Raw genomic sequence first — 121,896 nt, 5'->3', positions numbered from 1 at the left:
GGCTCAGTTTAAAGATACTGTCATCTTTCAAAAAGCGGAGAACTATGGCAAGGCACCTCCCCATTTTGACAAACACTTTTTCAGAACAACTTGTGGAATGACTTGTTTTCTTGTGTCTACATATCTCAATACTTTAACAGGTAATGACTGGAGCATGAATGTAGTTTGTAGTTTATACCTAAAGATATAGCAGTTCGAAGAACCAAGGTAGGAGTAGGGGAAAAGCTTGAAAAAGTCATTTATCAAAAGTCATTTTATTGACAAAATAGAATACTCATATTTGCTCTTACAGGGGTAGCCTCTAAACATTTTTACAAAAAAATTTACAGACTGTATAGCTTTGGATATATACATATTTTACACATCTGTACAAGGTAACAAATAATTATATAAATACATCCTTTAATGTAGGAAACCCGTATTTAGCTGGGGTGTATAATTAAGACATGTTTTGTTTCAGTCTATATTGTAAGGCATTTGCCTGGTCATCAACATCTCAAAAACCTGCAGTCCCAGCAGACTCCCACCTCAGGACTGGGGGGAGGAAGACCCTCCCTCCCTTGAGTAAAGAGTTGCTGTTAGTCCAGAGTGACTCAGAAGCCGTTGTGCCTTGCCCTCTGTAAGACACGGGTGAGCCTCTACCCTCCTCTGCCAGCAAAATAATAAGCTGGCTCCTTGAAGTACATGCTCCCTGCATATGAATGGAGGGGAAGGAGGAGGGGGCTGGAGCCTGGGGCCTCTGCCAGCTGCATTGTTCTATACAAGCTGTGGCTAATAAGGACCATTAGGGGTTCATTAATGGCACCAAACAGTGAGGGGGCATTTTAGGCAGGCCAGTGTCCCTCAATCCCTAACCTTTGGCCTCTTTCGCCCTCCTCATACTTGAGACAGGGGCATCTGCTTGGGATAGGAGACAGAGCTGGCAGTGCCTGATCTCCACGTCAGGCCAGTGCTGACATCACTGTAGAGTGAGCCACCACCTCCAGCCCCAAGTCCTCCTGCTGCGGTGATTGCTGCCTGCCCACCTGCTCCTGCCCCTGCGCTCCCAGCCACGGCAGCACCTTTGCTGGCCCAGCAACAGCGAGTGCAGAGGGCTCTCCAGGACTCAAGGGTCTTGCCAGACCAGACCCAGACGCCGGAGGTGATGCCCACCACCAGGCACATGAAGTACTTGAGCATGAAGACGGCATAGTCAGGGCGGCGGGCCTGGTCAGGCTGCTGGTCACGCAGGCAGGGGCAGTTGTGGGTGGCCTCCCAGCGTGGCCGGTTGTGCTGCTCGTAGAAGAGGCAGGCGACCACGCTGGCAGCTGGCACAGTGTAGAGCACGGTGAAGAGTCCCAGGCGTATCATCAGCTTCTCCAGCTTATGGGTCTTGGTGGGGCCACCCTGCTGTTTGATAACACTGCGGATACGGAAGAGTGAAACGAAGCCAGCGAGCAGGAACATGGAGCCGATGGCCAAGTAGATGAGCAGCGGTGCCAGCACGAAGCCCCGCAAGTTCTCCAGGCTCTGGTTGCCCACGTAGCAGATGCCAGCCACGGGGTCCCCGTCCACAGAACTGAGCGCCAGCACAGCAATGGACTTGACGCTGGGGAGCAGCCAGGCGGCCAGGTGGAAATACTGCGCGTAGCCAGCGATGGCTTCGTTCCCCCACTTCATGCCGGCGGCCAGGAACCAGGTGAGGGAGAGGATGACCCACCAGATGGAGCTAGCCATGCCGAAGAAGTAGACGAGCAGGAAGACCACGGTGCACAACGCCGGGCCGGTGCTCTCGTACCGCACGTGCTCGGCCACCGCCAGCTCCGGCTGCAGCTCGGCCGCGCCGCCCGCCGCGCCGCGCCCCCCCGCCGCCGCCGCCCCCGCCGCCGCGCCGCCGCCGGCCCCCGCAGCCCCGGCCCCCGCGCCGCCCGCGCCCGCCCCGCCGCTGCACGCCACCTTCTCGTGCCCCGCCACCAGCCGCACCAGGTAGCCCAGCGAGACGAAGAGGTAGCAGGCGGCCAGGAAGATGATGGGGCGCTCGGGGTACTTGAAGCGCTCCATGTCGATGAGGAAGGTGGAGACGGTGGCGAAGGTGGAGAGGAAACAGAGCACGGACCAGAGCCCGATCCAGAAGGCGGTGAAGGCGCGCTCGTCGGGGCTGAAATAGGGGTTGTGGCACGGCAGGGCGCAGTTGGCGATCTGCCCCGTCTTGACGCGGTTGTAGAGCGGGTGCCGCTCGCTGGACACCGACACCATGGGCGCCCGGCACTGGCAGCCCGGCTCGCAGGGCGGCGGCGGCCGCGGCTTGCGCGGGGCCTCGGCCGGCGGGGCGGCGGCGGCGGGGGGCGCCTTGGCGGGGCTGCCGGGCTTGGAGCCGCGGAGCGGGGGCTTGGCGGGCGGCGGGGCGGCCGTGGTGAGGTCCGTGCGGTTGTAGTCCATGCAGAGCGTGTCCGGGCTGCCCTGCTCGGGGAGGCGGTCGCAGCGCATCCTGTCGGGCCAGGCGAAGCCGTACTGGCGCATGAGCGGGGCGCAGCCGGCCTTGGCCCGCTCGCAGACGCTGCGGCAGGGCGGCAGCGGCTTCTTATAGTCCTCCAGGCAGATGGGGGTGTACATACTGCAGAGGAAGAAGCGCAGGTCGCTGGAGCACTGGATTTCCACCAGCGGCCAGAACTGGTGCACTTCCAGCCCGGCCTCGTCCTGCGTGTCGTGGTTGAACTGGTTGGGCATATAGGTGTAGTTGTAGCCGATGCCCTTGCAGAGGGGCACGGTGATCTCCTGGCACGACAGCTCCTTGGCCGAGGAGGAAGAGGAGGACGCGGCGGCGGCGGCCGAGGCGGCGGCGCAGCCGGCGCGCTGCAGCAGGGACAGGGCGGCGAGCAGCGAGGTGATTTCCAACAGGTAACTCCACTCCATGCTCGGCGGCGCGGGGGCGGCGGCCCCGGCTCCTCTCCCGTCCCGCTCAGCAGCCGCGGGGAGCGCGGCGCCACAGCACCCCCCGGCCCTGGCTACCCCTCGGGGGGGCGCAGGGCGGCCCCCTCCGTGCCGCTCGCAGGTGAAGAGGTCTCGCAGCCCCCGCGGGACTCCGTCGCCCGGCAGGGAAGCGGCCCCGCGGGCACCCAGTGAGCGGGAGCCGCCGGCGATCCCCCGCTCGGCGCCGGAAGAAGGGGATCCGCTCACGGGAGGCCCCTCAGGCGCCGCCGCATCGCTCCTCGCGGGGCCGGGTGCCCAGGGGGTGCCGCCGCTCCTCTCGCCGCTACTCCAGCGCCGGCCGGGCACAGGGCGGTGGCGGCGGTGCAGAAGTTTCGCCGTCAGCCCCGGCGCGGCAAAGATGGTTGAGGCGTCCCGGGGAGCGGGCGGTGCGCCCCGCGGCGCCGGACTCCCACCGCCCCGTGCGGGCGGGCAGTGGCAGGGCTGGGGTGGCCGGAGCGGCTCCTTCTGCCGCTCGCCCGAGCGCTCGGCTTCGCGGGCGAACGCCAGCCGGGCGGTGCTCGCCCTGCGCCTCCTCCGGCTGCCGGAGCCCCGGCTGCGGTCGCGCCACCTGAGCCGCGGGTCGAGCGCGGCGGCGCCTCCGCAAGTTCTCGCTCTCCGGACCCGGCAGCGCCGCTCCGGCCGCCGCGCTCTCATGAATATTTATAGCGAGAGCCGCCTGGCCCCGCCCCCAGCGCCCCAGCCGCCAATCAGCCGCGCTCGGGCGGGCGATGGGGGGCGGGGCCCAGCGCTCCTTAAGGTGGAGTTGGCGCGGGACCGGGGTGTTGGTGGGCGCTGTTCGGTGCCCTCGGCCGCGGGGGGACGTGACTGTTGTTTGGTGCGGTCCGGGCGCCGGTGTGTGCGGGGATGTGCGGGTCCGCACCGCGGTGCGGTGCGCGAGCTGCGGCGGCCAGGCACCGGCCCAGGCTGCGCAGGGGACTTCTGTCCCCCTGTAAGGGTTCCCCGCCAAGTCACGGTCCCTGTGCGGCAGTTTAAGCGGCGCTCGGGGCTCTCTCGAGAGGGGTTTTCTGTCACATCGCTGGTACCCGCAGGAGTTCGTCACCCTTCCAGCGCTGTCCCATCCCGGCTGTCCTGTCCCGCGGGGCTCAGGCTGCCTTTGCACCGCCCGTCGCACGTGTTGGTGGCGGAGGTGGGAGCGCGGCGACGCCGGGAGGGGGCCCGGTGGCACCTCAGCCCGTACCTGTCCGCGTCCCTCGAGCCCAAAAGCATCGCTGCGGATACGGGCGCACAGACGTGCAGTGCGAACGCAGCGCTGGGTGCCCCTGCCCTGCACATCGGGGGGCAGCGAGCGAGCGGTGACATAGGGACCCCCGAGGCGCAGGAGCCCCGGGTCAGGGGGCGCTCGCCGGGCGGGGTAGCTCCTCAAGCGGGATGGGCACCGACGCTCCGTGTGCGCCCATGGGCCGGCGCCGAGAGCTCCCCGTGGGATGCGCGGAGCAGCCCCGGCAGGTGGACGCTCCCGCCGGGTCCCTGCCGGGGCGGGACGTGGGCACAGCCCGGCAGAGCTGCGGGGGACGCGCTCGGGGCTCGCACCCGGAGAGTGCCCCGCAGCCCAGGGGGAGTCCCGGGAGGCCGGTTCTGGCCCGGCCGCGGCTCCCGCGCCAAGCCCGGCGCTGCGGCGGTGACTCGCCGAGGAGCCGCCTGCAGCCGCCCACAGCGGCATGACCCGCCATCCCGGCGGCGCAGCTATCTGCTGATCGGTGTCCGCTCAGGCGCCCCCGCCCCGCCGCCCTGCGCTCCCGGGGTCCGTGGGGCGGCCCTGGGGGGACTCGGCGCTTTCCCCCGCCCGCCGCAGGGAAAGGGCCGGGCGGGAGTTCCGGCGGCCCCGCCGTGGCCAGACCACCTTAAGGGGCGCGGCGGCGGCGGGCGCGGGCCAAGCGCGGCGGGGCCGTCCCGGGGGGGTTGTCGCTCTCCCGGGACGGGGCGTTTGTTTGTTAATTGACGCGGGCGCTCCCGCTGCGGCCGCCCTGATGGAACCGCGGGAACGCGGCAGGGATTGTGTGATCCGCCGGGAGTCAAACCGCGAGAAGCGGGGCCGGGGGGAGGGAGCCCGCCCCGGGGGGGAGGCGGTGCGGGACGCCGGGAGGAAATGGGACGCGTGAGGCCAAACAAGAAACAATCCCGAGTTTGTTGGCTGAGCCAGCAGGCTGCTCTCGCGAAAGCGAGGATTACCTCGTTAGGAGGAAATGGGCGATAATGGGGCAATAAACGCTGTGTCCGCGGTGTGATCCCGGCGGAGATTCCCAAAGCGCCGCTCCTGACCCGGCGCCCACTCGAGCTCGGACAGGACAGGGAAGCGCTCAGGGGCCGTGGCCGCGCTCCTCCGCTTCGGAACCGGCCCCACTATTGCGCGCAGAGTGCTGTTTCTGATCAACATCACAACTTTTCCAAAAGTAGCAAATGGTTGTTTTAGTGCTCATTTATTTAACACCGTACTGAAAAGAGTTAGGAGATCCAACAATGCCCAGTGAGGAAGAGGTCTGGCAGAGGTCTCGGTGAGTGACAGAGGTTCAAAAAGTCTCCAGTCCTGGACGCGATACTTCATTTTTTAAGTGACTGTTTTGCTGGTGGCTGTTCGAAGCGTACCTTATTTAAAAAATCTCTATAGAATCTAAAACTGAGTAGGTCTAGTCAGGAGAGCCGAGCGAGTCTGTAAATTACTGCTCTTGTCAGGATTCCTGTTGCCTATTACAAAGTACCTTTTTACGCTGAACTTAAACTCTACACTACAGAGACAGCAGATGTGAGGTGATGGCTTCCAAAAGCAACACAGATGCTGTAAAATTTCCATTGCTATATTTCAACGAGGAAGCTCAGGAGACATGCTGAATGCTGCAGTTTAGAATTACACTGTAACTCTCCTAGAAATAAGAGAATACCAAGTTTCTCTACAGTACACTTGGCTTCGTTTTTACTGTCATTCATATGCTCTTGTTTTCTTAAAGTGAGAAAAGAGATGCAGCACAAAGATACTGTGTGTCTTGAAGCTGTTCAGTAATGACAGAATCGGTAATATGGAACTTTATGGCAATTTAGTAACGACTGCATATCCAAATTCCCTAGTAAGACCATGATAATTTTTAGAATTGTCTTTCAGGTATATAAAACAGCACAGCTGTGAGGAGGCTGCTTTGCTTTTTGTGAGTGAAAAGCAGCCTGGATAGCTCAAGACTGTGGAATCACAGCCCATTGTGTGTTCCTCATACTCTCAGACTTCCCTGAAGTCCCTAGAAGTCCTGCGATGAAGGAATCAAGGGTCAAGTCTTTAAAATGGTTTGTCTGTTTATTCCAGAAAATACAGCAGCTGCTGTATTTCTGAAAAGCTGAGCTTTGCTATAGCAATACAGAATACTTTAGAGCACTTTTTTATTCCAAGGATTTCAAAACAGATGTCCAATCATCAAATCATGCAGAAATATAAAACTGGCAAGAGTGTTACAGATACTACAACTTTTTACAAACTTACAGAATTGACTTATTGTCAAATCTAGTAACTTTGTGACTAGTCTTTGTCACTACAAGCCTTTGTTGCCACAGATATTCATACCTCTTTTATCCAAACATTTAGGTTTGTCACTGGTCCCTCTAATGTAAGCTTAATTTTTGTGTGCATTTGAGGCTGTGCATTTGGGATTATAGGGATCCCACCAAACCAGGTAATGGTAACTACAGGGCATTTTAGTTTGAAGTAAGTAAATTGACTCTTGATTTTTTTTTAACTGGAAATAAAAATTCCATGTAAAATCTTGGGTTTAACGTGCTATTTTGTTAATGTAAAAATACAGATGTTTAGTTTACAAGGTTAAAAATTGCTTTTTAATTCCCACTGAATGTTCTCCAGTAAATTTTCGTGTGGCATTGTCTGCACTGGATAGGTCACTGAATGGTGCTTTTATAAAAATGTTTGAAAAGAAGAACTTGGTCCATGGAAATTGTTCAAATAATCTTGTTAAAATGAAGCCTTGACTGAAGGCAGTAATTTCATGGATTAAATCCAGAAGGGCTGTCTAGGCTGATCTCCTTCCTATCACAGGCCACGGAGCTTTATCCAGAGACTGTCTACGCAAATGCTGGTTAACTACAAGACATGGGGGATTTTGCATGGACAATACATTGAACAACACCATGAAACTAGAAACTGTGGAACTTTTTGAGGAGTTGTTGCATCTCGCTGTGTTCAGCTTTCCCCTAAAAAAGTACCAATAAAAAGTAAGAGAAACTGTTTTTTTCCAATCCATCCTTTTCTCTGACATGCCACGTGCAGTCAGGATCTGAACAACATGATAGGCCATCAAAGTATGGGAATGAACTAATTGATTTGTACTTCTGCAAGTCTGCAAAGCAGAAAGTATGAGAAACAGGGATGGGAAAGTACAGTGTGCATATATATCTTATAGTTTGATAGATATTTTTCCTTTCACAAAAAAAAAGCCACTTGTCTTCTGAGTCAGCCTGTATTTTTATTGTGATTCATGAGAACTTTTTGTAGACAAGAGCAAGGTACTGCTTACACCTTTTCAGGGATGTCAGATTTGATCATGGATGGGCACAGTAGCATGATGCTGCTGTTGGTCAGTGAGGTATGAGAGAGACCTCAGGCAGAAAGGAAATAGGCTGAATACAATTTGCTGCAATAGCAACTGCTGGAGTGCAGTGAGTAGGTGGTAAATAGAGGAGGAGGAGAAACTGCTGGAAGAGAACTTTGCTGTCCCTATACCATAAAGGACAGTGACAAAATGATTGAGCCGTGCTGCGGTCTGAGGATTGCTCCAGCAGTGAAGCTGCAGGTTGTGGCCCTGAATGTGGCTGGAGGATATTTTGCTGAACATTGGAGCAGACCATGATTAGACTTCTTCCTGAGGCTGCTTTGGATGCCTGAGCATCACTAGAGAAGCAGCATGAGCAGCAGAATAAATGTAAGAAGTCAATGGGAACAGCAGTTTAGTTTGAGGGCAATAAAAGATGAACTTGTATTGAAGGGCTTTAGCCATGTTCTACCACACTATGCAGTTGATGATCGGGTTGCGATGTATTTGCTCTCCCAATGCAACTGCTTCATTTCTTGAGGGCTTTTTCCTTAATATAATTTTTTATTTTTCCCCCCGTTATTTAGCAAGTTGTATTTATAATTCAGCCATGCTACAAACTGTAGTACCTCATGGTGTGGTGTTTCACACATGATAAATCATGTGACTTTTGAAGACAAATTGTCCTTAGTTAAACAGTCTATTGAATCATTGTCACTATACTTGGAGAATAATAAAAATATCATGCAGTTAAATTGCTAACCATAATAGGTATGTATGGACATAGTGAGTAGTGTTGTCTTCCTCTGATTATCCAAGTAAACATGAATTTACTTTCTAGCAACTGCCAGAACATTAGGATGTAAATTCATTCTTGAATCTCAGGAATGTTTTGTGAATTCAGGCTGGCAAGGAGAGGTCTGGTCCCTGGGTTTAAGATGAGAGTATAAACATGCATCACTCTCTTCTAAAAGTGAAAGCATGTCCAGACCTCTGGCATGCCAGTGACTTCTGTGGTTGTTCGTGATTCTCTTTCCATGCTCCATCAAAATCTCATTAATGCTCGTAACTGCTCAAATGGCACATTCACTGTTGTTACTCCCAGCATGGATTGGGAAGTCAGTTTGTTCAGTCTTCAGTTTTGGAGGCCTCAGTTTTAACAACCTGGGTATAAACCCCTGCAAAGCTTCTGGTAAATATCCACCTGGCTTACCTGTCTGAGATGTGGCCATCTGGGGTGGGCAGCTGCCAAATAATAACTACCATCTGTCTTAAGATGGTATGGCATGCAGCTGTCTGGTCTTTGATGTCAGATCTACTGGAAGAATTAAGGGGGGCTCTATCTATTAACTTGATTTACTTAACTTTGTGGCATCTATGTTTGGGTTAAGTGATAGTAGATGGGTGAGTAGTGCATTTAACTCTTACAAGCTCTGAGTATTGATGCTGACGGGGTGTAAGCAGGAGCCACAAGAGAGAAGATAGTGCAGGGTTCTCTCTTGTTTACAGTAAATCAGAGTTGGGATGGCTCAGTTGCCACACCACAAGGAGCTGTGGGACTCCTGGCAAGAAATCCATCCCAGCCTGTCCTGGTGGAAGAAGGCACAAAAGAAGTAGATATGAAAGGCTTTGAGCTAAGGATGTCCTGTCTGCAGTAGGCCAATCTGGGCTATCTAGATTGGTGCAGAGACTGGATTAAGCAGTGTAGTCCACTTTGACCTATGAACTTTTGCATAAGCTATCTGGAGACCTTAGGTTCCATGTATACCCTCTCACGTGCTGCAGATTAAATGAGAAATGCACTTATGACTAAGAAGTGGACTGAAGAAAAAAAGACACTTTGTGTTGAAAGACATGGATAAGGCTAAACCCCAGATACGAGAAAACTTTGTATAGCCGATTTGAAGAGGAAAAGGTGCCATTAAATTCTTGAATAATATGAAGTTGTTCATAAATTCCGATGCTACTTTTTGCACCTCATAAGTCAGTAATGCTATAATTTAAGGGAATAATGTTTTGCATATGTTTGAAGTAGACATTTTTCAAGTTTCACTATTTCCAATTCTAGCTTTTGAAGGATGCACAATAGTAATTTTTAAAATATTGAAAGATAAAAATCACGCTGAAGAATTCTTACTGAAATTACTTATTGACCTGGAATTAAAGTGGAAATAACAAATGTATCTTTCATCACTCATTTAGAATATTTATTCTTTGTATTTCACTTACTCCAAACAAATTTTTTATCTCTAGAGTTAGATCCTGACTAATCCTTCGCTGTGCTGATTTTACTGGGACAAAACATACATGATTGGTGATTCTAAATATGAGTAAGGACAGCAGGCTTGGGCTTGTACTAATTTTGATGAATAAATTTGCCTTGAGAATGACAAGTTGTGTTAGCACTTTTCACTTTATGACATCAGACAGTCAAAGATGTTAACTCTGTGCAGGGGAATCAGCATTAGACAGGTGTTTGGAACTGTGTATAGGGAGATCTCTGGTGCCTAGTCTCAGCAGAAACTCTTAAAAAACCTTTCTCTATCTTTATTTTAGTAAAATAATGGTGTGATTGAAAAGAAAAGTGTTGAAAGGAATTTCACTTTAATAGCAAAATGTTCTTCCTTTCATTTTACCCACTGAGTTCTTAAATAAGGATATTCCTCTGCCAGTTCCTTTGAATTTTCTTGGTTCCTAGTTGGCATAATGACAGCAGGAATAGTCCTCTGTGTGTATGGTGAGGGGAAAGAAAGTAGTACCCCACTGGTAAGAGATTTTTTGCAGTTGACTTTTGTGGGTTCACAGGGGTTACAAAAGATGCAGTCTTGATTGATTTCTTGTCTTTATTTTCTTTATACATTTATTTTGCTGTTGAGGTGGGGGGGATGCAACTGTGTTTCAGAAAGCAGCCGCAAGGGAAGAGAAATACTAGAAATTTAGTTGTAACATTTTCCCTGGTGGTATTAGTTGAGTGTTTCTCTGTCTTGGTCTGATCAGGGCCTGGTTTTAGATGAAAGGCTTTCAGTTCTTCCAGTAGATTTTGGAGTTCCAAGCAAAGGGGTGATAAGAGCCATATTGAGATAGCTGTTACTCTCACTTTTTTATTGTATTAGTCTTATCAGATTTATTCCTTCTGGTTTAATTCACTGAATTAAAGGGCCCTGAAAGGGAATAACAAATGGAGTATCTTATTTTCTTGCCACTTTGCCAATTTTGCTATACACATTTTTATATTACAGTTTTTTTACCTAGTAAGTGTGGGCATTGTCTGAATCTTACCTTCATCCTTTGCTTTTGTAAGGTAGGCTGATTGGTTTTTTATAAGTTAGAGCTCATACATTGAGTTATCACATCTAATGAGCCCTGTTTGTTTTATTTTGGCTTTAGCTCCTTGGCTTTTGAACAGTCCTGCTAACAGAACTGGAATGGAAAAGTTGAAACATTTTACTGCTGCTTAAAGTTTTTCTGATTTGTAGATGCGTGGGTCCAGATGCTAGCTTTGAATCTGCAGGTTAATGAGCAAGAAAGACCTTGCTTGACCCATGAAATTTCCTGCATGAATTTTTGACAAAAAATACAGTGCTTTTTTCTTTTTTCTCTCTTTTTTTTTTTTTTTTGGTCTTAATTTTCCAGGAAACACTACATGCTTTGACAGAATTTAGAGGACTGGGAGGTTTTATCTGAAAACTAAAACTTCTTGATTTGAAAAATGTTACTGTAGTCCTCCTCTGATATTACAACCTGAATGCCTGCTGGCCCTGTTCTGCAAGGCTGAGGCTGCCTACCACCTTTGACACTATGCCATGGTCTTTCCTCTTTGAAGGGAGTGCTGGAAGTAGGGAATCTCTCAAAGTGATCTATCATCAGAATTCTTGTTTAAATGCTAAGTCTCGTTGATAGAGGTCTGTCACATAAAGCAGGTAAGCTGGAGATACAATGAAATGTTACAGTAGCATTTCTTAATAATATTTTATGTTTTAAATAAAAATATTTTGGTTGGTAAGTTTGGCTTTTTGGTAAGAAAAGTATACTTTGCAGAAGCACATATTTAGACATTCCAAACCCCCCCAAACAATCCAACCAAAAAGTGTTTAGCTGAAAGTCTCGTTTCCCATCAAAAATAGATGCAGTGGAAAATTTTCAGGCAGCCCTATATTTAACCTCCTTGGATCAAAATTCGGTTGTTGGACTGAGAGAGGCTTCCAGAGTGTTTTTTCTGCTTTTGTTAGGGTGTCTGTTTTTTCACTCATGACATCTGCCTGCTTTTCAAGCTATATTCAACCTTGTTATAATTCTTGAAATTGCAGCATTTTACTGTGCTCAGAATGCTAATTCCCACTGGACTCAACTTGCTGGGGTATATGAAAACTCTCTTTTAAGGGGTGCATCAATCTTGCCTTTTTTTTTTATTTTATTTTGGCTTGGTTTTAATAAGCAAATATGAGTACCATATCCACTGAACACTGACTGTGCACAAAACAGCATCGCTGCAATACAGTTCCTAGTTTCTTTGCCCAGGGTATCCTTGCTTTGGCATGTTTTAGATGTAGAAGTGATATGAATGATGTAAGCTTAAGGGATAATTGGCTAAGTGTTTGAAAAAGAAGACCCATTGGGCAAGATAAATAGATAAATCACATCAGTCTCAGGAATTCCTGATGGGAATATAGTTGAAGGGCTAGGGAGTTATTCGGGGAAAATTCTGTATTTGATTTCTTTCCTCATGCTCTGTTCTCTTGATTCTGACTTGTGGCTGCTTTTGGAAGCAGGATACTGAGCTAAATGGACCTTTGATCTGAATTGCCATAGCCATCCTTGGGTAAGGATAAGTACATCAATGAATGAGTCAGTGTGGGCTTTGGCAATCTGGATTTCAACATAATTTATCAGAAAAGAAATTCTTTTCTCCAGCAAAAGTGTAAGCCAATCACAAAAGATTTGCGCATAGGGATAGAGAATTTTGCCTGAATAGATTGTGATTCTGGAGTCCCAAGCTTTTTGTTGATTTTTTATTTTTCTTTTGTAGCTTCCATTTCTGTTTTGATGCTTCTTGTAGCAGAAAGAATTTGCCACAACTATGTATTAAATACAACTGTGAACCTTTTGGTTGGTGGGTAGAACATAAATTGACACTCCTGGAGAGTTCACTGGACCTTGTTTTATGACAAGAAGACAAAACAAAGCAAATAAAAAAAAAATCAGGAAGGAAAATGGTTAATGTGACCTACATTAGTTTCAGTATGTGTTATGTTCTGTCATTAGCTCAGTGTTAGAATGCAGCTTTTAGCCAGAATCTATCACGAACTGGCAACATGTGGTGTTTCTTAAGCAAAAGTTGATTATTATTCTTTATTGCTTCTTTTACATGTTAACGCTTACAGAAATATCTTTCCAGATATTTTTAGCTTAGTTTTCATGACAGTTTAACGTAGTTTGCTTCATGACTGCTAAGCAATGCTATACTTTTTTAATCTTCAGGGACATTAATGTTGAAGTCTGTAAATGAGCATATGCTTAGTTTTGTAAGACAGAAGCTATTTTTTCTATATTTTTAATAAACTCTTCAGATTTTTTATGATTTCCTGGAAGTATATATATTTAGTTAATACTCCTGTATGCTTAAGTTTACTTGAGAGTTATATTGACCAAACTATATGGTGTCTCTTTTATTTCTTTTCCTGACATGATAGACGCCTTTTATTCAGATTTCTGTCAGCAGAATTTTATTATAGTACATTGCCAGTACTAGAAATTTCTTTTTTTAATAAAAGCTTCCTTTCATTATCTCAGAATTATTTAAAATCACTATTTGCATAAAAATATAATAGCCTGACAATATTTGAAAGGAAGAAGTAGTTTGAGTATTGTTGAGAAAGAGATTCATCATACTAGAACCCAAAATGTGGCAGGAAATAAAATGAAGAAAGGAAAGCACAATATTGAAGCATAAGAGTGAGCTCCTATGGTACCGCTTTACAGCTGCTTGTGTGTGGAATCTAAGTACTTTTGCAAGTGTAGTGCTACACATTCAATTAGTGTTATTTCAAATAATCATTGTTCAAGGAAGAAATTTTAGTACATTAGAATTCATGAGTTGGAAAAATCAGCAAAAAAAAAAAATCACGTTTTCCTAAAAATGCAGTAAAAATATATAAATTCTTTTTAAATTAGTTTAGAAATTTTGTGAAGTGAAAGGAGATATTGTAATCCTGTCTCTAAAGTGTATCAAGAATAGCAGAACAGTGCAACTCTCTCACATCATTTGTATTCCTTAATCAGAATTTTTATGATAATTTGAAGAAATGAGAAGCAAATAGAGTTGCCACATCTGTCCACTCTTGAAACTGGAAGAATTGAGGGGAGTAATTGGGTGCAAAATAAATATATGTTCACAAGTAATTGTACTGCCACTATTAAATTTCTTTCATTTGGTAGTAGATAGTAATTACTTTAACTTCAAGGGAAAGAGAAGATTACATCCTGCAAAACTTTTTCATGCAAAATAGTCTATCCTCCTGTCAGTGATCCTGCTTACTTTAAAGTGTCTGCTTGCTTGAGAAAAGGTTTGTCAAATCAAGTCTTTAAATGGGAGAGGGGATTAGGAAACAACAAACAAAATCCAGCTTGCAGTGGGAGTTAACTTTTGGGGGTGTAGGACAGCAAATGGACAATGAATCATCATCTTTTCAGTATTCGGTGCTATCAAAACTGTTTTCCTTCCAAGTAGCCCTTTATTGGCAGAAAATTTGTGAGTCAGTGAAGGAAAATGCTATGGTAAAATACTCATAAAGAATCTCGTGCCAAAACCCAGAGTTAAGGCATATATCTGCTACAGGTTTAGGAAATGATGAGGATAAACTGGAAAAGTGTTTAAAAAACCTAATTGTAACTGTGTATATCAGTCTCTTGTCTGTTTTGTACAGCTGCTTGTGCTGTCTCACTGGCATTTTTGAAATAAACTGTATTTTTACAAGAGCCACTAGTTTGGTTTGGGATATAAGAAATAGTTGTTAGTTTTGTTGTGGGTAGGAAATCTGGATATAATAATTTTCACTTTTAAATAAGTGCTTCATTCTGTATGTAAAACAAAACAGCTTCAATATGCTTGGGTTTGTAATTAACAAACGTTGAGTTGATCAAAAATACCTTCTCTAGTACGATTCATGGAGATGAGGCTAGGCTGTGTTACAGAATAATGTGATTATAATGATTTCCTTAAGAGAGCACAAAAGCAGCATCTAAGTTTCAGCTGACGTTTATTGACACACAGCATCCGTTGGGAGCCCCATCAAACTTCCTATTCTTTTCTGTTTACCACCTCCTGCTTTTATTTACAGTCAGCATATCTGTTAATTAGCCTCTGGTAGAGCCAGTTCTTCTAAGAAGATCTCTTGTCTTCCTGGTGATGGCCCCATGAGGTGACCATGTACACACAGTCTGTGAGTGAATTAATCTTTAACTCATTAATTTCAATGCCTGATTCTGGAATGTTTAAGTGCTGGCTTGGTTTCCTGCTCAGCAATCTGTATTTGGAGAATTGTGGTCCTTGACTTCCACTGACTTCAATGTCATGAACACATCCGAGTGAGCTTTCAGCTTCTTGTGGTTACCCTACTGAAAGTCTTATATTCTTGTGTATTTTTGGTTTCCTGCGATTGGACCAGAATGCAGATAAGACATTAGTAACTTCCTCTGTGTCACTGCAGTTATTTACCTAGTTTTCTTTGCACTTTTGCAGAATAAAATTACTCCTCTCCTTCCTCAGCTACCTCTGTTGCACAATAACTGAATGAAACATTTTCAAAAAAAAATCTGATGTAATGTTGCGACAGCTGAATCTCACACGAGGGTACTCAGTAGGGTACCATACTGTTTTACAGAATTTCAGTGAGACCTTATTTGTTTATAGCCACAGCCTGAATGCTTGAAGTGCTAGTTGTAGTGCACTTCTCTCACAGCATGGCTTGTTTATTAGAAAAGAAAAAAGTTGCAGCTATATTTGCAGGAAGAATTTGGGAGCATGATTCAGAGATCTCTCACCCAGGCCTACTGTGTGTGCTAGAAGTGCTTTGAGAGGTGTGAGCTGATCTGTTCGTCTCACTGGGGTGTTACAAATCTCGTAGTTTCAGTGTTAATGGTTGTGTTTGTTTCACCTGAAACTTGAGAAAGGAATGACTGGGCCACTTATCTGCACAGTCAACTGTAGGTAATGTCTTAAAGTGATGACCCAGTTCTTCACTTTTCCCAGATGGCATTTATTCCTTCTCTGTCCTCCAGCTGAGGAGTAGCCAAACTCTAAAGATTTAACCATAAGTTACAGACGCCCTTGAAATCCTGCCCAGAGCAAGTGCAAGTACTGAAAGCCATAAAGTGCGCTGTGGTAGGGTGAACATTTTCATAATTTAATGAGTGCTTCACTGATAAAAATTCCCTGCTTCAGTTAAAAAAAAAAACCAAAACAATAACAATAATAATAACAACAACAACAAAAAAACCCCAAACCACCCAAACAACAACATAATCCCTGGAATATATCCGACTTTTATGCTGGAGAAGTACCTCAAAGGAGTATGACATTCTCTCTTTAGTGTGCGAGTGTATGTGCTCATCTAAAAGATTTTATGCTTGCAGGACTGCATCCCATTGTCTGCTTTTTGTGGATAGGCATACCCAGGTAAAGTAACTTAGTTTTAAAGGAACTGTAAACCCTAATTCCTTTAAATCAAATTCCTAAGACATCCAAGTGTCCAGGATGCTGTGAAAAGAGACACAAAAATGAGAAATAGAAGGTGAATGTTTGCTACTGATGGCTCTTGTCTTTGGAGGTTTAGTGCTGATGCAGTGTTGTGACAAAAAATCAATGAATGAAAGTTTCTGCCACCTTTAATTGTAAGAAGCCAAGGCCGAACTCATCTGTTAATGTTTCATGGGGAAAGTTGACAATGAGGGGAAACGGTGGGTGATATTTCTTCAAAACATGTTAGCTGCTTTTATTTTGTCGTTTAAAGATAGAAAGATAAGAGATGCTAGAAATGGTTTCTAGAATTGGGTGGCCCTTCATCAGTGTTTTATAGGCACTATTTAAGCCATCTTTGCTAAGGAGAAGCTCCTTTACTATTAATACGCTGTCATCTTTCAAATCTCATCAAGGCAGCACCAGAATTTTTTTGCACAGATTTCCTTTGACATACAGCCTCAATAAATATGGAAATTACAGCTTAAATCTCATTTTTTTTTCTTGCAAAGCAGCACAGTGCCCAAATTCATTGAATTTCAACTTTTATTTTTTCTTAATGTTGAAAGACATATATGCAAATTTTGTTAACAATATGCATGGTTAAATTTAGCTGTAAACTCCAGTCAGGGATTTTTGCTTTGTTTATTGTCCAAGTCAATATGTCTGTGGAGAAAACCTCCTGCTGTGCAGGAATACACAGTCAGCTACTTGGAAAAGTGAAAAGTTTAATTATGAGAGTTTATTCTGAAAAAAAGGTAAAACAAGCACTGTTTTTTGGGTTGACTCTTTTTATTATGACTTCAGGTAGCAGAAGTACAACACACACAGTTTATTTTGACACTAACTGTTCTCAGACAAACCATTTGATTTTTCTTTAACCCGGTCATCTGTGTAACTGAGGGGTTCTGAAAGAGAAGTCATGAATAAATGATGCATTTCTTAAACTTGTAAGGTAGATAATGACATAAATGAAATAAAATCTGAGTGTGAAGGGAAAAAAGAAGCATGAACACATGTATTGCTGACAATATCTTTATTAAAATATATTTTATCCTAGGAAGATATTAGTGTCAGGTTGCCTGAAAGATGCAAATTTCCTTTGTTGCTCTCTCTAAAGTTGTTTTGATTTTTGTCCATAGTAACAGTGAAATACGCTTATACAAGGTTTTTGAGTGGAAGGGTAAATTATTTCTGGAGAATGTGTGTTATAAATGATATCCAAACATATTCTCATGTTTATAATAGAAAGCTTTCCAAGACTGTAGTTACTGGAGTGGTTCCCATGTGTTCAGTTTTTGTAAGTTGTTTACATGGAATACATTTTATCTAGCTGTCTAAAAGACCCCTCACTACATGCAAAGAAGGTGTTTCTCCTGCCTATCTAGACTGTACATAATACTGTAATAATCTGTATTTCTCCTTGTGGTTCAGTGCATATTTCTCCTTTCTAAGCCTGTTCAAATGTAATATGAAGAGTGTTTTCATGATAATTCTACTATGGATGATAGTAACTATCTTTATTCTAAACCAAAAAAAATTTAAAAAAAATGTTATGGCTAATATTTGGGTTGCATGACTTTCATCAGATGTGAAATCATATTCTTTTTTTCTTTGCATCTGTGTAGGACTGATCTATAACCTGAGCTAGTAGGTTCTGCAGTAATACAAATGGTACATGATAATTGTGTGTGAAGAAAGGCTGGCAGCTTTACAGAAGAAATCTCTGAACCTGTAGGTAAGTTCAGAATAAGCAATTGCCTACAGCTTCCCTTCCCACATACTCTGCGTTTCCACTGTGCAACTGCTCTTCTAAAGCTTTTACTGAGTCTCATTAAACAGTCCTATGTGTGAGACATTAAATGTATTTATGGTAGAGTGAGAGTTTTGTTCTGAGTCACTGGTGCATCAAGAGTTTCTTCGTAATGTTCTTCTGGTTGCCTAATACAGTGAGACAGGCACATGAGAGACATGTACACTGATGTCTCATGGTAGCGGTCCTTGAACCTGAATCCTAAAAGATGGGAGGGTGGCTAATTTCCTGTAGAACTGAGTAGGACTTTACGTTCCTAAGTAGGATTTAGGAGCCTAAATACCTTGGAATTCTCCGCATATAAAGCTTAGTTGCGATGTAGCCTCTTAATTCCCCACACATCTCTGCATTCTTCCATACATGTTTCTTCTTGGCTATTTACTGTTAATTGGCAATTTAGATGCTTAATTATGCTTCTATTTTAGGAGATGTTTCTTCCTAGTCTTATCCTGTATTTATTTATCTGTTTCTTTTCAGCTCTCTCCACTCTTAGACTTTCTGTACATAATAAAGGCACCAACAAACCTAATTTCCAGTAACTAGCTTCCCTCTTACAATGGAATGTATGAAACATAAGGCTGTTGGTATTAACAGAGCTAGCTACCTTGTAAAGATGCTATAAAAGGAATCATCAGGGCTCAAAATCTACTATTTTGTCCATTCAACCTGTTTTTTGACCAATATAAGCCCAATATGCAAGTTGCATATTAGCCAAATTCTACTTCTTTTGACTGACAAAAAGTGTAGGATGAGGGGTGTGTGCCACAGGTAGTTAAATAACGCAAAACCTTATGTCGGTCTAATCCTTTTGTCACAGAAATTACTCTGCTGTTTGCTCTTCTGAAGCTAGCAATAGTAAATCAGGGAATAAATCAATGTATCGCTTTCTTCCCATACTAGACTTTTAACTTAGTTTTGGGAGTAGGATACAGTTTGAGTAGTGATTTAAGTGCTTAGATATCACAGGTTGCTTTTTGCTTGTGAAGAATGTTTTCTTTCTATATATTTAATAAGGGAACATTAATTAGTTAACTAATTAAAGAAATTAATGTGATTGACTGTTTCTTGTGGCTCAGAGATTCACGCTGCTTGGCTAATCGGTGGCCATGAGTGTTGCATGTGTAAGTAGTTAGAGACACTTTGTTTTATTCATGCTGATTTTTATCACCAAACGTCTTAGTTTGTACTGAGGAACACCGCAGGTAGACCATGGTCCTTGCACTCCACCTCAGTGTGGGCTGCTTTGAAAGGGCCTTTTGTTGCCCCATCAGTGCAAGGCCTAAACACATTCCATAAACAATCTCATAGGGTCAGGGAGCAACTGAACTGGAGAAGATGGAAATATGGTAAATTAGGTTAGGAACAGATACAATGTTGGTGATCCTTGAGGGACACTCTGCAGCGCTGCCTGTGACAGCATGGCTTCTTCTAGTCTTCAGCTGTGGGGTAGTTGCCTAATGCCATGTGCTAGATCTATGTATTTAATTATTTAAAAGCCTAACTTTATTTAAAAGCTATCTACCTGCTCTCAACTGGTGTTTTTAACTTTCTACCTAACAATGCTGATTAAAATGAAAGATGTTTGTTGGTTATCTTGTTTCCTGATTGGATGCCTCTGGGAACTCAATCTATAGATAATCTCTTCTTAGAATCATCTAAATCTTTCTGAGTGCCAAGTAAAACCAGCTGAAATGTCTAGACATTATTAGATTTAAAGTTATTTTTAGTCTAATTTAAAAATCACGGCAATTTTCTGTGTAAAACTGTTAGTGCCTCACATTCACTGGATTTTTTGTGGCATGTTGACTGATATATTTTCTGCTACTCTACATGTGTTAATACAGTACCATATAAGTACTGTATTAATCAATGCTCATGAGAGATTACGCTGGTAGAAAACATGATCATGGGATTTGACCTCCTTGGAAGCAAGGACTTTTCCAGGTCACAAAAGGCCAAGTATTCAGCTCATGACTAGTGTAGAACTCTTTTTCTGTCATAACAGAAATACTGGCACCTGGTTTGCACTTGAAAGTGTTATCAAGGAAGCCTGTCAGGGAGGGATGTGAATTTTTTGCTGACATAGCTATGCCAGCAAAAACCCTAGTGCAGAAGCTGCATAAGAAGTTCTTTTACCTGTACATTTTACTTCTCTTGAGGGATAGGTGGAAGTTGCTTGGGAAGAGGAGTCTTGTTAGTGTAATTTCTATATTAACCTTTCTAGTGTAAATCAGCTTTAAGCCTCATCCTGTAGGGACTCATATGCAACTCATATCACTGCACATAGAGATGATATATCATAGCTTATGCTTATGTCACTCCAAAGAATGACCTCCAGAGCAACTCTAAGAATAGTATGTGTCACTGTCTCCTATTCATCTTCTGTCTACAGAATTGTCTTACAGCTGCAAGTTGCATGAATAATGCCTGAAAATGCATGAATTTTCATGTTTAGCACCTGTCCTGTTGGTAGTTTTAGTCTTGAAGATAGTTTTGGGGCCACACTTAGGAAACAGTACAGAGAGGACCATTGTTTAACTAACTGAACTACTTGCAAGAAGAAGGGAGGCTGGATGTAGATATAGCAATGAAAAGGAGGGAAGGAAACTTCCTAGCAGTGAAGCTTGTGATGTGCAACTCACAAACTAAAGGCTGCGGAGTACTACACCCTTCCTTGGGTGAATCAGTTCCAGGAAGAATAAGCACATAGAAACACTTGGTGGATCAGGATTGTCCTTTGCTGGTGCTACATGCAGCACAATAAAACAGAAGTAGTTCTGAAGAAATCGGTAGTGGAACAGGAGAGTAGAAATGGTGGGAGTGAACTCAAGTTATGACTTGAAACCTTCCCTTGTCTCTTACAAAGCAATTCCTGTATGCCTCTAATTATCTTTCATCTAGAAATTCTACCCTACTTGGAATTGATGACCTAAAAAGTGGGGTCTTAGTGTTTGTCTGCAGGAAGGACTCCCTTTTCTTTTATGGGAGAGAGAGACGCCCAACTAGAAATTACATCTAGCCTCGAGCATATACATATTTTGTATTAGTTCAAGTTATTTCATAACATATGAAATGATGGCTGGACCAGATACCTGAATGCATCATTTGCACTAGCAGAAATAATTTCACATCATACTCTGCAGGAATTCAGACTTGTTCTATTTTTGGGCTTGAAACAGGAACAGCATGAAGAAGCTAGCTGATGTTTTATTTGAGACAAAGGTTTCCTTTTTCCTCAAAGGTTTTTTCAAGACATGTGGAAAGCCCATTTCAAATAATACTGCCAGAGCCAAAGCTGTGTATGTAAGCTCTGTGGTCATACACTGAGGTTGATTAATCAGCCAAGGTTGATTGAAATTGGTATTTTCACTTCAAGTCCTAGAGACTTACTTTGGAAACGCATGAATTTGTAGGCTTGCAGCCTCCCTGACAGATGAATCTAGTCTCGAGGATTGCAAATTTGATCCCTGCTGTTACCAGTCCAGCCACAGGGGCCATTTAACAAAAGATCCCCGAGTTAATGATTGCTGTTCTATGACAGGGATATTGGACTTATTATACACTGAACACAAAGGTCTCTGATCCATATTCGTGCCTTGTTTCCTGCTTGGGATTCAGCACCACATGGTGGTAACTGCTTCATGCAGGAAAGCGTTCTGCTGTGATATCAGTGAGCGATAGTATCAGAAGAACATCCATTTTCCATGAATTTAAACTATTACCGCAGTTAGGTGCAATTATTGAGAATCCCTGTAGAGTCGCACAAAAAATGTTGTCTCTGTCCAAAGATGTTGATTCGGGAATGTAGCAGTGCCAGTCTGACATGCGTAGTTTGGGGTCTCAGTGGCTGCTATAAATTGTGCCCTGGAAAATGATTACCAGGACTAGAAAGTACAGTGCTGCATTTCAAGCTCTATTTTGAGTATCAGTGGCTTTGTCAAACTATACATGTAATTTAAATGGAATTTATATGGTGAAAATATGTTGAAGAGGAACCAGTGGAATAAGATGACTTCATAACACAGAATATTGACTTTGCATATTAACTTCATTAACTTAATGCTGTCTCTTGTGTATTGGAAAATTGTTCAAGTGAGAATAATAGCTTTTGAACTACTTACAGGCTAATAGGTAGTGATTGTAGTCACTGAGACTGAATAGCTGTGGCTGTTGATTACACAGATTAAATGTGAGTGCAGTTTTCAATATGGCTGATTTTCAAAAAACTCATTTTCTGTCCTTCATTTTGACTTTCATGGCTAATGACACTGACTTCTAATGCATATTAAATTCTGGGAGTGGGAAATTAAATTCCTCTTCTTCCATCTCATAGTAGAGACATGATTGCAAAGCATGCCATATGCTTATTTTAAATTGTTCAAGACTGAAGCTATCAAATAAAAGGTTGCATTAGTGGCAATTCCCATACAGTGGGACATGCTCTGTTTAAGCAGCTGATTGGTTATAGATATTTGTAGCATTCACAGCACTAATTTTTCATGCACTCCATCCTTATGTTTTTTCTCTTCATATCTGAACTGTGTGCATGTCTATTTGCATCCGCTGTGATTTCTCAGTGAATGCTAGTTCCCGAGTTCTTTCTCTATTCTTCCTTTTTTTTTTTTTTTCCTCCAGGGCCTAATTATGAAACAGCTTCAAATAAATACAATTTTTTAACAAAAAACATTCTGCTTCCTGTGAACAATGGGCTGAATTTTTCTCTTTATTCTTGGGGAGTTCTTATTCAGCTGGAGTGCTTTGCAGTTGGCTAGGCCTGAGATTTCTGGGAGCTGTAATTGTGTCTCATTAATTCTTACAGTAATGTAGGGTAACTATAAGGAGCATGCAATTAGTGGTCTGGTCAATGAATAGAGCAGTTAATCAGCAGACAAAGGATGGGGCTCAGGACCTATTAGGCTGAAAGGAAGTGTTACTATTGTCACAGGCAGTAGGAATGCATGCAGACATGCCTTAAAGTTGAACTGTTTAAGAGAACTGTGTATGTCTTTTTGCTAAACCAGTTTTCCTACCTATTCCACTAGTTGAGAGAGATTCATTTAAGCTTGCCTGCTAGAAGTCAAAGACCATATTGGGGGTTTCGACAGACTGAACGGACTCCTCAGTGTATTCTCTCACCTTAACAGAGGCAGCCCCAGGGTTTATCAAAAATAAAAAATGGCCAAAGAGATGTAAGGCATCCTTAGCTGTTCCTCCTCCTCAGAAAAATGGTCGGTGAATGTAAAGTTTAAATCAGCTATTGTGTAGATTGTCACTCAGTCATACTCAGCATGTTTGTCTTCATAATGAACCTTGTTTGTTCTGAATGGCTGTGCTGTTTGTTCTGAATGGCTGTGCTTTCAGTGCATGCAAATGTATGCAAATACTCATAACAGTTTAAAAATGGTAGCTCTTACGGTAACAAATAACCTCTCCTACTTTTATGAAGCCCTGACTTTTGCTGTATCTAGGGTTTAAAATGCAAAAATGATTCCAACTTTAGACAGTGCTTCGGGTTTTTTTGTTAGGCCCAGATCAGAACTTTCAGTTGTTTCTGCCTTTGAAAAAATGTGAACCTCATGAATCCTGTGAAATGTTATGACATATGATGATTATAAAGAAAAAGCTTTATCAATAAAACACTGCCCTTGAGTAACTCTTATTTCTAGTAGGCACTGCTTCAAATAGAAAGTAATTTCTTCTCTTAAATAAAGCAGACACTTGGCATAAAAAAGCAGTAATTAAAATAACTTTTTTTGGGGGGGGAAAAGGGAATTGAACTTTAATAATTAGCTTATATTCAGAGTCTAGTGTTTTTCTCAAAACTGAAAGTAATTTTTAACTGTCTTCTTTGTATTAACAGGTCTGTAGCTTTATCTTTTCTCATGGTATTCACATCAGCAGCAAGTAACGTTAGAAGAATAAAGTCTCTCAGGCTTTATATTAAGGATTCAATTATTCTGTATAATTAGCCCTGATTTGTTAAATATTTGAAACATTTTTTACTCTTAGGTATGGAACAGCATACTGGAGTGATCAAAACCACAAATAACTTGTACCTTTACTCAGAAAATGCTTTTTTATCAAATAATAAGGAAGATTAAGCCTAAGTCTCTCTCTTTTTCTGTTTGGATTTTATTCCCACAAGAAATATCAGTTTTGTCCACAATCTCTCGTGCATTTCTATTCCCTTGAAATACAAAGAGACAGTGGATTCTGGTATAAATTAGGTAGATTTAATGAAATTTATGAGTTGTAACTTGTGCCTTGAATATAAAATACTTGAGTGAGGCATAAGGTATTTTGCTCATGCCATTATTGTCACCTGTCTGTTTTTTCATTCTTCTGTGCCTGTTTTTGAAACACTTAGGAGCTGTGGCGTCTTGGGAATAAGTTTCTCTATGCCATACATAGGAAATCTTTCCAAGGTCATATTTTTTTTAGTGTCTTCTTTTAAAGAAGCAGAACAGGCTTACCCTGCAAAATGATGCTATTACTTCCACGCTCAAAAACTGGCTCTGAGTGCTCATATATATGCTACTTCTCCATTTAATTAGAAAGTGATTTCTCATCTGGTGTCAGACAGCATAAAAAAGTTGCTGCTCAGTATCACTGTTAAGCATCACAGATTTAATGGGAATTACCTTCTTTTTCCTCCTCCAGTAAAGTTTTTCCTGTTGAAACACAGGTTCAGTCATAGGGAACTATTGATGTGGAAGGGGTCTTAAATAAAGTCACTGAAATATTATTTGGGGAGGTAACAGATTAATTGTGGTCTTCCATAAGAGCACAATGTTATGACTGGAATGGGCATTATGATAGAAATGATAAATACTCCTTAATATGTAAAGATTGATGAAAGATCTTTAACCTTGTAAATTAACAGAATATTCATCTCTGTATCTCTCTTTACATAGGCACTCATATATTTTTACTTAGCAATAAGAACTAATGTTACTCTGGTGGACAGTGTAAGGTAAGGTAAGGTAAATTAAACAATTGCATTGCTGTTTTGAGAACTTCTCTTTTTCTTAGTATAGTGTGACTCTTATCTGGTGTACCTGGCCTGTTGTACAAGTCTCCAGTCTGCAATAATCCTAGAGCAGAAAAAGTTTATAGCTCCTAACTAAAAAATATATGCCAATGTAGTTTAAAGGGCATTAGCTTTAAAAAAATCCTTTCACATGTGTCCTGTTTTTTCTGGTGCAAGATGACATTACTATAACACAAACAAGTGTATCTTGCTCTCCAATTTAATCTAGTTGTCTATGCTTCTTCATCTGTTGTTAGAACAGAGAGAAAATATTGCTTTCTGACCAGTTGTCCCACCTGTTTTGAACTTTTATTCTTCAAGTGGCAGGTCTGACCTTGTAGAAGTTGCTGCTTAAGGCTGGTACTGTCACCAAATCACCCTCCCATTATGAAAGAGACACTGCTTTTTATAAGATGACTGAAATTAAGTGAGGTGATTACCTCCATAGTGAAAATCATTTGATTATAACTCTTTCATGTATTATCTATATATCCTGAACACTCATCTTAGGGATCAGGCTATGGTGCACACAACCAGTAAGTAATTTTTTCAGTCAGTTGAGGAATACATTTGTAGACTGTACAGTACTCTTGAGAGAAATGTATCACTGAAGTCACCCCTTTTTTTACCTAGAATGAGATTTGGAAGAGTAAGCTATTTAAGTCCAAAACTGTGGCCCTAAGAGTGCCTCCTTAATTGCAGTCTAGCCCTGGCGACACCTAAGCTCCACGAGCAACTTTACCATTCCACGGTGCCTGGCAGCTGAGGTCCAAAACAGTCCTGTTTTAGCAGAGGTCTTTGCCCTGCTCCTTAAGCTTGACAAGGATCCAGGAAGCAGATGTTATGGGGTCAGAGTTACCTGGGACAGCTGATCTGGTAAATGTTCCCTGAACACACAATATCCTTGGACAGCATCATCTCCTAAAAAAATGCGGTGACAGCAGCTACTGCTGGGAAAAAGATGGAGCAGCTCCCTTTTACATAACATCATAGTGGCTAGTCATCCAAGAAATGTCTGAGTGGGCTTGCATCCGTGTTGTGCGTTGCCTTGCAGGCTACCCTGTCTCCTAGAGTAGAGGCTAGTCTGAGCTAGCACAAGCAAATAGTTCTGGTCCTTTAGCGGCTTTACATATGAAATGGTTTGTCAGGAATTTGAACCAGAATCAATTCAGTGACCCAGAAGAGAATATGGAGTATTGGTGTGTGGCATGCTCTGTGCAATTTGTTACAGCAAATGAACTGCTGTGTAGGCTATCTGCTGCAACTGTTGTGTAATATTTTCTGTATACAGTCTCTTTAGCAAACCTGCCTGAAAGAGCATGAATTAAAATTGCTAGGAGGAAGAAAAGGTAGTCTTTCTGAAGGCTGTGCTGAAAGAAAATTTCTTGTGAAAGAAAATTTCTAGTATAGACTGTAGTCTATGCTAAAGTCAGAAGTAAAACCCTTCCTGACCAGGAATTGTTCCAGCTATGTTTGAACTGTGATGATTTGGGCCATTCTATGTACAACTTAGAAATTATGGTTGACCTCGTGACATTGTTATTATATTGCAAAATCTCTCTGTGTGTCTGCTTTAGCTCCCAAATACTTGGTGGCAGGATAAGGGACACTGTACTTTTTGAATAGGTTCTGACTTGCATATGAGAAGGACTGGTGGCATTGGAGAGATTTGTTTTCTTGCAAAGAACTAGACAATGCAGTGCAGAAAATGTCCACATTGGCATTAGCATGATAACAGGTATTAATTCAGAGACAAGAGAGCAAAGAGACTTTTTTTTTTTTTTAAAGAATGAAATATGTAACTGAAGAACCAGAGGAGGGTAGGGGAAGTGGTTTGACTCCAAAGGTGCCATATGTCCTAAAGACAAGTCCTGAAATGTATGAGAAGGATTTTAGGCAGTATGAACTTCTCCCCGGAGTGAAGTCCGTAGTGGTCAGAATTTGCTCAAAGCCGACACGCCTCAGTTTGGGTCCAGTCCTCACTGTTGGCTGCTGTGCCTGCATCAACTTGGAGTTTCATGTGATCCCTGAGTTGCACATAACTTTCTTCCTATCCACATTTATGGTCTTACTATCACAAACTAAGAACAGTCATGCAGGATCAGACTAAACATCTGTCTAGTCGGGTATCCTGTTTCTGACAGCAGCCTGGGGGAGCGTATAAGAAAATGTCAAGCACGTAATGATCCCTTCTTGGTGTATGCTCCTACCTTCTACTGAATCATGGTTTTGGGACTTCCTGAGTCAGAGATAACGCTAGCATTTTTCATTCCTCCTCTCAGTTCCATTAGTGGTGCAAGCCTTGGAGACTTTCTATTTTGTTTAAAACCATTTTCTCATTTTCTTTTATGCAGTACCTTACACAGGCTTTCTTTCGTACAATGAATTGTAAAGCTCATACATCGTTCTGTTTAAATTCCTCTTTGGGATTGTCTTCTTCCTTGACATAAGGATTGTTTTATTCCTAGAATAAGATTTTTGCTAATTTATTTCTTTTACTCTATTAGTTAGCTGCCCATTAATGTGAGAGGAAGGGTGTGGGGGTCCCTAGGGAGCTTCTGGCTGTACAGGCTCCAGGAGGATGGCTTCATTTTAGCTGCTGTGCTAGAGAACAGGGAGGAGTTAAGGTGCTCAGTCCAAGACAAAATTTTTAAAAACTAACAGTTCCAGGAGCCTTCAACTCCAGACACCTTTCATTTCTCTGCAAGACAAACTTGTTGTGCAACCCAGGTCCCAGCATGACAGGAAACAAGCCAATTGCCACTGACACAGGTTTTGAATGATGTGGATAATCAAACAGCAAAATAACTTATTTGGCTTCTGGTACCCAGCAAGTTGCGGCTGGTTCTTTTCTAAATCAAACCTTGTCTGAAAAGGATAAATGGTGCTACACTGCACACTGCCCTCCCTCCCCCTTCTTTGCAGCAGGAAGTAAATGCGTCTGTGGAAGAACTGTGATGTGAGCAAACACAATATTGAGCCAGGAAATGTTTATGCAAGAACATGTGAAAACCTGAAGGAAAGTGTAGATTTTAAAAAAAAACCATACCCAGCAACTACTTCCCTCTCCTCATCAAATGTAAAGCAGTTTAAAATTTCTTGGTATTTTAGTGCACGTGGTATTTAATAAAAAAAACCCCCAACTTCTAGTAGTACTGTAATTCTGAGTTAGATCAGTTCTTTTCCGTGTCAGTATTTGCTTCGTCTCTTGTAGAACTTGATAGGCCAGTGTTGGTTTCAGAAGGAGGATTGGATCCATATCCTTTCTATCTGTAGATGTATAAGTATCTAGGCTCCTACATTTGAAAAACTAGTCCTTACTACTAAACTGTTATAACTGTAACAATTCTGACTACAGAAATTCTTATCTAGTTGGAAACAAATAAGTAGGAAGAAGGTGATCTCTGAAAACTTCATACATGGGAAAGAAGCAAGAAATGTTACTAAGTCATTCCTTGTCACATAGTTGCCAAATCAAGCTATAATTTTTCTATTGCTACCTTTGCATGCTGATAGGTTTAAGTGAAGTGATTAAGCCTCTGGAACACAAGGTGCAGTCTGTATGTCAGCTAATCCAGTGCTGACCCCAACTTTCTAGTCTCTGTGGGAAGGTTCTCTTCTGCTTCAGCATCTTGTCAGCTACTTTGAATGCTCTTAATCCTACTCATATTTTGTGGTATAGGCCAGGCCAAAAATATGTTCTCATAATTCAGGCCAGGCAAATTAGAAGATATTATGGCCCATGTTGAAAGGGTTTCCCTTCTAGGCAAACTCGTTATTTTATTGCTCAAATGTTTCACTGTGAAAGCCATCTATTGTTCCTCCTCTGTGCCATAGCAAAAATAGTCTAGAATCGTCTGCTTTTCCATTGTCCCCTTCAGTTCTAGTTCTCAATAATTTTTGATGCCATGCACCTCTCTTTATGCACCTCTGGTTTTCAGATTATTCTCCCTTCTCCATCAATTGCTGCTCAGATTTTGAATCCTCCTTTGTTGCCACATGGCATCCCTATTGCCAGTCATCTCTCAAAGTCAGTCAATTGTTGCTGTTCTTGTTATCGACAAACAGATAAAAGAATCTGGTGAACGACCTGCTGTAATAAATTATGAAAGGCCTTTCTATCATGAGTAAGTTATGCACTGGTTTTGCATTCTTCTCCTAAACTCTTGCTTGTTGAGTCGAGTTTTCAATGGATTGATAGTAGGTTAGTTTTACATTTTCTGGATCTGAGCTACTTTTGGGTATGGTAGTTTGGAAGGCACTTGTTAGAGGCCTAGCAACCCTAATCTCTTTTCAGGTTTTCAGTCACACAGGGTGATACACTGCTTAAAAAAAGTGTGTTCTAAATTTCAGGAATGGGATATATTGCTTATGCCAGGGATACCCTTCCTGCCCTTTGGAACAAAAAAACTTGTAATAAACTGGAATTTGGAAGTGACAATTTTTCCTATATAATAAAGTTTGTCTTATTATCCGCATGGACTAAACTAATACCTATCAACAATGTAGGCTTTGTGCTGGTGGTATGGGCTGAGCTTTAGGCATAATTTTATAAGTTACTATTTTTGGGAAATAAAATCATACACACTCTGACTGAAAAATAATTAAAAAAAAAACAATCTACTGCACTGAGATGGAATACAGAACTCCTCCTTTTCATCCACTTGTTATCTTTTGGATTTATTTGAATGATGGTAGATATTGAGCTGGAGGACACCAATAAAGACAGTGTAAACATGCTAGAACCTCAGTCAGGATTATAGATTAAAATTAAAATAAGTACACAAAGCTGTGGTTATATGCCAGTTCACATGTTTTCTTTCCTGGTTTGTCTTTTTTTGTTTGTTTAAATTATGACAAAGGTAGTATTGACCTCCAAATATTGAATCATTTCCTGCATTTCTGGTTTGGAAAACTGGCACTATGCTCCCTCCTCTTCATACCACTATTACTACATACTATTTCTGTTATTAACAATTATAGTCAAGTAGTGTTTCAGACATACCAACTACAAGAATACACCAAAGAGGTGTGTCTTGTTCTGCAGAACTTACCCTCTGACACAAGAGACAAACCAAGATACACAGTTGGAAACTGTATTCAGTAGTACACTATATGGAAGCTGAGGATATTATTAGCAATATGTTACTGAAGTTTTTGAAGGCTTCAAGTGAAAGGAGAGGATAAAGGTAGACTTGGAGAATAATAAATTGCCATATAGTTATTTATGGGGGCTTCCTCCCTCTGAGGGAGAACATTGCAGAAAGCACCAACACAGTTACTTAGAAACAAGTAGGAATGGGAGGTACTTAGCTAAGTCTCTTGAAACATAAAACAGAAATCTCTTGAGAAATGGGCTACACATACAAGTAAAATATGAAGATAAGTATCTTACATTTCAAGTAATAGAATGGGCTGTATGACAAGTGATACCCTGATTGTGGTGAAGGAAGGGCATAGGTCCAGTGAGTCATGGGTGAGTTAGTCTCTAAGGCTAGGTTCAGTGCTCTGGGGCACTTTCTGTGCTGATGGTCTGGAGAGGCAGGGCTGGGTCTTACAGACATCCAGAGTCTGAATCCACTCCTCTACTCTTGCTTTATTTTTGTAAGGTGAGGTGGCTGTTGAAATATGACTTTGTATATGTGCTAATCATCACCTGGTTCATTAGAAAATATTTCTAGCCTTTTAGTAGCCCTATGTGAGCTACTCTATCCCATCCCTGCCACATTGCCAAGACTGCACCATTTGTATCTAGACATGGATTAGCTGTTGTTTTGTACAATGTTGTGTAGCAACTGCTCCTAAAGTTGTGGTTGTAAGTCCACATTCAGGAATTGTGTGGTGATGCTCATGTGCTATTAATGGATGCTGCTGATACTCTACATTGTTAAGGTATTGATATTCTGCTATGCCAAACACAGAAATTGAGGATGCTTGGAGTAACTATAACCAGGATGAACAGTGGGTATGGCACTTTAGAGCAACTATTACTGAAAGTAGAGGCAGGCAATCAGCAAGGTGTCATACAGGTATGGCTGAAACTTACCTAACAGGTTTTAAGCAAAATTTAAGAGATTTAAATAATTCTTTTGGAATAGTCAATATATCTTCTTGTGTGTCGAGAATTCACTGCAGCCTCTCCATGCATTCCTATGCCAGATTTGTTGTGCTGCAACTCCTTCACTAACCATGTTTCCTACCTTCCAAATCAAGACTTTGGTCCTGCCTGCCTCTTCTTCCTCACCCTTCTGCATAAAACTTACCCTGCCCCTGATATACATTCCAAAGACTTGGTGGCAAGTGTTCTGTATGTTGAATTAGAATGGTGATAATGCAAGACTGAGTAATTCAGAGCCCCTTTGCTGTCTTTTTCACTTCAGTTATGAATTTTAAATAATATTTATTCCCTGAAATGATATAAACATTTTACTGACTGTGTAGTTTATCATTGGAATTATTTGCTATATTTTTAAAACCTAATCCCTGCTATCTTATCCATTGTTTTATAGATGTGTAAAGGGCTCTGAAAGCAGCTACATAGTGGAATTTAGCAGTGCATGATACATTTTATTAGGATTAAGAGCTTGTAAATTAATATAGAAATTCTGAGAGCTTCAGAATATACCTGACTGAAAAAAAAGCAGTAGTGACTTGATGTGATATTTGTATGTTTGCTTTTAGTTTGCAGAATGTCTCTGAGAGACAAGCTTCCTGCTAGCCAATTTATTTTTTAGATAGCAGGGACTGTCAAGAAGTACATTCAGAAGGAAAACACAGTAATTAATTTGTCACTGAAACCTGAGGGGTCCTCTTCCTCATATAGGTGATAATGAAGGTTTTGCATGTAATTAGCAGGAATAATTAGCACATTTCTGGTAACAAATAGGCTGAGTGGTTCTCTGCAAATAAATTAATTGTTGTGCTAACATAGGCAATTGTCTCTTTATTGTCTGACAATGCCCCTTGTTTGCACTAAAGCCTATTTCCGACCTTAGCAGCTTTGCAGAAATAGGAAAGAGAATCTATAAAATTGTACCTCATCCATCTGCTTTTGAGAAACTTCAAGACCACCAAGGGACTTGTTTGTTGAGACTTGTTAAACAATTTGTAATCGTGAACATGTGTTTCACTATATTAACAAATGAATTGTTCAAATCAACTTAGTGGGTAAACCAGAAACCTCATACTAATGAATCAAATGTGGACTCTGGGCATTTAGGAAAAGAAATGTTTCGGAAAAATAATATAGCAGTAAATTCACAACAAAGAGGAACAAATCCCAGAATTCCACATATAATCACACAACCAAGCAAAACTGGTTTTATGTGATAGATGTTCCTCATAATGCAAAATCACACTGTGATGTATGTGCCCTTTGCTTCACTGCTGTAAAAAGTGAAGATGTCACAGGTCTGCTAAAACATATCCTCTGAGCAGCCTTAGTTTAGACAAGGCTTAGTCAGCCTATATTCTGTCTTCATTTGTTCTTTCCAGAAGATCTAAAAAGCTATTATTGAGCTAGGCTTTCTACTTCGGGTGTTTTGTTTCATCCTTTTTCTCTCTTTTTTTGCCTTATGTTTCCTCTGCTTAGGCACAACTGTCGTCTCAGCAATAAGATTACATTAGCTTCTGGGTCTTCATAAATATGGAAACTCCTGGTTATGGTGAAGTCTGCAGATAGGTTTCATCCCTCCGATATCTTTGGGGAGGGGAGGGAAGAGGAAAGGGGGAAAATGTAGTTTGAAGATGGGATGCTGCAGGTATAGGGTTAGCTAAAATACTAAATTTTGTTTAGGGAAAATATTGGTTCTTCTATTTTTTACTACAGTAATAATTCTCTGATCTTCCTCTGGAATGGAAACAATGAAAATATAACTGATAGATGTCTGTTTTTCTTTGAGGGTAGGGTTACTGTATTTTTCCAAAATAACAATTTATTATTTTATTTCCAAATGAGTATTTATATTGATGTATGGTTTGATTTTCATATTTTCATAATTTCCTCACGTTTTTCTAGTAGTGATGGCACTATGCAGTGCGGTTAAATCTTGGAACATAATACCAGCAATTTTTGGAATTGATGTATCTGGACCTACACTTCCCCTCTTCCTGCCTTATTGGAGAAATGCTACTCATTGTACCATTTCCGTGTTCTTGTAGTTGACTAACAACGGGTACAAGAATATGGAAAACATCAACAACAAAAACCTCACAGCCAAACACTGCTTTTGCAAATGTCTGTACAGTTGTGAAATTTAAGACTTGTCCATGCATGTAGCTGGTTGACTTCAATCCCTTTTCACTAGTGTGTTGCATGTCAGACAGCTGATTTCTGTTGTGCGTCAAGTGGCACACAGCTTTGGAAGTGTTGAGATGATGTTGGCTGTGTTAAGTGAAACTGTGGGAGTGTGAAGATATTCCCTACTAAAAACACTTAAAAGTGTTTATATCTGTCATGTCTTCCCAGCAATATCTTGCAAAAATTTGTTGGACTTCCTCTACAGTTTCCTTGTGTTTGCTTGTTTGCTGGTGCAATGATCAACATGACAAGACAACTTCTGTGTAGAAATGATTGTGTGGAGAGGGATGTAAGCCCTGATATTGTGCAATCAAGCCTTTTACTTTTCGTGTGAAATTTCTCAGTCCTGAACTAAGATTTGGACTTTATTGTCCGCATGGGAGAAGACTTGTCAACAATGTTAGTATTAATTAATTAATTAAGTTTATATGGAACTGGGGAGACAAATGGTTGGTGAAAGCTGACTCAGGCAGCATAGAGTAGGGAAGAGGGATTCTAAGTGGGCTGACTCAATATTCAGGTCAGCTGTAGGACTTCTGAGTTTTTTGAAAAGTGTATGGCTTCCATGGAATGTGAAGGTGTCTGTCATTCAACCTTGTAATATCTTTCTGCCTGATGGATCTTTGGGATGCCACTGTTTTGTTTGCTTTATCTAGTGTGAATTTTCCATGTCATTTTACTTCCCTCTAAATATCCTAGTGCACAGCCAGCACTTTCACTGGTTGTGTGGTGCTTGTTTCTTGCTGCTCTCTGCCTCTTTTTAGCTGCTCTCAAAAAAAAAATAGCTGACCAAGATGGTGGCTCTGTAGAAAGTTTGAAGGAAAACCAGTTTTATTTTAGCACAAGAGGCAGAAAAGCATACAAGTTTTTCAGATTCAGAGTTTCATTAGTGTTGTCAGCTTTCAGCTGACATGGGGCCTTATGGGGTAATTTGGGCACATCATGGTACCTTCTTCTCAAAGAAGAGCGATATTTTGTGATACTTTAAAACTTTTGGTCCTTTTTGGTTACTGGTTATCTTGCACTATGGTGATTGTTGACAGCTAGAAATGAGAATTTAAGACAGGATTATTCATGTCACATGGAGGTGGACACAGAAGTCCTGGTACAGCCCAGCAGAATAGCTGACACAGTCTGTGATCCACTCTGTGCTCCCTGTACTCTCCAAAGGCCTCTGGGTGTCAACTCATAACCTGTCCCAAGTGCCTGCAGCCCCCTCCTTGCTGCACTCCTTAGGGCAACTCTGTCAGTGTGTGGGGTGTGTGATAAATCCCCAGGTGGGATTGGTAAGCCCAGCTGTGTAAGAGGGATATACTCTCTGATGTATATGTGATGAGATGTATATATTTCTATGGGGGTCTCCCTGTGGGGTGCATGGCCATGTGTTTGCAGTACTCTTGGTTCCAGAGAGAGGCCAAGGCTGTGGTAGACACCCTTGATGTGTGTTGCAGCCACAGGGCTGGGCATCACGAGACAATGTGTTAAAGTGACTGCATGATTTGTACTAGTGACAAATGTTGACAGAAGAAAGATAAAATCTAGGATTAATATTGTTCTCGTTAAAATGTTTCCTTTGGTGCTAATTCTGCCTGCTGAGATATGCTATTCATATTTGAACTGCTGCCATACACAGAATTTGGTAGGATGAATTAAGTGTAATTCCTCAGCTTTTAAATAAGGCATGTATTTTCTTTTTAAATAAAATCAAAATTTTTTACTTCTGTTGTTTTTAGAGATTCCTATATGTGATGACAGCCTCGTGGTGGTGAAATAGATGTCTTCTCCCTTTACTTGTGTTCTGTTTGTAACAATGAGATAAATTCACGTTCTTTGTTTTTTGCTATATGAAGCCACTTGCAAAATCATTTTGCAACACAAAGTATCAGTTGGTGATCCTGCATCTCAGTGCTTTATCTGTATTTTCCCAAAACTGAAATAAATCAACATGTGATAGATCTTAGCAAATTTCTGCAGTGACTTCATAAGAATTAAATAACACCAGAACTTCTTGGAATCACACACAGCATGGTAGTACATGATAGTGGGTAATGCAGACACAATAATTTGTAATGTTTGCTCCAATCATGTTCTAGAAAGTTCTTTAATGTAGTCCAAAGTCTAGTATAGACGGAGACAACTTTAGCAAACAGGTAGTTTAACTTTTTGTGCTCATTTTCTCTGAAGGCTCAACTGTACTGATAACTTTAAAAGAAATAACTTTCTGGAATTTGCTTTTAGCCATTGCTGGTAGCCTGACTTTACGTATAGGATTAACTGAGGACGTTTACAAGAGCTAGAAAACATTTCTTTGGCTGTTGTTTAGATTTTTTATTTTCCTCTTGATTTAGTTTTAATCTAATCTCTTCTTGGCACCAAGCAGAGCTGAAAAGTGAGTGACTTTTTATCTAAATTGAAGTGATAGCAATTGATCAGGTTTTCATCATCTGTCTTTGCTGTCATTGGTGCTTCCTCTGTGATCTGCAGTTGACTGAGAGAAATGAAAACTTAATTGAATTCTTTAGCTTGCTAGCTGTTTATTTATAGATAGGTATGTTGAAGCATGGTGATGTAGGACAGAGTTCTCTTTCTTGCTATGAATATAAAAGCTTTATTGATTTCATTAAGAGTAGGGACATATTTGACTTTCATGAAAAAGCAGGATGAAACTTAGCTTTGTATCATGGCTTGGAAATTGGTCACGGTGACTGACAATAGAAGAGAGAACTGGGTTACCCTGGTGAGGTTTCAGGTAATGCTTATCTCCCACCTTTTCATTTTACTACTGAGTCAAGGACTGAGAAGGCTTTTAGAAAATGCATTTTGCAAAAATATGCTGGTCCCAGTACCTTTGGGGAATTTGACAAATACCTGGAAGAGTCTTTAAAAAATGCCCCAGCATTTTACTTTTCCCTCTGCTTCAGTTTCCCTCTTAAAAAAATGACATTGATTTGGGCATTTTATTATACAAATTTTTCACCAATAGAACAGCAGCATCACTGTGCATCAAGTAGTCAAACAGCAAAGCAAAATGCAGCCTTGTCAAAGGAAAATTATTGGAGAATAATTCCTAAATGTTTCTGAGTAATAAAAATGTTAAAAACATTTCTCAGAAATGCTTCATTTTTGTCAGCTGGCAGAGGTAGTGGCTTAAACTTGGAAAAGCAGGGATTTTAACTGCTATGTACCACCTGATCACTACAGCAGTTTTTGGAGACATTATTAGAGGTAGATATATTGTCAGTACCAACTTTTCTAGTCACTGTGCATTGATTCCACCAACACATGTGGAATTTGAGTCCAAGTTAAATATTAATATAGTTTTCTGCTTGTAAACTCTCTGCTGCTTTTTAGTTTAGCAAATAAGCCTCTGGAGCAAGGATTTGGTCAAATGAGGAAGGAAAAAAATCCCAAATCACAAAAATAATATCTTTAATTTCAGTTTGATTTTCTTTAGAATGGAACAGGGCATAATTTTAACATTTTTTCATTGAATAATTGTGTTTCCAAATGTCATGAATTGAAAAAGATTTGAGAGTTTGAGGGGGTATATATGATCTTTATTGTGATAAATGTCCTTGAATTCTTCTTGCTAATTCACCATATATTTGCAGAGCTGATCTAAGTGTTAGAGCAAACATTGACAGCTCATGTTATTAGGAGGCACAGAAGAAAGATCTAAATATCAGCAAAGGCTGTTGTGTACCGTGAAGGTAAAACATTTTATTTTTTTCTTTCCTATGTGTAGTGGCTTTTCCCCCTGTATTCAAGGGCAGAAAAAAGTACTGGCTCAGAGCAACTGACTTTTTTGTTTGGATCTTTACCCGTTGCTCCATCATAATGATGCTCACTAAAGTTCACCAACAAAACACTTTGAAATATTTGTTCACTCACAGTCTGCAAATTACAAATAGCAGCCAAGCCTTTGTTGGGCATTTTTACTACTCCAAAGGGGTAAAAATAGTTTCTATGAGCTTTGGAATAAAAACATTCTTAACACTAATCAAATGTTTCCAGCAGTCTAGTAAACAACTCCTATTAAAATTAGGCGTAGAACTGGAATATATTTCATCATAAGAAGACAAGTTCTTGGGGGCAGCAGCTTCTTCTGCCCCCCAGAGAGTGTTATTAATTCAAATCCCCCACCAGTTGTACCCTGTCATTTAATCTGAGTGAGTACAAGTGTTATGAAAATTGCTGTGAATGGCACTGTCCCTTTCTTGTCTGAGGAGCGTTTATTGCTTTGTTAGTAGAAAATGGAATCATGTGCACTGGGCTAATAAAATGTTGTAGATGCTGTTACTGCATGCTGGAATCTAAAGATATGAAAATGTATTTGGTGACAAGGTGGCAAGGTTTAGGGGTGGCTTCTGTGAGAAGCTTCCAGGAGCAGGCTCCTGGCAGGACTTGTTCATGGAGGACTGTCTCCTGTGGGAGTGACTCCACACTGGAGCAGAAGATTGTGAAGGCTCCTCCCCTCAGGGAGGAAGGAACGGCAGAGAACACATGCTGAACTGACCACAGCCCCATAAAGATGAGCTTGAGAAGAAGGGAGGGGTGGGGGGGGAAGGTGTTTTAAGATTTGATTTATTTCTTTTTATCCTTCTCTGATTTGATTGGTAATAATATAATTTTTTCCCTAAGCTGAGACTGTTTTGCCCATAATGGCAATTGGTGAGTGATATTCCCTCTTCTTATCTCAACCCATGAGCTTTTTGTTATACTTTCTTTCCCCTGTGGAGCTGACCAGGGCAGAGATAGAGCAGCTTTGATGGGCACCTGACATCCAGCCAGGGTCAACCCACCACAACACTCACCACACCCACCAGGGTCAACCCACCACAACAACAACAACCAAAAAATGCTTATGTCTGTGAGCATTCAAAAGGATACCTGTGGATTACTGTCATCAATTATTCCTACTGCTTAACAAGAAAACAACAATAATGGATAACCTTATTTTAGAAATAACGAAGTTTGTCCTGTCTAATTTTGAGTTCTTTGACAGGTTGCAGGTTCAGCCACTGAATCTACTTTTTATATGGAGGATCTATGAAGGGAGAACTCAAGCAGAAAAGAGGAAAGACTAACCTGCTTTCAGAAATAAAGATACAGTGGCAGAACACATAGACTTCACAGCAAAAATCTTCCATGTGTTCAAAATATTAAGCACCAACCTAAGGAGCCTAGGTTTTACATGGCTGTTAAGAATCAGTTTCAGTTATAGGAAAAATGGATCCCAAATTTAGATTTTATTTTTGGAAGTCCTCAAATCTCCAAGAAAGGATAAAATATTTGCCAAATTTCAAACTACAAAGTCAACTCAGTCCTCATAGGAGCAATTATGCAATAGCAAAAACTGCCAAGGGCTGTTTTGTAACCAGTATCAGTGGAATATGCAAGACTCAACAAGATGCTTATCTGTCAGGGGTGTTGTAGGATTAGTGAAATTATGCTGTAGGATTTAGGTAGTCTTTGAAATCCTACGGATTGCAATTTTTCCTAACCTGGATGATTCTAGGAACACACTGAAAGAGCTGTTATGTAGTGGGATTAGCATTAAAAATAAAATGTACATATTTTTCAAAATATTCTTAATATTTTTACTTTTATTTTTTCTTGCAAAAGAGGTTCATTTCTGCCAGCATAAATACATTTTGCATAGTGTCTGAGATTAAAAATGAAAAAGAGCATCAACATTATACACGTGTACAGAGCTTGATTATGATTAACCTTTCATAATGAGCGTGGCTGTTTTCATGCAACAACTCTTCAAAACCATTTTTCCATGAGAAGAGTAGGTGATCTGGAAGCCTTTTTGCTCAAAACAGAATAGTGCAGCATCTCATAAGGCATTTACTGAGAAACAAAATGTTTACAAAAACTTCTGTCCCCAGGATAGATCCTTCAGATAGGAAATTTCGTCCTATATAGGACTCCATGTGTACCAAGGGTTTTTTATTGTCACATCCATGGTTATGATTCTTACGAGCCTGGTTGTTGCTTTTGGGCAGTGGATGTATGAGGGCCAGTGTCCTTTTTGAGAACACTGGCTTCAGTAGTGCAGTGCATTGTATTAACCTGGTATAGAACATGGGCCAAGGAGCTTTTAATTTCTGGGGCAGTAAGATAAACTTCCAAACCTAATAAATTTGTGGAATTGTAAGTCTTGAAAACATCCTAGAATCATGGAATAGGTTAGAAGGGACTTTAGGCGTTCAAACCCGTGCTCAAAGAAGAATGAATGTCACAGATAGACCTTGTACCATGGCTGGGCTTCGCGAAGGAAGATTTGGGAAGGCTCTATCCACATTTGTTACAGGCACGCTGGTGGCTTATGAGGCCAATACGTGACAGACATATCCGATTGCAAAAGGCACAGCAGAAGGACTCCTTAGGTGGTGTATTCTGCAAGACACGGTTCTTTCTGCGTTGCCTTTTCTCCTCGAGAGTGATCCTGCGTGTGTTCTCAAAGGAGACAGCTGCGTTATAGATGGCCATAGACCTTGCAGTGAAGAATGAAAGAGCACCAGAGAAGTTTAAGGCCAGTACTGCAGAGGAAACATGACCAATCCAAAATCCCCAGTGAGTCCTAAAAGGCAAAATGTTTTTTGTGGATGCTAAAGTGATGAATATTCCTCAAACATACTGAAAAATGTTATCCATTTTTGTACTCACATAAACTAATAATGCTTAATTTTGCAGCTCCTTCCTGGAATTTAATTATTCTTCTGTTCACAATGCTATATTATCCTTACCCTTCCAAATGTTTTTCAATCAATTTTTGTCTGACTTTCTTTGTTCAAAATCTATTAATAGATCCTCTGTAACTACTTCCAGTTTTGTCTTTTTTCAGAGGTCCTGTGTAGATTGTGGAAGTGTCAAGGAACGTCCTCCCATGACCACACATTCTTTCTCTTTGAGTCCAAATGAGTTTTGGAGTGGGCTGTCAAATATAGGTTGAATTACATGTGGAGGAGCTGCTTTTTCTGTTGAAGGTATAATATCCCATGAAGGATAAATTAACTTTGAATTTGTCTCAATAATTAAAGATACTAATTTATAATTTTTTTCTGTTCCGAATTACTCTAGACTTTTGTGAGAGTGATATGACCATAACTTATGTCATATATTTTGCCAAAGCATGCCAGATGAGAGTGTAGGTAACTCCTAATGATAGATGAACACCTCCAGAGAGCAAGTCAACTGGGCAAGACTGATAGTCTGCAATACAGGATTCCTCTGTTACAAACCATGTCCATCTTTACGTCACCCTGACCTGGCAAACCATCTTGACTGAGGTCTTGACTATACATTGAGCTTGTCAAAAGCAGCCATTACAGAATTCTTTCTGAATAATCGTATGTGCCTAGATAGTTTTTACAATTATATCTCCCTACACTCTTGGTTATGCCTAGTTGTTCTCAATAGACACATTTCATATGCTTTTTTAATCCCAGTTGAAGAATAAACAGGCTCTAAGGGAGTAAATAATGTTGAAATTAAGAGTTTCCTGAAGTCACATTGCTTGCTAGTAGGTGTTTTAACAAAAATGCTATAACCAGGGTTGGTCACAGCTAATTCTAGCACTAGACTGAGGTAACACTGCTAAGGATATTCTCTTTACTCCACTCTCTGCAGTTAGACACCTGTGGACCAGGATTACACAGGAAACCAATCAGCATGTCTAATGTATATCTGTGTCTCTTTGTGATAGCAGAAAGCTCCTGAGATGAAAGGCTACTTATTTCAGCACCTCAGTTAAATGCTGGTGTTCTACAGGATGAATCAGGACCAGGGTCACCAAGACCTCTGTCTGCACGGAAGGTGGTGTTCAAAGTTGTGTTCTGATTGATGTACTTTTGTAGCCTCTAGGACACAACAAAATTTTCCAGGTTTCCTGGAAAAATATTACTGTGTAGTTTGAATATCACTGAAGCAGTGACTTCTGCCCTGCTTTCAGTTTCCTCCTAGTGTGGACTACAAAATTCCATGAACTTTCAGTTCCACCTAAACTTTTAGCTGGTATGTGGCATCCCAAATGGGGCAAGTGGGTGCGTGTAAGGAGAATGAAAGTACGTGTTCTTATAGATAAGGAAATGCAGAGCAAAGAACCTAAGACACAGGAAGACAAAAGGAAATCAAGAAAGGTGATTTATGAGAGTAAAGAAGCAAAAGATAAAGGCAGTGCCCTGAAGTTGATTGCAGTTTTCCATAGATTTGCTGAATAGTGAGTTGTGGTGACTGAGTGACCTGATGAAAGTTCTGTTCCTACTGTGGCTGTGTCGGAAGTTGAGGTAGCAATGTCTTTCCATTCCATACTGAAATCTGACAGAATTTGTAAGCTGGAAACCTGATTCAAACACGATGGTCTAATTTGGTGTGAAGAATGAGTGACAGTCATCTGAGGACAGCATGGTGTAAGGTAGCAGTGAACTACTACCTTCTGGGGAAGTATCTTCTGTGGAAATTTGTTGTCTTTTTGTATGAAATCCTTTTTTTTCCTTTGAGAGGATATACTTCAAAGTGATAGCCTTCAAAGACAACCCCTCTCCAAGCTCCTCACCTCCCCAGTAAATTGGGGTATGGCTTTCAGTGGTAGCACCAATGCAATTAAAAAACCCAGTCATAGTTATAATTCAATGACCTTCTGTGTATTTTCATCTTTGAGGCTCAAGAAGAGAGCATCTTCATTACAAAAACTGTGAGACTCATCTAAATTATCTATTGACCTTCTGGAACCAATCCAGAAGGTGATAGCCATTTGTTTCTGCACACAAAGGGAAGAGGTGGGTGTGAGACAGAAGCATGGCAGGAAATTGAACTTTCCTAGAGTGTAATGTACATTTATAGGAACCATTTGTTAAGTATTTTCAGACAGGCTCATTTGCATCGGATGCATCTGACTGTGGTTAATTTATAGAAAGTAAATCCTTAAGTTAGTCAGGTAAATTCATCAGGGTAAATTTACCCACCCCCTCTTCACTTGTTCCAGTTTTCTCTCAGGTGGAAAACTTCCCTGTTGCAGCTAACCTCACCACTTACCCATGTGGCATTTTCTTTATTTAGGTAGAGCCAATAATGTCAGACACCTCAGGTGAAATCCTGACCCATTGAAATTAGTGGCGAAACTACTGTGGATTTCCATGAGGATTTCTTTCTTACAAAAGAAGCTTTCAGAGAAAAGCAAAATACATTTAAATTCCTGCTTGTGTTAGACGAATATAAAAAGTGTGACCATACCTAATTAGATCACATTCTCCTTTACACTGTTTTCCTCTTATTTGACCTGTATTTAATTAAGGATTTACCATTTCTGTGTGCATCATTCTACACATGGAACTTAAAATTCCATATCTCCTTGAGCTTCTATTTTAATAAAAATAGAAATATTTCTTCTAATTTTAACCATTTCCTAATCTCTGATGCTGACTACAATATACAGGTTTAACCTTTTAATTCTTATCTGTACCTTGTTAATCAAAATATGAAGAATAGCTATCTGATAGAAATCCCATGCAAAACAATTCTTGCCATGTTATGATGAATGGATACTTTAAATTCTCCTCTTCTTCTTTCTGTCTATAAACCAATTATTTAGTTTTCTTTATCCAGTCTCAAAATTTTCCTTAGGGCAACTTATATTTAATACCATATGTACTAATCCATCATGTGAAAAATTGTCAAAGGCGTTCTGAGAGTCTAGATGTCTGTTGCTGCTACAGTTTATGTCAATGGATATTTCCCTTAGAATTTTGAGGTTAATAAGATGTTTTATTGTAATTTGGTTCGTAAATCCAGTCTGATCTGGTTTTATACATCTTTATGCAATTAATACATCTTTTATACCTTTAACACTTCTGCTACTGTCTTTTTTAGCCATTTTAAGGGGTGTTGAGGCCAAGTTAATGCCACTCGAAGAATTCACATATTTGAGATCGTAGATCATAGAATATCCCGAGTTGGAGGGCATGCAGAAGGATCATTGAAGTCCATCTCCTGGCCCTGCACAGGACCAAATCTCTGCGAGTTCTGGAGAACATTATTTTTGTCACTGTTTAGTTTTAGAGCATAGGTATACGGCAGATACTGTGAAGCAGTATGCTGGGTAACATGTTATCTTGAACCAAATTTAAACACTTTTTTTTTTTGTTAGCTATATGAATTTTTTTTTATCCTTAGCCTGATATGTTCTTGCAGGGTCTATTCATGTGTATTTTAACATATACAAAAATCTATGATACCTACAAGTAAGAAAAAATGCCACTAGAAAGCAATAACAATTGCTTAGAGCTGGAGAGCAAATGGAATCAGAAGGGCCTTGGCAGTTAAGGAGAGCTAGAAGATGACAAAGTAGAAATGTAGCCAAAAGTAAGGGTGACTGTTATTGGTGCATTTGTATGGATGCTTTTTCTTGCTCAAAAATTTTAGATGCATGGGTGATTTTTTTTCTTTTTTTGGGGGGGGTAAGTTTTCTATAATCCAACTATTCAACAGCCTCAAGAGTCAAGACATCTGCCTTGGAGATGTACTCATGTTTTGACGAGCCTTAAAGCATCATGGGTTTTGACATAATGTTGAAATGAAATCTTTGATGCTTGACAGCTGCTGGCTGCATGGAATGCTCTTTTTTTTCCCTTCCCCCCTGCCTTTTAGTGTGATGTTTACTACACATTATAAGAATGTATGTCATTTTGAAGAACAGTTTTAATTCCCTTTATCCAAAAAGCTTTCTCTAAAAGTGATAAATTCATAGGAGTTAATGTCCTTTTGCTGAAGAATGCTGGCAATTTTAACAGCTGTATATGTATGTGTGTAAAAGCTCAGACTAGGGATAAAAGGCTGCATGAAATTTTGCACATGGTAGCAGAAAGATGCCATCAGATGTAGTGCTGGAACTGACACTATCATCTTGGCATCCCTGACCAGTGCTCACTGTATATTAGAGAGGAGCTGCAGTTGTGAGGCTGTCAGCTTCCTAGAAACAACAGGAAATGTCCCACTGAAGCAGTTGCAAATGCTGTTACGGTGCTGCTAACGTGAGCTGTAAAGCCAGATGGTATGGCTCGTGCGGCTCGTGCACGTGGGTGAGCAGTACAGGAGCAGTACCATTGTCACAGAATTTCCATGGCCATGGAGACTTGAGGGAAGGAGTTTGGTCATGTAGCATTTGGTCATGAGTGGGTAACTCATGTTGGCAGTAGTGGCTGCCTTCTCCAATCTGTAGAGTGATCACAGATCCAGTTATGACTGATGGTTCACACTGATGCTATGACAGCCCTTAGGCCAATTTCCGTGCAGCATTTTATTTTGTGTTTATTAAAGGTGGCATCACCCCAGCTGCTCTTCACCAGCAATAATCACTTTTCACTTGATCTAAACGAAAAGAATGGTGACCACTGCCCTTATGCAGCGGTGGTAGAAACAATAAGAAGCCAATGTCCAAGACTGTGGAAAAGCCAAAATTGCACTGAAACTGATGGGATATGAGATGTCAGAGGCAATGCTTGGCGTTCAGCTGATTTACAGGTGTCCATGGATCAGACATCAGTGAACAAAAAGGTAAATGAATAAAGAGAAGCAGACATGGCAAGAGAGATCGTGGAGATGCTGACAGAGTTTAGATATACAGTACTTCATGGAAGGGCAGACTTACATTTCAAGATAATTATATTCACCTTTGGTATTTTTTTCCCCTATTTTGTTCAATAAAACAGGACTTCATACACATTCTTTCCTTCTCCAAACAGGAGCAAATGAGCGAGGACACAACTGCTTGCAAACTCTCAGACAAATGAGAAACCAACTTTCTTTAATTTAATCAAGGTTCAGTATGTATGGGAGGCTTTCAAATGTGCCCAGGCCTCATCACTACTTTTGGGATCACTCTTGTGAGCTGCTGCAAACTTTGGCCCTAAGCCAGCAATATGATAAGATTGTGTGAGGGTTTTTAAGTGTGCAAATGGCCCCATGGCTGCCGTGGGGCCATTTACATGTTTAAATTAAATGTGCTGAAGTGCTTCACCGCTGCAGAGACAGAATGCCTGATACCATGTAGGACTGAGTCCTTGGAAATCTAATTAATGTATTTCAGTGCCAAAAAGGGGATAAAGGTCTTTTGAAAGTCTGTCTGCTGAGTTAGGTGTCTAAATGTTGAATGCTGAATTTTCCTAAAAATCTAGTCTTTAAATATCAACCCTGATAATTTTTACTGATAACCAGTTTAACAGAAGCACATGGTCAATATTTTTAATCCAATCCTACATGCCATTACACATCCTAAGGTGAAGGATTTAATATGAACTAAACAGGATATTGGCTGCTGTAGTTTGTTTATTTTGTAGATTTAGACAAACAAATGTAGGTCTGTTCCAAACAATGTAAATCTAATGTTTAATTAAATTTAAACACCATGCATTTTGGAAAATGAAACTGTCTTTGATTTTTAAAATAAGTCTTTCCAGTATGTCTCCAAATGAATTTGCAGTAGTCGTCAATGTGATTGATAGATTATGTCACACTTGTGCTCGTGCACATAGGGCCTCAGATCTGGTGTAAACCAGTTTTAGCCTTTGCTCTATTTGTGTCTGGGAAACACTGTACTGCTAACTGCTATTTTATCAATGTGGCTAAAGCTGTATTTATCATGCAAGGTTTACTGGTTCTGTTATGCTTACAAATTTCCATAATTAAGACTACAAATTCCATAGTTACAGCTGCAAATGAGAACTATTTTTTCAATAGCTTATTTTGACTGTTGAATTTGCAAAAAGGGGATTTTTTTGGTGGTAAGGGGGCCAATACCACTTCAGGTACTCCAGAATTTCTATGGGTCTACCATAATTCTTTCCTACTTTTAACAAAGCTGTGGCAGTGAAAGTTTCAGGTTTAGGCCAGTCTGTTTTGTTTTAGTTTTCTTGAGATTCTAGATGCTACCTTGTAAAATGGCCACCCATTGTGGACTTTCTTGGAAATGGAATGTGAAACTGCATTTTACTTGACTATCCTTAATATGTACTTAAAATATAAGCAAGATGGAATAACTTTATCTTGTTTTGTATAAAAAAATGAGGAAATCTTAGTATTATGCAGTAAAATCATGATTATAAGCAAACAGTTTAAGCAATCTTATTTTTTCTTACATAAAAAGTATTACCCCATAATATAAAAGATATTTATGAGCTTTATTAATCAGCAACCTATGATTTGTGGTTTATGACAATCTTACAATCACAGAGGTTAACTCAGTGGCATAGGAATTTCTGTAATGCATCAGAAGCGGTTCAGGCTTGTATTTTTGCCACTAAGAAGTACCATCATTGATATTTTCTAGAAAGTTTTCCTCTATGAGTGATAGTCAAAAATGAAAAAAGGAGAAGTGAAGTCTGGATAAGTCTTTAACATGGCACAGAGTGCAGTTCAAGGTGTTACCAGGCTGAAGAGATCAGGACCAATTCAAAGTTTGTGTCCTGTGGAAGGAAAAAAAATCCCCTACTGTAGTAATATTTAAATTCAAAAAAGGCAAACACATAAAACCCAAGAAAACTTCTTGAAAAGAAATTTAAAAGAGCAACCAACAGGGTAAAAATGATTGAAGACCCTACATTAGAGGCTCAGAGTGACAGTGTACCACCTATCAAATGAAAAATTTAGAAAAGAACCTTTCCCTAAACCCACCTTGACCAGCAGTACAGCAACAAGATATGACCCAGAAGTGCAAATGACAGATCAGCAGGACAAGATGAATTACATCCCAGGATTCACAGTGCTGTTGCCAGAGTTCTAGAAGGACTTGAATATGGCAGTTTAAAATTATTAGTTACAGTGTGAAATTTACGTTCTAATCAGCCTGAGGCTGACAAATGGTCCTGATATCTTTAAACACTTCTTATCTTCTTATATGTTTTCTTGAAAAAATAATGATAAAAAAGGTAATTAAAAGCTTACCCAATGATTCAGTCTAGCAAACCATACATATCTCAAACACTACAGACATATGCACTATTGATTCTCTATTTAAAAACTGGCCATGTGAATTTAATTTAAAGGGCCTGAGGCCCTGCGGTGTTGCTGAATAAACATCCAACAGTAATAATATGTTTGCTATATGAGTGCCAGTGCTAACTTAATTCCACTTCAGGATATCAAGACTCACAGACACCTTCTTCCCAGTTAATTGATGTGTTTAATTTGTTTGCTCAAGTAACACAATACTTTGGATTATAATAGAGACCAAAAGGTCTCAAACCGCTCGTTCCCCAGAGCAAGGCAAGAAATGCCGAAGAGGCCTAAACATGTTGAATACCCATCCTGAAGAACAGCTAGTTTTTCGCAATTTTTGACAACAATATGCTGACATGAAAATTACCTATTATTTAGTTCTTTTGAAATGCTCTTGTACTGTGAATTCTTTAGTTTGCATGGAGGAAATATCTAATGGTAGCAGGCTGCTTATTTTGGACAATGTAAAATGACCTGCTGCAAGCATCTTAAGTGAAATGCTGGCTGAATAATCACGAGATTAATTACAATTCTGAATAATTTTCTACTCTGCCTGCCATTTGGTAGCTAGCAGACATAGTGTTCATTGGTGACTGGTTTTGTGGTGCATGCATGTGCATCCTCTGAATATTAGTAAAGTAAACTTTCAGGGTGGGTACTCATTATCTTTCGGAAGTAATTTTAGTGGGTAAACTGATAAGTCCACCTCATCTGAATGGTATTATAAAATCTCAGGGTACTGGAACTGTTGAAATTGAACCTGTCTAATATTAAAGATTTCTACTTAGGATGAAGGCAACAGGTGCTAGGTCTTTCCCTTCTTGCTTCCATCTGACTAAGGTCAAAGCTTTTCATATATATGAGCTGTCTGATTTTTTTCTTCCTAAACAGAAGAATCTATAACTTCATAAAAACAACATAATGTAAAGTTTCATTGTCCCCAGGGTACTTCAGTATCAGTTTTCTAATTCTTATTTGTGAGAGTCACCATCTTTAAATTAAACCAAATTCAGCAAAATGTAGTTGCTCCAGCTGACCATAATTTTGGTAAGATGCATCAGGAAACTAGAAGTTCTGCAACTTACTTTTCTTTGCTGTCTGTATTTCTTTGCTATTCTTTGATATCTACTTTCAATATTTCTGCTGTAGCTGTAGTAAACAGTAGATATGATGTAGAAGATAACTATCAGCTCCAGAGAGAAGCCATAATGGTGCAGATAATCCTCTCAGTAAGTAATGATTTCTTGAGATGATAATTTACGTGATTGTGTGTGGCGTGTGTATTTAACCAACTGAGCATTTACAGAGGATATATGCATTTTGCTTACAGGTGCTGAGGGTTTTTCCTTTCTGTTCTTTTGGAAGAATGCACTAGAATCTCCCTTTTCCCCAGATTTGGTACACTGAACATATTCATACTGCATTTCTATCAATATGAAGGCCTAAAGAATTCTTTGAAAATGTCTCATTCACTTTGGCCCTGAAGGTTTCTCTGAAAGTCATCAAGTGGACTGACTATCTGCATTACCCAGTTGCTTATAAAAATTTAGTTCACTGTCATCTCTTCAATTCAGCAACCTAGAATGATGCAGCATAACTTTGAGAAACAGCAGCATTAAATTAGAGATGCAAGCTGCAGACTGTAATATTAAAAATGCGTTCTCCTACTGTGGCCTAATTTGCCTTTTTCTTTTTATGCTGATAATGTATCTGAATCCACACTGTGAGCAGTGTGTAATAAGTTTCTAGGCTTTTGGCATCTTTATGGGCAAACTGGATTCTATGCAGCTTCAAACAGCAAATGAAATAAGATCGATGGAATTCATGTCTAGATGTGTGACATGGAAATGTGCCTAAACAAATGTAATTTTGCAGCAGGAACACTTAAATTGTGTTGAGGCTAAAAAACCAGATCTTGCTTAACACATGAATTAATTAACTGCAAAACATTTCTTTCTACCGTTGCTACACAAAATAAAGGGCTGGGGATTTGAGTCCTGCAATTCAGCACATAAAACTGCTGTCAGAACCTCTGGCTTAGGAAGCACTGAAACCACAGGATGCTGGAAGTGTAAGTAGGGAAAGGATCACAGCATGCTTGCCTTGCTTGTATACTTTTCCTTAGGCATCTGCTACTGACCGCTGTCAGAGCCAGGATATCCAAGTAGATGGACCTCTGGTCTGACCCAGCATGGCCACGCTTGTGATAGGGGTATTTTTGACCTTCAGCCCCTTCCAGGACTCTATCACCACTGAGGATGAATGAAACTGTGACTAGAGTTAATTTTAAAACACTGTTATTCAGGTTTGGAGTCATTTCAAGGTATGTTGTGCTGTCCAAAAATATGAAAATCCACTGGATATACAGTCCTACTCAGAAGAAGCAAATGTTCACATATTCTAAAAGGATTTGAAGGAAAAAAGAAGTGACCTTATGATTCAGCAACATGAGATACCTTGATACTTAACTCTCTATACCCTTCCAGTGTAGTCTGCTATGTGTGTGGCTCAGTTTTACACTAAGAATCGGGAAATAAACATATTTTCTCATTCTCCTAGTATGTTTGTTTTGGTTTTGGATTTTGTTTGTTTGTTTTGTTTTGTTTTGTTTTGCTTTTGTTTTTAATAGTACATTCTTAGTAGCAATATCCTGTGGTATTTGTGGTTGAAGCACTTAACACAAGGAGTCCCAAGTTTATTTGGGGTCTTTAGATGTTGCTGTATTGCTCACATCTCCAATGCTTTCAGCTGAGGTGGTAGAAGCTAGTTTTTCTGAGAGGATGTACAGTCTACATTAGATGCACCTTCTCTTTCCACATCATAGACATTTATGTAAGGCTGTAAAGTGTAAGTTAGAGTTCTGATAGCAATGGAATAAATATTTTATTCTTTTTTTTAAATGATACACCCTCTTTTCTGAATCTCTGCTGTCAGGAAAGCAGGCTTGGCCCTGTATTATTGTCTCTTGGTGAGTGTACAAGAAGAGAGGCCTGAATTTGACGCTGTCAAGTTACCTTCCTCAGGCCCACAGTCAGGGAAACCGGCCTGGGAGGAACGAAGTGAATCCAGATGTGACCCCAATGGCTGTTCACATTGCAGCGAGTTTAGTTTTAGACTGTATAGTGTTTGGACAGAAGTGAGATGCGTTGGTCTGATGGACTGACTGAATTAGGTCCAGTTCTCCTTCAAATGCTCTTTGGATAGCATGATCTGAAGGTAGCAAGGGAAAAGGGAACTAAATGTATTCTGTAGTTCACAGAAAAAAGGGAGAATGTTGCAAAGGAAGCAGGAAGTCTGAGAAAATCTTGATTTAATTTCCATAAATGTTTGTTCTAAAGATACAGCAAGTACCAATATGAAAAAGCTATTAGATCGATCCCATTTTCTCTCCTGGAATTTTGCTGATTACAACTCCTTCTATAACAGTTGGTTTTGGTTTTGTTTTTTTTTTTTTTCTCTTTTTTTCCTTTGAGTGCTATTATTCTGTGCAGTTGTATGAGCCTGTATTTAAAGCTAATCCAAAGGGGAAAAGAAAATCCTGCAGTCTCAAGAGCACATATCTGGAGAGCCACAGTTTCTGGTAAAATAAAGTTGTTAATGGAATTAGAATCACAGTGACATACTGTGAAAGGCTTCTCTTTATTACACCCCTAAGATTTATGAAGGAAATGGTCCAGACTCGTACAAATTCTTGTGAATACTGAGGAATATATACATTAGTATGCCAGATGACATATCTATATTATATATTCCAGATTAAAGCAAATGAAGTTTTACAGTAGATTTCAGCTGAGATGGCCTTCTGGAGAAGTCTCTTTTTGATAATTTTAAACCTCTGTTCTATTGATCAGATGCTTGAGAGCAAGAGGTTGAACTAATTCAATCTGAATTAGTTTTATCTGAATGTTGTAAGAGTGTAATCTTTGTCTACAGTAAATGAGGGACATGAATTTACTCAGTTTTCTGAACTTTTCCCTTCTGATATTCATTTCAGATTCTTATACTTTAAGCCACTGTGATTTAGAAAAGTTATGAAATGTCATAAATATTTATCTTTTTTGTTTGATTTGATTTGGTATAGGTTTTTTTAACATGAATTTAGACTTTGGACAAAATATGAGGCTAAAAATGGAGTCAGGTATTACTGTTGTTAGTGATTGTGGAGGTGTTGGTGTGGCAACAGTTTGCCTGGACACCAGTTAAAAGTGACCTTCTCTCTGGAATTTGGGTAAATTGACTGACCAATGTATAGGAAAATAAGGTATTTTATTACACTTATTTCAGAATGGTTTTCTATGGAGGGATTCTGTTATAGAGCAAAATTTGTTAGTTTATTAACAAAATTGTTATTTCACAATGTAGTCTGATGTTATTCCAGCAGATTGTATCGGTATGGAAAGGCATTCTGGAATAAGAAAACAAAATACATTGGACTGAATCTTCATGTGGCCAAAATGCTAATGTTAAAGGGGTTAGTTCATTCCTCTTTTGCCTGTATATTGAAATTTCCTGTATGATTGCCAAGGTGATAGGGTGTCATTGGCAGAGTGAAATGTCCATTAGGATGTGAAAGAGAATGATTCCTCACTGCTGGTAGATGGGATTATACTGTTGGGAAGAATTTTCTTCCTTTCTTTGTGTTTGTTTGTTTTTTAATAAAACTATATAAGAAAAATAAGGAATCCAAATATTTAGAAATTCAGTCTGGAGCATTGATCATTATTTTCTGTTTCTGAGTTTTTCTGAAACTCATATCTATCTGGAGCACTTTCATATTCATCTAAGTCCATGAAAATTAGGTTCCTAAATTAGGTGTTGTATTGCTGATTGAGAATGGCATTTTTCTGTTGTTCAGGATAAAATGTCTTTTTGTTCTAACTTGGAGTAAAACTTGATGTTTTTCATGGCATGGAAACTCTGTTAGTATTGAAGCATGCTATGTATCAGTATTTTATGGCAAAGGTGTAAAATAAATGAAGTGATGAAGTAGAAATAAAATGGAAATTAAAAAAATACAACAGCAGTTGCTTACTAGAAACTGACACATGTAAGATTTCATCAAAATTGATGGAAACTTTGGATTTTGTTAAAATTGTTTTTTCCAGAGAATAGTACCTGATCAAATTTTCTCTGTTTTAAAATGTTCTTGCATCAGTATGAGTAGATATTTCAAGCATGAAGGGAACCGGTTACTTGCAGTTAGGTGTCCCAGTCTGAAGACTGTGTCTCCATTAACATCGATGAGGATTAAAGGTGAAACAATACATAGCTGTCATTAGTCATCAGGATCTGATGGTCCATCTAGCTTGGAGATCAAGCATTTGCTTTAAAAAGAATTCACTTCTTCACCCTAAGGAACACAAACAGCAAACTATATCGATTCCAGCTGTAATGGGTTTGAATAAAAAGTTTAAAGTCCAAATTGCCTATATAGCTGTGCAAATACATAGGCAAAGTTTTGCATGCAGTATCTACAAGCTCTAGGGCATATCTTTGCAGTGGGACTGTGGGATGGAGGTGGTGAATTCTAGTTCATTCAATCCTGGGGAAACATCTGTGGATATGAAAAAAGAACTCAGTCCACCAGATACAGGATTCGAGTCTTGCTGTTGCACTTCTCTTTTCCTGAGATCCTGAGATTTGGTATCTGAAGCAGCTATCAGACCAATATTTGTGGTTAGAAGAGGAAAAAAAAGGCTTTGGTGGGATTTACACATGATATTTTAAAAACAGTGAGAAGGATTGGTGTGAGTAGTAATGAGTGATGAGGCTGTGGAGGGAGAGATCAAGACTGTGGAGGGAAAAGGAAGAAAGGAAGCTTCAGAGATTAGATAAGCAGCCATAATTTTCATGGCATACTTGATCCAAACCTCAGAAGACATTGTGGTTCATATATCACTGGATTTTGACCTGTGCTGGAAATTCTTTTTAGCAGAAATACTGTAATGAATTGGCAAAACCCATAGAAGTTTTCTTTGAAACCTCTTGTCTTTATGCCAATGTAAGCAAGAGAAATGCTTTTACCATAAGCCTTTAGATTTCCTACAACCCATGATCATTGTTTCACTCATAACACACTTAAGCAGTGGGTTAAGGTTTTCTCCTTGCCTTTTTTTTTTTTTTTAAGCACAGTTTTAGGAGTTTTTCTTGTATTGTGGAAAGAATATCCCACTGGCCAATTACTTTCTGCTCATCTTTAGGTCTAGTATATAGACCTGCTCATCTAGTATATAGATCTGCTCATCTATACATTCTAGTAAATAATCACTAACTTTCAGAAATAAGTAAATTAACTGGTTTTCTACCACATTCAATAGAGCTTATCAATGGGCAGCACCAAACATTAAAATGCATGAAGCTGAATTAGACTCTTCAGCCCCCAAAATGGCCCCATATGCAGACACCTTGAAAGAATTGTCATTTAGAATACAACTAACAAATAATATGTATTTTAGGCTGGAAGCTTAGAGGCATTTAAAGTTTGAATTGTAATCATAGACAGGGGAGTATCAAAAACAGTTGTGGAATGAAGCCAAGAAATTATCAGTTTTTCAAAACACCATTTACAAGAGGCATTTTTGATTTTTCTTTGGTTACACGTCCATAGATATTATGCAGGCAGCATACTGAATCATGACAGAAAGATCCTTGGTGTATGAGGTGACGGGGTTTGTTTCTTCAAGTTTTTCCTTTGCTGCTGTTTAATCTGGAATTCGTTCCTATTTCTGTTAATTTTAATTGTCTGCTACGAATTTAGAGGTTTTGTGTTGGTATACTTGGCATACTTCCATTTTATCCTTCCTTGCCATGCTGGAAATGGGCTCCGGATCAGACACTGTGAAGGACATACATTTGCAGCCATTCTTTTGAAAACAGGCCTATCCCCACAAGCACACATCTGCTTGTTGATGCTGCTTCACAATTCCGAGTGCTTGTCATAGGTGCAATCTTTCAGTGTCTAATAATAGTGGGTGAACTGATATAGAGAGAAACTTGCTCACTTTACCTTCATAGTTGTTTTTAGACTATTTGTGACACTCGAGGGATTGAAAACTGATTCTGGAGCATTATCCAACACCAGGAGCATTTGTATACTGCAGACAAAAGATGGCTTTTCCTTTCTCTTTGTTTGAGACCTTTCTGGTCAATCGAAGTGCATGCCTTCTTTCTGTATTGACTAACATAATTTTTCTTCGTAAATAAAATACAGCACATCTGGAGACACCTCCTGCCAGATGCAATGCCATACTTACAGAGGATCAATGTTACTTCACTTCAGAGGACAATTCTTCAGTCACGATTTCTCAAGTTTGATTGATCCCAGTATGCTGCTTTGTGGAACACAGAGCTGGTGTTTTTCATAATGGTTCTGCAGATGTGTGTCTGTTCTAGCATGACATATTCCAGTCTGTTCATTTGGTTACTCTGGGGCTGTAATAGCATAGCATGATCTTTTCCATTTTGAGATTTTAACACAATGGCAGCAATTATATTGTCTCTAATGTGAAGGGTCTTTCCAAATTTTTGTAGAGAAGACTGATCTTCAGATTCTGTGTCATAGGGTGGGATCAGAAAATACTCTAAGGGAGGGAAAGAGAATTCAGGTGTGAAAATCCATGCAATGTATCCTATGCTATGCACCGGCTTCTCATATACATTCTAGTAAATAATCACTAACTTTCAGAAATAAGTAAATTAACTGGTTTTCTACCACATTGGTATACCACATTCACATGATCTGATTCTATTAGTGCACATCCTCCTGACTCACACTACACTTTTTTGCCTGAAAAGTGGGCCTCAAAGAGACAGGAAATCTATCTGTAAAGTCTCCCAATTCCTGCCATGTGACCACATGAAAGTGAAGCAGAATTTGGCTTGTCATGAGAATTTTACTAGTAATACTGTAGAGCACATTTGAAGGAAACCAAAATTTTCTGCTTGAGTAAAATTTGTTTTGCTGATGAAATCTGTGGTGCTTAAAGGGGAAACCCTCTTTGGTAACTGAACAAAGCCATCAGGTATGTTATCTGACTTGACAGTCTGGTGTTTGATTAATCAAACTGTTAATTTGATTTTAAATGACTGATGCTCTTTTAGGACTTCTGACTTAAGTGCCTGTTTATAATTACGGTACTGAATCAAAGGCTCTTCCCAACCATTGTACAGATTAGTTTGAAAAGATGTGTTTTGATTTTAGTAGTCGTAAAAACTAGCATTGGTGTTTACTTTAAAGCACAAATATGTTCAAAGAAACACATACTTAAAGTGATAAAGCAGTGCCCTCACACTTTTTATCTGAAAAAGGAATGCAAGGGTGCAATTTTTAATAAGTTATATAAACAACACACTTTATCTTCTTAAAGAGATAACCACTTTGGGGCATTCATAGCAGTTTGATTGGTGGGCACTTAGCTTTGTGTAATGAACATATATCATGCAAAAGTTTTGTAAAACTGCTGGAGGTAGGGGATTTAATCTTATGTGCAGCTGCTTGCATCTTAGATTTTGCTGGGAATTTGTAAATTCCTGGTGAACTTGGAAATAATGGTATCTTGCAGCCTATAATAATTCTATGTGCTGTGGTGTATTTTCCAGTGGATTGCACTAAATGTTCAGATATTAGGATAGCTGAATGTTTAAGTGAACGGCATGGGTAAGGTCCTAATCCTACAGACAGCGAAGCACACATTTACTTGAAGTAATCTGTGTAGTCCCATTTGGCCTGATAGTTACATGAACTCTTAAATGCAAATCAGATCTATCAGTTTCCTCAGACTTCATGTATGATTATATCTATAACTATCAAGTGCAGGAGAGTGCCTGCACTTGCAAAAAAGGCCAAAAATCTCTGCAAAACCCACTTTTTTGAAATAGTTTAGATTATGGCTGATCACTAAGGTGGTAAACACAATCTCTAGTAAATGTACGAAGTACTTTAAAAGTATCGTCTTGGTGTAGCAAATAAAAAATGGCTGGAGGCATTATTTCTGCCTATTTTTAAACTCTTCATGTCTCGGATAATACATTATCATCCCTAGTTTTCCTCTCAAGCTGCTTGAATATCTCAGGGGTATGTATTGCAACACTGTAATTATATAGCAGATAATCCAATCACTTCACAATGACATTTTTTCCAAGTGTCTTTTTGAGCATTGTAGTTAAGTGGGTGTTTAAAAAAAATGTTCTAAATTTAAAGGAAGTTTTCCATGCCTCCTTCTTGGTTACCCAGCTACACAGAGTTTCAAGAGGCTTGATTTGCAGAGGAAAGATACTCAGCACTTTCTGGAAATGAATATCCACAAAGGCAATTCAGGCGTTGTAACAGCCAGAATCATTAGTCATTCTTGAAAATCTTGGCTGAAGGACGGTAGACAATGGAATCTCTATTTCTGTAGGGTTTACTCTTTCCTGTTTCTTTTTTTCTCACATCACAATTTCATAAATTCTTCAGTCACTGCAACTTTTCCAGAGTACATAGACATGAATTTTGACTGTAAAACCAAACCAAATCAAACCAAACCACCTCTTTAATTCTTCCCTTTAGTTTTTCATATAGCATATAGAAAGGATGAAAAATCATTGGTTTTTTCCTTAGCAAGGCATCTTTTTTGGAAAAAAAAAATCTCTAAAGGAAGTAAATGTGGGGAAATATAGTTTGTCTCTTCCCTGCCCCCTTCCAAACACTAGACAGCTGAATATTCTCACTTAGCATTCCTAAATGACCCTTACTTTGCTGGCATGTCACTAGCCTGGATTTTTTTTAACCTGGTTTATTGAAAGAATACTGAACTTGGCTGAGTGAATGGAGCTTGTATCCTTTGATTGTGATAAAGTCTATCCTGAGAAGTTATATAAATACATGGATTTGATTTTTTTTGTTTTGTTTTTGTTTCATGACTGTCTAGTCTTTCTGTATCAAATTCACAAGCAGGTTACTTACAGAGCAGAATACATTTGTGAGAGCTGTGTATCCTCAGGACTCCAGGGTGCACCAATTCCTGGGTCATGCATCCAGAGAGTTACTCTGGGCTCTGTTTTACTTTTTCCATCTGTGTTCAAAAACAGTGCAGGTTTGCAGTAGGGAGCCATGTCATTGTTCATTTTATTCTACCTTAGACTGTTGAAGATCCTTTCTGGGGACTGGAATAGCTTAGAAATGGGGTGAATTTGAAGTTCAAGCTAGCTAGCTAGAAATGTCTACTGGGAACACTGAATGCAGTCTAAGGCAGTGGCAGTGGTTATGACTTTGTGAAGCCATAACACCAGTGAGAATGGTATTTTCCATAGGTTTTCAGAAGCCTGCAGGGCCAAGTGAAAGACAGGAGCATCTGTCCTATGTGTTTCTTAGGTTTGTGAATAATTTTTTTTCTTTCAGAATGAAAGAAAAAAGGAAAACTTTTTTACTGAAGGAACCCTAGGGATGGGGCCAGAATTAATTTCAACTAATTGTAATACCCAGCTGAGATTAGGAGCCCTGTTCTATAGTGCATGAGAAGAGGCAATTTTAGAGTAGCAACACTGAATTATCCTTTAAAGCTGTCTCTCAGCATTGACTTATATAGGCAACCTTTGTTGATGTGGCTCCTAATTAGGCACCCCAGAGAAATTCCTGCAGTTAGTGAGATGAATTTGGATCTCAGTGAAATAAAACTTCCTCAAATTTATCTCCTGTACATAGCAAAGAATTATACAGAAGAACATACAAGCATTTAAATTTAACACAAAGATGTATTTTTAATCTGGAGAGTTGATCACTAAAACTTACTTTGATAAACTCCTTGTCTTGCTTGGCTAAGGAGATTAGTCAAAGCTCAGAATTTTTTTTTTCCAGATGATTTTCATTTGTACCACCTTTAATACTTTCCAGCATATTTTTACAGTCTGAAGTTCAAAATTTCCATTTATATATCATAATTGATGAGGATATCGTATTTGGTGATGCTCTGCAGAAATATTGTTTGATTTGGATGACTCTTTTATGGAGAAATGGAAGTAATGTTACTACATACCTGCAATGGCAGCTGTGAAGTCCGGAAAAAAAATGAGTAATATTTAAGAGACAATAATATTGCACCTTTTATAACAAGATAAGAATGGACTCTTTTCAACAGCCCAAAATTTGGCATTAGGTTTTGGATATACTTCATTCACTCTCATTCTTCTGCTATCTAAACTTAAAATCTAGATACCAAAGAGCATAATTATACCTTTTTCTTTTAATTTGCATGTTTTATATGGCTCTCTTACTAGACCTGCGTGAGGGCAAAACCTAGTTTTCAAACCAGATTAAATGCTGCAATGTGGTAGAAGAGCTCTACGTAGAAGATTTAATATTCTTAAAGAAGTGTTATTACCATTCATTTAAAGAAGTCTGTGCAAGTTATCCAGAATAATTCTTGGAGCCTGAAATAGGCATTTTCTTGCAGACAGTGCTATTCACTCTCTTCTCTAGCAGTGACCTCCCAGAGAAATTCCTTCATGAAGAAGATGTTTCTGTGGGGAAAAGGAGGAATGTGAACTTGTATATCCTGATAAGTAGCTGCTGCTAAATTATTAACTGAATATCTCAACCTCACTTCTGGCAGTTCCAGCTCTTGTTCTCCTTCAGAGCAGCTTTGGCTTTAAGTGTAATAATTGGTAACTACAGCAGGAAGACTGAAAGTGAAGGGAATGGGGGTTCATACTTAACAAAAAATCTTGCTGCAAACCTCTCTTGTTCAGGTGTCCTGACTTTGTTATAAATAAATGACAGTACATTATCATGATTGTATTAATTTTTTTTTCTGGTGTGGGGAAACAGATTTTTATATATGTAATTAGGAAATTGATCCTGTACTGCCTATGGATTGAAGTCAAATGCTATTAACTTCAAGTATTCACAGCTTTAAATCCACCAAGGCAGACTATTTACGAGGGAAAAAACACCTATATGGATGCACTGCTGTGTGCAGAGAGAACTTACAGATGCTTGGTCACACTATTGGAATTTCTTTGGATATACATAACATTTAATGATGAAGTTGGAGTTCCTAAGCAGTTTTATCCATACACCAGTTTTGGCTGGGAGCTTGTGCTGGTTTTAGTACTCTGCATTTTTGGCTCGGACTTGCCAAAGTGCTGATGTTCAGTTCTGGATTGGTCACTGCAAACAAACTCAGCTCAGCAGTTTGCAGTAGTATGGAAGGGGAAGGAATTTGCTGAACCCCTGAGATCTGTGACAGTATATACAGGGCAGAAGAGGAGCCCAGGCAGCTAACATGACAAAGGGACTTCAGAGGAATTATTTTTTAATGTTTTTGTTTGCACCTTTTGTCAATATATTAAGGATCTTCACTTTGAAGAAGGTGATGCAGCAGTGACACTGCCTAATTGGTCCCAAAAATTCCTATGAAAGACCTTTTTTCCTAGTCAGACCTAGCTGTGTGCCCCATACTGTGTGGCTCCTCCAGAGCAGGATGGTCTTACAGGCAGGCCCTCTGCAGTATTTGCTCCCATCTGCTTGCACTTCACTTTGCTTTCTGTGCAGTTGATGGTTTTTGTTAATGCTGCTGGACATTAACATATTAACTCTGCTTGAGAAATCTTCTCTCCATTTTGCAACTGTTCCATACAGAGTGCTTGCTGCTACCTCTACTGGGTATTCTGCTTCTACCTCTGCTTTTAGTGTATTCTCCAGGGAGGATGGACTATAGGAGAATGACTCTTGAGGTACCTAAACTGGCTTTAACTGAGCTAATTTCTGTGCAAGGGTTAATCCAGTTTAGAGCTCTGCACAGGTTAATGTTGTCCTCTCCCAAATTAGCTTGCAGAGTTCTGTGCTCTGGAGCAAAACTGTTCTTGTCACTTGCACTGGGTGTTTAAAGCCGCTTTGTATATTTTCAGACTGCAAGTAGGTTAGATGTACATTTGTGATCCTCCCTTGCCCCCTTTATGTGTTTAAATCCTAACTGAGGAGCCTGAAAATATGCCTGCCTAACTTTTGAGGATTAGAGGCATCTCATTTTTCCCATATAAAGCAAGTCCCTGAACCTGTGAATCTGTGGATTCTTCCTTTGTGCCCACACGTCTAATAGCTACTTACTGCAATGCTCTGCATTTGGGCACAAATCCTTGTGTTTTTTTTTTCCTTTTTTTTCTTTTCTGTCTGCATTCGTGAAGACTTTGGAAGGTGTCCTGTTGTCTTGGTGATTCTTGAACCATTTGGAGAGTGGGAAAACAAGAAGGTGAGTAGTAAGAGAAATCCTTTGTTTAACCTGTAGAGACCATTGTGCAAATTATGATCCTAATTTTCTAGTTAGAAAGAAGAAAATATGTATGAAGTTAGTGGTGAGTAGCTGTCGCTCTACAGTTCAGACTAAATCTTGTTTAGGTTAACTGGAATATTTTCCTTATCTACTATATAAGTTGGGATTGGATCCTCAAGGAAAGTTTTATGAATGGCATATACAATGTAGTATTTTAAAGCCTTTTTACCATCTGATGGAAGTTTCTAAACTTTAACAATATGGGAGAGAGAATATTCCATTGAACACAGCTATGCTGAATATGTTTTCTTAATAGATTTGTAGGTAAATGTAAGAGACTATTATAATTGTCTATTCTAATGTTACTGAGATGAAAAAAATTTATTCAGTAATGTTTTTAGGAAGTCTATTACTTCTCTTTGAGCAGAGGTGTACAGTACAGGATGTATCATAAATATTTATACACAAATATATGTACATGCAGCCTAAACTTAATGAATGAGAATTTGATTGTGGTCAAATTGAAGACGTGGATTTCCAGAGGGGTTACAAGTGCTAAAGGGTAACCCAAACTAGAAAAGATTAATGTAATTAAAAACAGACTATTGCGGATTCATTGATAATACTTCTACTCCAGAAGCAGAGTTGGCATGTCTTTATTGTTTATTAAAACCCCTCCTTTTTGCTTTGATTCTCTCATGCTGTGCTTACAACATTTGTTGAGGAATTAAACATTCACGTTTGCTTCCTGAGTATTTTCTTAAGCTTGTGTCAGACAAAACGAAAGAAAAACAAAGATTGTCTGGAAATGCTAAAGTAATTTAGTTTTTTAAATCCTTTCTGGAGATCCTGTGTTTACTAAGTGAACTACATAGGGTTAATTTACTAAAGTGTTCTGAAGGACTTGCCCAAATGAGAAAAGAAACATTACCTAGAGTTGCTGTTCTTTGCCAGGAACAAAAGTAAAACAAATCAGTGGCAGGATGAGTGGATCCGGTTAAATAATAATGTTTCTCCAGCAGGAAGTCTGTCTATCAACTGAAAGGTGAGACAGCAACATAATGACAATGCCCTGTGGATCAACTCTGAGAGTAAAAAAAAGCACCTTACAACACAACTCACCCCCAAAAACCCGTCAATGAAAATATAAGATGACAGAATTCACAACAGCATTTTTTCAGTCTTTAAGCTCAAGTGTCTGGAAACACATTTCTTCTCTAGGTTATTCACATGCAGATTCCTCCTTGTGGAATGCCCCAGGGTAACGAGAGAGAGCAGAATTTGGCCCTTTCTGTTTGCTCACTGAGGCCAAGTGCTGCTTTCTCAGTGAAATACCTGCCTTAGAGCTGTACAGCTGCGATATGCAAGAGCAGCTTTGGCATTTCCTTTTTTTTTTTTTGGTATAGGAGGTGAGTCCTGTGAAAGCTGAAGACTTTGTGTGGAAATGAAACACTCAGGGGTAGGTGACATGCACGAGTTTTGGCCTGAGAACTCAGGGTATCGGGGCTTTTGTGACAGCAGAGGTAGTAATAAGACTTATCAGAATTAATACCAAGTTGTTAAAACATCCAAAAAAGCTTTTCAGTCTGGTGCTCTGTTATTTGTATTTCAGTTCTGGATGAGTGCAATGCTCCTAGGATATATGAAAATTCCCTGGAATTCAGCAATGGTTGTAAATGCTCCTTGTCTCTGAGAGACAATGTAGTTGTTTAATGTGTTATTTAAATATGGATTTAACAGCTGACAGAAGTTTGAAAACTTTGGTCTCTGTTTCTAGGATTTTCAGCATATAATTTTTCAAAATCATTTTTTTTAATATATGATGCCTTATCACAGTGGCATCAAGAAATCCCAAATTGCTGTTTGTGTGCTTAAAACATCTGCAGGAAACAAAGGTGTTGGGTTGCTTTGCAGTGATCAGTTCAGATCTCATTTCCATTTGGTAATTGCTGTGAAAGGTTTACCTGCTGTAGTGTAGTTTATTTTGTCTGGAAACGCCTCTGTCTCTGTGTATGGCTGCTAAGCAACAGCCCAGATATTTACTGTCAAACAAATAAAACAAAAGCCTCATCTGCCACTTGGAGGCCCGACATCATTGTTACTGAACCACTCAGCTGGATCATCATATTGGAGAGTCAGCTCTAAACTTAGTCTTCGAGTTTTGCAACTACACAGTAATTTAACTGTAGGAATCCTTTCAGTCCTCACGTTAACTAGCTAGATTATAACTATATGGGAGTATTCTAATGCCTCATATATTATTTATTTTAAATTGTTATACTTTTCCCCATCAAAGCAGAAGAGGAAAACTTACCTCATGGACAATCTAATTTTGAAAAGTTACCTTCTCGGTTCCCCTGGAACAATGAGGGATTTCTTTAATAAGTTCCTATTGTGATTAGAGCTGAGCCCTTCCCTTCTATTACCTCCCTTGCTTAACCGAAAACATAATCAAAATATAGTTCTTGGAGCCAATCTGGGGAAAAAAGAGAAAAATAACAGAAAACCTAAGTCCCAGAAGGAGCAGTCAGGCAGAAGTGCTACTGACAAAGGGAAATTACCATTGAGGCAAGTAGATAATCAATAGTAATCAAGTTGGTGGCTCTAAAATACAGCGGTTTCCCTCAAGACTTGTATTATGTTCATCTGCAGTAGGTCAGAGGCCAAGGCAGACTAATTGCAATTGAGGTAAGCTTTTCAGAAAGATCCAGGGGACTTGAGAAATTCACAGTTTTTAATAGCTGGAACTTGTCACCTTCTCCTGGGCTGCAGTCGCTAACTGTACCCTCTGTCCCTATGAACACCAGCAGGTGAGTCGCTCCTTCCTGTTTCTGCAGGTCTTTGTTAGTGCTCTGGTCAGTTCGGGAACTGGGAGCAACATCTGCCAGGTATGTACACATACACTCCTCCAGGTGAGACCTGAAAAGCACAGAGAGGTTTTTTTGGCAATAATTTCAGTGTTGCTTGTTGCCATAATTAGGCACCTAATATCTCCAGCTCCCATGTACTGTACACCTCCTTGTAGGCATATGCAAATATTTTGATGTAAGGTAAACAAATTTTGGTCTTTTCACCAGATGTGCGCTGGAAATGAGTGCTCCTGGCACTGTGAAAGAAGTATTCAAGGAAGCCATGCCACCAAAATACCGAAGCATTCCAAAATTGCCTTTCACTGTGGCAGGTTTCAGTATTTGTGGAGCAAATAATAAGCAAGGCCTGAAAAATAAAATCCACTAAACTGACTTCATGGGTTTTGAAGCAGTCAGTACCCATACAAAGTCCTGCTGTATATGGGTTTGGAATATTAATTTTACAGGCTAATCCATCTGGCCATCTGCTCATCTGAAATTCAAACGAGATTGTGTATTGCAAGTTAATACCCTATAACAACCAATAGCTATAAATGATCAGCAGAATATGTCATTCTGTCTTGCTCCTCCATCAGTGAATGACTGTGACATGTCATTTAATACTTCAGCTACTGATTATTCCTGATGGGGAGGAAAGGTGAGAAAGCGAATGATTGAGCTGGTAGTGATATTTGGCATGCATCTTGTGGATCCACTTTTTTGTTGCTCTCTCCTATGGTCCAATTATTATGGGTTGTGCCAAAGGCTAGAGGAAAGACTGTGTTTAGATCTTTAGATTGGAAGTAGTGTGACAAATAATTTCCTCTGAGAATTACTTTCCTGTGGAAAGAATTGGTCTTGACTATCCAGTCAAGACCAATATTTCAAGCTCTTGACTAGCTAGTGGAAACCATGAATATATGCAGTTTTTTTCAAACCTAGTAAAAATTTGATTTGATGTGGTTCCAACCGCCAAACAGAGGATTTCTATGCAGAACTGAGAATACATATCGAGCTTTTTAATTTGTACCTGACTTTATTAAGCATTTGGTAAATAGCTAATACTCTCTGAATCAACATCTTTAAATCACGAAGATTTACCTCATATTTTAAAAATTCCAACAGAATAGCTATAACAGAACCAGTATTTATCATTGTCTTTTTTTTTTCTAGCTTTAACCCTAAATTTTAATTATTTTTTTTGACAAAGAATGCCTTTGCAAACCATGTGATTTGAGTAGTTGCTGAATTCTTTGTCACGTCAGTGGTACACTTGAAATGTGTAAGATTGGATATTATGATCATACTCTTTTGATTTCTGTAACTTCTCAATGTGATTATGGCATTAGTTATGTAATAAACATGAAACTCTAAGCAATAGTTACTTGTTCATTCTTTACGTTCTTAGGTGCAGTAGCATAACAAGGGAAGGATTTACAGAAATAAATGTGAGGTAGGATCCAGTTCTGAGGCTTTCCCTAATGATTTTGTGGCTGACCACCTTCTGTGCCTTTGGAACACTTCAGCTGTGTAAGATACTTAAGAGTCAAAGCTTTTTTTTTGAGAGAAATCTTATCTTTCTGCCATTTTGTTACATGAAATTGCTTAATGTGGTGTTTCCATTTCTGATTTTTCCAAATTCATATGGTCAAAATGATGTCACTAAATTCTTTGAAAAAAAAATTGAATCAGAACCCAAATTTTCCCAGAACCTAAATGTAATTTGCTTTTGGAGTAGTTCCATTAATTTTTCTAGTCTCTATGAGGAGTGGTGGCAGGATCTGAATCATAATGTTTGGAAAGGACTTTAAAGTATTTAGAAAACTATAAAATATTATTAAGTGTGTAATTAATTGCTCAAACTCATAGTCTTCCTAATGGGTTTACTTTGTTGTTTTAGTAAAAGGAGAAGTTAGATTGCTCTAGGAAATACATTTTTTTTTGTAAATTTTGAAACCACAGCAATTTAGGTAACACATTTAGCCTAGATTATGGTTATGAGTTGCTGCATTACAAAGATTCCATGTAAAACCACTTCATACCATAAGGGGTAACGCCTTTATGTAGATGAATAATAACCATGAGAAATCAAATGGAGACTCAGAAGAAATAAGAAAAGGAGGAAGATGAGTGTATGTAAATCATAACATGAAGGAGATGATATTTTTGTTTTCTCTGCTGTTAGTTAATACTGAGAGAAAAGCAAAAGGCTTGTTTTTTTCTCTATTTGGTATTGGAGAGGAGTCAGAGAAAGAAATCCTTTTGCTAAGAGCTCTGAATTAACTCAGTTTTGTTTGGCACCATTCAGGTGCCATAGACCAGGATAACAAAGGAAGCTTTCAGTTTGCCTTGTTAAGGTTCACTGAAAGAAGAGAGTGTGACTGAAAGAAGAGTTTAGGTAGAGTGTAGGGAGGCAATTATGTAATTTAAATATTTCTGTTTGCTTTTCACTGGAAGACAACATAGAGTTTGGAAAATACGCAGCCAAAAATATTGTGCATCTCCCAAGCAAGCCCGTCTTAGCAATGTCCTACCCTGTCATCACCTGAAAGGTAGAAGCAAATTTTGATACATTTAAGACCAATACCAAAATGCTAAGTGCAAATGAAGATGAATGATAAATGATACTAATAATGCAGATTTTAAAGAAACACTTCATAACATTTAACATTTTCTGAAACTGTTCACACAAATAAGTGACTTTAAAATATCTCCTTGTAGATATTAGTAAGAAACTTGCTAATCTGATAAAGTTATTGTACTGAGTACACAATATTTTCTTATCAAAATATACCTGATTTCTCTTCTCCTTCTATGATTATTTTTAATGAGACTTTTCTATATTTTAATGTGACTGGAATAATTTTAAAAATATATATTGAATACTCTCTGAGAGTGTTGAATTCTTGGTTTAAGTTTGGGCCAAATGAACAATTAGTATATTATTTGCAATGTGTTGATAGTGTCTATGTCTGCATGTGTCCCAAGGAAAAATGTAATAAATCCATTTCTTACTGACTTATTTTCCATTTTTCTATTTTTGCTCTTTCTAATGCCTATTCTGACAACTCAAAATGTTGAACAAACAAAGTAAATAAGCACTATGGAAACCATAGATCATAAAATATTCATATGCTTAGAAAAAAATACATATTTAAGTTTCTTTTGGTCTCTTCAGGATGACTTTTGTCTCACTGTTTTGGTTTCAATAAAAGAGACAGCATGCACTAAGCAGATAAAATATCCATTTATGTTTGAGGATATCGAGCCAAGTTTTGCTATCAGCTGTACTACTGTAAGTGCTGTAACTTCATTGGAGTTACTGTCGTATTATCTTGACAGAAGTAGACAGCAATTAATGAGGAATATAGTTACTGTATATTTTAGGAAATCTTGAATAGTGATGTCTAACCACAGGCCAGATTTCTCCCTTCATTTCCAATAGGAAACTAAAATCAAATTCAGGTTCTAGGTGCATTTGGTGGATGTTCACGTATTGCTCTGTGATGCAGTGCAGTGCCATACTAGAGCACTTTGATCAAGCTTTAATATAGTGGTTAGGGCACTTTCTTTGAAAATAGGAGATGAACACCTTTTATCTCAGGGGAACATATTACCCAAGTCTCCCAGGATCTGATTATATACTTTAGTTTCTCTACTGTCATTTAAAGCAAGGGCACTGACAATTTTTCTATCAATGTTGAAAGTGTGCAGTATTTCTTCTCACAGGAGAGAAACAGGCATCTAGCTCACTGCCTAATGGAGAGTCCCACCATTCATGAGCAGTGGCCATTTGTCTGGGATTTCAAAGAAATAGAGTTGAGAGGTGTGAAATATTTCTACATGAACGAACTTGTGTTAGTAATTCAACTCTCCCCCACCAAAAAAAGAGCAGTGACAGAAACCGGAAACTTTGTGGTCAGAATATAAGCTGGATTGCAGGTTTGGAACTATTAGAATACATCCTTTTTGTGGGATACCTGTTAGACACATGGCACAGAACATTAGTGAGTTTGGGTGCCAAAAATTGTGTTTTTATCAGAGTCATATACCCAGTAATTCTGTACCTCCTGTATGTGTTTATGCAGGTATTAAAATTAGTAGGGAAACAAAAGATTGAAAAATGCAGTGATTTTTCAAGGTGCCATAGAGCAGACATTCCCAATAATAAGAAGAAAGAAGAGGGAAAAGGCACTGTAGCAAGTGAGATTCCTTGGCCATAGACCTTGCTATATTCCAACCAGAGAATACAGGGAATTTGTACCTGCAGTTTTTGTAATCAATTATTGGGACAGGAGGATTTACATCACAGGAACTTGTGCTGCTGAAATGTCATCATATGTTCTACCAAAGTGTTTACAATTTAAAATGTAAACAGTCCTAGAACTTCATGTTTTAGATAAGCAAAATCAGCTGGTAAAATGTCAAAGCTGCTGACCAGAAAGAGCCATCAAGCTAAACTAAATCAAGGGAGATGTGGAGAAAAAGGAGGCACAGGTCAGTAACATGGCAGCTCCTGGGCAGGCAGGAAAACTGCTTTTGTAGTGATGAGTTGGTGTAAATGTGACAAGAGAAATCCTTCTCCCCTGCTCCATTGCATTTAGGAAAGAAACAGGGTATTTTAAAATCTGAAATGGATACCTTTAGCCAGGCAGAAATATCCCTCAGCTGAAAAAGAATGAATTAAATTTCTTTAAATATAACAAAAGTCATTAGACTGTCCTTGCTGTTCAAAGTTGTTATTTCTCAGGTAATCTTCATTGTTTTTATTGGATGATGGAACAGGTTTTTCAAGTGCTATGCTATTTACAAAGTTTAAGAAATCTAGTTAGAGAAGAAAAGTTGTACTGACTGGTAGAACCAGTCACATGGCTGGAAAAGTGAATTCCAAATGTTAAGTCCACAAGTGAATGAAGAACAGCTCATGTGCATCCACTTATATTTGTTTTGTTTATAAGCAGTGAAGGCTGAATGACTATGAATGGTTCACAAAAATTATGTCTTGCAAACAGCCTAAATGTGAAAATTGAACCAGTTCCTCATGACTGGAATTTAACCAGACTTAAGTGTAAGAAACAGATGTTCTCTATTTCCATACATATTCAAATGCATTAGTTTTTACAAAAAATGTGGATTTTTTTATTGTTCACATGCAGCTGAGAAATCCTGAGTAAAGACTGATGACTGTCTCCACTATCTTACATCTTATCTAGAGGCCTTCCCTGTTCAAAACAAGTGTAAAATGCTGCCACGGCGATGCAAATATAAATGATAATGTGAGACAACCACCCAGAGAGTGGTGGCTGTATTAGTAATTTCAGGCCCTGGGTAAGAGTCAAACCAAGTTTTCTTTGTAAAACCATGATTTGTAACCCAGGTTACTTAGTTACTTGTGAACCCTCTATTTAATCTACAGTAGTTGTAATGAGCTAACTAAGTACCAAGACTATCTTTACTAAATCCAGTGTCAAATTTCCCCATCACCTGTTTCACAGATCTGAAAGAAGACTAGAATGTCAATACATGGGGTTTAATTCATATGACTATTGAATATTTGACATATTCTATGCTAGGGAGTTACCAAAACTGAATTGGAATGAAATAATTTGTAGATGAGAACTCACCAGGGAAGGACAATGTTGTGCAGTGTGAACAAGTCTGGATTACTGTCTTTAACTCTAGAATTCTTCATTGCTATTGATATGTGTCAATAAACCGTTATTGCTTATTCACTATTAAAAAAAAATTGATTTTACTGTTGGACAAAAGTATGTCTCCAGATAGAAGCTCCACAAACTCTTTCAGATATTTCATTTTTCATCTTAAGTATTTGGGGGGAGGATTGTTCACTTTAGTATTTAAATGGAAGAAATAATGATGAATTAATTCCTGCTGATTTGGTATAACAAGAGTATCTGCTGCAGTGCTGTTTGCAAATTCATCATCTATCTGCTGATTTTTTCCCCCCTAAAGAAGCAGAAATCACTGTGCTTTTGAGAATATGATAAGTTTATGTTTGTGTAGTCTTGTATTACCTTATATTAAGCCTGGTTTCTTCTTCAAGGTCTGTAGCAAGTGTATGAAGAAAGACTCTAAGATGATATACAGCGGGAAGTTTCTTGGCACTGGCAGTGGTCACACAGCCATGTTTAAAAGGATGTACACATTTGAGGTTGCCAGATTGGCCTCACCATATTTGAGAAATGTCTCCACTGATGTGTATTCTATGTGCGCACGTGGAGAGAGTAAATTTCACTTAGAGTGAATAAACTCCTGGGATTATTTTTTCCCAACGCTTTTGTGTAATCACCAGAGTGTGCCACCTCCTTCAGCTAATATTTGCAGTAACTTTATATGTTAAAACAAGGCTATGCAGTAGCTGTTGGTAGCTTAACCATGTGGCTGCGAAATTAACCTTTGACCTTTCGTAGCCTAATCAGGAAATTGACTTCAGGAGCTATTCCTTAACCCAGGATATGTGGTTAAAGTTAAACATCGCTAATGGGAAGTCTAGTAACAGGAAATGTGTGAATGCTAATCCATACAAACATAAACAAACCTTTGGCTTACATACAGTTTTATCGGAATTTTCCTCCTGACTCCCTTTCATTCAGTAAGTCAGAAAAAATTACAAGCGGCTTGTTAAAGTCTTTGAAAAACCCGAGTTTTGTGGCTGTAGGTTCATTAGTTTTCTGCTTAAGGAGACTTTAAAACTTGGGTAGAATTTTGTGAAGGTACCTCAGGGCAGGTACGTGCAGTTCACCTTCACTGCAGTTCTGATCAATGAGGTTATTTACCAGAAGAGCACAAATTTTTAGGCAAACAACTAACTGGGAGTATTTCTTTTTGTGTAACAGAATTGGGTGATTTAGAGAGGAAGGGCTTACGAAACAATCTATTTCCATAAGCTCATTTTGAAATCTTTTTAGAAAAAAAATTGTCAGAAAGTCACTGAAATGAATATAATTTTAGTACAGAAAATTAACTTTTAGAATATGAAACATTTTTATTGTTCTCATTGGATTTCTGTTACATTTCATTTGGAAAATAGGCTGGTGTAACTTGAAACTAAACACAAACCAGTTAACCACTGCAGATATAAATACAGACCTTACCTGGAAACCTCTGACTTTTACTTTTCTCTTCATACTGAATCAACAAAACCTTCACATTCAAATTGAGCTCCACTGAGTTCAGTGTGATGTTGTGTATGTCCATTGACACAGATCAGCTTTCAGGATTAGGGCCAAAGTAATTTTTCTGGGAGGAGTTTCCTTTAAGTCAAAGGAGGACCTTATGGGAGCAGAAAAAAAGTCCAGCCAGAAAAAATTCTTTCTCAAAACAGGAAAGAACAAGATAGCTGTAAAACAGTAGTCTACAATCTCTGTAATTCCTCTCTTGACCTCTCCAGGATGGGTAAATCGGTGATATTCATAAAAAAACCCCAGGCAAAGTATTTACTATGCATATTAAAGTAGGGGCTATGTATGGCATTAGAATAGTGTTATATATGTTCACTTCATATGTATTTACAAAGCTGGCTAACCCATGAGGCACACAATTCATGGCCTTACTTTGCAGATAATTTTTTTTCCTAAGGGAACATTTTCAAGAGAGTTCTTTAGATGTACTATTATGTTAACTTCCATAAAAATCTTATTGCATGTAAAATGAATATCCGATGATTATCTGAAATGTGGTTAATGATTAACAGCTGTGAAGTAAACTGTAAAGGAATCATATCAATCCAACCTTGTTAAATAAATTTGGGACTAATTCAATTTGCCTTAATACATTGTCTCCTCTAGAGATCATAAAAGCTTCTCTTTGGGGCACTGCAAAGTTTGACTTCCCTTAGAGTATTTGGTTATCTTTCTATTTCTGGAGCCCTGTTTGCAAATTGATGTATTGTAATCATTCACACCACTGTAGTCCAAAAGCTCTTTGCCTGTGATAGTGAGGCAAACTTGAAAACTTGATTTTGATCACAGCCTCATTAGATACATGCTTTACAGCCTCATTCCACAGATGCTGAGTGAGGAATATGCAGCCTGCAAGAACCTTCCCACTTAAATGTAGTAATGTTTAAAAAATGAAGAAAAAGTAACTATGTAAAGGTGTGACTATTTATAAAAGCAACTCTTAGGGCCTGATTCTCTCATTAATCTGGTGCTGTTGGAATCATTCCTGAATTCAAGAAATTTAAATATAACTCAGGATTTGATCATAAGTTAATGGAATTTAATGAAAAGCTGTAAAAAAGAGTTGGAGTAAGCCTCATAGTAGTATTAAGCTATGGGGTTTTTTACTAGCAAAAATAAAAGTTTTTTTTTTATAATACTACTTGGCAAGGGTTTTAATCAGTTCCCTTGAATAACATTTTATAGTGAATTTCAATCAGGCAATATTTTAAAATATTTGAACCTTGTGACACTAGTCTTTTTCCACAGGAAAAAACCCCTTGCTTTTCATCTAAATCTACCTTTTCTTTCCCCCCAGTCAATTTTTTTTTGTTGTTGTTTTCTCTTAAAAAACTGTTGGTACCATTGAGAAAGAATCTGTCTTTATGAGGCTTGTTTTTATAGAACAGAAATTGCTGTCAACATGTCTGTGTGAGACACAGTCTTTTTTTGCTTCACTGCATGGCATTCTAAAGAGGAATGTAATTTGCCTAATTAAAAGATTATCTGTAAGATGCAGGTATCCCTTATGCTGTTGGAGTGAGCACAGAACTGTGCCGGTGTACCTGGTGAACCTGGGAATCCCTTACTGCCCCCAAGAAGGAAAGATCTGGTAATTCACCAGAAGATCAGTCCTGAGGCTTTGTCATTCTAGATGCTGGAAAAAATTATGAGGAATCTGTCCCAAGTTTTACACTTCAGGCACCAGATTATCTTCTGATACCTTAAGGGGTGGTGCTGCCATCCAGAGGGACCTGGACAGGCTGGAGAAACGGATGATAAGAACCGTATAGAGTTCAACAAGGAGAAGTGACAGGCCCTGCTCTTGCAGAGGAAAAACTCCATGCACTATTTGTATGCTGGGGGCTAGCTGGTTAGAAAGAAGCTTTGCACAAAACAACCCGGTGTCCTGATGGATGCCAAGTTGATCATGAGCCAACAGTGTGCCCTTGCAGCAAGGGCTAAATTTATCCTGGGCTGTATTAGGAGAAATGTTTCCAGCAGGTCAAGATCCCTCCCATTTCTTAAGCACTGATAAGGCCATTCCTTAAGTGCTGTGTCCAGTTCTGGCCTCCCCAGCACAAGAGACACATCGACATACTAGAGAGAGTCCAGTGAAGTCCATAAAGATGATTAAGGGACTTGACCATCTCTCCTGTGAGGAAAGGCTGATGGAGCTGGAACTGTTTAGCTTGGGAAAGAGAAAGTTCAGAGAGAATCTTATCCACATAAGTAAATATATGAGGGGAAGGTGCAAAGAAGAATGGAACCAGCCTCTTCAGTGGTGTGCAGTAACAAGACAAGAAGCAATAGACACCATCTGAAGCATGGGAGTTTCCCTCTGAACATGAGGAAACACTTTTTCACTGTGTGGGTGACCGAGCACTGCCACAGGGTTCTCAGAGATCAGGAGAAGTCTATCCTTGAAGATATTCAAAAGCTATCTAGTCATGGGCTGGGTAACTGTCTGTAGGTGATCCTGCTTGAGGAGCGGTGTTGGATTGGATGACCTCAAGGGGTGCCTTCAAATCTTGACCATTCTGTCGTTCTGAACGTGTGCTGTATTTGTTTTCCAGACTTTCATGGGCAGTGAATCCAGTGACAGATTGAATGTAGGCTATATCAGTACAGTGTATTGTTTGAGCAGCCATTTACTGATTGTGTGAAATAAAACACGATCAATGTCTTGAGTGGAAATGGAAACCTTAAGCAGAAGAATAGAAGAATGTGCAATATGTGGTGGCAGGGCTTCTAATTTTAGTCTGGCTAAGGATGTTATTACTTCAGATTTGTGTAGTGGAATGAGTTAATGGGCTCACCTCACACCTAATAGGCAGGTATCCTAAAACTGTAAATTTACATCTCGGTTAGTTCCAGATGATGCCCTTTCTGGTGTTTTCAGACTTAGATCTAGTATTAGAAAATTTAGCATTCTGTTAAGAATATTGTAAGAAATGCAATGATTACTTATGTTATATATTTTATGTAGGATGTCATTGTCTAGAGACATCAGTCAAGAGCAATCCTTTTATAGAAAAAAACCAATAAATAATCTTGTTTAATTGTTAGGTTCTCCAAAGTTTTTAATACGTCATAAATCACAAAACTGAAGCCTTGGCTTCAACAAAGGCAAACCAACGTTTTTCAAATGGATACTGTTTATGTTACTTTATTGCATACCTAGGTAAGCAATGGGCTCTAAACAAACTTTTTCCCATCAGAAGTATCCCATAACCAGAGTCTGTGGCTCAGTCCTCTTTCTGTCCTATATGAACACCTGCTTCCTCAGCTGTAAGAACAATTTCACGCTCAGTAGTATCCATTCGGAATTAATGGCAGTTAAGGTCCATTAAATTCAAACTGTTGTTATGATCATACTGGCTATGCAAAACATATTTAAAGTAGTTTGAGTAAAGGCTTATACAAGGGATGTGATGAGTTATTGCAGATTTACAGTTTTAGGTGTGCTGAAGGGACAGCAGGAGTTTATTGTATTTCTATAAGGATAAAAGACATGGATATTTCTTATGATAGTATTATGGTGATAGCCAGCAATAAATGTGTGGGAAATCCCTCTTAACCAAATCAATACAATCTAAAGAATTGTCTTTTGATTTTGGGTACAGCAAATTCTGCTGAAAATGATCCTCACAAGGCAAATGAGTTTGGAGGTCCTTGACCATACTGATGTGGTAGGACAGACCTATTAAAAACCAGGGCTATCTTAGGAGCTCTGACATGGATGGTGGCTTCACACTATTATCCCTTCCCCATTACCAACCACTTCCTCACGGCCGATAGTCTAGAGCACATGTATTTGACACCTGCTTAAATTATACAGAACCCCTAAAATTTCAGTTGTAAAATAAAGTAGAAAGGTTTTGAAGCCAGAAATTGGGAGTGGAAACTAAAATTCCCTGCTGGTATTCATTCTGCCTTAGTCTCTGGAATTTCTTTTTTAAGAACTGCAAGTAGCTTAAATTTCGGGGCATGGTATTTAGTCAACCCAAAATATTTTGCCACAGCTCCCTTCATTTCCAAGCCCTTGTGGTTGAACTCAGAGTCTCTGTGTTTAGCTTGCACGTTTTTGTGGTTTAATATGTTTTCTTCTCTTCCTGATACATTTGAGGCATCTCTGTGCTGAGCTGTCTCATCAGAGAGAGGCTGACAGCATATGAAGGCAGAGAAGTATCCTTTGATGAGAAAATGCAAATCCCAAACAAAACATTTGCAGAACCACTAATCACCATTTCCATACAATTGAGCAATGATATGGTATTTATTATAGAATGACTCAAAGGTAAGGCTCAGTCCTTATAAGAAATGCAATGAATAACTTCATATACACCCCCTCCACTTATTTCTGCAGAGGCTAATTTTTACTTCATTGTGATTAGTGTCAGGACTCCCTCAGTGTTTGGTGGAACTGAGGTTTGATCTCTCTGGCCTAAGAACTGACTTGTGTAGTTTAAGGAGTTGTATAGAAAAATAGGAAACTACTTTGCCAAATATTGCCCAAAGGAGTTTCTAAATTTGGAAGAAGGTGTGGGGCTCTGGATCTGATATTCAGAGATGCTGGGTAATCCCAGCTGTCGTTGGTTTTCATGGTAGTGAATTCAGCACTTTGAAATGAGGGAATTGGATTTTCGCATCTGGCAATGCAAAAGTATTGGTCTTATTTTAAATTTTAGTTCTTTGAGTTTGCTATAGTAATTATAATAATTATGGCTACTTTATTGCTTAGTTTTCACAATGCCCTTTGATAAAGAAAAATGTGTTTATGTATCTATATCTATCTATCTATATATCTGTGAGCTTATTTTTTGATTTTTTTAATGCTTTCCTTATTTAGTTCAACTTGTACTTTAAAATAATTTAATTTGGCAGAAGCTGTTTTAATTCTGAGTAAACCTTAGTTTAAAGCTGTGGACATGGTAATGAGATTTGATTATAGTGAGTATGGGTTTTAAAAAACCTTAGGGTATAAAAAATACAGGGTTTAAAAAACCTACATCAGTTCAGGGTGGATCTAAAATCTGATATTCTACTACATTAGATCCTGTTTATTTCTACTAGTAGAGCTTGGTTAGGAAAATGAATTCAAACCAAGATTCAGATTTGGATTTTTCTGTATCTGTCAGAACATAGAACATCCAGATATTCAGCTGTGAATGCCTTAGACAAACTTCCACTTCTGATTTGGATTCACAAGGGTTGAAGAAAATATTTAAACAAAATATCTTTTTACTTTTCTGCATTACAAAACTAATAAAAGGAAGCTAAGATGGAGAAAGCCAAAGGTTCTCTTCAGTGCTGAAAAACAAAGTGAAGTAGCTTCAGCATAGGGTAAGTAGTGTAAGTGCAGTGCTAGGGGAAGAAGAATTTGGACCTACTGAGTCTAGCAACCTACAGTGTTTTGTCTCTGTTGTCAGCAGAAGGTTGCACTGTATGTTCAAAATTTCTGAGCTAATAATTATGCTCTATTTTTCAAGTCAGAAAGAGACTGAGTCATTTGACTTAACAAAATTTAAGGTGTGATCAATCTCATTGTAGTGTAGATCAGCAAAAATAGGTCAGATGAATCATTTTTAAATGCTTGTTTTTCTTCTTTAGCTAAAAAAAAAAAAAAAGCTTAAATTAACTAGCTCAGATATAGACATATACTCTCTGTGGGATTAAAATATGATAAAATAAAGCCCCCACAAAATATTCACTGTTCCCAGCTGGATTAAATAGGCTGTAGTATGTTTGGTCTGGTTCAGTCTTAGCTGGTCACATAGCTGAGGCACTGGTCGGTACTGAAAATCTAATTGCCTTAAAAAGCTAAAAACCTAAGATTTTGGGATATATTTCTGTCTTAACTGTATACCTGCAGGCAATCAGTGTGCTGCTAGTTGGACTTACATGTTGATGTAGACCTGCTTAAAGCACTTAACTGAGTAGAAAGAAACACTGTGTCCCTCCAGATTTGTTTCCCTTCTGCCCACCACTGGCTAATGAATCAACTTTCTCAAACACTTTGCAGCCAGCGAAAGGAGAAAGTGTTTGTTAAGAGACTAAGACCAAGGAATGAAATCTATGGGATATTGAGGTGTCTCCAAGTTAAAACATCCCAAGAGAAGGATATTTCATCTGGGAAGCTTTGGGTTTACTTTTATGCTGTAGGAAAGTAATTCAGGAAAGGTTAATGTCATACTGAAGGGGTGGCAGAAGCAGTACCACTAATTGTCACTTCTATTAAAGATATGTTGCATCTGTTGCCATGCCAATTATATGAGGAGATCTTTTTGTAGGTCAAGTGGCTCTACATTATTAATCCTAGAGTGCATGTATCTGAAAAAAGACAAATACGGAGAACATTAGTGAAGTTTAGGTGTACACATCTTATTAGAAACTGAAAAGCTGTAGGAGTCTCTGAGTGTGCTGAAAGGATTATTTTATTAGGCTTTTTGTTTTACCAGTTCATTCCTTTTGATGTTGAATATCCTTTTTTATTTCTTCCCTTTAATTTCAGACCAATTCTTTAACTTAAATCTGTTACCTTGCACTGTCTCAGGGAAAAGAGCTGAAACTTCTCCTACAGTTTTCCAGCTTGTCCCTCTTTATAACTCTATTTTCAGAGTTTAACTTGGGATTTGCCAATAATTGACCACGAGTTCAATTTTTTTGATCAACACCCCCTTTTTTTTGTAACTTTCTGCAGTTTCCTAAGTTTGCTACTGTTGCCTTGATTATGTATTGTGTAAGGAATTGGATTTCTTGAAATTAAGCTGATTCTTGATTTCATCAATAATGAGTATCCATCAAGCTAGATTTATTAAACTCAATCTAACCAGTATTTGTCTTTAACAAGAGATTAAATATATACAGTTCCTGAGGTTATGAATGTTCTTTTAATTTGCCTCCAAAGTTGCTACTAAGTTACTTCAGTATTTTCAGAGAGCTACGCCTTCCAAGGATCTGGCAGAGGAGATAGATCTTGCTTCCTAACATTGCTATAATCAAGCTGTAGCCATTTTGTATGCCTTCTCTGGCTTTGTACCAAAAATATACAGTTGGTTCCCCCTTTGGTTCTCCTCCAGTGTCTGCTGCTCTTCCTTCTTGACTCCACAGCTCTGATCCATGCAACCTTCCTGCCATCAAACACCACACTGTTCCAGTCGTGCCTCTTTCAGTTCTCTGGTTCTTCCTATTAATCTTCTGGTCTGTAGTTGAGGGAGAGGAATTATGAAATAATTTATATTGACATTTATAAACCTTATCTCTCTCCTACTTTAATTTGGAATATAATTGAAGCATGCAACATGCTTTAAAAGGGGCTGAAGTTAAAAACGAGGTTCCATGACCTAACTGGGTTATCCATAGTTTGAAACAGTCTAAGAGGAAGTAATAGTTGTCTAAGAGTTATAATTCTTTCAGTGATGGAAGGAGTCATTTTATGACAAATGCTAATATACTTCAAAGGTAGAGGGAACAGGTGAAAGTGAAGCCACTGCTTGTACTAAAACTTGAAAGTCACCCTATCAGTGCTCTTTCAGAGTAAAACTGACAAATCTCATGAAATATCTAGTTCAAATGTGTTTGCCATTGACTAGCAGGCATTTGTTTCCAAAGGTGGTAGAAGCAGTTTTCATTCTTCCTGCCTTCTCAGTGATTGATCTGTTTCTTTTTGGTTTTCTTTCAGAGAACTTAATTGCACTATGTTTATTCAAAAACAAGCACATCAAATGTCACAATATTAGCATAATCATAAAAATGTCAAGCATTCAGTGCATCTGCAATATGTCAGAGCTTCCTACAGAACATATTTTTTCATGCGATCGATGTGAGTCTCTGGAAAATGCCTTTGAATGGGCATCTCTTAAAAAGGCGACTAATAGTTGCTACACATTATTCCCATTAGGGAAAAGAATAGTTTGTCCCTAAAGTAGAATAAAATTGGTCCTTAAAAGCAGTAGATCCTAAAGGAATAGACAGATGTAAAAGGTCATCTGAGAAAGGGAAAGTTTACTGATAGAATCATAGAATGATCTGAACTGGAAGGGACCTAAAAGACCATCTAGTTCCAACCCCCTTGCCATGGGCAAGGACATATTCCACACTGCTGTGTCTGGCTGACTGTATTGATCTGCACCTGCAAGAACCTGGAAACCTGGATCACAAATTTCAGTGCCTGTCATAATCTGGATGCTACCATTTGTATCGTGGGTAGTATTGCTTTTTAAATATAGATAGTTGACTAATGCTGTATATTTAAGATGACTAGATAAGTTAAAAAGCATCTGATACATACTAATACATGTACTTTTTAAATTGCATCTAAACTTGCACAGACTTTGTTGCACTGCTTGTACTCACTGCAATGCATTATTTGGGTCAGCAATTTAATGGAAGGATTTGGGACTGTGAATCTCAATGGTAAGGATGTAAGTGTGGGAAATGGGAGTTTCAGATACACTCTGTAAAGCAACTATTATAACTTTCTATGCAGGGTACCTTCATCTTTCTTGGCTGTTACAGATGGAAATAGCCAAAAATGCAATAAAAAATTTGGACATAGGAACCCAATTTATTAGTAGTGCAGTATTTTGCTCCCCAACATCCTCTTTTGGATTGTTTCCAGAGGTCTTCGCTTGATTTGTGAAAGCTGTCTTCATCAAGCTCTTGACTGCAGTTGGTGAGACTGTTATCTTAAAAGATTCCTTGGAATTGTTTTTTCTGTGCATGGAAAGCTGTCTTGTCATAGACACAGTCTGCAGTGTTCTGGTATGATCCCAGGAGAGGAATGCAAGCATGCTGTGAGCATGGGTCTCCTCCTCCTTATAGCCTCTGAACGTCCTACTAGGATTTTCTGAGGAGTACCTATAGTATCACAGGACAGCTCTGTCTTACTGCCTTTGTTCGGATTGGCAGAAGTTTGTTTTTTGCACATTTGCCCTTGTGAAAAATACAATGGAATATAAATACGTCACACAGCTGGCAAAATGTGCCAAACTTCTAAATGTGTTTATGGAAAACAGTGGCCTGGTAAGCCCCTCCGTTTATGCTAAGGACAGAATCATACTGGTGGTCTTTCCTAATGTCTCCTAGTCTTCTCCCTTTAAGGAATAAAATTAAGTCTCTCTGCCTGGTTCTTACTGACCAGTGCAGTAAGTTAAGTCTTACTGCACTGGGTAGGAACTGACAGCAAATGGCTGGATCTGCATCCTCTAACTGCTCTTCTGAGCTGTTCTGTCCCGAGACAGTATATTTATGCTGCTTTTTTCTTCCTCTTTTTTTTTTTTTTTTCCTACAGATACCCTTCTGTGCCTCACAGCATGTTTGATGTTCATTGAGGTCATGTGTAGCTGCATGTCCCTCTCCAGGAGCAGAAAGGAGGTAAGGGTGGTTTCAGTCTGTGAACTGATTGTGAATGAAGGGAAGCAATGTGCCCACACACACATGGACCCACTGCAGTGAGTGAAGAGGACATTTTGCTCATTCCTTCTAATTCATGTGTCCTTACATTCTTCTCTGGCCTAGGACATTTGACTCCCTCTCGTGTAGTGTTTGAACACGTTTGAACACCTCTACTCTGTGCTAGTCTGCTGTGTATCACTTCATATTCCCTGAAGTGATGGGATTGTATCAGAGATGTCAGAGGACATGGATTTGGCAGCAGAAAGCACTGATAATAAAAGAGCTGCAAGTCAGATTTTGTAATCCATCTGCTGGACATCCAGGTCCCAAGAATGGATTCAAATATACATGTGAATATTTCAGAAAACATTTTGTGTAAGTGAAGTATAGAAATAACCTCCTTCAAAATCCTAAGCACTGAACTCTTTACAATTGCCTATGTAATGTGTACTTTTCTGATAATTAAATTTTGATCTATGCTAATTTTCAACAAGTAAAAACAGGTCTTGCCTTTACCTCGGGAATATGAAAAGTTAGCAGCAGAGAGTGCTTGCCTGCAGAGCGGTAAGGCCAGTGGAAAAAAACAGGATTTTGGTGTTGAAAAGTAGAAAATAATGTAAATGCATGTAAAAAACATAAGCAGTTTTCTAAATTATTTGCAGTTATCTTTTTTAATCCATCTGCAAAGATGAAAATGTCAGACTTTTCCAAAGTCTCTCTTTAAAATGAGTTTTGAAGGCAGTTTCCAGGTAATGTGCATTTTCCATTCAGCAACTCATGTGATACCATGCAAGGTTCCTACCCTGCTCCTGCTAAAGGCAATTTAAGATTTGATATCGGTGTAATGAAGACAATAGCAAAATATTTCAGACATACAGTCATCCCTCAGGATGAGGGTTCCTTCCCTGTCACACAGACCTGTGTACACCTGCAGGAGGATGGAGGGATTTTTGGAGAAGAGTCTCTGCACTGCCAGGAGCGTCTTCTAGTCTGATGTGGAGATGCCCCGTGGGAATTGCTGCCTCTGAAGTCAGTAGAAGGGGTTTTAGGGTGTACAGTGTGTAACAAGGGGACAGCTGCAGCTCCTCTGCCCAGGTTGAGGCAGGGCAGCTCACGAGTCATTCTTCCTTGTCCTTTTTCTCTTGTGAATGAGAGTTGCAAAAGGGTGTGTCTTGTTGCACTGCCAGCACAATAGTCACATTCTCCAGCTGAATTTGTAGACTTGCACTTAAATATCCCCAGTCTGCTCTCTGATTTGCTAGCCAAAATGGAGTTTTCACATCAAGTCTGTAGATGATTCATACTGCCTTCTTTTCTTTCCTCTAGGAGACTTGGATTTTATTCCTTCGCTAACACTGTCTACCTTTAGAAAGGACAAGCCATTGCATTATGGCCTCATATGAAGTCACTAACTTTTGCATGTCAAGAATAAAAGAGAAATTTATAAACAAAATGGGAAGCATGGTAAGATGTCAAAGAAAGGGGAAACAAAAGAGTGTGATCCAGAATGTTACATCTCTTTGTGGGTGACTTCACAGATGCAGACTGAAGGGACAGACCTTTTTACTGTTACTCCTCAGAACCAAAAGATAAAAAATTGCTTTGCTGGAGGCCACTTCTTCCTGACTGCATTCATATACAGATGATTTGTTTCAGTGCACAGGGACATATCCTGCAGTGTTAAAATCAATGGGAATTTTGCTGCTGAAAATAGGAAATACATTTTATCTCTATTTCTGATAATTGATGTCACAAGATTTTGGAGGGGATTTTACTGCCCTTAAAAGCAATCTCATCCTGTGTTTTATTCCTGGTACCTAATACCTCCATTGTAAATGGCATTTTGCTGTGTCTGTTACCCAGGATGCTGTCCCTTGTGAATTCAAGGAGAAGGTTACACAGTGGAAAGGCATAAGAAGCCAGCATTTATAGAGAAACAAGTAATTAAGGCAGCTGAATAGAGGAGGACGCATCAAAAATAACAATTTAAGAAAGTAAGTGTCTGAGAACAGGATCCAGGGAGGTGAGGTTTCAGGTGAACTCATAGCACAGAACAGTTATGGTTATACTGGATTCTCGACTTGTTGCACTCTCAGCTGCTCCTTCCTCCCTGGAGTCTTTCCAGGGCAGATGGTGCAGCTGAGGCTGCATGGCCTGAGGCAGTGTTGGAGCAGCATGCTGTTAGCTGGCTTAGCACAAATTATTTGTGTTTTTTTTTTCTTTCTCTGTCCCTGAAATGTAAGCTGAGGCTGAACTCTGGACTTACTGTTTTCCTGTTGTTGAATCCATAAAGATTTAGACTGTAATAATGGGAACAGATTGTATCTTTTCTTGTCTTTGGATGGTTTGACAGCACGTCAGTGTTAGCAGTGGTTTTCAGAGCAGTAAGGATTACCTGTCTGTCATATTTTCCTTTTCCCATTTACACTGATCCCAAAACTGAATTGCCTGAACAGCCAGTCTGAAGGCCTGAAGAGAGAATCCATGAAAATCTTTTTTTTTTTTTTAATTTTAAAACAATCAAAGTTTCTTGCACCAGTTAACTTTCTAGAGCCTGTGCAAACCTGGGTTCTTGTTGTTTTAGTGAAGTACTGTCAAGGCTATGCACAGCCACAGTTTTCTAGTTTCTTTCCCAACGTCTGACTCCAAGCAGGCTGAATCTGTATGTCAGGGAGGTTGGTATTCCCCGTAGTAATATTTCTGTGGACCATCAGCTAGTGGATCATTCTGAAGACCACCAGCAGCAACTCTCATTCAATAGGCAGTGGTTGCAAATTCAAGTAGGGAAAAGAGTTCTGGAAATTTTATCCAAGAATGGAATTTTTCTCCGTATTTAATTTTTTTTCATAGTTCTATGAAAGTTATAGAAAATCATATTTACATGTCACTCTGAAGCCTTCACATCTTCTCTTAAAGTTGTTTTCAATCTAAGTCTTCAGTAGAAGGGCTAATTTTAGGTATTTAGTTATACTTTTTTTTTCTCCTAAGTAGAAAATAGAAAATAAATTTTTACAGGATGCTGTTCATTTTTTTCTTCAGAACTTTAGGAGTGTTAAAAAGATGTCACTTAATTTGAACAGTAGCAAAGCTGAGCCCCAACAGAGAAGTATGCAATCTTTCTCAAGACATGTCAAGACATCCCCCTGCAGCTGTAATAGGCTATCAGCACATCTCCACCCTTTCACCAGGGGCAACCTCTTAGAGGCAACTTTGTCTTCAGACTTCACCTGTATATCATCTAATCTCAACTTGTGTCAAAAGACCCAGTAGCTCTCTGCCTGTCTGCTGGGAACATTGATCCACTCACCACAACTATGTACAAGATGTGAAGTCTTTCCTTCCCTTGCAGTCCTTCTCACTCTTTCTCTCTTAAAAAAAAAAAAAAAAAAGCTGTCAGTATTTCAGAAATTGTGAGCAGCAGATCTTTGTGTACTTTAATCCATAAATAAACATTTCTTCTTTTGAACTTCATTAAAATTGGATGTGTTTTCACTGTAAAACACTCCAGCATCCCTATCATTTAGACATATACAGTGATGAATATTGCAATTAAGTTTTGTCTGTGGGAATAATTGTGGTCTGGAAATACTCAATTTATGCCAAAAAAGTAAATAAGTATCAGACAACAAGATATACTGCTTATAACAGTAATTTTAGACCAAGATATTAAGCTCTGCTCATGCTGTTTTAACAGGTTGGGCCAAATGCATCTTTGTTATTATGACCGAGCTTGCAGGGAAGTTGTGGAAAGGTGAGTTTGGTTTGACTTGTGCACAGTTATGTCTGACTTTCTTTGGTAAGACTTGTTGATGTATCACATTCAAATCTCCAGCTTTTCCTTCTCTGCCTTTGACCTGAAGAAAGGAATTCCTGCTTTAAAATGCTCATCAATCAGTGCTGCATAGTTAAGCTGATAAAAAAGCTAAGGCTAAGCCAGTGTTAATTTAACCAACTGTTACTTTACTGACAATATTTGTCAGCAAATAATTTTAATTAGACTAGCATAATGATATCAGTAGTCTAAAACTAAGCAAATGACTAAAATTAAAGAGGGGTTCTGATGACAAACAAACCCTAATGAGAGTAAGAATGATTTTTTGCCACCAACGTCTGAGTATCCTGTGGAAATGGAGAGACAGCCCTAATCACATGAGAAATCACTCAGAAATGATGCTGGTGTGCTGGAATGCTGTGTTGGTGTCAGGAAGGCTTGCAAAGTTTGGGCAAGTGCAGTGTAAACTTCCTGTGCAGCCTTGCATGTCGCTGACGCTCTCCCTCTGCACTGGTGGGGCTCACTTGTGTACCTGCCTTACATGCTGTGCATGGAACAGGGCAGGGAAGGGTTGTGGAAGGTTAGATTGAAGAGGCAGCAGGTACTTGTGCTGGGAGGTGATACAGTGGAAGGGCAGGTGGAATAGAACCTACAGAAGTTTGTGGCTGTAATTAAGAAGAGGTAGTCAAAAAATAGGAAGAGTAGGCAGGGAAAAATACAGTATTTGCTTTAAGAAAGAAGTAAGAATAGAGAGGCAAAAACAAAACTGTTTTTTGGTGTCTGAGAATGGAAATGTTTGGGCTGAATAGCCTGATGCTGTATTTGTCTCTTTCTCTCCCTACACAGATTCTTTGTTCTGATTTCTGGTGGAGTATTCTGGCCCTGGTGTTATTCCCCCCGTCTGCCCACCATCTTCCTGAGACCTGCTGGCAGAGGGAGCTTTTCACAGCCTGAAGTGTTGATTCTGAAGTGTGAAGGAAACAGAACCACGCTGGATGATGTGACTCATCTTGGAGAAGTTGGTGTTTTTTGGCTGAGGAAAAGTGTTAAGTTTCAGCCTTGCTAGTCCAGGTGTTTTAATGGATATTGCTGTAAGAGAAACCCTGGTCTGCTTGTCTTGCTCAGTCCTGAATAGGAGAATAACAACTTACATGCTAACATAAATGTTTAATGATTTATGATTAAAAAAAAAATTAGATGGCAAGCAAAATGCTAGGTTAATTGATTATGGAGTCCTAAATTTCCCAAAATGTAGCATTCCAGCCAAATATGGCTGAAATATCAGCTGTCATATGATGAATATTTTAAAGAAGATTCTATTATACACCTAGGGGTTCATTCGCTTCAGTAATGAGGACAGTTACCTCTAGGGAAAGGAAGCTATATTATACTTGCCACTTAACCAGGGGCTGGTTTGACAGGCATCAGCTCAGAATATATGTGTATATATAGGGAATCACAGCAGCTTGTCTCTAGCTTACTGAGCAGGAAATGTTGTGCTGTACAATTCTTTGGGTTTCTATCTATGGATTTGTGGATGGCACTGAGTGGGATTCAGACTATTTTTATTCCTGAGTCTGATTGTTGAGGTGGAATCCATCACCTACTAAATATTAAATCAGCAAGTTTTTTAAAGAGCAACACTGTCTCTGCTGACTTGAACATCCTTATGTGGCCCAGAGGAAAAGAGAAACAAAGACAAGATGAGAAAACTATCGTCTTTGGCATTCTTCTTAATATTAATGATTTCTCTAAAGTTTTCAAACTGTTGAAGGCAAAAAGTGAGATATAACTTTCACATGGGTAAGAAATGACCCAGGTGAAAAAAAAGCATACATTATAAAAACTGTGGTGAAACTTCTGGAGTTGAATTATTAGTTGGAAGAGATGAAGAAAATGCATCAACAGATTATTTTTTAAACAAGTTTTGTTTAATTGTTTCCAAACAAACATGACTGGGAATTATTAGGAATGTGTCAATTCAAAATTATTTAAACACTTTCATACAGATGTAAATTATGTCAGATTTTACACTGAGTATTGTTTCTGAAACCTAGTGTTTATAAATGCCGAAGTTTTGAGATAACTACCCAACTTACATGCTGTTGCTCATTTTACCAGACTGACTGGAATTATATGTAATTCCTTCATGTTTTTCTGTCTTTTTAAAGTTACACTTCATAGGCAATACCCAAAGACACCAGCCTGTGAGGTTTCTGAGTCAGTGTTTCTACTGTACCCCTAGTTTTCTGTATGGACACTCATCGTGCACCACAGCAGAAATAAAAGCCCATCTCTGTCATCCTTAAAGGGCAAGTAGGTGAAATAACATTTTTTTGGTTTTACATTTTGCAAAGTATTCACATTTCAGTTCCAGAAATCAACATGAATAATTGTTACAAAAGTCTTCTAAAGGCAGTGAAAATTCTTAGATAGTTTCTGGTTGCTGACTGCTAAGATGGAAGCTTACTTCTTATGTCACATTTTTAAGATCTCAGATGACATACGAAAATGTCCTGGATGCCTTGATATTTAAAAAGTGCATCCTGTGGCACCCTATGGTAGACAAATTCCAGTCCTTTGCTTAATTTCAAATAATTCTCCTTGTTTAGCCAGATGAATTATCTGGGTTTCAGAATACAAATAATTTATTCTCATGCTCATTGTTTGATAAACTGACCCTTCGATGCAAACAAAAAGGACAAAATCAAAGTATTCATTAAGTTGATGGCTTTGCATATTTCACATGCATTTTTTAAGATCATGTTACATATTCATCAGTTTGTCTTAGTCACGGAGTTGCTGCCATGAATGCTGTGGATATTTGAGCTGCTTTGTAGGGGCAGGTAAGGAAAAAGGTAAGGAGGTAAGGAAAAAAGAAAAAATCTAATATAAAAATGGGGAGGAAATAAGTGAGACTAGGAGTTAGGAGGGCCTTGGAGCTTTATAGTTCCCAGTCTGTACATCTGAATCTAGACATCTGTACATCTGTATATCTAGAGGTTGTAGTGTTTCCTTTCCCAGCGTAATTCTTGATGTGTACTGGGAGTTTCGATCAAATTTTGATGTTATTTAAAACCCAACAGTTATTATTTTTCACCTTGAGGTTAAGGGTTGAATAATCTTAAATTGTACAGGGACCATGAACTTCGTTGCCATCCTATCAATTCATTCATTACCTACATTGTTTTTAATTGTGTGTGAAAAAGAAAATATTTTAATAAAACCGTGCATTCTGTTTTGATGCAAAGTTATGTTTCTGGAGTTTGTTTTAGATTTGTGCCCTGCTTGATGTTATGTTAGTAATGTAAGACTACAATATAAAGACTATCAAAACTTGAAAAGTTTGGGAAAGTTTAATTTTTGTTTTTTTGGTGAGTCGTTTTTTTTTTCTTTTCTTTTTTTTACTTTCAATACTATATGGGCTTATTTTTTTACATATTGTGAAGCAAAATAGATGAATATTTCCAGCATCATATAGCTCAGAATTTTTTTTTTCACAGTGATAGCAGTGAGTTGTGAGAAAGAGTGTTTGGAGTGATAGTCGAATGTTTGCACAAAGGAAGTAATTTCGTTCCAGAAATCTGTAAAAATTTTGCAGGGTGGTGCTTCATTTTAAACAAAGTTTAAACCCATTGGAGGTGGAAGTTGGTGCTAACACTGAAAATCCTAGACCAAAGATTTTTTTAAATTTCTTTTTTTCCCGTAATTCCTATTCTGCCAGATTTCTTACCCCTTTGTCACATCTCAGATTTAGTTTGCTATAAAGAAGTAAAGGGAATTAATTTACTTGGCATACAGCAGACAGACACAAGTTCTGCAACTTCCAGAAGGCCTGAAGGTCATCTGCTGTCTCTAGATATGGTTCAGAAATGTCACAGCTGCCTGCAGTGGTCGAGGTGGAAATGTGAAACTTATGTGAAGAGACTGGCCCTGGCCTTGCTGTTTGTTGTGCCATTCCAGGAGCTCTTGTGTCTGTCCTTTGTGTGGGCAGACCCAGCCATGCTACCTCACTTTGAGTGAGTGGTTTTGACTTACGGTGCAGTGGGTAAGAATGGGTGACCATTAATTATCCAATCTCTAAGAGATCCTGTGGGCAAACCAAGCCAGCTTTAGAACATGCTGCTACAAGTCATAATGAAGATTTCTTGAAACAATGGGGGGGATCTGGGGAAGTGAGCTGTTGACAGGGCAGTCTGCACTTGAGTAAGCTGTGGAGGTCAAATGAAAGGTGCATGGGCGCAAACTTGTATGTTTTTTTCCCCCCAAAGGCCTCAGCATGAACCTGGCACTGCCAGGGTCTGGTTTAGGAACTGTATGACTGACATGCTCTCTGCCTGAGATTTGCAGAAGGCTTATTTAATTGCCACGTGTACCTACCCCCCGTTTTGCTCTTAACTGCTCATTTTTCTTTCCAAGTCACTGTTGTAACCAGTGATTTTAGCCAGAAGCAGCTAAAATGACAGAAATCTATAAAAGGGGTTCATGGCTGGAAGTAGAGCACTACGTGCTGAGTGTTGCCTGCCAGCATTTTACTTGGATTTTAAGTGAGGGGGAAGGAAAGTAAGAGTTCTCATCTGCTTTTTTAATTAATGCAGACACCATTTTCATTCTGAAGTGTCACACACTGAAAATCAAAGGAGCCTTGTATAAATAATAAGAAAAAAAAAAAGGTTCTCTCGATTAGTAATGGAAAACATTTTCAAACAAGATCTACAGAATAACGATAGGGCTGGCACTTCCTCAAGGTGAAAGTCTCTCAAAATCATAACATAAATTATTGATTTGTCCAAGTCTCTTCTCCATAGGAGATTTACAGTCTCATTTTCATAGTTGTCTTAAGGAAGGAGGAGAAAGAGATTCTTATCTAGGTCAGAATGAAAGCATCTTCCTTTTACAAAATCATAATAAACCCCTATGTTAGCTAAAGCGAGTTGCTGTGCTACGAAATTACAGGGCCTACCACTCATGTCAGGAACAACTCCATTTAAGAAAATATATTTACAGCTGTGCAAGTGTAATCAGAGCCAAGCTATATGACATCTTAGATACAAGGAAAGATTGTTGTGAATAGTAAGCAAGATATGTAAGGAAGGTGTCTGGCCTTCTTTGAATTGGGCTGATAAAAATTGTCTTCATGAAAAGAGAACTCCACAAAGAGCAAAAGATGGAAAGTATGAAGACTGTGGCAAATTAGAAGGGAGAAAGATATGAATCTGTCCCTTTTTGGCTGCCACCTTCAGTTCAAATACAGCAGTATGGGTCTAGCAGATAAAGAGCAGGAAAAGTAAATGAAAGGCTAAGTAAGGTAATGTGGCATATCAGTGAAGGTTAACATTTCTTGAGGAGCTTACTATGACTGGCAGCAGTTCTCCAGCACTATGAAGAAGGGATCTGGCTGCTGAGCAGTCAAAGAAAGTGAAACTCAGGAAGAAAGTAGTTATCTATTAATCACCCCAGGCAGGAGAAGGGGGTACCTCTGTACATAGTAGGAAATAGAGGGTGATGAGCAGAAATATACTGAACAAGCAGGAGAGGCATTTGGGCAATGTTGTCTCACCTTCTGTGGTGAGAAGAACCAACAGGCTTCAGATGTTTCCATCTCATTGGACACACAAGATGGAAATAAGCATGAGAGAGTTAAAATTTATTTATTAAAACCAAGGAAGGACCAGTGAAGCAAAATTCCCCAAGGATTAGTGTTATATGTCAAAGGAAAAGGAGTCTTCACATGACAGACAATTTAAAGCTAGCACTCTTAGGTGTTTGCTGATCAGGGTCTTAAAACAGAAAAACATGGCATAGAATTTAGTTCTCTCCTACTGTGATAGCCACGAAAGGACAAAAGTACAGTCCCTAAAGAGTATTTTTAATAAAGGAAAGTACATTGTGTATTCTGGAAGACTTTAGTGTGAGCAATGTGTTGAAAATACCATAATATAAAAGTAAAATATTTGGATATTAAAAAAACCTATGAAATTATCATCTCCAAGCCAAAGACTTATTGTACTTGCCATAAATAAATATTATGTTAATATTTAAAAATTAAAAAGGGAATGATGACATCTCCTCATCAATGTGTTTTTAAAAGTTGATGTAATTGAGATAGATGCATTTATTGTTCGAGAAAAGAATAAAATTTTACTACTGTATTTAGATGTGCATGTTAAATAAGTAGAAACATATACACTGTGACAAGCACCTATGCATATTTGTCATGTGTAAAAATGGCCACTAGTTGGCTGTTGAAGAAGGGAACTGAGGGACTTAAGAAAATTTTATGAGAGCCCCCAATACAGTTTAGAAAGAATTTATCTTAAAAAAACCCCGTACATGGTATAGAGAAAAATGTGAAAGTAGCTATACTTACTAAAGAAGCGGATAAAAATGCATACAAAATATATATTTAATTATAGAAAATGAAAGATGGAGGCAAAAATCAGAAAAGGAAAAATCAGCGGCTGGCACATTTAGAACTGTAAGAAAGTTTTTCACTTATATAACAAAAAGAATCCTGAAGAATTCTATTAGTCTATTACTAGGTGAGATGGTACAGTTACCAATGACAGAAAAGTGACACAGGAGATAAAAATTATATTTCTCCTTATTGGTGAAAAAGCAATCTCACAATTAGAAGTACTTTTATTTTCATTAATAATTTGGAAGATGTTGAGGGAAAGTAAGTACTGAATCAGTTTTTTTATGAACTCATTATATAAAGCTGAGATTTTAAAAAGATGAGGCTGATGAGGTTTTCCAGTCATACACAGTGATATGTTTTAGGCTACCAAGAAAGTTTCAAAGCACTTAAAATGTTTTAAAATTATATTTAGGTACCATTTCTCAGTGTTTAGAAATCTAGGTTGCTTAATGCCTGAATTCAATAACAGATGAATTTGTTAAAGTGCATCAGTTAAGAAATAAACAGGGGAAATAATGCAATTAATGTAACCAACATGGATTGGCAGCCTGGAAATCCTCTCAAAATAGTTTTTGTTTTTAATAGGATTAAAATTTTGATTGATAGATTTGTGAAATGAGTGTTGCTTAATAACCAATGACATTTTGATGAAGAAAGGTAAAAGGTACAAAATTATTGTGCTTGAATACTATGTTTCAAATTATAAATGTAAGTGAGAAAGCCTTAGCGCACAAAGATGCTTATATTGGGCTCCTGCAGGGATTAATTCCTGCTCCATTCTGTTCATGTTTTTTCATATATTCTGAAAGAAAAAAAATTAAATTATCACAGATAAAGTTTGCAGATAGCTCAAGTACTGGGGAAATTCCAAGTAAGGAACAGAAATGATACAGAGAGATCTCAAATAATTGGAAACAGACAACTTTATCTTGGAAGAAAGAATAGAAACCAAAGGTACTAGAGGAGAGATTGTCCCAGAAACAGTCACTCTGACTACAGCTAAGTGAGATTCAGGCTGGTGGATAAGCTGGATGTTAACTCCCAGGATAATTCCTTGGCAAACAGGACTAACATGGTCTTCATGTAAGCAAGAAGAATATATCCTATAGCTGACATTTGCAATTTCATTTCAAGAACATTATATTCAGTTGTGTTCACAGTACAGTGAACAAACTGGGGAAGTTTTAGGAAAAAAGAAACAAGAATACTCAAAAGCTGAAAGAATTGGAAGCCTTACATTGAAACCCAAGGGAAATAATCTGGAGATCCTGTTTTTAGACATCCTGCTTAGCTCTGAGACTGCTTGTGTGTTGATTAATCCGTCTCTCTTTCAGGGGGTTTTAGGTGAGTGTCTAATACACCACAACTTAAATTAATGCATTAAAAAATTGAAAAAAAAATATAGAGAAATAAAAGAAAAACTATTTCCATTTGTCTTAGAGAAGATAAAATTATGGCAAGTAGTGACTCCCTGCTTCTGATTTGCCCTTGTTCAAGCTGGTTACTTTTCTGGCAGAGGAACCCAAATTAGTTTCAGGTGCAATAGGCAGAATTAGTAAATACTTTTCTCTGCCACATACAGCTATCAAGGGAACAAATGTATCACCAAGGGCAGTATTATTAGATTGTCTTATATAACAGTTGTCAGGCATCTGACATAGTCTCAATTTTTTGTTGGTCTTTGAAAAAGAATAATGGCCCTTAAATACGGATACTTAGAGAGATCTTTGCAGATCTGTCTTTAATAGTTGGCTTTCCCCCAGATTTCTGGTACTCTGTTGGGTCAAGTCATTGTGGATATGTTAGTAGTGTGCAATGTAGTCAGCCCAAAATGGAGTATTGGAGTGTAAGGTGAGGTTTACTGTATGGGGACTTGTTCTTTCTATGCAACGTTGTAATGAGAAGCAGGTAGTTGCTACATGTGATAAGAACTAAGTGAATACTCACTTGAAAATTGAAGATTAAATGCTGAGATGAGATCACTGTCAAACAACAGTTCAGGAACTAGCTGAACCTGTGTGGGCTGTAAGCCTATTTGCAAACCTTTCCCATTTGGACTTGCTGCTCCTCACAGCTTCTCAATAGCTACTATCCTGCATGACATTGAATATATGTTGAAGTTACCCTAGAAAGTGTTGCCAGAATACTTCTATTTCTGAATGACCTTTCCATCAGACATGTGCATACTGAATTTTTATTCAAGAGTTGCAACTGCACCTTTAAGTGCAATCATGCTCTTCACACCCAGCTGTGCTGTAATTCCATCACAACTCCTGCAACTGCTGTGTGGGCTGCAAGTGAAACTTCACCAGGATAGTTGCTGGGGTGTAAGAGAAAGTTCACATTGTGCTTCAGATTTATCTCAAAAGAACATCCAGCTTACAGGTAACTAATAAAAATGCCCTCTGTCAGTAAAATAAACAGATTTGGTTAGGGTATACAGGAAATAAGTGAGGAAGGAGGAATTGTTTTTACCAGATCATTTTTTGTGACCATGACAAGACATTGCCCCTTCCCAAACACTGACTTTATATACCCTTAGTGGAAGAGAAATGTTCTTCTTCATGATTGTAAGATTTTGTACATAAGTGGCAGTTTTATCAGAGGACTGGCAATTGTCATATAAAAAGTAGTTCAAACTAGGAATCCCCTGGTCTGGTGGGTTTGTCTAATGTGGAGCTCCTTCCTTTTCATTCTAAGTGTACCCCTTGGGCTCTTGCCTGGCTTGATTCTGTTCTTGTTTGTGTAAATCAGGAGTAACTCATCACTGCATCACTGCAGTTCAGGTAAATGAGACCAGGCTCCAGCACACGGTACTCAACACCTCTATTCTGCCAAAGGAGCTACAAGTGGGTGTTCATCTAGATATGATTTGCATAGACCTCTGTTTTGTAGTTTTGTTATATATCATTTCATCAGATGTCCTTCCATTGTTTTCTAATAACTATTTCTTACCTTTAAGTTTTCTGTTAAGATTCTGTAAAAGTTTTTACGAACTTCAGTTAACTAAGTTGGCATTGCTGTAACAGCAAACATCAGTTAATCAGTAGGATTGCACAACTGCTGCATCCCATCAAATGTAGCTTCCAGACCAAACGAAAAAAAAACCCCAAACAAACAAACCAATCAAAAGGCATGTTAAGACAAGATTAAGTATGCAGTATTAATTTAAAATGCCTTCAGAACTCAGAGCAAGATGTGTTATCTGGCTAACAGGAAACTTTTGGGAGAAAAGAAAAAAAGAAAACAAGCCAATATGTTTCCTTCCAATTGGATATACAGAAGAAATTTCAGACAGAAAGCAGACTTTGTGGACAGATTGGAGTGAGATTCAAAACTCATTCTGTTTAGTTACAGTCCACTTGTGGAGTTCCTGCCTTTTACAGTTCTCCCTGAGGGTTTCTCTAAGATATTTAAGAATCTATCAGGAAATCACGAGGCTTAGCTTCCTAATTAGTGTTGTGAAGCTGTGTTTAAAGCATACAGCAATTCAGTGGTAAAGTGTATAACACCTTTGAATATCCTGCTTTCTCCTCTGCCACCTTTCCTCCTGCCAAGCAGCAACTCTTAGCATGCTATATCTATATACTCTGGGCACAACTTGTGGGCTGCTCTGAGCACCTTATTCTTTAAGAAAATACTTGTGTCTTCTAGGAGACAATTCCCACTTTCAGGCAGAGGCTCTCTTGCTTGCAGTATAGGAGTCCCTAGGCATAAAGTGGAAGTACAGGTAAATTTGTCCAGGGATTCTGGCCTAACAAAGCAAATGAGATCATGACACGACCACAAGATAGTACCCAAGGGCATTGAAATGAAAAAGAACTCAATTTTCAGTTACAAAAATCGAGCCTTTGGACAAGTAGGTCTTGATGAAATCTATTTTGTTTTTCTGATGGGAAACAGACACAGTTTGAAAATATATTATGCTGGTTTTTGCTGCTAACTAAATTTTATTTTGCAAAAGTTAAAAGGGAACATTTCCTGGAATCTCTTATTGCAAGTCAATATATACCATTAATATGTACCCTGCTGCAGTAATAAGGAGACCTTGGGACCAAACTGTTACTGATAGATTCTCACGAGCTCAGCTGGTGGTCCTTGGGCCTTATTAAATGCTCCTCGTCTTGTTTTTGCACACTTATTCCCTTGAGCTACAGCTTAACTGTGTAACTTCTCTTGCTACTTGTCAATTCTTAATAAAATTTGTTGAGCATTAAGGTTCAAGGTTGGCTCATCCCTATGATTAAGTTTTTTCAGCTTTCAGCACAGTCAGTTATGTTACACTTAGCTTGATTTGCTTTGCTTAAGGCTTTCTGAACAGTTGGTTTGAAAGGTGCTGTTGCTAACCCCAGTTCTAGCCGTGAGATGACCTTTTTCCAGCCCTGATTATTTATGTGTATCCTGCAGTTCACTGGGAAAGTGTGTGTTGGCTTCCAAACAAAGATTGCTGTCTATTATATATAACCTAAAAATGCAGCTGTCAACATGTGTAGGAGCTAGGAGCATGATTTTTTTTTTCCCTGGAGTTTGTTAACATACTATTTTATTTATTTCAAAACCTACAAGATGGATGTTTTTAGAGGTTTATTGTTCAAAAGTTGCTCTAATTGTAACAACTGACAGACTGATAGGTGCAAACTACAACTGATTACAGTAATGGGATTTATAAAGCAGTTTAAATTTATGCATTTATATATTGCTGTATTCCCTGGAAACCTGGGATTGCAAGAGGAAATGCCTGAGCTTTGGAAGCTACCTACATATGCTGGACATTGGTAGAAAAAAATGAATAAATGTATGGGTGTTGAAAATGTCCTGCTACCCAGAAGCATCTAAATGTGTTCATTAAAAAGAAAAAAACCCCAACCAAACAAAAAAAATCTGTTTGACTGGTAAATATACCTCTCTGCTCCATCTCTTTCTTTCATTTGTTTAACCAGATTTCCTAAGATGAGGCTTAGGTATTTATCCTCTGTGTGTGTAGGTATTATGGCAAGATCAAAAGAGAAAATTTCTGAATATCTCCATGAAGCAGAAAGCTTTGTCTGCAACCCATGCCTACCACAATACCCAATACCAGTCAAAGCTGTGGTAGTCTAAAACACCAGGCATTAATCTGGGCTCTTACAGAACTGCTTGATTTAAATTCTGGTTAATAAAAAGACAATTCCACAAATTTGGTGTTGGGTAATCAGCTATAGTTTATTTCTTTTTCCTTAAAATATATAATCCTAAAAAACCAGTAATGTTTGATAGTGTGTGAGAGGAGCATAAAATTTGGGGATGATGAGAAAGCCCTCCTGTTTCTGTGTGTGTCCTGCTGCAGACAGGGAGAGTTTTCTTCATTCTGCTGCAAGACAAGGTTCACCACGGCAGTTTGGTGCTGCTGTGAATCAGGGGAGGGACTGCAAGGGATCAGAGTCGAAGGAAGGATGACTTGTTTGGAAATACAAATATATCTCCCTACTTTTGCTCCCCCATGGATTCTTGCCCGGTCCTGTGAATTCCTGCACAGTTTGCTCTCACCTAACCCTAGATATTTGGTGCTGTTATGAAGTTTCCATTACTGCAATCTATAAATTTTATTCACTACACCCACTCCCATGAGCATTCAAACACCTGGACTGACACACCATCCAAACACACAGAGCAAAACAATGCAGAAAGTGGTAGCAGGAATTACAGGAATGAGAGAGACATGAGAAATCCATAAAAATGGCAGGTGAGTGTTCTCCCAGGCTGGCTGTGCTGAGAAGAGAGTGGGTGAAGTAGTAGCAGAGTGGAAAGTGGAACTGAGATTGGAGTCTGATGCCAGTTGCACAGGAAGGATGGAGAGAGGTGAGTGGGAGTTCAGAGGGCAGTCAGGCAATGTGAAGGAAAGAGCAACTTCCAGCTGTAGAAAATTTCAGGGAGGAGACCAGAGGGAAGCAATTCTCCCAGACAGTAAACACTTTTGCCATTATAGTAACTCAGATTAATAAGTATTTATCTTATTAAGCTGTCCAAAGGATTTGGACCTCACTGGACTGGTCTCTGAGTAAATGAGAAAACTCTCATTGGGGCTTCCTAGAGAGATCCAGTGAGTTTATCAAGTGAAGCTGGTGACAACAGGGCAGGATAAAAGAATGCAGGTCTCCTGGGCAAACTGCTGTGCTGGCTCTATTCTCCCCTGTGCATAACAGACTCTTCTGTGCTCTACACAAACTCCAATAATCTTCGATGCTCTTCAACTACTGCAGCAGAGTGGATATATAAAAGGGCACTAGTCCAGCTGGTCCTCCAAAAGTGCTGCTGCTGCACCTTGTCTCCTGAAAGCAACAATCTCTTGTGCTTTGATTTGACATGACAGAGGTACCACAGACCATCTCCACACTTTTGAGATGGCCGTGCCCATAAGGATGAGTTTGGGCCAAAGACACAGGTTGGAATAAGCCTCCAGAGGTCCTATAATCTAACCCAAAGAAGGAATAACTGCAACTTTAAATCAGGTTACTCAGGACCTTGTCCAGTCACGTTTCAAAAATCTCCCAAGACAGATAATTCACCATTTCCCTGGACAACCTCTTTCAGTCCTTAATCACTCTCAGTCTGATTTTTTCCCTGTTATGTCAAATTAGATTGTGTTGCTGCAATTTGTTGTGACTATTGCCTTTTGCTGAGCATCCCAGAGAAGACTTTGGTTCCACCCTTGTGTAAACTCCCTTTTCTGTAGCAGAAGGCTGCTGCAATCAGATTCCCCCATACCCTTCTCCAGGCTGAACAAACATGTTCCATCAGCCTCTCCTTGGATTTAATCTCCTCCAGCCCCCAGCTAAATGGCCTTTTTCTGGAATCTTTCCAGGTTGAAAATATATCTCATGTAGTGGTAAGCCCCAAACTGGACACAGATGCAGCCTCACAAGTGCTGAGTAGAAGCAGTTTTTCCCTTGTCTTTCTGGCTATGCTCTTCTGCTAAGGCAGCACTGTTCGCTATTACCCTGACCCCCTGCCCAGGCCCCTCTTGCAGAGCTATGAGCCAGGCAGTCTGTCCCCAGTTTGTACTGCCATGAGGGACATTCCCATTCCCATTCAAGCCTAATGATACACATATTTTTTGTTGGTTTTGCCATTCACCCACTGAAATCTCAAGCAACTGAAAACCTGTTGCCTTTCTACAGCCCCTGGGGTGCACAAGGCATCATACAGTTCACACTCTGAAAATCTACCAAATTCACTTCATTTAAAATTCAGCACGGTGTTTTCCCTGTTGGCAGAAGGAGCAGTTGAGTACAGTGATCAGTGTGTAATTTAGTTCCTTTCTACCTGTGGATAATGAATGTTTCATAGCTACAACAGAGGCTGAGGACTTGGAGGGCCGTGGTCCAAATGCAGCACAGGAGAAGGAAGTGCATCCTGGTTCTGTCCACTGTGAAATATACCTCAGACTTCCATTTCCAGCATTTGTCTCTCCTGCACATGTAGAAACAAATGAGATAAGACTGATACTTATTTATGGAGATGTAATGCCCTCTGTTTGTGTAGCTGCAGGAATGCTCAGTTTATCAAAACCAAAAGATGTACTAGATTATCTTGAAAAAATTTCCATTGGCTGTTCTTCGTTGAGTCTTTTTTTTTTTAATATATATAAAAATAAGATAAATGCATGAGTTTAAGCAGCCACATAACGGAAAAATTTTGAACGGGAAAAGTTCTGCAAGGGCTCAAGGAAAATCAACTTACATGAGCAGCTAAAGGTTTGAGGAAAGGGCTGTTGGGATGCAGTGCAGAAATGGTTCACAGAAACAGCCTGTGTTATCAATCGATGTTTTATACCACAGCTGACATGATCTTATGGTCTTGTAAGCTCTCTCACACAAATAGCTTGGCTAATCTGAAGATTTTCACTATCTTCACGGAAAATGTGGTAGAATGAAGACTGCATGTGATAGGATTTTCAGTTAGCAGCAAGTAAAGCAGACCCATAAATTTTATGTTGACACAAGTTCTGTTTTGAAGTATATTTTGCAGGCTGCAAATGAACTTCTCATCTTGTTACTGTTCATTAACCCAAGAATGTGAAATCATTCTACATATCTGGTCTCTTGTCTCTCTCCAGACACCCCTCTCTCTCTCTCCCCCTGCCACCCCATTCCTGTGTAAATAATGCAAGTTCATCCATCACCAGGTAATCAGAAGACTGTCAGGATCTGCTGGCTGCAAAATTTGAGAGTACTTATAATTTCATTTGTAATACGGAAGGATGTAGTTGAGAAACTGCTGGAAAGAGAAACAGAAAGAGATGCATGTATTTCACTGAATAATTAGTTCTTGCTTTGCACTAGATTTTCCATTAATTTTTTCTTAATGATGTGGACTGTTTCTTTTCTGTGCTGCTGTTCACATTTGGCCTGCTTTCATGTGAGGCTTATAAACAGGGGCTATTGCTGTAAATGAAATCTGTAAAACATATACAAATACATACAGGAAGAAAAAATAATCTTGATACTATTAATCTCATGAAAATTAATTTAACAGAAGTTGGTCTTTCGTCGTAGAGATTTCAAATGTGAGGAATTTATTTAATCTAGTTTTCAAGGCAAGTTTTGATAGCTTTAAATAATAAATGTTTTGTTTAAGAAAAATCTCAAGAAAGCCCTCTATCCATTTGAACGTGTGTTAACATTCCTGTGTTTGAGACCTCCCTGAACTGTCACATTCTGTGACTTTTATGCTGTTGACTTTGCCTTTTTTGCTGGTAATGTCAGGCTTACTTGCCCAGTCTAAGCTGTGTGACTGAGGCACTCATTATTATCCATTGTTTGAACAAGGTCTTGTTGTATGCTCTGGCTGATTGATTGCTTATTCTCAATAAACAAAGACTTGCACTCAAGGTCTTTGAAACATTTCTTGCTCAGCTAGCCAACTTATATGCACAGAAGGCCAACTGTCCCTCTATTCATTTATTCAAACAGATAACTTTTTTCTTAGAATTACTACCTTAGAGAGGAATAGAGAGCAGTCAGGAGGGAGTGTTATTTTTCTAGTTCTACTTATCTTTCTGTTTAAGCTATAGTGTTTTTCTGGATGCATCTTTAATCTGAAGTCACAGCACAAAATATTACATTAATGAGCTCCATTTACTCTAAATGGCATAAAGTGAAATCCCAGTAATGCTAGGAGAGGAGGAGCACTGAAAACAATTGTATCCCTATGAAAAGAGAGGGCACCCAGAGTTGTGTCATGACTATCTGTAAGAGGTGATGGTCAGCTCGAAGCTTCATTTGGGAAGAGTATCAGTTGTGAATATATCAGGTGATTTAGTTAATAGTTCTTTGCATAGCTTTCCTCCTTTACTGACACAGCTGATTAACATAAGAAGTTTTTAGAAATATCCTAGTACTGCAGTGTCATAATGACAGTTGAGTTTGCCCTACTGTCATAAAAAGTCCTGTGGAATTAAGTTTTTTTCCAAGTCAGCCTTACCATTCTATATCTTTAATATGTGAAAGATAATTGCTAAGTAGTACTTCCACTGTCTCCTCCAATGGAAATATGCAATCTGGTGATGCAGATCTGCTATCATTTTACCTGTAGGTTGCTGCCATTTTGCAAAGCAGTAATAACTCCACTGTGCTGTGCAGACACAAAATAACACAACTGCCTGTCTTCTGTACGCACCATTCCCTTCTACCTGTTCCGTCTCATCTAAAGGTGAGGTCAGCAAAATTCCTCCAAATAAAATTAATGATGTCACTATTAAGGGGAACTTTTTATAGCTAGTATATATGCAACTGACAAGTTTTATGGCAACTCTACAGTAAAAGTCAACCATATTAAAAAAAAAAAAAGGATGAATCCTAAAGTATTTGAATAAGGGTCTCCACCCATCCCCTCTTATTCTCTTTATTGGATTTGGATTGGGCTGCGAAGGGAGGAAAAGTATTTTATATAATTTTTTTTCCTCTTTCTTCTCTGTGGTCATAAGAATTGTTTAATGTTTGTATAACTGTCAAAGTCAATGCACACCTGTATTGCTATGTACATTAAAATATGTATGTGAACATTCCCTCATACTCCTGCATTCCTTTACTACACAGTGGAAGTTTATTCTTATGCTTATATTAGTTAAATCATTCATTCCTTTGAAATACACCAGTATAAACATCACTTTGTAATTTTTTAAGTTCTGCATATCATTAATATTTGGAGGAAAATATGTATCTTGAAAAGTTAATTGAAACAGCAGGTCAGAGTCTTCTTCCACTTGCAGTGGCAGATCACATATAGAGGCAGTGAGATGAGACCAATTCAAAATGGGTGTAAACATGAGGGAAGAGCCAAACTCTACTTTTCCTACATGAAAATAGTGACTAATACACAAGAGGCTAATTTAGTAGGAGCATTTAGTCATGGCTTCCTGTAACTGCACCATTTTGTGAAACACACCAGTAGTTGCAGGTAACAGCGTGCTGGAAAACATAGGACACTAATAGGAACAGAACCCCAACTTTGTAATTTTAAGAAGTGAAGAGCAATTCTTATGTAATCTGCTTTTATTTTACCCACACACCTTCCTGCCCCTCTGCCTCCCACTGCAATATTAAACCTTAATTTGATTGGTAAAAAGGTTTTCTGGCTGATCAGTGCTGTTCCATTCCTACTGCCTGTTATTCTGGAGATGGCGGTTACTGCTCCATCCCTGTCAGGGGGTTCCTAATATTTCCACATGGGTCAGTTTGTCTTTCTGTTTTCTTATGCCCTGTCCATTCCCAGTAGATTTTCACCTCGGTAATTCTCATCATCCAGTAAATAGGCAATTCCATTGCTATGACTGGAACCTCAGGCTCTACCCCCTTCTGTGTAGCTTGTTTATCAATATTTGAACAATGCACACTTTCCCCCTATGACCCTCATTCTATCTTTTTTCCCCCCTGTCAGACTGCTCTTTTTGAATAATCATTTGGACGGAATAATCACTTTGTCTCTAGAGACAGACCCTGATAATCTCATTTCCATTTAGTCTTTGCATCCTATGTTTTTTTTATACCACACAGCATCCTGGCTTCCACAGCCACTTTAACCAACATAAGTAACACCTGCTGCATCTGGACTAATTTTTTTCTAAAAGTGGTTAAGATTTGCAATAAAGTATTTTAAATTTTTTTTTGAGTATATGAGCATCCCTACACATGTACACATATATTGATAACTGTGTGAAAAACAAGGTTGTTAGGAGGTAGGCTTGTGAGAGTTTTGTCTTGTAGTCTTGTGTAGCCTTAAAAATGTACCCTTGTGGTGGAAGTCCCAAAGTGCCAGGGGAGTAGCAGTTTTGGCCATCATCTTTATCCAGAGGTTTTAATAAATCTTCAGCCATAAGATATCTTGAACATAGCATTTCACTTTTTTAGCTATATTCAATATTCTGTGGGATGCCATTGTAGAATCTGGCAAACAATGCTGTTGTAGATGTAGCATTTCTCGTTAAACATTGCAAGACGTAGTGCAAGTTTTTTAGATTCTGTGGGCATTTCTGATGCCATAAGACAATACTGGCATTTGAGCTTGAGGACAGTAGCAGTTGATCAGGATTAAGTACTCTTCTTATACTGAAGATGATGTTAAATGACTCCGATGAACTCATGACATTAATTCAGCAGTAGTATATAATTCAGTACTCCATCATCATGGCTAGGCTTTGCAAATGAAAATTTGGGAAGGGCTCTACCCACATTTGCTACAAGCTCGCTGGTGGCTAAAAAGGCCAATATGAGGTAGACAAGTCCGGTTGCAAAAGGCGCAGCAGAAAGACTCCTTAGATGGTATCGGCAAGGCACGATTCTTTCTGTGTTGTCTTTTCTCCTCGAGAGTGATCCTGCGGGCGTTCTCAAAGGAAGCAGCAGTGTTATAGATGGTGTGTCTCCAGGCCTCCCGATTGGAGGCCAGAGTAGACCAGTTATGTTGATCAATATGACCAAGGCTGAGATGATGTTTCAGGGAGTCCTTGTATCTTTTCTTCGAGGCTCCTCTCATGCGGCAGCCGGTGGCAAGTTCACCGTAAAGCAAGATCTTAGGGAGGTGGTGGTCCTTCATCCTGGAGACGTGCCCTGCCCATCGCAGCTGTGTTCTCAGCAACATGGCCTCAATACTTGTGACTGCTCCTTGTTCTACAACAGATGTATTGGTCACATAATCTGACCAGTGGATGTTTAGAATTGTATGGAGACAGTGTTGATGGAAGCGTTCTGGGAGTCGCAGGTGGTGGCAGTAGATGACCCATGATTCAGATCCATATAACAGAGTAGACAGCACTATGGCTCTGTAAACACTGATCTTGGTGCTTTTCTTCAGGTGTTTTTTCGCCAAACTCTTTTATGGAGTTTTCCAAAAGCACTATATGCCTTTGCTAACCTGTTGTCTATATATATATGTCTATGTCTATGTTGTCTATATAATTCAGTGCTAATTCATCTTAATTCACTAGTATAGGTCCTCTGTCCTAAGGAATGCACTAGGGCTAAAAATGCTTCAGATTGCCATGTTTCTTGTCACCAGAAATTTCATTGGGATCAGTTTCATCTGGCTGGTCTTTGGTTAGAAGTTATTGAGAGTGGGAGAACTTGGATAAGCAGGAACTGGCCACTGACTGGGAAAGATATGGGCCTGTTTGTATTTTAAGGAGTATAAATTTTCCCTAGTTAAATGATTTTGGTTACAAGCAGTGAAATTAATTGAGGTATGAATATGCAGGATTTTTAAGTTTAATAAGTCTGAACAGGTGTGAAAGATTAGATGTAGCCGAGAATAGCAAGCTGGTGGAAGAAAATCCCTTGAACAAAGACTGAATGTAATAAACATCAGCGTAAGAAAAGAGAAGAAATCTCCTTGCCCAGGAGAAATGTTTTAAAATATGGGTTATTTTTCAGTATAATCTATTCTTTTCATAATTAGCAGTTCTTGGGTGATTATCTGAGGAGGCTGTTTGTGCTTTATGATTAACTGAGTACCTGTATATCATACAATTAACTGGAGTGTCCTCGACTCTTTCTAGTATCACAGAAGGTTAGGAACCAGCCTTTTTCATCTACAATAAATGCTAATTGGCATCATGTTTTACTGGAGGGGCTTGTCCCTGGTCAAAACAGAAAAGTGCATTTTTGTAATCAGCAGTCGTGGCTGTCCTTACTTGACAAGTCACAGCCTTGTCCAGGCAACCTTCTCTCTGTCCTGTAAGTTGATTGGTGTGGGTTTTTTTTGGCTAGTGGTGATGTTTTGTTTGTTAGTTTGTTTTTTACTTGGGAGATATTAAAACCGGGTGTAGTATTTTGTCAGTGGCTAGAAGTGGAGCATCGCCTTAACCTGTGGAAAAAAGTATGCCCATAACCTCGAATAGTAAGAATTGATTCCAGTCCAATTTTGAATTGTTTGGGTGTTTGGATCTGGGGGACCAACATGATCAAGTATAAAAGAAGATATGAATTTGGGTGAATAATTATTTAACATGAGAAAAAATCCCCTAAAGTTAAAAGAGGGCATCTCTTTTTTTGATCTCCTCTTTCTAAATTAAAGAGGAGATCACTTCAAATGCAATCACAAACTTTCTGTGCTATATTTTTGTGGATTTGATGGGAAAAGAGCAGAGTGTTGTAAAAATCAGAATTTTTCTCAAATTGATAAGAAGTTTGTTTACACTGACAAGGTTTTTTAAGTCTCATTTGAATGGTCTTTCTTTGACCTCTCAAAGCCCTTGATACATGCACACACAAATAACTTTGGCAACTGGTGCCAGAGGGACCAAGACCAGCCCAGGTATAAGTGAGTACATAGTTTTGCAAGTAAGCACGTAGAATTATAATCATATCTCTCAACCTTAATTGCCTCATAGAAAATAAACACTCCCAGTTACACGATCTCCCCTATTGCCACGACAATACAAATCACAAAGATCTGTGATAAGACCCTGCTTTTAATGAAAAAAGATTGTATTTCTCCTCAAATCCCTCTAAGTCTTTGGCTTGATTTGAGAGGGACGACTAAATTAAATTGAGTTTGAGAAGTATGAAAATTAAAAAGCCCTCTAAGACCTCTGTTAGGATCAGGGTTTGAAAAGCTTTGAGGATAAGATGAGAAAATCTTTACCCGGGCAGTCAGCGCGGGCTGGACCTGCTCAGTCTTGCTCATACTTTAAGAGGTGCTGAGCATCCACTAATCTTCTGCACTTGAAGGCTGCTGAGGCTGAGCGTCCTCCAGAGTCTCACTTGGGGAAACTAAATTTGGACACTGAATCAAGGCTATATGCTCCTCCTCTGTTAATGGGACGTTACACTTGCGGTTTGTGATGCTGTAAACAATTCAATATTAGTGTCTGCAATACTCCTCTGAAAAAGCACTTCTTGTTATCCCAGACAGGTAAGGCATGGGAAAGGTTGCACTAATGCAGTGGCACAATGAAGAAAACTGTAATCCATACCAAAGTATTGGGAAAGAACCTCTCAACTACCACCAAGCACTTACTGTGGTTTTATACACTTCATACTGGTTGCCATTTGCAAACATTCGAAACTGGTTAGATATCTTTTCCACCTCTTTGAAAGATAACAAGATTACTTTAAAAATCTAAAGGCTTAAAATAAACATATGTTTTTTGGGATGACTCTTTGCGTTTAGTGCCTACCAGGATTTCTGATACTTTTCCATGGTCAGTCAGTGAGGTGAGAAGACTTTTAGCTTCCTTTCTGCCTGTGACTGAGCAGCCCCAGAGGGAGGGAACCTGGTCTAGTGAAAGGTGTCCCTGCAGGGGGTTGGAACTAGATGACCTTTAAGGTCCCTTCCAACCCAAACCGTTCTATGATTCTATGATCCTATGGAGGAGGCCAGTGAAGGTGACCTATCCTCTGTGGGAATGGGTGTCCCATGGTGTCAGGACGAGAGTTGAGGGGTGGGAAACTTCCATGCAAAGAATCTGTCCTCATTTAGCACAAAAAAGTGAAGCACAGTGAAAGATTCAGCACGAAAGGAACAAAATTACCTCCACTTTGCCTGCATACCTTCTCATGGGGTGCTACAGTTGCTGAAAGTTTGAATCAGATCCCTGGTAGGCAGAATATAACAGAAAGTACCTTTCTAAATCCACATTTATTAATTGGTATTTTTGTGGGCTTGCTGTGGCTCTGGCCTTTGATAGACTGTCCACCTTTTAATAATGTGTCTGTGATTCAAATAAGGACATTGATGTAGAATTCTGAAGTGATGGTTAAAGTTCAAACTTAGAAGTAGATAGCCACTCTGCTTGCAAAAATGAATATTGAAGTGTGCTGTATGGCAGCTATTACCTTGCTTTGAGAGTTATTTTCAAAGATTAATTTCCAGTTATAATCACAGATTAACTCACATCTTCGTAATCACTGGATGCACATATCCATGTGCAGGAATATTCAAGCCTTACTTCCAAACTTGGCATAATTTAAAAAATAAATTTTGAAGTCACCCATATTTAGAATATGGAAAAAAATGAAAAGGAAAAGACATTGCCTGCTGGAGATGTTGCAGCCAGCTCCTCCTTACAAACAATCAGGTACCTGTTTCAAATGTACTTTCTAGTAATTTCTCTGTGTCTTCTTGTTTACTACTTGGAAATTCTGTGAGCCTTCATATGGGGCGCCATTGCTTTCCCTGCGGGTGCCTGAGAGATGTGCAATGTTTCTTGCTGCTGTTCTGTGGCTGTCAGCAGGCAGCTGGCCAGAGAACCTTTATGTAGCAAATGTGAACAACTGGAGAATTTTTGTTTGCAAGACTAACGTGATCTGCCTCAATTTACTGAGAGCAACAACAATGTTTCTCCCCCACTGAATAGCTCTAGCCTGAAGCTCCCTGACATTAATAAATGACTAGATCAACCTCTCTCACCTCCCTATCTTCTTCCAGCTACAAGTGTGAAGTATAGAAAGTGAGACATGAGTAATATTTGCTGTAATTTGATTTAGAAGTTGAAGAAGAGCAGGGGAGAAAAGAAACTCTTCTGGTAACTTTCCTAAAAGCTAAGATTACTTATTAGCCAGATATGACTGTATTGTGCTGTCGTTTCTTGAAGAAAAAACATTAGAAATCCAGCTGTTAAGTTGTATTCAAGATGTTTGTCAGGTAAGATTGTAATAATATATTTAATTTGAAAATAGTGTTGAGTTAAAACTTGTCAGTGGGAAAATGGAAATTTGGAGTAAAATTCACAGGAAAGACCTTCTTTCCAAAATGGTTGGAGTAAATTTTACTTCATCAAATTTACTAATAAATTTGTGACAATCTTGGAGCAGAAATAGGATTCTAGCTGGGGCAGTGCTGAGTTAAGCTCAGACTACCAACAGTTTTAGGAAGTCTTTATCCTGATCAGTTTAGGACATTTCTTTCTTCCACTTTAGCTACTTGGGATTAAATATCAGTGCTGGGAAAAGAACAACTGCATTTTTGTGGAGTTTATTTAAAATGACTTTAACATTTTGTTATTCATTTGGAAATGATCAGTTTCTCATTAGTTTACTTGCTGATGAATCTTACTTTCCTTCTTTGTTCCTTCTGATCTGCCATGGCCATGCACAATCTCTCTTTCTGTGCAAGGCAGAGGTGTACCTAACAACTGTGAGATATTTCTGGCTTTTTGGTTTAGAAGGGGACTGTGAAAATGTCATGTCTATTTTGTGTACATTTTCCTCCAACAATTCTTCTGGTATTCAAGTGAATAAAAGGAATTGAGTTAAAAAAAAAAGAATGTTTAAATTTGGTTTGACTAACCATGTGAAATGACTGACTTTGCAGGTAGATGTGAAAATGGACATCTCTGTAGGTCTCTGTTTGCCTTGAAATATTTCAGTATTTATAGTATGCTTGGACGAGTGTCAGATACCTTTGTGGATCATAAAGAAACCTGAAAGCAGGTGAGAAAAATGTTTTACTACAAGAGTTTGGGGCTAGGACTTGTACCGAAGGTTCCTGGGCTTTAGAATACTTGGATACCTGTATTGTACTAACAAAGCCTGTATCTTTACTCCATAGAGAATCATAGAATATCCTAACTTGGAAGGAACCCATGAGGATTGTCATGTTCAAGTCCTGACTCCACACAGGGCAAACTAAAAAGTTAGGCCATATGTCTAAGAGTGTTGTGGGGGCCATAGGGCCATGACCACTTTTCTGGGAAATTTGTTCCAGAGCTCAATCACTTTCTCAGTGAAGAACTTTTTCATAATATCCAATCTGACTATACTACCATGGTAGTGAAGTATATATGGAATATCACCTTAAATCAGCTTGAAATAGCTGGTGTGGAATATGAAGATCCCTCTTAGCTAGGACCAGTTATAGGTGTGCAGGACCCACAGATTTTCTCTGTAGCAGTAGCTGCCTGTTGTTTCCTTGAAGGAGCTGGAAATACAAGTGTATTCCAAGATTCACAAATCTCTGAATGGCTTAAACCTAATGTCTTGAGAAACTGCACCTTTTCCCACCACAGCAAAGACTGGGGCAGTACCAAAGTACTTTTGGGATTCTTCACAGGGAGGATGTTATCCTTGAGCATATGGGCGATTGAAAAAGCTGATCTTTGGACCAAATGTCAATCTCCATTTACCTGATGTGATATGGGGAATCCCTGACACAGTGACATGTATGAGAAAATAAAAGTGTTGTTTAACTGTCCTATCATTTAGTTTGTAAGTCTGGGAGTGCAAAAGTCCTGAATTCAGCTCTTATTGGACTGCTTTTTTTAGCTTATATCACAAGAACAATCAAGGTTGAAGTAGGAAAGATGTGAAGAGCCTTTACTAAAATATTTCAGAACTGTGAAAGAATTTAACCTTAGTCTGCTAAGAGAGAGGGAGAGAGATGTAGTTTTCCTCTTGCAAGTTTAGGGAACTTTAAGGCTAGAATTTTCAGAGGTGAGTGTTGTTGCCTCAGTATTTCAGTATCCAGTAGATCTATTTTAACTGTTTATGGTTTAGCATGTCCTGGGTTAGGTAATTACAAACTGGTGCACAACATTAGTCACTTTTGAAACATTCGCCTAGCCCTGAAACAATCTTGAGAGAGATTTGGAATGACAATACATATTTTGGAGGTCCCAGTCACTGCCTTGAACAGATTATTGATATTAATTCCTAATTGCTTGTATATATGTGTTAACAGAATGGATTATCATCTGAGATTTTTAATTTGTATGTAATATTCATATACAGAATGTTGAAATTTTCTGTTGACTCAACCTGATGGGGAGAAAGAGGTCCAACTTTCATGGTTTTCCAAATTTTACTATAAATAGTTCATCTATTTATGCTGAAGTGTCTAAACTGCCTGTATTTTGGTTTTGTTTTAAAGCTGCATCCAGTGTGAATGGAAACAAACTTTTCATTTCTATGTAGATTTCCATTCTGTGATACTTTTGCTTCAAATACTGCCCTCATGATTTACAAATATAAATGTTCTCTTTCTCTCGTGAGTATGTCACATCCTGGTTATATATGTTTAGCACCAGGCTTGGTAACATTTTCACTTCATATGAAGAGGGTTAATTATGAACTAGACTACAGATCTCAAATACATCAGCAAGCTAAGTAGCTGGTGACTGCTGCAATCAGTTAACTGCAAGGAAATGAAACAGGACTTATTTACATTTAGAGTGATGCCTGAGTTCTTAATCACCTCAAAGCATTTAAAAATTAACTTTACTACCAACAGCTCAAGAGGCATAATGAACCTCAGGAGGGAGTTTTCTTCTCTTTCATTTTCATTGAAGCCATCTATTCATTTACATTAGACTACTTGCACTCCAGTCTGTTTTTCTACTAAAACCTCAAAAGTTTCCCTATTTCATTTTCTTAAATAACTTGTGGTTCCTTTGGTATGCTTCATCGTAAATAAGTATTAAAACTGTGCAAGAACTCTTGGCAACTATTGAAGTACATGCAGTTGCAAATCCTTTAAGGACAAATAGAAATAAACAGCTTAGTATTTCTGTGTTTTGTTGTAGACGTATCTATGTATTAAAAAGACAACAAAATATCTTTAATTATCATCTTCATGCTTTCCCAAGTTTTGCACCTGCACAAGCATATTTTATGATTTTACACATGGAGGGAGCCACACTCCAGAGAGGGGGCTATGCTGTAATCAAATGAGCAGCTAACAGCCTGAGCAGTAATGACATTTGACAATTGGCAATTTAGAAGATGGAAGCAAAGATATTGAAACTAGTACAGATTCTCCAAGCTTTCTGCCATAACTTTGTTTTATCGTGACTCTTATTTGCCCTGAATCTCCTATTAGGAGCAATCCTTTCATAATAAACTCAGCCAACCCATTATTTCTATATACTTTTTTTCCATTCCGACAAACATGAAGCACTAACACATCCAAAAGTGGCCTGTTCCCTTGGGAAAGGTCTCAGTTACGAGGGAAAAAATATCTTTTCTTTGGAAGTTTCCCTTTAAGGTTTGAACTATTTTCCTGGGCTATTTACAGCTGAAGTGAAGGTGGTATTTTGAGAGACAACAGTAATGAAGAGTACAGCAATCCAGCAAAGCTTAATAGGGTTGAAACTTAACAGAAGCTTTTTTTTTTTAGTGATTTAATGGACAAATTGAACTAAAGTGTTTATACATCTATTAAAATAAGCAGGAATTCTATCATGGTAGATGATTTTCATTATTTCTTTTACTATAAGAGACAACATGATAGACCGTAGCAGTTCTGATAAACAGTAGATACATAGTTACACTAGATGTGGACGTATTTATTTAGTAAAGCACAGTTCTTTTAAGAGTTTTCCCATGGTCTACCCTTTCAATGAAATTTTAGTCATACATCTAATAAACTTGTAAATGAATTGCTGTAGCAGCTTTTGTTACCTGATTTTTTACAAAGCAATTAGCATATGTAATTGTAAATCTCAGGTCTCTAATTATTTAGGCCTCTTATGGGACAGTGTCATCAAACTGACCTGAGGTGTTATGGGGATCTGCTGTCGTGTGTGGGGCATCTGAGCCCTCACGGCTGCCGGAGTAACCCTGTCCTGGCTGCCTCCCCTTCCCTCCTGACCACATTAACTCTGCACCCCTGACCTGCTGAGGTGGCTTGGTAAATTGGATGGCAGAGCTGATACTTTGGGAAAACAAGCAGTGTTAGCACTTGTGCAGCCTGGTGTGGTGTGGAGGTGGAAATAAACGCCAAGGAAGGGAAAAAGAAGTGTCGTGGTTTAACCCCAGCTGGCAATAAAGTACTACACAGCTGATCAATTTTCACCCCATTGCCTCTGCTGGGATGGGGAGGCGAATCAGAAAAATGATAAAACATGTGGGTTAAGAGCAGTTTAATAATTGAAACAAATATGATAGTAGCAACAACAACAATAAAAATGAAAAGCAAGACAACAAAAATAGAAAGAGAAATAAAACTCAAGAGAGACCAGTGATGCACACAATATAATTCCTCACCATCCACTATGCTCAGGCTGTCCCTGAGCAGCAATCAGCCCCTCTCAACCAACTTCTCCCCATTTATATACTGAGCATGACATTCTATGATATGGAATATACCTTTGGCCAGTTCAGATCAGCTGTCCTGGCCACATTGCCTCTTGGCCTCTTCTTCATCTCCTCACTGGCAGGGCATGGGAAATTGAAAAGTTCTTGACAGACTAAGCACTGTGAGCAACAGCTAAACCACTGCTGTGTTATCAGCATTTTTCTCATACTAAATCCAAAACCACAGCACTGTACCAGCTGCTAGGAAGGAAATTAACTCTATCCCAGCTGGAACCAGGACAAGGAGCTATTTTTTTCAGATAACCATGTCACCTCAGTACTGCCAATCTGCAGCCTCAGTAGAGAAATAAACAGTGGGCTGGTTGCAGCTAAGGGGAAAGAAATGTTTTCATTTAAGTGACCTAGGCACTGATGCTACAATTGTAAGCAATAACTGTCTGTATGTATGAAACAACTGTTCAGTCTCGCAAAGCCTTTTTCAGTCAAGAGGGTAACAAGTTTGCTAACAAAATTTCTGTATCATTTTACTGACATGATAAATACCCTGATTGGGAAACAGATGGATTTTTCTGTGTGCTCTCCTGGGGAAAGATGTGACTGCTGATAGCTGTTGCCTTGGGGAAGGCTGGTACAATATCTGCTCACCTGCTGGTGAAGCTTGAGGGATTGTATCCTTTCTTAGCCTAAAGTTGTATACCTGATATTACTCTATCTCTGCAGGAAATGGAATATGACATGTGGTGAGGCTGGAAAGAGAGAACTCTATCTATCTGCTTTGGAAAAGAGTCAGAAAGTTTCTTACAGTGTTTTTAAATAGCAGGGTGCTGTTGTAGTGTTCAACATTTCAAATCTGTAAAATGATTCTTGTGTAACTTTCTCATGACGGACTATGCTGCCTCTTGGTTTTGATGTTCTCTTTCAAAACCAACAGCTCATTTCCTCTTTACATGTCAAATTGTCCTCAACTGTAGGGTTTCTGTAAATACCTTACTTAGGCTACAAAGAGCTAGAGTTTGTGATTAAAAAAAATAAATTTGCTTAACATTTTCTTTCTTATCTGTTTTCCTATTCTATTTCTAACCTACCCCCCTAAAATTTCTTTTTATTTCAGTATTTCACTTGTTATGAGCCCTGTTCAACTTAGAAAAGCCTAAAAATATGTGGTTTTCTTATCCTACAGTTTCAATGCATTTTGATATAGGTGGCTATGCAGCAAATATGGCAGGTCTGAAAGACTGAGCAGAGCCCAATCCTACATTTAATAATATTGTGAGTAGCCCACTTTCCCTGTAGCAAGTACTCCTCACCTCTGCTATTAGTTGCTGGATAAAAGCTCTGAGGAGAGTTTCTCTCCTGTATTTTACAACTCTTTGTTTTTGTAACTAAATATATTTGTTTCCTTACTAGAAACCGTAGCTGTCTCTGGAGTTTGCCTCTATTTTCCTCTATAAAACCATCTATAGTTTCATCTTGATTTATATTTGCTGAGTGAGACGTTCAGATATGTCTGTCAGTTCAGTCAAACTCTTTCAAGACATTTATTCTGTGAAAGGCTTTGATGGAAAACAGTGCATTAAAAAATGTTTTTTTTTAGTGTCGTTTCATCGAGATTAGTTTTCCTGGCTGGTATTACTTGTAGCCAATGGTGCCTGAATCCCTTTTGATTTAGTTTTAAATGACTCCTGATATAAATGTCTTCAGGACTCCTGCCAAACAGTATGCTACTATTTCCCTGTCCTTTATTTCAACCAAAACCTTGTAACGTACTTTTATTGTTTTGACTGTTTGTGACATTGATTTTGAAGGATTTGTAATATACAACAGAGCATTATATTTACTCAAAACATGAAAAACTGCAGTAAATGTTTCTTCATAAACAAGTCCTTTTGTTGGTATATAGGTATATAGGTATATATTAGACTCTATCTAATGGAGATGGTCTGTGTGACCATGTTGGATGTGATGTATAGTATTAAGTCTTTTGTATGAATTCACTGGTAGTTAGAAAATTTATACAATAGAGTGACTGCATACTTTTTTACCTTCTTAAGTCTGTTTTTTTAGTCTCTCTTCATGCTTTCAAAATGTGGGACAGAATTTAAGGTAGATTTCCAGTTGGAAGAATTAATATCTTCATTGCCTAATACAAAAGCAGCTAAAATTACTCTGGGAGGGTCTTATAGGGGTTTGGGATGCAAAAATACTGAAAACATTCATAACTAGGGAAATTTCACTCAGTTATTTCCTCTTAGCCTCTGACTTTCCTGAAAAGTGATTTTATGTGGAGCACGTTCAGATATCATGGTTTTGTAGGAAATTAATGTCAGGTAACAAATTACTGGGAATGAATTATCCAGTGTACTAACAGAATTGTTCAGATCCAGGTGCTCCTCAGGCACTGTCAGCATAAACACAGCTGAAACTCTAATTTCTGAGTGTTGCCTGTTATTGCAGATTTAATGTCCTGCTTTACACAGTTTGTACTGAAGGAGCTAGAAAAAGGCTGCCTGGTAGCTGACTCCTTTGGGAATCCCTGCTAAAATAAAATGTATATTTCATAAAGCCATCCCAGAGAACGAAATTTTAAGTAAACATACATTTTAAATGAGTAAGCAATTGTCTACTGGGAAACTGTGTATGGAGCTTTATTTTTAGATATATGTACTCGTATTTCAGGTTGGGGAATTACCCACATAATCCACAAATAGAGAACATGCTAGTTAATTCTCAACATCCCTCTAAACACAGTCTTGAAAGCTAAATTAGTAAACAGTACAGCAAGGGTATTCTCTGCATAATGCTCAATTTCACTACAGTCAAGTCAAAGCTCTATTATTACAGGAGAGTGTTTTATTGACGTATAAACTTTGCAATGGATCTTGCTGAATATTCCTGGAGAGCACATTTTAACTGGAGTTACCTGCAGTGACCCTAAGGTAGCAGTATATTTAGAATATGTTTGAATATTGATATGTATTTGTCTGGCACAGTTTCTGTAGTCATAATTCAAATTGAGTAGGTTGGTTTGTCAGAGGCTGGACACAGTGAATGTTTAATCTCTCATGACTTGAAACATCTGTGGGGTACATGCCTGAGGTAGTTATTCAGGCTCCCCTTATTTTTAGTGTGAGAAATAGACACTTTTGTAATGTATTCAGGTGGTTTGTTTTACGTCTCTGCTTAGGATGAGACCTCTTAGTCCCTGGGCTCTGTCATCTGCATTGACTACGCACAGAGACAAAGATGGCTGCTTCAGCTCTAGATGCCTGTCTCCAAGTGGTCACAGAAACTCTAGCAATGCTGACTAGCAAGACTTCTTTTCTTTGGGATAAAATGCTACAGTTGCATCTTTAATATTAATAATTTGTTAGAATTCAGCTTGGCTTTATATGTTCGTGTGGGAAAATTGGACCTGAGTGATAAAGGAAGAAAATTCGATGAATTATTCAATGCTTTTCTCTTTCTTCATTTCTATAGTTCAAAAGAGCTATAAATAAAGGCATTTATGTATGTGTGTATGTATATATATATATATATATTTGGAAAAAGTCTTTAGGACAAGGTGAACACAGCAATTTCTTTGTTGCTTTTTTGCACCGCAGTTCAAGCTTGCTGCTATGATACCTTTTCTGAACGGATTGCATCAGTCTAAAAGAATAGATTGTCGAGTATGTCAAAGAACTAAAATAAAAATAAAATAAAAAGAATGTCTTCAGATCCGGACCCTTCATCCATTTAAATCCTCTCGCATTTTCAGAAAGCATTCAGATCTTACTGCTGCCTTCAAAAAATAGCCACATTAAAATTAGCAGCACTCAAAGACAAGTTAGAGGACCATCGCAAAAATTTTAAGGTACACAGCACATCCTGTGCCCATAGAATCATAGAATGGCTTGGATTGAAACAGACCTTAAAGATCATCTAGTTCCAACTCCCCTGCCTTGGGTAGGGACACCTTTCACTAGACCAGGTTGCTCAGAACCCCATCCAACCTGGCCTTGAACGCTTACAGGGATGGGTACATAATTAGCAAGTCACAGGGGGGTGTGGTTTTCTGATTCTTTGTTAATAAGACTTAGCAACTGTACCTCTTTTATATATATGAGTTCTTATTAACAATGAAAGGCATATATGGTTTCAAATGTATTACTTCTCCTTTGTCCTTGCCTTGCACTTCTCTGTGAGAAGGAAAAGAGGTCACTTGAGAATTAGACGCAGTCAAGAGCATGGTCTGACAGGGCTGTGTTTAGTCCAGCTTTCAACCAGGAAGAGTCCCTGTGAATGGGTTCCTCTGCTGTATGCCATGTGCCTGCTGCATAACCACACCACTGCCTCCATTGTGAGGAATTAGTGTAGCAGCTTCTTGTCTAATTTGATGATGGATTGAAATCAAAGTTTCCTGGAACTACAGGAAAAACACACAGAAAAGGTAAAGATTTCATGGTGCCTTGATCATACATTTTCCCACCTGGTGCCATGTATTTTTTATACTGCTTATATCAATACCCAAAATCACATCAATATCCAGAAAAAGATTAATCTCAAGTTCAACAGGCCAATATAGAACTAGAAGATTCAGTATAACTAGATGTCATTTTATTTCTGTCCTGTGGCAGAAGGGACTCAGTATTTAAAATGTGTATAACTGGAGAAAATGTCAGTGTATGCAGTGTGGTTAAAACAGGCCCTGGCTCGGTGTAAGTTTGGATGATGAACTGTTCAGATTTGAGCAGGCAAACACAGAAGCTGCCAAGATAGAAGGCTGATGACTGAGCATAAGCAGGAGGAAAACCCCGCTTCTTGGACAGTTCTTATTTTCTTCATACTTGTTTTCTTTTTCATTTTATCTTTCTTTCCCTTTTTAATATGTCAGCTGCAGCTTAATGGGATACTTGGGTAAACAAAGGATGCAGGTCTTACAGTTCACTGGACTTAATAGTTTTCAGTTAAAAAAGAAAGGAGATCGCTATTGCTCATACATTGTGATTTGCTATTGCAACTCTTTTTATGTTTGTAGGTGTTGTCATATTTTTTCAAGCACTTGTATAATAGTATAGTAAAGAGGTATGAGGGGTAGATGTAGGTAAACACTGATATATTAATTTGGACCACTATGTGAAGTGTAAAATTTATATTTAAGTTGATGTACAAAATACATTTTGTGTATGCCGATTTATTTAATTTTTTTTCTGATACAGAAACTACCTAAATTTAGCATTTTTAAAACTAAAGAACCCATGTAGGTCATGTGATGTTAGATCTCCTTCCTTCCCTTTTATTTCTGGGCAACATGGCAGTAACAAGAGATCATGAGAGTCTTTATAAAGTGTGTGCTTTAGCAAACAAAAAAAGATTATGAATTTTCTGATCAATGCTCTTAGGAACTGATTTTTTTGGCATTGATACTGTATTACAAATGATAGACTACATCATAACTTAACAAAGGCATGTCTGCTCACTTCCAGCTGATGATATCAAAAATAACTTCAAGTGGCAGCATTTTGAATTGTTAATTGTACTGTTGTTCTATGCTGAAATCCTTGACCTAAATATTTATGAGGAATTTGGTTCTACAGTACATTACATTAGTGCCCTGCAGTAGGGCCATGTAAACAAGAGTAACTGTGATTATTCACATGCTCCCAGAGACAGTGGCAGTGTGGGGGAGTGGGAAGTCTGAGCCCCTGGATCCTGGAGGTTTCTCTCTTGCTCATTTTCTGTGTCTCATTCTCTCTCTGCAGATCAAACATTCCCTGAAGTGTGGTAGAAGGCAGGAAGAATGACACTTGCTAATTTGAATTTCAGAAAGCACCTAAACCTCATTCTGATCTCCAGGTAAGTGTCTGTGAGCCACTTGGCTTTGACACTTGTTAAAACTTAATCACATATCTTTTTGGTGCCAAGCTACCTTATGCAGACCAAAGAGAGGAGCATGAGTGCACATGGGTTTGTGTTAGTGGGGGAGGGAGTACTTCATTTGTTTGTGCAGACGATGTGAAGTGAAAACAACAGTACTCTGGAAGACATGAGATAAGCTTATGAAAAAGGAGGAGAGATTTAGTGACAAACTGAAAACCTTAAACTACAGGTGATCTGATGCAGTTGCTCTATGTGAGATCTCAAGAAGGAAACACCTGGGAACATGTAAATTACTAATTTAGATCAGGCTTTATTTTCTTGTATTCATTCTCTTCCTCTTCCCCCAAAGTGCTTTTTAAAAACACCCTCAGGCATGTCATGGGCTATATCAAAGTCCTTTCTTAAGCCGTAGCTGTCAAAAGTAAAGGAGAAGGAAAACAATTAACATATTCTAAATGTCAGTGGTAACTAGGATATCTCTAGCTATGTCTTTGGATAGCTACAAAGAAGTTTCCAACATGTTATCAATACTGTGAAGCTCAATATTAACTACCTAAGGGGTGTATATAATGACCAGTGATTCAGAATGAAGACTTCTGCTTTAGATGCTTATCCTCATTTTCAGACTGAAGACTGCAAAATATTTTCCATGCTTTCACTTACATTTGGAAAAAAATTCATTTCAATCAGGACTGGGCTGCTTCTTTTGGAAGTATTTGAGCTATTAAGTTATACCAGCCTGAATGCTTGTGGGAGGTGTGTTGCATGATTTTACTCAAATATTGCATAAACCAAAAGTGCTATGCTGAGATAACCACCTATGTTGGTGCTGATGCAAGATTGACTCACTGTCTGCTTTAGATATCAGACAGATACAGTTTGGTGCACTAAAATTTAGGAGCCTGTGTTCCTCATAGGGGTGGGCACCTCTGAAGGATGACTTGTGCAAACTGCCAAGGGGAACAGTATCAGTTTAGTGGTATGTTTAGTATTAGCAGAGTCAGCTAGCCTATTTTATGCTCATGTAAATACGGCTTAATGAATTCCCAGGCTCCCTGGCAGGGGTGCTGCATGGGATGTGGGGCATGTGATTGGTGAAGCAGGAAAATATACCTCGAAACTGCTGTGCCATCAAGGTACTGGAGATCCTGTATGACAGCGCAGAAGAGAGCAGAGGTGTGTAATACCTTAAACATATTTTCCATCAAATGATTACATGCAGCAGCCCTGCTGCGTCCCGTGTACTTTCTGGAACAGGATGATATATGAACACCTAACAGTTTTGAACTATGTAAAATATTGTTAGCAGGCATAGTGACCTTGTCTAGGATGTTCAAAAACAAACCAAAAAGGGTGCAAATGAGGATAGTTTATTTTCCATATTTTTGCTGGACAGGAGAGCAAAGTGTTCTTAAGCTGTAGCAGAGAAGACTCCAGTGAGACACAAGAAAATTCTTTCTTAGCAGCACTGAAAGAGGCTGCGTACATGCTGTGAAGTTGTCCCTGGGAATCTCTAACTCAGGAAAATACATCTGGTGTGTCTGCCATGGGGGCTGAGCCACTGTTGAGCCTGTGGTGAGGGCTGGCAATAAGGTGGTGGTATCAACAGCTGAGATGTGAGCTGCACTAAACACCCGGGCCATATCCAGGAGATGATTTGCTATAAAGGGCAGTTTTGCCAGGCAAAAAAAGGGCATTTTCTAAGGCTGACACCAATACTCCTCAGTTTCTGTATTAGTGGCCTCAGCCTTCCTTGACACACAGCCTTGCTTTAGTAGCAGAGAGGAGTGAGGGAGTTTTTGTCAGCAGAGCGATCCAGGAGTTGTGCTCACTGCCAGTTATTCAGACAGCCATCCAGGAAGGGCTTGTTTACCAGAGCAGTTTTCTTCAGCGATTTCCCACCTCGGAATGGAGCGTGATACTTTTCACATCTGTTGTGAGCACTATTTATAGCTGAGCAGTGAGAAATGTGCTTGCAGCAGAACTGACAGTCATTTGATGCAATGTATGATTTCTCCTCAACCCCAGATGTAACAAAACACAACCTGCAATATACATTTTATCTATAAGCACAATTAATCTCATTGATTCTCATGATCTCTTAACCTGTTAATAAGGTGAGGAAATATTGCTTGATAAGTAATAGGTTGAGGAAGGATGTTTCTGAATCACTGCTTTACTTACTGTGGACACATCACTTTGCCTCTTTGTGCTTGGTGAAGTCCCTAGGGATTACTCCATCTTCCTGAAAAAGCTGAATAAGGACAGATTCAGGTCAGGATGTTCTGGAGATAAGAATGTGATCTGTACTGTGCAATATTAGTGTCTTTTCATAATGGTTCCTAATGTGCATTTTTAATATTTTTGAAAAGACAATTTGTTATTTTTCAATCTATCAATACATACATAGCACTTTCTGTCATTCCTAAAAAACACAAGTTTGTTTTTAGTGCAAAAATTGGACCTTAAAGGACTTATGGTGTAAATGTTTCTTATCACTGGAGAAAGTCTGTGTTCGTGAAATGCAAGTTGGCAATGGATGGTGTGAAGCTACTTGGATGGAGCTTCGTAAAGATGTAATACCCCCCCCTTTCATCTTCTAGATATGTGTCCAGTGTCCAAATAAAGGAGAATGCAGGCTCATTCCTTATCTCCGTGGATCACCAGTCACATCACTTTGTGATGCATGGATCAAAACCGAGGCCAAGAAGGTGGGAAGACAGGTTAGACCTTCTCCTTCCTGCACCCTGCTTATCTGGGTTTCTTTCTCCCCTGTGGTACATGCTACCTGTAGTCCCATGGGGCAGCAATGACTGTTTTGACAGGGCACTGTGCAGGGACAGCAGGAGAAAGAGGCCTGGCATCCTCGCAGTGTACAGTCCTTGCAGCATACCATGCAAGCACTGACTGCAGCTTTGCAGTTATTCTTGTTGACAATCCCTTATTTGTACAGGATGCTGTAATAGTGGTTTACAAACATTGTGATTGAGATAGCTGGTGTGATAGCTGGACCTCAAAGCCCAGTGCCCTGTGGCACTGTTGAAGGCGTCATCAAGGCTAACTGCCCTGACTGTCCACCTGCTGAGGGGCACTGAGAACCTGCTGTGAGAGGAGGCTACACCCATGACTGTGTCTCTGAGCTGTGCCCTGTAGGTGCAAGGGCAGCTTCACTGCTGTTCTGGGGACTCTTGTACACAGGGCTGCACCAACCCTCCGGCTTGCAGACCCTCGGTGGCAGAGCTGGTGGTGGTGGCATCTCCACAGCTTGCCCAGTAAGGGGCCCTTGCACCAATGAGCACCTCTATGCCATCTTATCCTTACTCCATGCACAGGCACAGCCTCTATTTGCAAGTTCAGACAAAGTCAACACTTGGGAAATAGTGGGGAGGTCTGACACTGTGAGGCTGTGACCGTCGTTTCTGCGCCTGCTTCCCAGACCCTGTGTCTTATGTAGGGTTGCACAGTAGGCTCATATCATCGACATAGTGTGTAAAATAGGAGGTGAGTGATGGATGGCTTATTGCACACCACAAAACCAGTGCCCCAGGATTTTCTCTGTGGATACCCGTAGGAGGTACAGTGATATATGCTGGGAGTGACTCAAACACATTTGGTGTGCAGGCATGCAGGATATTCTGGGTACTCTCAGAAGCTTTCTGTCTGAGTGGTGTAGACACAAGTACCACCTAAAAAGTGAGACTTCAGTTTTCATCTCAGTGGCAGAATACAAAATTCAAACCAAATCCTCTTTTCGTCTCAGTGACAGAATACGAAATTCAAACCAAATCCAACTCTGTCCTTAAGGTGCTTCCAGACAGCACACTAAGGTTTCCTGACTTGAACAGAGCACATGAAATATGAGATCAAGTTTGAGTTTTCCAGATTGAACCAGGATCTAGTTAGGAAAAAAAAGGACATTGTGTTTGTAATAGCAAAGAGGTACTTGGCTAAGGGGGTGTGGTATGTGTTTGTGAAGCCTTCAGACTGTGTGCAGGATGTGTCTCAGGTATGCATTTTCAATGCCAGTAGGCATGTGCTTCTTAAATCCATCTGCCCACCTGAGCAAAATCTGTACTTGCAGCCTGAAGGTCTGCTATATGCACCTTGTGTGTCCAGGATGTATACAGGGTTTGAGTGGAAAGTTGCCCATGAATGGATAAAAACCAGACAAATTGTAGGAAAAAATGTCGAAAGGAAAGAAATGGAATTCTGGAGGACGAGGAAGACAAACAACACAGGGGCAGTCTAGCAATGTGACAGACCTAGAGGCAGCTCTAAAGCTCCAACACAATTATTCCTGGACCTTGTCATCTTAGCTGCTTTGGTATGTGGTCCAGTAAATGGGAAAAGGAAATAATGATCAGAGTAGCAATAAGTTGTGGTTTTGTACAGCTCACCACAAGCTTTCTCTTTCCTATCAGAAAGTATGTGTACTTGTTTTTAAAAATAACTTTAAAACCTCTCTCAAATATTATTTTTGATGACATTGATTTTTGAGAATCCTGCTGATGAAGTAGAGTAACTTTCTGAAATAGTCTTTTTTATGAGGAGTCTCTAGTAGCTCACTTTCATTAGAAAATATTATTTATTAGATACATAGATTTTTTTCTAAGTGCAAGTATCCATACTCACAAGTGTGATCTTGTGAACACTTTTTATAGTCTATATTTCCCATTGTGAGTAAAGTTGTGTGAATGACTTTTGAGTTTTATGAGTGCACATTAACAGGGACAGGTGAAACATTAGCTGCTTTTTAACAGCAGCTATTCTTTGTTATTACCCATTATTTTAAGAATAGGAAGTGTGTTTTATGAAAGAGAAGGACTTTCAGACGTAGTTCTAAGTAGTGAGGCTAAGCTCAGCATATTGCCTTCTCACTGTTCTTGGACTTGGTCCTTCCTACCTTGGTGTGCAGAATTTCTCTTGGTCTTGGCATAACTTTTCCACCCAGATAGAGAGGTCTGTTTAAGAGTGCGCATTTGCTATTAAGACACTATAAAGACCTGGAAATTAAAGACATTACAGGCTTAATTAAACTCTCCTATGTTATTCCTCTCAGAAATATTAAGGTAAGAAGCAACAAAGAATTGGAGGCTACAGCAAAGTAGACACTATTTAAATATAGTTATGTCAGAGAGGATGGGGTCTACCTTCCCTCTTAATGACACAAGATATAATTTTCATTATTTCAGCTCTCTGAGTAACTTAGAGGAGTGTCATCCAGACTGCTTAAAGGATTTGCCTTTGTGTGGTATGCTGACACATATATCCAACCTATAGGTTAGTTGATAATCATG

The 121,896-nt window shown here is 39.2% G+C and overlaps 1 protein-coding gene and 1 long non-coding RNA gene across 2 annotated transcripts; one reads left to right on the top strand and one right to left on the bottom strand.

The window, feature by feature from the left end:
• Nucleotides 1–235: 235 nt before the first annotated feature.
• Nucleotides 236–3,566, bottom strand: FZD8 (frizzled class receptor 8). Its single transcript, XM_027717275.2, has one exon. It carries the CDS (start codon nucleotides 2,890–2,892, stop codon nucleotides 877–879), a length of 2,016 nt encoding a protein of 671 aa, XP_027573076.2. The 5' UTR covers nucleotides 2,893–3,566; the 3' UTR covers nucleotides 236–876.
• Nucleotides 3,567–24,998: 21,432 nt separating this feature from the next.
• Nucleotides 24,999–80,767, top strand: LOC113985983. The gene is made up of 6 exons (XR_005563320.1): nucleotides 24,999–25,018; nucleotides 25,773–25,946; nucleotides 60,529–60,593; nucleotides 63,452–63,502; nucleotides 79,940–80,022; nucleotides 80,538–80,767. It is a non-coding gene; the product is annotated as an uncharacterized LOC113985983 (long non-coding RNA).
• Nucleotides 80,768–121,896: the final 41,129 nt, after the last annotated feature.

The sequence above is a fragment of the Pipra filicauda genome, unplaced genomic scaffold, assembly GCF_003945595.2.
Source record: "Pipra filicauda isolate LSUMZ 115617 unplaced genomic scaffold, ASM394559v2 scaffold1_size10287979_pilon, whole genome shotgun sequence".
Classification (NCBI taxonomy): domain Eukaryota; kingdom Metazoa; phylum Chordata; class Aves; order Passeriformes; family Pipridae; genus Pipra; species Pipra filicauda.
This window is presented reverse-complemented; position numbering and strand designations above follow the sequence as displayed.

What these genes read in the sequence shown, in the direction of transcription:
- FZD8 (XM_027717275.2), bottom strand. Translation starts at nt 2,892, where the DNA reads ATGGAGTGGAGTTACCTGTTGGAAATCACCTCGCTGCTCGCCGCCCTG.